The 144,179-nt window shown below is 43.2% G+C and overlaps 2 protein-coding genes across 6 annotated transcripts; one reads left to right on the plus strand and one right to left on the minus strand.

Annotated features, from left to right (window-relative positions):
* The first annotated feature begins 1,001 nt into the window (after window positions 1–1,001).
* On the plus strand, window positions 1,002–10,872 carry Sod1 (superoxide dismutase 1). Its single transcript, XM_045150629.1, has 5 exons — window positions 1,002–1,169; window positions 6,752–6,845; window positions 8,419–8,488; window positions 9,413–9,530; window positions 10,438–10,872. Exons 1-5 carry the CDS (start codon window positions 1,098–1,100, stop codon window positions 10,543–10,545), a joined length of 462 nt encoding a protein of 153 aa, XP_045006564.1. The 5' UTR covers window positions 1,002–1,097; the 3' UTR covers window positions 10,546–10,872.
* Window positions 10,873–12,757: 1,885 nt separating this feature from the next.
* Window positions 12,758–84,483, minus strand: Scaf4 (SR-related CTD associated factor 4). Of its 5 annotated transcripts, none has more exons than XM_045149723.1 (20): window positions 84,300–84,483; window positions 58,083–58,166; window positions 57,077–57,121; window positions 53,514–53,675; window positions 49,103–49,238; window positions 48,156–48,295; window positions 47,290–47,466; window positions 42,731–42,960; window positions 42,306–42,411; window positions 39,444–39,584; window positions 38,792–38,877; window positions 37,552–37,742; window positions 36,225–36,325; window positions 35,694–35,807; window positions 34,642–34,798; window positions 32,030–32,187; window positions 28,595–28,760; window positions 28,422–28,508; window positions 28,083–28,274; window positions 12,758–14,073 (listed from the first exon to the last, which is right to left on the minus strand). In XM_045149723.1, the coding sequence occupies exons 1-20, from the start codon at window positions 84,327–84,329 to the stop codon at window positions 13,115–13,117; spliced, it is 3,462 nt and encodes a 1,153-aa protein (XP_045005658.1). In that variant the 5' UTR covers window positions 84,330–84,483; the 3' UTR covers window positions 12,758–13,114. The 5 variants fall into 5 exon arrangements, with proteins under 5 accessions (XP_045005658.1, XP_045005660.1, XP_045005657.1 ...); XM_045149725.1 differs by having other exon boundaries at window positions 28,083–28,208; window positions 38,804–38,877; window positions 39,444–39,608; window positions 84,300–84,475; XM_045149722.1 differs by having other exon boundaries at window positions 38,804–38,877; window positions 39,444–39,608; window positions 84,300–84,475.
* Between the last annotated feature and the right edge of the window lie 59,696 nt (window positions 84,484–144,179).

A 144,179-nucleotide genomic window follows, 5' to 3' on the forward strand; every position in this document is an offset into this window, starting at 1 on the left:
GAGCCAAACAAACCACATGACGTGGCCTGGGAGCCAATCAGTTGCCATTTTGGTGTTTTCATCCTTGTGACCTGCCAAACATGCTAGAGCATACAGAATCTACCACTAACCACACAACATGGCGAAGCAGACCTGCCATCTGTTACTTGGGAGGCTGAAGCAGGAGGATTCCCACATAGGGTGTATGTCAGCGGGGGAGTGCTTGCGCAATCCCCAGCGCTGGCAAACACACACATACATATATACGTATGTACTTACATGCTAACGTGCCTCGGGCCAAGGACTAAGAAAACTGCAGAAAAGTTTTGTTCCAAGATTGGTATGCATGGACCTTATACGTTTCGTAAATCAGAAATCTGAAAAGTAGGACGCTGGAGAGAAGGCTCAGTGGTTAAGGCGCTTGCCTGCAAAAGCCCAACAACCTGGGTTCGATTCCCCAGAACCCACGTAAGCCGCATGCACAAAGTGGCTTCTGGAGTTCCTTTGCAGCGGCTGGAGGCCCTTGGCGCGCCCATAAGCTCTGTGCATCTCTCTCCTTGCAAATAAATAAATAAAATATTTTTAAAAAAATCCGGAAACCCTTGATACCACAGGGACACCAAGGAGCACCCATGAATTTCCTGAATAGCACACGCGGCGCTCTGGACAACATCCGTTCTAAGGACCGGCATTTAATTCCACAGACTGACTTCAGACTTTTAAGACGTACCATGGGCTTCGTGGTCTCCATTTCCGCCGTGCTGCAACAGAAAAGCTGCTTTTCACCCCCGGGCTTCGCCTTTCCCGACCTTCCTCCGTCGCGGGGCGCAGAGAGAGAAAAAAAGAGACAGCCGTCTCAGACCACGTCCCCACGCGACCCTCGACCCCGCCCCCTGCGCTGCCCGCCGGCCCCCCGAAGCCGCCGTAGGAGGTGGGCGGAGCGCGAGCGCGCTGATTGGTTCCGGGCCACAGTGGGCGGGGCGTGGAGGCGCGGCCTATAAAGCATCCGTGGCGCGGCGGCCTCGGCTTCGCTCGGGCGTGCGGTGCGCTGTGCGGGGTGGCCTCTCTCGGTCCTCAGAGCCCGGCCGACGTGCGTTCCCCGCCCTCCCCGGAGAATCATGACAACCAAGGCTGTGTGCGTGCTGAAGGGCGACGGTCCGGTCCAGGGCACCATCCACTTCGAGCAAAAGGCAAGGCCCGGGGCGCAGGCCCGCGGCGAAGGCCTCTGCGGCCGCCCATCCGCCCGCCCGCCCGCCCGCGCGCCCCCGCGTGCGCAGCGCACCGAGAGCGGGAGCGGCTCCCCGGGGCCTCGGGCTGCCCTCGGCACGCCCCCCGCCGCGCGGCCGCGGGTCCTCGGAGCCCGGCGTGCGCCCGCCGACTGCTGAGTCACCGGGCGGGGCGGGGTGGGGCGGGCCGGGGCCGGTAGGAACGGCCCCGCGAGCTGCGGACCCAAAGGAGGGAAGGGGGCACGCGGGCCGCCCGGGGGCTTTGGCCCCGCCGCGAGGTCTGCAGGCCTGGGTGGGGGTGGCGGGGGCTCCTTGCGGCGCTGTGTTCGGGATTCCCGCGGACGCCGAGTGGCGCAGTCCGGTTTCCGAGGGCGGCGAGGCGGCAGGGCCCGTTATCCCTCTGGGGCTGCTTTCGCGACCTTTGTGCCCATGTCGCAGGTCTGCAAGCGGCGTGGCCCGTAGTCGTTTTAGCGCAGCCCTTGAGCTAAGTCTGTTTCTATGTGCACGGACATACATATGCCTGCGTGCTGGTTGTGATCAACCAACTCGGTAGAGACCTCGTGTGGCGCTGTGCAGGAAGGTTCTAGGTCCCCCTATTCTAGGTCAGGGTCGGTCGGGAGGAGATGGCTTTGGATAATGATCCTTTCGTTTTCTTATTTCAAGACTTCACTAGTCGGAGATGACACTGTGGGGATTTTAAGGAGTCTCAAGGAAGACCAATTGCTGAACAGATTTTGTAAAGCATACAGAAATATTTTCTGAAATACTCATTAGTAACTGCAAAATATATGTGTCTCAAGGAAGCTGTGCTGAGACTTAAGGGAGGTTACCATGTGGAGGAAGATTTTGTTATACTTGGCTTACGCAGAATATTTAACAGGATGATGGGATTTCGTCTTCAGCGTTCTATTCAGATATGAAGAGACAGCAACTGTAGTGTGTATCTGTCTCCTTGTGCAAGGGAAAACTGATACAAGAATTTAGCTTTTTTTAAAAAATATTTTTATTATATATTTGCAAGCAGAGAGAGAATGAATGTGGGCGCACGAGGGCCTTCAGCTTCAGCAAACTCCACATGCATGTGCCACTTTATGCATATGGCTTTATTTGGGTACCGGGGAATTGAACCCCAGTCGTCAGGTTTTGCAGGCAAGTGTCTTTACTGGTAAGCCATCTCTCCAGCCTTGAGTTTAGGTTTGTTGTTTTTTTTCTCTTTAACTGATCTCTGTATTTTCAGAAGTTTCTTTGGCATTTGATTGCATTTGCTGTTTCATGTGACAGGATTTGTCTTGTTCTTTTTCTTCCTCCCACATAATTCACCACCTCTACAAGATCTTGGGAAACTCTGAAGGATGTCCTCCCTCAACTGTGGAAAACTGTGAACACCAGTTACCTAAGGGTTCCTCCCAAAACCCAGGTTCCTGTCAGTTTTCCACTTGTCCTGAGCAGTTTGCAGACTTTAAAAAAAATTATTTATTCACTTGCAAGGAGAGAGAGAGCAACAGACCGGGTGCTGTGCACCAGGGACTCTAGCTGCTGCAGATAAACTAAGGATGCATGCCTCACTTTGTTCATCTGGCTTTATGTGGGTACTAGGGAATGGAACCTGGGTCCTTGGGCTTCTCCGGCAACTATTGAGCTGTCTCTCCAGCCCTTTAATTTTTTTTTAATTTTTATTTTATTTACTGGGGCTGGAGAGATGATGTCTCAGTAGTTCAGATGCTTGCCAGCAAAGCAAAAGGACCCAGGTTCAATTCCCAAGTACCAACATAAAGCCAGATGCACAAGGTGGCGCGTGCATCTGGAGTTCGTTTGCAGTGACTAGTGGCCCTGACGTGCTCATTCTTTCTCTCTTTATCTGCTTCTCTCTCTCCTCTCAAATAAATAAAATATTTAAAAAATTACTTATTTGCAGTTTGCAAACTTACTGATGGTTTCATGGTGCCCTTTGCACCTGATGAACAACACCAATGGCAGTAATGAATTGGCTGTCAACTTTGGTTTAGCTTAGTCAGTGTTTACAGTTTGGGTCAGTTGCTAATACTTCATTCACAGTCAGAATTTTCTCCTCTCCCATAAGTCCAGATTCCCACTTTTCTTGAAAAATTGGAGATGTACTCCAAGGTCTGAGCCTCAGGCCACGCTTGGCTGGGGCATGCACACTCCACTTTGCTTTGTAGGCCTGTTCTACTCTCTTAAGATGAGCGTGCTTCCTGCATGGCTGCTCCCTAGCAGCTTTTTTTTTTTTTTTTTTTAAGATTTTATTTTATTTTATTACAGACACAGAGAGAGTGAGAGAATGGGCATGTCAGGGCCTCTAGTCATTGCAAACAAACTCCACACACATGCTCCACCATCTGCAATCTGGCTTACATGGGATCTGGAGAATCGAACTGGGGTCCTTAGGGTTTGCAGGCATGTGCCTTAACTGCTAAGCCATCTTTCCAATCCCCCAACAGCTTTTTATTTTTATTTTTGGTTTTTCAAGGTAGGGTCTTGCTCTAGTTCATGCTGTCCTGGAACTCACTATGGAGTCTCAGGGTGGCCTTGAACTCATGGTGATCCTCCTACCTCTGCCTCCCAAGTGCTGGGATTAAAGGCGTGTGCCACCATGCCCGGCTCCCAACAGCTTTTTAAAGAACTACTTACATGTGTTGTGCACATCACCCATACAGTAGAGATTTGAGAGAATCTGCCCTTAAAAAAACATAAAAGCTAAAATTTTAAAAGAATTTTGAGAACTCTATTTATATGAACATAATGCAAATTGGTCACATTTCCATTGGGTTTTACTTTTATATTTCCTCTCCCCTCCTCCCATTCCCTTGAGTGCCATCCTCAGTGAGGGACCGGAGTGGGGGGGGGGGTGAGCAGGTATCAATAATCACTGTGGGCTCATGAATCTGCCAGTCTCTCTTGGGTGGAGGGCAGACAATGCTTCAGAGTAAGTTGTACCCTCTGGCCCTTAATGTTCTTCCCACCCCCTCTTCTGCAGTGTTCCTTGAGCCTGGAGGGTGTGCTAAAGTCTCTGTTAGAGTTGAGCTCTCAGTAGTCTTCTGATTTTCTGCTCTGATTAGTTTTGAGTCTCCTTAGTGTCCACTGCCATCTCTGGACGAGACTCTCAGGCTGGCAGAGTAGTAGCCCTTGCATTTAATCCATTTCTGGGCCTTGATGGATGTGATAGAGATGACTTGTGTCTCATGCTAGGTAGTCACCTTTCTTTTCTTGTCATTCTGGTGTGCTCCATCTGTGAAAAGCAGATTTTCTAGCCAAGAGTGAGAACAGCATGGACCAAAGGTGATAAGCATAGACATTTAGAAGACGTTTTGATGGACATTTTCTCTCCTTTTAGCCAAATAACAGTGCAAGTCTCCCATAGGGCTAATGACCTTCCAAGCCACACGCTTCTGACTTGATTTTCAATACCAGATATGAATTTCCTCCCACTGAGCAGGCTCAAAAGATTGGTTGATTACCCCCGTAGCCTGTGTGCCACTGTTACACTAGTGTGTCCATTTTACCTGGCTGGTTGATTTTGTAGCTTGCAGTATTCACTGCTTGTTCATGCTGTTGGTGACCTTTCTTCACCCAGCAACTCAGAGCCCTTTCCAGCACTATGAATGCTATCCTGATCTGAGCTGGCTTCCGTCTTAGTTCCAACATAATCTGTGATTGTCCTGCGATCGCAGTCTGTGCTATCTTCAGCAATAAGGTCTTAGCGTTAGTTCTCAGAACCTGCCCTTTTCTCTCTCTCTGTTCTCCTAATAACAAAGTTGGGGGATGGTCAGTGTTTACATTTCATTGTTTTCAAATTTAAAGGTTGTACTTAGAAGAATTATTCTCAAAAGAGGGAGAAAGGCCACTAGCTGCCAGGACACTTCCTCTGAGCAGTGGCATCTTCCTGTGAAAGGTCAGATCTTGAGTTTACCTTCTGACGGAAACTTTTACTAGATTAGCCTTAACAGTAGTAATGAGACTATTTAATATATGAGTGTAATTTGCTTATTAAAGCATTTATTGAGATATAAGAAGACACATACAGTAGTGTATGCAGGAGTCTGAAGTTGATGGGAGAAAAGAGGACAGACTCGGGCATATTTTAGACTTCTTGTCCCTGGCTATTTCAGATAGAACTGGGCTGGAGAGAGGGCTCAGGGATTAAGGCATTTGCTTGCAAAGCCTTGACACTCTGGGTTTGAGTCCCCAGTACATACATAAAAGCAGATACACATGGGATCACATGCATCTGGAATTGTTTGCAGTGGCAGAAGACCCTGGCATGCCCATTCGTGTTCTCCTCCCTCCCCCCCATCAAATGAATAAAAATATTTATAAAAAGGTAAAATGCTGGGCATGGTGACACACATCTTTAATCCCAGCACTTGGGAAGTAAAGGTAGGAGGATCGTGGCTGTCAGTTCTAGGACAGCCTAGAGCAAGACCCTACCTTGGGGAGGGGAGGGAAGGAGGTAAAACATGTAAAAACGAAACAGAACCATTTAACTAGAAGATACCAGTGTGTAGATTGCTGTGGGTTCTGGCTCCGGAGTTAAAGTAATTGGAATTTGGTGTGTAGTCTTGCAACACCTTTACTCGACGCTGTTGTGCCTGGCGGTGGATGACGCTGCTTTGGTTTTTCATCTCATGGAGTGTGGTTATTCTTTTTGTGAAGTGGAAGGTTGTCTAGCTTGAAGATGCTTGAAAGAGTAACTGGTTCGACTCCATCCCCTGGGGGGTGGTGAGGTAGATAAGTTATTTGCTGACCATTAAGTGAAAGGAACGATGGGAGCAGACTGCAGAGTAAGGGAAGCCAGGGGTACTCCTCAGGCTGCTCTTTATTGTGGAAAAGTGTCTGCATGAAGGAAGAGCAAAAGGCTGCAGAATGTATAACTTTTTAGGCTAAGTTAGGGGGTGTAGCTTGGTGGTAGGACACTTAATAGAGAAACTGGAAGGCCCTGGCTTTGGTCACCAGCACCACCCACTACAAAGAAAAAGTTTGGTGTGTACACATTGTCACAGTGTACAAATACAGCCTATTTAGAAATATTTATGCAGTAACCACATTCTTACATTACATACTCATTTAAGAGTCAAGCCCTACAAAGTGCAGTGTATGTTTGTCCATCCGTCAGTTCCTGACACCTGGGTTTAGAAGAGGACCACCACCATCTCGATGAGACATAGGCCTATTGTCTAGAGTAAGGCAGCTTGCTTGGAGGGTCACTGGTTTGAAAGTGGCATACCTGGGATACAGACACTGAGTCTTCCGGCCCTCAAGTCTATGTTTTTTTTTGTTGTTGTTGTTGTTATGGGGGGGGTGGGGGTTGAGGTAGGATCTCAATCTAGCCCAGGTTGAACTGGAATTTTTATGTAGTCTCAGGTTGGCCTCCAACCTCTACTTTTACCTCCCAAGTGCTGGGATTAAAGGCATGAGCCACCTCACCCCGCCCCTCAAGTCTTTTACTGTGAATGATAAAGGTAAGTCAACTATTTTTGTTCAGGAGTATTTGGGCTCAAACTTAATGTCTTTATTTATTTTCTATAAAGGCAAATGGTCCAGTTGTACTATCGGGACGCATTACAGGATTGACTGAAGGCCAGCATGGGTTCCACGTGCACCAGTTTGGAGATAATACACAAGGTGGGTCTTGGGCTGGCTGGGCGCCGTTACACCGGCTCAGATAGACAGGGTGGAGTCTAGTAGTGTCACACCACTAGGAAGCCTCAGCGTGCCGGGCGGGTACACACATCTTTAGTCCCAGCACTTAGGAGGGTCGCCGAGAGTTCAAGGCCACCCTGAGACTACATAGTGAGTTCCAGGTCAGCCTGAGCTAGAGTGAAACCCTACCTTGAAAAATAAAAAAAAAGAAAAAAGGAAAGAAAACTATAGTTTTTTCAGTGGTCAAGTTAAATGACCATTAAGGTCAACCTTTAGAAAACTAGCCACAGAAGTGGTCTTTGACTCCTTAAGTTGGGAAGATGCCCTGAGCATTTTAGAAAACAATAGAAAAATTGAAACAAAAAGTGAAGCTTCTTGCTTATCTTGGTTACTGGGAGCTGGAACTGAGGTCGGGGCTTCAGCGCAGGCTCTGGTTGGTGCTGAGCGCCACGCCCCACGTGAGATCCGTAGCGGGACGCGAGTGTGATTCGGTCTGAAGACCGCGTGAAGACTTGATACTTTGGAACAAGTTCTGTTTTCTGTTGAGAGTTAGAAGCAAGTTAGCAAAAAATTCTGGGGGGAAATTGACTTTAGTTATATTTGAGTAAAAACCTGCACTTGGTGATAGCAAACTTCTTATGACAACGTACTTATTTTTTATTTGCTACACGGTTCCAGAGGGTGGAGTCCATCGTGGTGGGAGGGCGTTTGACTAGCACTTGTGTCCTGCTCCTACTGGCCGGAAACTTGCTATCCTCCGTTCTTTTCTCCCAAGTGCTTGAATTACAGGCAGGTACAATTTGCAGTTGTGTGTAATATGCCATAATTTGGAGCCAAGTTGTAATATGTCCAGGTTTGGTCTATTTCACTAGTTGTTAAAACTCCCAGGTTGCTCTGCTTCTGTTTAAGAGGTGATTGCTGTGGTAACTGGGTCCTGCTAAACTGCTTCCAGCCTCCTGCCCCACTGGGAACTTTCTCTTGGTTGCCAAGTGGAGAGAGGCCTGCATGTGCAACGATTTCTATGTTGTGTTCCTCATGGATGGCACCCCTGAGCCTCAGGAGCACCGTTAGTACTGGTTGCTTTGGAATCGTACTCCCCAAGTTGTGCAAGGTGATGGTGTATCTTCTACTTGCACCAAGACAAGGCCAGAGACAGAGAGCTGCTTGGCATAATGCGGTCCGGTAGTGAAGGTATGCTACCTTCTTAAAAGCCAGGGCCATAAGTTTTTGAAGATCAAATCTGGCCACTTTTTAGGAAGAAGCCAGAGCCAAGTGTGGTACTGCATTCTGGTAATCCAAATAGTTGGGAGGCTGAAGGAGGATCACAACTTGAAGGCCCAGCCTGATCTGCCTACTAATACTTTTTCAAAAAAGGAGTCAAAGCCCAGAGAGCAATGGGAACTTGATCCATTAGGAAGTTGCCTCCCGCTGTACCTCACCCACTGTTTATACCAAGGCGTCCCTTCCTGCTTGTGTTACAGGCCAGTATTTTCTGCATTAGAGAATTTAGGCAATGAATGATACATAATGTTCTTGTTTTTGTTTTTGTATATAGGCTGTACGAGTGCAGGTCCTCATTTTAACCCTCAATCCAAAAAACATGGTGGGCCAAAGGATCAAGAGAGGTGAGCCACAAGATGCTTAACCCTCCCAGTCATGGGGAAGGCTTTGCAGGGTTGCTGGGCTCTGCGTGTCCCCAGGTCTGAGTGCTGGGAACAGGAGCTGACAAACTGGGACACTTAACAGTGATTTCGTTTTTAACATTTATTGAATATGGAACTAATACAAGTGCCAACAGGACTAACACGAGAAATGTCATGAATAACAGTACTGTCAGTCTCTAGCCGAATAAGCCATGGAGAAACAGACACTTCTGTAGATAAAAAATGATAATGAAAACTATTTTGAGACTCTATTAATATGTGAAAACTTTTTAGGAAAACACTAAATTTTAAAATGACAAGAGTTGGCTTGTTTTCATAATGCTAATAGTTATCAGGCCTAACTCAGTAGTCTATCCTTTGGTATAATACCTCTGAAATTAGAGATGTGCCTCATACAATAACTTCTCAGAGCATCACTTTGAATGCTTGATTGAAGAGCTGTCCTAGCTGCTTGTACAATGACTTGTTTTTTGGTATGTGTGTGCACAGGCGGGCACCTACTCCTTGTGCACACATGCGGAGCCAGAGTAGAGTGCCACGAGTTCTATTGCTCTTCTGCTTTGTTTCCTTGACCCGGACCCTCTGAACCTGGAGGGCGTAGGCCTGTGGGGCGTTGTCTGGTGCTCATGCGGGCGCTGGAGCGGGAACTCAGACCCTCCTGCTCGTTGAAGCAGGCACTTTTACCGGCACAGCCATCTCCCCAGCCCCACCACTTGTGTCCAGACCTGTGTCTAGAAAACAGGTCTTGGTGGATAAGTGCTGTGGACTTCCTTCTCTACACTCACGCATTTGACCGGGTCGGTCCGATTCTACTGTAAGTCACACACACTCCTGATGTGAAGCCTGAACTCAGTGCTGATCCAGCTGGTACATTGTCTGTGTTAGGCATGTTGGAGACCTGGGCAATGTGACTGCTGGCAAGGATGGGGTGGCCAATGTGTCCATTGAAGATGCCCTCATCTCACTCTCGGGAGAGAATTCCATTATTGGCCGTACAATGGTGGTAAGTTCTCATATGAAACATACATGAGAGTTCTGACATAAGGTAATGAGAATGAGTCTTTTCATGACATTAGTCCTAGCTTCTAAAGAGTGACATAAATTGTGTGGTGAGTTCAGAATAGAATGGGAGGCTACTTTATTGGATAGAATAGTGAAGAATTTATCTAGGTCAGTTAGGAACATTGTTTGCTAAACTGCAATAAAAAGCAGGTTACGTTTGGTTATACTGAACCTGATTTGGGGAAACAGTAGTCTTTAGTTTTAAAACAGCCAAATGTTCTCGCTGTGTTCACTCCTTTATTGTTGATTCTACAATCTGCAATGGATTTCAGTGTTTCTCATCAGGTCTGTAGGTTATCATCAGCTGGTTGCCATGGAGCTCTTTTCCTAAGTTACCCTTGGTTCATGAAGAACACCAAGTAGTAAGGCTCTTGCCCACCTCAGCAGTTCCCTTTCAGTAGACACTTCTTTTTAGGTGACCCTTTATCCTCAGCATTTTCTTCAGCCCTATTGGTGAAGCAGAACAGTCATTTGTAAATGTTCCAAATAGTTATGTTTTTAGGAATGCCTTACTTATAAGCCTACATACAATTCATTGAACCTAAGAGTTTGTTCATTTTCACTCTCATTTTTTTTCAAAGAAATCTACACAAGAATGACTACAGTAAGATTAATAATTTTTCCAAGGGAATTACTAGCATTTGGGCTACATACAGTTGCTTGGGTTCTTAGTAGAGCTAACAATAATTAACTAGTGTTTAAGGGTAGTGTGTGCCACCAGCAAGAAAAAACCCTTGAGTAGCAGTCAGCACCATTATAGCTTATTGACTGTCCTAACAAATTTCATCTTTGCCATATTGCTGGGAAGATGATGGCCCCAAGGTAATTTTTTCTTTTTCTTTTTCAAGGTCCATGAGAAGGCAGATGACTTGGGCAAAGGTGGAAATGAAGAAAGTACAAAGACAGGAAATGCTGGAAGTCGTTTGGCCTGTGGTGTGATTGGGATCGCCCAGTAAACATTCCCTGCCATGTGGTCTGAGTCTCAGTAGCTCATGTGTAAACCTGCTAGCTTTAGAAATTGAACTTCATGAACATTAAACTGTAATCATTAAACGTAATTGTGTGACTTTTCTTTAACTACTTTAAATACTTGTAATTAAAAATGATTATGATCACTTGGAAGATATGTATAGTTTTATAATTCATTGAATTAAAGTGTTTCAATGTATTTCTGTATTCTGCCAGAGTTAATCACATACAGGTATTTTACTTTCTCATTCAAGCTTGTCAGTAAACACCATGTATGACACGATTTTGAGCCTATTAAAGTATCCAAGTGACAATTCTGAGTTAGCTTTGATATTCATTTCATACATTGATCTTAAATATATCATTTTAGGCAAGGCCATGAAAATGTACAGATATTGCACAGCTTGTCTTTGGGCTTATGCAGATGGGCTGTACCTTGTCAGCTTTAGGAAACTTGAGAAGTTTCCCTCATCAGCATCACCTTTTGATTCACATAGTGCTGAATGTTAAGATTTAGGTGCTGTGATTAAATAAAGAGCTCTGTTAGCCAAGAGCCACGTATCTATCTGTAGGTGTCAGAGTCTGTGTTCAGATGGATCCTCTACAGATACTGTGGCAGTAATGGAAGAAGCCAAGGGACTGTCTACACTGGGTTCCAGTTATAAGACTTCACAACCCCAGTTAGTGAAATCATGTCTCTTTCTCAGTATAGATACGTACCCATAAGAGAATGTTACAGTCAAATTCAAGTTTGTGACTGCCTAAAGTATAGTCAACTTAAAACCTGAAAAAATAATTGTAGTAAGCTCAAGTCCTGTTCATTCAAAAATGTATACTTGAGGTAGGGAGATGGTGGGTTAGATGCCCCAGTACCCACATAAAGCCAGATACACAAAGTGGCGTGTGTGTCTGAAGTTTGTAGGGCAAATACTTATCAAATATAAACCATTTTGGGAATAGATTGGAGAAAGGCATTATAGTGTTCTGTTCTGAATTATGCTAAACAAGGAATATGCTCATAGTTACTGTTTGGGTAAAGAAGAATGTCACAGATCTCCTGAATGCAGTTTGTTGCCAGTGTAGGGTGAGTCAAATATAGAGACAAATTTGGAAAGTCTTTTGTTAATACCATTTGGTGCCTTTTGGTTTTTTTGGGCTCAATATAGTTGGAAATACAAGCTATGAGTCTGCCCTTGCAATCTTGATGGATAATCAGATGTATGTATTTCCACAATATTTTTGGTTAACACAAATTAGGCAAGAATAGTTTTCTAAAAATTTTAAGTCCACAGAAATGAAACTGGGTCTGGCTGGAATCAGGCACATTGCTCTACATTTATCCTCATAACAGACCTTGCCCTTAAAACCCACAGCAGTAAGTTTCACTGGGGGTGAGGTGAGGGCAGAGAAAAAGCTGACAGCCCTGTCCTCAAAACCGGGGCAGCTTAAGCATGTAGTTTAAGGCAAAGATCTGCAGGCTGTAATACTTGGGTTGTACGACATGACATCTTGGCACTGGGAAAGCACTTCTATGTCCATGCTCTTCAGTACTGTCAGATACAGACTTGGTTCAGCTTCAAGCAGTACTTCCACATTTTACATCCTAACCCAGTAATTTTAAGCAAAAGAGATAAAAGTAATTTGTGGCAAAGTTATTGTACCTCTACCTAGCAGTAGAGTTAAAATAGGTGGTAAAGGGAGTAGGAAAGGCTTATAGGAATTGCTAAATTGTACTTAAGGCCAAAAGACTTTAGATTGCAAGTGTTAACCTTAATTTCATTTCACTGTTTAAGAAACTTATGGGGTGATTATATCAAATTTTCTAAGTAAGTAATGCCCAGCCATCAGACGACTTATAGTACAATGTATAATGTTGGGAGTCCCAACTCTTCCCACAGCAGAATTTCTTCACAAGTTAATTGGGGCAACATTACCACAAAGCCAATGGAGAAAAGAAAACCTTGATTGAACTGCAAACACTAATCTTTCTAATTAACATTTAAGGTTACTAGCCTTTATGATCAAAATGCTAAAAATCAAAAGTATTACAAATGAATGTTTGCAAGTAACTCCATAGTGTCTTATTTCCATCAAACACATCTACAAAGACTAATTAATTAATACATTACAGCTCAAGCTGCCAGTTACACGATCCTCTTCCACCTCAGTGCAGTGCAGGAAGAACAGCACACATTGAAGTTTGTTACGAAAATAGAGTTTATTAAAAACATCCCTATTGTTTTGAGGAGCTTTCACCGTTACCTTGTCTTAAATTAAAAAAAAAATAGAGAGCACTTCTAATTACGATTTGTAAACTTTTTAAAGTCAAAACTTTTAAAAAGTTACAGCAAAAAGGGTAATATTCATATTTTCAGTATTTTTTTTTTTGTTATTTTGTGGCTATTTTTAAATAGAAGGGAAGCAATCAAATTGCTTACAATTCCCCACTAACTACTGTGGGGCTGCGATTAGCAGGAGCAAATATAATACAGCTTTTGTACACCTCAAGCTCTACACACCACAAGTGTCACCGTCACATTTGTCAAGTTCTAGTCTCTAGCGAGGAGCCTCTGCTGCTGAGCCAGAATCCTTGTCGGGTTCAACGGATGAGGTAGCCTCAGCAGGCGACTCTTCGGAAGGCTTTACCGCTGGGGCCGGGGCCGGGGCCTCCCCTTTATCAAGTTCTGAAACAGTGTCTACATTCCCCACTTTGCCAGGGGGAGGTTCAATGGCTTTGTTACCTCCTGCCCTGTCTGTCACTTCAGGCTTTTCCTTTCCTCGGGTTTCTTCCTTCTCTCTACGAGACTCTCTATCTCTAGAGTCCCTATCCCTGTCTCTGTCCCTGTCTCGATGCCCACTAGAGCGTCTGTTTCTATCTTCCAAGTCTCTGTGCCTGTCCCGGTCAGGACTCCTCCTTCCCCACTCTCTCCTTTCACGACTACTATTCTCTCTGTCGTCATTACGGCTCCCATACCGTTCCCGGTCATTTTCCACCCTATTTCCAAAAGATCTTCTGCCAAACCTTTCTTGGTCTCTACCTGAATTGAACTGCTGCCTGCTATCATTTCTAAACTGCTGCTGCTGCTGCTGAGCTGCCGCCGGCGGCTGTGATGGGGGCGGCTGCTGTGGCTGTGGTGGAGGCGGCTGCTGCTGCTGCGGCTGCTGCTGCTGTGGTTGCTGCTGCCTTCCGTCTCTGTCTTCAGGTCCGCCTGGGCCTGGCCCTGGGCCCCCAAGCCCTGGCATTCCACCAGGCCTGACAAAGGGGCCATGAGGTGGAAAGGGCCCTTTCATTCCATGAGGTGGAGGCATTGCAAAGCCCCCTGGTCCTGGCGGAGGACCTCTGTGCATCATGTGTGGTGGCATGGGGCGGGGTGGCATCATAGGGAACCGCTGCAGATGAGGTGGAGGCATTCCAGGGGGGCGCTGGAGTGGAATCATGCCAGGTCGGGCACCAAGAAGGCCAGTAGATGGTGCCTGCAGCCCAATTACAGGACCGGGTGCAACTCCTTGAGTGCCTAAAAAGTAACAAGAAATCAAAATGTAAATACTACAGAAGATGCAATTCTAGTTCCAGCTGTCTCCTATGCAGGTACAACACAAAATTCTATCCAGAATCAGTTTCACGATCTCAAACTGCAGGAGGGAGTAGAGCAAAGGAAAGCAGTCACAGAGATTCAACCATTAAGGACACAATACAGGGAGAGGCCAGCAGCAATAAAGAGCTGGAAAAAGAAATTAAAATACACTACACTTTGAAGAACAGCTCTGAGAAGTTATCCTACCACTCCAAATACCTAAGCAGTATGCCAAGTCCTAATGAAAGAACTGTCATTGTTGCCAACTAGAACAGACAAATGAAGCATATGTCAGCAAATTCTGTAATCTGATTCTGTTAACTTACTACTGCAACTGAAAGGCCAATGACCTAGAACACAGGTTTCATGCTATTTTGTCCAGTTAAAGGGCTCCATGTACTTATTCCAATATGCACCACTTAAATACTAATGTTGACAACATAAAGATCCACATGAAAGTGTAAAGTTGGAGCTGGAGAGATGGCTTAACATTTAAGGCATTTGCCTGCAAAGCCAAAAGACCTAGGTTCGATTCCCCAAGACCCACATAAGCCAGATGCACAAGATGGTGTATGCGTCTGGAGTTCATTTGCAGGAGGCCCTGGCATGCCTATTCTCTCTATTTCTCTCAAATAAACAAATGAAAATAAAGGTGTGTACCACACCCAGCTAGCTTTAAAAAAGTGTAAAGTTTGTGTATACTTTTTCAAAGCACAGCACAGTGTAATCTGCTAGGTGACGACTGCTGAGTAACGTGGGATGTTCACTATTCACTCTCCTAAAGGAGATAAGAACGATGCAGCTAATGCTGTTCAAAGTAACCATGACTCACTGCTGTTTCCTGTTTATAGGAGTCCGCTCTGTCAAGTGTGAGAGAGACTCATGGAAATTCAACAACCCCTCATTTATCCTAACAGGAAAAAAAGGAGGGAGGGTGCGTTTTGGATCTTCCTTCCAAAGCAGATATTCTTCAAATATAAGTATCATAAAGCACAGTAAGCAGAAGTTACTATGATAAAGGAAAAGACATCTGAACTCAGGTATTTTGTCCCATTTGATCTAAATGTCCATTTTGAAATTTAGGATACTGAGGCATGTCCCAGATGCGTGTTTCTCTTCAGGAGCTTAGAAGAATTTCAAGTGAATACAAAGCTGTGAGTCTTCACGTTGACAGACTGGCACATAGACATTTTCAAAACTTCAAAAATCTGACAAATATTGGCTCACGTGTTATGATTAGCAAAAACTCTCATAACTAGTACTGTTTATATACTGAACGTATAAATGTGCAGGACGTCAGTTTGCTATGGTGGGGGGTGGGGTAGAAGGAAGTTGATTCAGGTTCTAACCTCACCACATCATGTTAGAGGAAAAAGCTGAAATCATTACTGAAGTATTGTATCATTTTTTTTTTTTTTCCAAGGTAGCATCTCATTCTGGTCCAGGCTGACCTGGAATTCACTATGTAGTCTCAGGGTGGTCTCGAACTCTCAGCAATCCCCCTACCTCTGCCTCCCAAGTGCTAGGATTAATGGCTTGTGCCACCACACCTGGCTGGGTCATATTTCTATTAGTGTCACACAAATATTTTTGTTTCCAATGTTACGCTGGCCATAATCTGTAGCCTGATCAAAGCTTTCTGCAGCTCATCTAAGTTACCCATTACTACCAGGAGCCTTTTCCATTATCATTGGTCAAGACGTGGTTTCCTTAATCACCAATCCTGACTGTGGCTGGAGGATGCAAGACCACCCATACTTTATAGAGCTAAAAGAGGAAATGAATCTTAATTAAACAGAAACCTCAGTTCTTAAAACCACATATGATCTTCAGGAAATCCATTCAAGAGTCTGTACAAACCTGGCGTGGTGGCACACGCCTTTCATCCCAGCATTCAGAAGGCAGAAGTAGGAGGATCACTGAGAGTTCGAGGCCACCCTGAGAATACAGAGTGAATTCCAGGTCAGCCTGGGCTAGAGTGAGACCCTACCTCAAAAAAACCAAAGTCTATAGAGATCAAGAGAGTCTCACTTTAGCCCAAGCTGACCTAGAACAGTTCAGGCAGGCCTCGAACTGATGATTTAATACACCTCTGCCTCCTAGGTGCAGGGACTAAAGGCTTGCACCACCATGCCCAGCATTTTTTCCCCCTTAATTTATTTGACAGAGAAAGGGGTGGGGGGAGAAAGAGAGAGAATGGGCATGCCAGGGCCTCCAGCCACTATAAAAACTCCTTGGCTAACGTGGGTCCTAGGGAATCGAATCTGGTCCTTTGGCTTTGCAGGCAAACGCCTTAACTGCTAAGCCACCCCTCCAGCCCCAGTTTTTAAATAAAGAAAAAAAGATCTGTTTAATACGTTTCATACCTGTGTGTGTTTTTGGTTTGCTTAAAATATTGTACACCCAGTGGCTGGAGACAGCTCAGCAGTTAAAGGTACTTGCTTGCCTGGGTTTGGTTCCCCAGTACACATGTAAAGCCAGAGGTACAGTGGCACATGCTTGTGGCACTGGCAGGCCCATTCTCACTCTGTCTGCCTCTTTCTCTCTCACAGATTAATAACTAAAAATTTAACAGAGCTGGGTGTGGTGGCACATGCCTTTACTCCCAGCACTTGGTAGGCAGAGGTAGGAGAATCGCTGTGAGTTTGAGGGCACCCTGAAACTATGAATTTCAGGTCAGCCTGAGCTAGAGTGAGACCCAATCTCGAAAAAGTAAAAACAAGACAAAACAACAACAAAAACCTTAACAAAGCCGGGTGTGGTGGTGCACGCCTTTAATCCCAGCACTCCGGAGGCAGAGGTAGAAGGATCGCCATTGAGTTTGAGGCCACTCTGAGACTCCATACTGAATATCCCAGGTCAGCCTGGGCTAGAGTGAGACTCTACCTTGAAAAACCAAAAACCCAAACCCAAACAGACAAAACAAAAAACATGGGGCTGGAGGGATGGCTTAGCGGTTAAGCATTTGCCTGTGAAGCCTAAAGACTCCAGTTCAAGGCTCGATTTCCCAGGACCCACGCCCATTCTCTCTATCTGCCTCTTTCTCTGTTGTTCTCAAATAAATAAACAACAACAAAAATAAATAAATAAAAATAAAAACTTAACAGGGTGGCAGAAGCCCTTGGTAGGTATGCAGGTAAACTTGAACTTTTATTAGGAAATCTTTATGCTGGCATTATGTACATACCAGTAAAACTATCATGTTTCTAGGCTAAAAGAACACATCAAGTAATAATTCATGTTGCCTGGAAACAACCTATGTAGTATCAATGAAATATTTTCTATTTAGAAACTTAAAAATTAATTCATACACCCAACACCCGAATCTTACACATTAACTCATTTAACAATCTAGGAAATATAAAAGATTCTTTCTTTCCAAAGTGGCAAAATGTAGTAGATGAAAATTTCAGTGGCTGTAGATGGCTAAGGTGGAACTGGAAAAGATGGTGTACCCGAGTGTGAGTCCCCAGCACAGGCCTGGGTTGGGTCTGAGGAAGGAGAGAGTACACAAGGCTTTATGAGAAACGAAGGACATGTTAGTGGTCAAAGGAGCAGCGTTTGAAAAGACTTAGGAAGGTGACACCCTAAGGTGCATTCTCCGGAGAACTGACTAGTATGAGGGTCACAGGCTGACCAGGTAGGTCAGATTTTACATGTGCCACGAGAAGAAAACTGGACAGCACCTAAGTGATGGAGGAAGCAGGAATCTGGGCAGAGGCAAAAGGACGGCCTTCTTTTGTCTGTTCTGGGAAATTGTGTACAGAAAAGTAAGGAAGGTTAGGTAGGACACTGATCAGTTGGCTCATAACTCCCAATACTCTCAAAGTACGGACAAAAGACTGAAGACAGAAGCCAGCCCTGGGAGCCAGTGGGCAGGACTGATATTTTGGTATTAAGAGATTTCTTTGAAAGAACTGTGGATCTTTCACGAATAAGAACAGAGAAAGGAACAATTTCAGGAGACAACTAACTACCCACGGTAACAGAGGACCTTGTACTACTTTGATGGGCACGTGTTTAAGTGGCAGCTCATGCACGTATACAGAGCTCAGCAGAGTAGTGTTGACATTGTCCAAAGGGAGAATTGGGAAAACACTGTATCAAACGTACTTTTAGAAATATTTACTAAAATCCAAGTCTCAGGGCAGGTCAAAAATGCTCCCAAATATTTGCATTCAATTCTGACAAAACACTGGAAGGTGCATGCTTATGTTAGTGCTTAGAAGACAGGAACGCTGTGGTCTTCAAGCTAGCTAGGGGCACAGAGCAAAGACACTCAGAAAGCAAAATTAAAATACCCCAACAAAACCAAATACACGGAGTGTAAATCAAGCTGGGTACTTCTTGTGATACTCAAATGGTTGCTGTAATGCAGAGGAGAGGTGGATGGCTACCATGGGAATAGATAAGTGAAAGGGCTACAAGGAGCAGCGAGTGATGACGACCTCATGGTTGGGGACCAATGCACATTTTGAAATCTCAGATTCATGGAAAAAGGCACACATGAGCTAGGCATGGTGGTGCACGATGCCATTAATCCCAGCACTCGGCAGGTGGGTTGCCGTGAGTTTGAGAACAGCCTGAAACTACATAGTGAATTCCAGGTCAGCCTGGGCTAGAGCAATACCCTATTTCAAAAAAAAAAAAGAAAAGAAAAAATATGCATACATTACACACACCCCTAAACCTCCCCCCTGCCCCCACAAAAAAGTGCACAGGTGGTTTTGTGCTAAGGATCGCTGAGTGCATGCAGTGAGGGAAGAGGTCAGGCAGTGAAACATAAAAGGTCTGATTTAAATACTGGAAGAGGAACCAATTGCAGTAATTGGCCAATTTCACAGAAGATACAAAATTTAAATGGGATCTTAAGCATGGATGCCCTATGTGAAAAGGGAAGGCAGGCCAGAAGGGAAGAGCGAGCTAGGCAAGCTTATTCCTCTCCCTCATGGCCACGCACCTCGTCTTCCACTCTACCACAGCCACTGGACCCTGGGTCTTACCGCAGTTAACTTCATTACTTCGGAATCCAAAGTACCCCAAATTTCTGACTCTCTTTCCATGTCAGAAATCACTTCCCCAGACTTCTTTGCCACCAGGCTCCCCCTCTTACCCAGAAAAACATAATGCTGTTTTTTTTTTTTTTTTTTTTTGTGATGCTGGAAATGGAACACAGGGCCTCACAAGCAGCTAGGCTAGTGCTTCCTCTACCTTTGAGCTATACCTCCACTTCCAATACTGATTTTTTACATGCAATTTTTTCCCATCTGCACCTACTCTTGGCTGCTGGTCACCGGAAGTACCACTATACTAACTACATGAACGCATGTGCTCTTCTCTAACCAGTAACCATGTATTTCCTAGTTAGTTCAACTCCCACCCTAGATGGCTACTTCACACGTTTGCTTCTCATGGCTGAGGAGATGGCTCAGTGGCTGAAGGTGCTTGCTTACAAAGGCTGCTGGCCTGGGTTTGGTTCCCACTCCCACATAAAGCTGAGTGCACAAAATGGCACGTATGTCTGAAATGGCAAGAGACCCTTGCGTGCCAATACAAATAAAATATTCTGCTTGCACCTTCATGTTTCTCCTTAATCTCCCATTACTCTTGGCTGGTTTTGTGACATTAGTAATAAGATCCTCACAGCCTAAAATTTGCCCACATAAAGCATTTTTTTTTGTATATTCACGTAACGAGGGAAGTATCAGTGTCAATTTTAGAACACTTCCATCATCCTCACCCCAGTTCTTTTCTATTGACTTGCCTGTTGTTAAGTCGTAGTCCTTTATGAAGAAAGGCTTCTTCCACTCGGCATTTCCCCAAGGCTCACCGTGTCATGCAGCATGTGTCAGCACTTCCTTTCTTTTTATCAGCCAATATTCTACCATGTAATTTTCCCACATTCTTTTATTTGTGGCCTAAAAAGTCCTTTAGCAACTTTCCGACCACCCACCATCAAACCTGTCAACGCGCATCCGTGCCTGCGCTTCTCCCGCGAGCACACCTCCAATGGTCAGCCCTGTCCCTGCCCTGCAGCTAGCCACCCACCTAGGCACCAAGCTACTCCGAGACCCCTGCTTCCACCCGAGCTCCACCTTCTGCTAGCTTTCCCCATTTTCTCCACTCTTATGAGTGAAAGGTGAAGTAACCCTCTTGCTCTGCATATTCTTTCAGCATTTACTTTGTGTCCTCACAGAGGAAACCTCCCCAGGATGTTCCCATTCTCTTCTGACCCAGTGGTTAGGATTTTGAACCTGTCATTTTAATTAAACTACTTCTCTCAAGTCACCAGATGACTTCATTTTGTGAAGTCCTGTTGGGCACTTTTTGAGACAGGGTCTTTGTGTAGCTCAGGGTGGCCCTGAACCTTCAAATCCTCCTGCCTCCACATCCCTAGTGCCAGGTGCATGCACCCCAAGCCAAGACTCGGCAGTGTGATGACCCGTTAGTAACCCCTGGTAGGACAGCTCTCCTTCCTAGACACTATCCTTATTCTCACATGACCTCCAGAATGCCCCTCTACTTCCGCACCCTAGCCCACTGGCTATACCTTCTGCCCTGTGCTGCACAGTTCAAAAATTGAAAACAAGCCACACTCTCAATGGAGTAATGCTACGGTGGACTTTAGCCCCACCAACTGCACCTTTATCTTGATATGCTTGCTTCCCCAAACATAAAACAAGGCTCCTGCCACCATGTGTACTTAGCTCAAATTTGAAATATCTCAGGATTCTTAGGTTGTGCCCACTTATCAATTCTCTATTTTACTTATCTTACTACTAGCAAATATCCTTATGCAGTGACAGAGTTTACATCTCAAGATTTCAACCAGTTGTGACATCCAGCATTCAAGTGGGTCAAGGCCATGCCCACAAATTTGTGCATCTTTAGAAGTAATGAGGCATTTTTGAAGGTACTATCTTCAAAATACATTCCAACTTCACATACTTGTCACCTTACTGTACCAGGCCAAGGAGCCATGAGCTGGCATCTCGTCCGCGACAACATCCAGGCAGGGCTCCTCTTGCCAGCTGTATCTGTTCTCTACCACACTCCTTACCACTCCCACTCACTTCCCTTGAGGCTCACTGCTCCAGCTGACCAGTTCCCCCAAACACATCATGTTCTTTCTTAATCTAGGTTCTTTCTGCTGATCTTCCGATAAAGTTCCTTTCCTTGGTACTCTTGTGGCTGACTACTCTCTCGTCAGGTTTCTCCCAATGTCTTACTTCAAGATGTCCACTCTGGCCATCCACTGATAAAGGCCTATCTCTTGTGAAAGCTTCCATGTGACATTATTGGATTACTTATAACCCAAGGAATATAAACTGCAGAAGACAGGTCTCATTTTGTCCATTCTATTCTCTTTAGGATCTGGAAAGATACTTGGCACACAGTAGGTTCCAAAAAAAGCTTTGAGGAATGAACAAAACTGATGCACGAGTGCATGGCAGCTGCGGACATGATGACCAAGCAGATGCCTCCTGGAATAAGAGCAGAGACTACGGGTACCAAGGTGGTGAGCGTCTTTATGGCATAAACCTTGAAGGTCCTGAATTGAGGTGTGTATGTGTGTGTGGGGGGAACCTCTGCATGTTAATTTACCTTCTTTGCTCCTAATTTCTACCTAGGGCACATATGGTGGGCAAGTGCACTAAACCACACCAAGGCTGCTATGAACCATCTCAACTCTTCAACCAACGACTATAGATCTGTAGGCAAATATATGAATGTGTACTGAATCAACAAAGGACATCTTCCTCTGTGACCTCATACTTTCAGAAAATGTCATAATAGCACAATCAAGACATGTACTTGTTTTGTCTAGATTCACTAATATTTCTATATATATATTTTGAAACTTTTCCATGTAATTATTATAGTAGGCATTGTGTTTTAAGAGCTAGTGAGAATGGAAGGTTGTCAGTTTTTAATAATGAAAGAATATCTCATACAATTAAAAAAATCCTTAAATGCTAACAAGATATGTTTAAAAGAAACTAAGACCTTTAATAATGCTTAAGGCAGGACTAGAGATATGGATCAGGCATTTGCTTGCAAAGCTTGCCTATCCAGGTTCGATTCCCCAATACCCACATAGCCAGATATACATGGCACATTGATCTGGAGTTTGTGCACAGTGGCAAGGGGTCCACTCGTCTTTTGATGATAAAATTTAAAATATATGTACAATGTTTGGAGCATATGTACTTCTGGCCTAAAGGTACACTGTACTGATAGAATCTAAGATATTAAAACACTCAGGAGGCAGAAGTCTGCACAGGGTGCACAAGTAGGAGGATCACCGAGAGCTCAAGGCCACCCTGAGACTACAGAGTGAATTCCAGGTCAGCCTGGGCTAGCGTGAGACCCTACCTCAAAAAAGCAAAAACAAAAACAAAACAAAAAATAAAACCAAACAAAATTCAAAAAAGATCTTCACTATTAGCCAGGTAAATTGAAATGCACTTAATCCATTACTAAATGTGATTATCTATGGCAATTTATTCACAATGTTAGCCCAAAATCTTACCTGAAATTCTCCACAGCAATATCTGTGTCTATCGAAATCAATCTAGAGCCCCAAGTTTCTGCCCTCCCTCCCTCTTCATGATGTTCCCCAGAGGTGTTCAAATTTAAAGGCGCTCTTCAGGCTCATGTGCAGCAGCATAGGAGTTGACAGCCCAGGAAGACAGAGAGTGTGATAAACACTTTGCATTCTTTTATACAAGGTTTCATTTATAGAGCTTTGTCTTCTGTGATACCGTACTGCATTCATGCATCAATTCATATCCCAGGTAGTATCTGGCAGGTTACCCATTATGGGGTATAGGTCAGTGGTAGAGCATTTAACTGCAGATTACTCACGATCCACTCCAACCATTAACAATGTTGTACATGCTAAATTGAAGGCACTGCAGTATGTATTCAGAGCCATCTCTATTATGTGACACTAGCAGAAGAGCATGGTATAACAGCTGAAAAACTGATTCAAACATCTGTAATAGGTTCAACGAACACTTCCAGGATGAGCTCAAGAGGCTTTCTGGTACATTCACTAGCTCATCATTTACCATAGACATACTGAAGTTCAATAAAAACTATGAAAACGAAAGCATCTTAGTACTCTTAATTTTTCTAGAATTTCCCCATTTTTCTTTCAATATTTATAGCTAGTTAGCACTTAACTAAATTACTGCACCAGTGTTATCATTGAAATGCTGTTAAAAATTACTAGTTATGCTGGGAATGGTAGCACATGCCTTTAATCCCAGTACTTGTGAGGCAGAGGTAGGAGGATCACTGTGAGTTCGAGGACAGCCTAAGACTACATAGTTAATTCCAGGTGAGCCTAGGCGAGACTGAGATCCTACCTGGAAAAATAAAAAAATTACTAGCTACCAAAAAAATTTAAGAAAAATCTAGGAGAGACCAGGTAGTGAAATTCAAAGCTAAGAGAAATCACCATAAATCAAATACCTATCTTAAAGTAATTACTAAAATTGGTGGTAAAATTATTTACCTTCTAGTTAAGTTTTAGGCATCTTAACTAGTTAAAGAGTGACATTTTGTTTGCATATAATTCACAAACCAATTCTGTCCCTTAAAATTTCTTGAAGTACCCTAGTGTCAGAGTTCAACTCATATGTCTACTCACAGCTAGGAAGGGACAGAAATGTACCAACCCAGTGTCCAGTAACTCAGCCTGCTAGGCCATCAATGTGTGTGAAAAGCAACCTTACATTTTAATACTATTCTTGTTCTTACACATTTTTATTAATAACCTTCACCATCATCTACAGGAGGGTGACAAAACAGGGAGGTGGTAATATTTTTATATTAATAATTAACAAGTAAATATCCTTTTTAAAAGACTTTCATTTCCACAAAAGGAATGAATCCAACCTAGAAGCGTTTGCATTTGAAAACATCTGGATATTCTATTAACACAACGGAGATAGGTAACACAAACAAACATTTGTTTTTGTGTACTTTTTTATTGTTTGGAACACCAAAGTAACCCAAACTGTACATTTACAATTAACTTTTTAATAAAAAAGTATGGTGTACATGAGATACATAATATACAAAAGGTTTAAAAAGTAAACATGTTTATACAATCAAAGAATGAACTGAATTGCTGCCATGTCTGATGGGATCCCTTCTCTTCTAGATGCCCAACTACTACAGAATGTCAACTTCAGCTTTTATGAAACCACTACTATTCTAGCTACTTTGGCCCACAAATTCAGTACCAGTACAGTTTTCTTTAATAATTACTATAGTGTGCCTAGGCAAACTTATACTTTCAGATCAGATGGTCAGTATTACTGAAAGAATCAAAACTTTAAAAAAAAAAAAAGATGGCTTAGTTCTCTCCAAATTCAGTAGTAGGGCCAACCTCAGCCCACCTCCAGAAAACAGGCAAGTTATCTCCAAACTAATCCCCAAACATGTGTGAAAAGACAAAGTTCTTTATGCCAAGCCACCCCAAATGCCTGTTCCCAAAATAATCAGGTCTCAATACGATTTTTCACCTGTTTTAACATTTGGCTAGCAGTTAAAAATACTAGTAATTTTAGAAATTGTAACCAGGAACTCAAGTCTTAGTGATACATGTACCTTCTATGACAATACAACTATTGGGTATCACTAATGGAATGAATGGGTTTAGATACTGAGCTGTGCTATTTAAGAATACCACCATGATTTAATATGTATATTTTTTCTGTAAGTCAAATGGTGGAACTTTTAAAACCTGTGTACCTTAAAAAGTACATAAGGCAACTATATCAAGACACATTTCTTTCTTAAAGAGCTTGCTTCCTGAGAAAAATATGGGAGTTTAAAATGAACCAGCTAAAGTATTATCAGTTTAGAATTCCCAGTATAAAGATTGTTCCCTCGTTGCCCTAAGTATAATCTACATTTCTTACCTGCAAAAGTACCACTGCTCACTAAGTGCCCACCCCATGCAGACCCTTGTCATGTCCTTCATGTCTGTTAGCCACAACCATCACCATCATCTTTATTACCTTTTCTGATAAGAAAATAGGAGTTCCTTATCAGCCTCTAGGCCTGATGTATTCTGGTCAACAAAACCTTTCCTTTTACTAAGGTAAAACATTAGAGCACCAAGAGGAAATGGGCATATCCTGGTCCCAGTACTCCCACATGTGGAAATGCCAGCAATACCTTGACCAATTCCTGATACTTTAGTATGGTGGCACCATAATGGGATTAATGCATTCTTTAATCATTGATGGAACTACGGTTCTTTTGAATGACTCCGCCTTTATTTGCACACAGATCAAGACAATAAAAAGCTACTCAAGAGCCCACAGATTAGATATCATGAGCAAATGTCACCCTCAAAGTAGGAAAATTTAATACCATCAGACATGTCCCAGATATAGTGGAGGTACCTGACCCCTTTGCAATCTTGTGACAGGTGAGCGTGGTGAGGTGGCAGCTAATGAGCAAGAGCACAGTGCTGGATGGTGGGGCAGGAGGAAATACTATTACCAAGCCAGAAACCTTGGAGTGAGTATAATGGCCACTCAGCTGAGAAATCCATGTTACCTCGGCAAAGGAGCTGTGTTACTATGAAGTGAAAGTCAGGGAAAGTGTATCTTCATGTTAACCTTTGCAATGAATCTTTGTAATAGTAAACAAAATGAAACCTTCATTCTCATTTTTCTCTCTCACTGAAGGTGCATGTCATATAATATTTTTTTCAGTCTTTCTTTTTGTGACAAGGGTTTGCTATGTAGTCCAGGCTGGCATCCACTGCAAGGATACTGGGCCTTAGCCTCTCAAGTGTTGGCAGTACAAAAATGTGACATGGCACCCTACTCTTTCAAGATTTGAAAGCACAGATTATTTTCCTTTTGTTAAGTGGAATTAGTGTATTCCATGTTAATTAAAAATACTTATTTTAATAAAATATGGTTTTAATTTTTATATCAAATTTTAAGTCTTCATTTCAAAAATTTGTTTTAAAAGTTTATAAAAAATGAAGTATCAAGAGACTTGTATTGAAAACCATTCATGTATCTATCCCCTCACACATGGAGCAATGACCCTCTCCAACGGACCTTCCAGCCTGGGGGAGGAGATAATACCCAGCAAGGTGTGTAAGGTAACGAGAAAGGCAGAGAAAGTGTTCAGTTTATTCTTCTCGCAGTGTTGAGCTTACCAAGTTAATTTTTCAAGCTTACCAACTTTTAATCAGTTTTACTTTGCTTCACGTGTTAGATGCAAAAGTTAAATTGTTCAACAGTGGAAAGAAATAAGGGGCAGTCTTTGGGACCTGATGTTACATCAGAGGCAGGTACTTACTCGAAACAGGGTTGTTTGAAAGCAGTGGCTATCAAACACTTGGAGATCATAAATCTTTCCATTCAATGAATTTACTAAGCCCAGAGAAAAGTACAAGTGCATACAATTTGTTAAGTTTCAGGTGACCCATCGTCCATGGACTCTACAAGGCGATTCCAATTTAAAAGGAATTCATAATTGGGGATGTATATGGAGAGGGTGTGGAGCAAAGGGAATGATTAGAAAATTATATCAGATTCAAGTTCTAAGAGTATGGTACAACCATCTTAGAAATATGTTTAAAAATTTCTAACAAAGTGAGACCCAAAAACTGTTCATGTTCCTTGGTTCCACGTTGCTTCTCCTCTGCCATTTATATAATAATGTGTATCTCCTTAAGCAACTTTCTCATTCAAAGCATCATTTTCCACCATTACAGCTACTGCTAAATTACTTGTGATAAGCCCCCAATCTGCCTTTACCATCCCCAATCTATACACTAGGGGAAATAAAAATAAGGTTATTGCATGTACAAGTTCAGTATTGGAAAGGGTTCAGCAATCACTTAAAAAAAGCAAAATGGGAGACGGGCGTGGTGGTGCACACCTTTAATCCCAGCACTCGGGAGGCAGAGGTAGGAAGATTGCCGTGAGTTCGAGGCCACCCTGAGACTACATAGTGAATTCCAGGTCAGCATGGGCCAGACTGAGGCCCTACATTGAGCCCCTCCCCCACAAAAGCAAACTGGTTTGTTTACTATAAATGTGGTACACATAATGAAAAGTAAAAATCCTCTACCCCAAACCAGTCCCAGAACCCTACACCGTCAGATGTCACAATGGCTTCTTTCCTAAAACATTCAAAGATTATGAAAGCAAACGAACAAATACAAATGCCTCTGAAAAACAGAATGGACTCATACTCAAGAATTATTCACTCCCCATTAAGCAAATCAAATAATTACTCTTAGTGATAGCAATTACTAACTTAAAAAAGATGGTCTACTATAAAAACTATGTGATACGTTTATCTATAATTTTAACCACGGTAAAGAAAACCCTCAAAGCCACAAAGTGTCTTAAGTTGCACACCCTTTAACAGTAGTGAGGCTGTAGGAAGAACCTGCCTAACTCCTGAGCAGACCACGAGGGAGCTAGTGGGAAAGTGGTTCCTCGGGCATACAACTATCACTCAGAAAACAAAGCTTTTTTTATTGCAATGTATCAAAGACAATGTATTTCTAGCATTTTTTACTATAAAAAAATGCTTTCGAAGTCCAGGAGTATCTTACAGATACAAATGTTTTATATGGATACAAATCCATCAACATTGAGGAAGAAAAAAAAATCCTAAGGTAGGAGCCTACAGAGTTATGTTAAACATTAAACCTTGTACTAATTCCTTTTGATAGCAATTTACTACTGGATTAAGATGTGCAGATCCAAAACTTAAGACAAACAGGACTAACTTCACTCTGAAGTTTTCTGTTGGTAAAGACCAACTGAACAAATATATGATTTTTCTCAAAAAAAAAAAAAGAAAGTCTGGAGATCATTTTACTAAAATTCACGTATTTTTTAAAAATCCAAACTTGAGGGGAGGAAAAAAAAATAAGAAAATAAACTCACCAAGAAGTGGAACAGGCTGAGTTACAGGAGGGGTGGGCAGATTCGTGGGTGCAGCAGGTGGCACAGCAGAGCCATACGTTTTCGCACTCTCACCAGACTCGGCGTTTCCTCTAGCCCCAGACACCACTGTTGGAATGGGATTTCCAATAGATAAGTCTTTTGTAGTGTCTTCATTTATACCAGCGATAGTGGCTAAGGAATATAATTATACCAACACGTGAAGCTGAGTGATTAGTTATCTTTCCGGTCAACACTCTTTTACCATACTACAGACCCTATAACTGGTTTTACTTTCCCTCCTACCCCCAGCTCCAAGAGGTCTAGGAAAGACATGCTTACAGTTTGGGATGCTTATTGGTGGAGTGTGAGGAGGAGGAATGGATACTGGTGGAGTTATAGGAGGTGGGGGTCCAGGAGGAAGAAAACCTAGAATACAGAAAAATCTAAGTCAACCTGTGCTTTACAGCTCATTTCAGGTTCTGAAAGAGTAATTCTGAAACAAGTTACTCTACCCGGTGGCAAATGCATTGGATTGAATCCTGGGCGTAAAAATGGTGGAGGTGGAGGAGGAGGAGGAACACCAGGACCAAAGCCTGGAGGAGGAATTCCCAAAGGAGGTGTGAAAGCGGGTGGCTGGAGAGCACCGACCACAGGAGGGCCTGGCTGGTGTGGGGGGACCTAGAAAAAAAATAGTTATTATGTTCACGTTTACTAGTACACCAATGAACTCTGCAGATAAAAAGTGGTAGGTAACTTGTAAACACCCAACAATATCAATCTAAGTTCTGCTTTCTCTTTAGGACAGCAAGTCATAGTATTTCATCAGCACCCATTAATTCTTTTCTGTATTTTATTTAATCCTTGGCTTAAAAAATTTTTTTATTTATTTGACAGACAAAGGGGGGGGTGGAGATAGAGAGAATGGGCATGCCAGGGCCTCCAGCCACTGCAGACAAATTCCACCTTGTGCACCTGGCTACTGTGAGTCCTGGACAATCAAGCCTGGGTCCCTTTGGCTTTGCAGGCAAACGCCTTAACCACTAAGCTATCTCTCCAGTCCTTTCCTTGGTTTTCCAGGTAGGGTCTCACTCTAGCCCAGGCTGACCTGGAATTCACTATGTAGTCTCAGGGTGGCCTCAAACTCACAGTGATTTTCCTACCTCTATCTCCCTAGTGCTGGGATCATGTCTGGCTTGTTATTTATTTTTTTTTAAGAATCCATTAATTCTGATAGCATATGTTTAAAAATAATCCAAGGTTGATCTTTAAGAAAGAAAATCTGAGAAATACAGGTTTAAGAAATTGTACTTGACAATTTACACAAAGCAAACCACCTGCATGGCCTTCTTATCGGGAAGTGTGAGTGGAGCAGGTTATTTATTTAAACTCTCTCAAGTCCAAGCTTGAACCCTTAGGCAGTATGGGATTAAATGAATAGATTCATATGAAATGTCCCATCAGAAGCTACATCCAACAAATATTACTGTTTAAAATCATCAATACTGACTTGGTGACTCATGTCTTTTTGTAATCCTATTTCCTGAGAGGTGGAGGCAGGAAGATCAGGGGTTTAAGGCCAACCCTGGTTCCATGAAACACTGTTTCAAAAAACCCTCAAAGGCCGGGCGTGGTGGCGCACGCCTTTAATCCCAGCACTCAGGAGGCAGAGGTAGGAGGATTGCCATGAGTTCAAGGCCACCCTGACATGACAGAATTAATTCCAGGTCAGCCTGGACCAGAGTGAGGCCCTACCTTGAAAACCAAAAAAAAAAAAAAAAAACAAACCCCCAAAATATGCTGGAGAGATGGCTCAATAGTTAAGGCACTTGCCTGCAAAGCCTAAGGACATGAGTTTGATTACCCAAGTAAAGTAAGATACACAAAGTGGTGCATGTGTCTGGAGTTCATTTGCAGTGGTTAGAGGTTTCTCTCCTTGATTTCAGAAAATAAATATAAAAAACAAACTAAGAGCAAAATTATTATTAAGAAAGTGTTAATTCCTGTTCTATTATCTGCTTATATTGAGTCCTATAAAACAGTTGAAATAAAAAAAAAAGTGCCGGGCGTGGTGGCACATGCCTCTAATCCCAGCAGTTGGGAGGCGGAGGTAGGATGATCACTGTAAGTTCAAGACCACTCTGAGACTACATAGGTCATTCTGAGCTAAAAAAAGGTCCTACCTTGAAAAACCAACCTCTACTTCCAAATAAGGGAGATGGCTCAGGGACAAAGTGCTTGGTGTTTAAGCAAGAGGGCCTGAGTTTGGACACATGTAGAGTGTACCCTACAATCCCAACACTGGGAAGGCAGATACAGGAATATTATCCCTAGGGCTTGCTGGCTAGCTAGTCTGGACATATCAGTGAGCTCTGGGATCAGTGAAAGACCCTATTTCAAATAGTAAGGTGGAAGCTGGGCGTAGTTATGCATGCCTTTAATCCCAGCACTTGGGAGGCAGAGATAGGGGGATCGCCATGAGTTCAAGGCCACTCTGAGACTACATAGGGAATTCCAAGTCAGCTTGGGCCAGAGTGAGACCCTACCTCAAAAAACAAAACAAAACAAAAAAATTACAAATATGATCAATGCATGTATAATTTTCACCTTATGTTGAGAAAACAATTGACTATACAAGCCATTTTGTGACATCTCAGATTTATCTGATTCAGATTAAATATGAAATAAGTACTATAGGATAAAAAAACTGAATTAATCACTTACAAATTTCACCAAAGTTTGCCCTCCCACCCTAATCATCCAGCTGTTCTGAGTCAGGAACTATGGTGAGTAGTTAGTATACATTTTCTTTCATCTCCACTTAATCGGCTAAGATGACTACTTCACTTAAACATGGGAGAACACCACAGGCCAAGTCTAGGAAAGGAAATCTGCCCACTTATGGATCAGAAACTGAAGGTTAGTGGTTAATGCTGATACAACAAAAATCTGGGAATCAAACTCTAAATGTAGTGGTACCTAGGTTTTTGTGTGTGTGTGTGTGTGTGAATAGGATGGATAAACAATGAGTATTTAAAAATATATCTTCAAGATAAGTTATGTTCAATTTGTTAAATAGCTTGCAATCATCCATTTTGAAAGAAGTCACTGCCTGGTATGACAGTCCATACCCATTATCTCGGTACATGAGGAGTTGAGGCAAAAGAGCACAAGTTAGGAGGGCACCCTAGGCTACATGGCAAGATCGTGACTTAAAAACAGAAAGGTGGCTGGAGAGATGGCTTAGCAGTTAAGGCGTCTGCCTGCAAAGCGAAAAGATCCAGGTTCGATTCCCCAGGACCCACGTAAGCCAGATGCAGAAGGGGCACATGTGCCTGGAGTTTGTTAACAGTGGCTTGAGGCCCTGACATGCCTATTCTCTCTCTCTCTCCTCTCTGTGCTTACAAATAAATGAATAAAATTTAAAAAACAAAACAAAACCCAGACACACACAAAAAAACTGTAGATTAAGAAACTCCCTGCCAGGGCATGGTGGTGCACACCTTTAATCCCAGCACTCAGGAGGCAGAGATGGCCATTCAAGGCCACCCTGAACTAGAGTAAGACCCTGACTCGAACAACCCAAAAAACTCCCTTTCCCTCAAGGCAGCTAGGGGTCTGGTACATAGGTAAATTGCTTTAGAACATTAAATTCCTGACAAGTAAAGGTCTACTAAGAAAGAGGAAAAAGCATATAAATTCCTAACAGGTTCAAACTTCATCTTTACAACATTATAAGGGAAGACACTAAATAATCTACACAGATATAAAGAAATGCAAAATTTATTCTGGCTTTACAACATTTATGAAAAGAATACTATGAAATTTTAAGTGAGACATACCAAAAATGAAAAACTACTATGTACATTAACATACATTTTGCTATGAACCTAGACACAGTGCAATAGTAGAATTGTAAAAGGATCTTTCACAGACCCAGGCACTCTTACCTGTGGAGGTGGCACTGTTATAGGTGCGGGAACAGGAATAGGAGGAACTGGCACAGGTAAAGGGTTAGGTACTGGGGATATTGGTTCTGTGTGCGAGCTTTCTGCACCTCCATTTTGAGCAACTTCATTTTCAGGCTTCTTGGGGATTCCTTTCCAATCTACGAGTCATAGAAATGTAACAACTCAAGTTTACCATTTTTAGTATAACTAAATCACAAAAATTAAAATGGTTGATTATAAATGCTTGTGCTAATTTTGTAGAAAACATGTAAAAATGGTTGCCATGGGCCATCTCCTGTCCCATTCCCCTTATGTATATAACCATTTCCAAGTAGACTATTGTTAGCAAAGATAACAGGCTCGCAGTCTCCAAGAATGGACTGAACCCACATATCTAGTTTTTCCCTCTACTTCCCTTCATCTTCTAGTTAAGTAAAAAATGAAGATAAGCCAGGTGTGGTGGCGCACGCCTTTAATCCCAGCACTTGGGAGGCAGAGGCAGGAGAATCATTGTGAGTTTGAGGACACTCTGAGACTACATAGTTAATTCCAGGTCAGCCTGAACCAGAGTAAGACCCCACCTTGAAAAACCAAAAAGTAAATAAATAAATAATGTTTTCATTATGTATTAAATTCTATATTCTCTATATGTTCTCAGCTTCATCAGTAAATTCTCCACAGCACCATGGCCTCCAGAATTCCACTGCCATGTCCTTTCTGACCTGGCCATGAACTTTGCAGATGCCTGGTTCTTGGCAAGCTCCTCTGTTTGACAAGAAACACAGCCTTCTCCCTTAAACAATGGTGCACTACTAAAGGGGGTGGGATGGCTAACAACATCTGTCATTTTTCCTCAAATCATCATGCTTGCTTCAAAATTCCTTCAAATGTTGACCCTAGTTTTGCCATATACAATCACCTATGCTCCTCCTTGGTCTTGTTCAAAGTTCATCTCAGATCTATGTCCACTCGTTCTGTGACTCACTCATTACTCCAACTCTAACCCTGCCACCAACCCATCATTCAAAATATTCCTGCCTACAAAAAAAATGAGCCTTTTGGTTTCACACATTTACTTTGCTTCTCTGGGTGTTTAATTTTCCAGAGAACTTATTTTTTAAACATTTTATTTTTATTTATTTATTTTTATTTGACAGAGAAAAAGGGAGAGAGAGATAATGAGCACGCCAGGGCCTCCACTCATTACAAACGAACTCCAGACATGTGCTCCCACTTGTGCATCTGGCCAACGTGGGTCCTGGGGACTAGAACCTGGGTCCTTTGGCTTTGTAGGCAAATGCTTTAACTGCCAAGCCATCCCTCCAGCCCCAGACAAATTATTATTGAAGCACTAGATTAAAATATAATATAGGCTGGGCGTGGTGGCACACACCTATAATAACAACACTTGGGAGGCTGAGGGAGGAGGATTGCCATGAGTTTGAGGCCCCCCTGGGACTACAGAGTGAATTCCAGGTCAGCCAGATTAAAACATTACCTTGAAAATCCAAAAACAGAAAAAAAAAAAAAAATCAAACATAATATAGAATTAAGTGTCACTAGCCAGGTATGGTGGTACATGCCTTTAATCCCAGCACTTGGAAGAGAGCGTTCAAGGGAACTGTGAGTTTGAGGCCAGCTTGAGACTACAGAGTTCTAGGTCAGCCTGGGCTAGAATGAAACCCTACTTCAAAAAATCAGAAAGAACTGTCACTTATGCTGGGCATGGTGGCACACGCCTCTAATCCCCAGCACTTGGGATGCAGAGGTAGGAGGATCACCATGAGAGTGAGGCCATCCTGAGGCTACATAGTGAATTCCAGGTCAGCTTGGGCAAGAGTGAGACCCTCCTTTGAAAACCTAAAAGAATTGTCACTTATTCAAACATTCAGACTGGAAGTGTTTCAGACTTCACGTTTTAAGTATTTTATTCATTTGTTTGTTTGTTGGGGGAGGGGAGAATGGGTGCGCCAGGGCCTCCAGATGCATGCGTCCCCCTTGTGCATCTGGCTAACCTGAGTCCTTTGGCGTTGTAGCCAAATGCTTTAACCGCTACGCCATCCCTCCAGCCCCAGATTTCACATTTGAGAATACTCATAGATTCTGAAATGCTCCCAAGTGTAAAACCTTTTTGACATCAAGATGTAGCATTTTGAATTTGAGCATGAGGGTCACTCAATCTGCACCACTCACACTAAGCTAAAGCCCTAGTTAGGGGCTGGGATTGTTCACTGGTTAGCCATATGCACAAAGTGGCACTTGTATCTCAAGTTTTGTCTGCAGCGGGCAAAGGCTCTGAAACACCTACTCTCCATCCTCCTACCTTCTCTGCTTGCCAAAAAAAATGTGAAGAAATTTTTTTTTTTAAGTACCTACTTGATCTATTAGGTTTACACAAAAAAATCCTACCCAACAGTTATATAATTTGATTAACAATGAACTCTAAAACAGTATTATATATTACATATCTGTTCTTATAGCCTCTGTTTATAGTGAAGGGAATGACTTACAACCGGTACTTTAAAAAAATGCCCCAAAAGATCTTCCTAATATGAATAATAAGCCGAAATTTGATTTGTCATGTGTGCCATGAAGCAATCAACATGCTTTACCTGGGTTAAGTGTGTCGCTGTCCAACATTCCTCCTTCACAAAAACTCTCCAGTTCCTCAGGCTTGACTTTGTCCCATGGAATGTAAGTAACACCAAGTTCTACATCCCAATACTGTTTATAATCTGCTTTGATTCCTTTGTTTAAGGCCCAGGCAATCTATTTCACAATTATTAGAAACATAAGAAAGAAGGGAGGAAAACGTTTTAAAGGATAATTTCATCAGAGAGAAGCTGAGTTCCCTATGTAGCCCAACATGTGGAAACCACTTCTGAAAGTCTACAGACACCTGGGATAAATATTTCAACATTATGAAAACATATTTTTGCAGTGTGAACAAGGGAGAAATAAGCTACCAAGAATAAGGAAACAAAGAGCGCGGTGGGAGCTGAGGTGAGGGATCATCTTGAGTTCAAGGATGGGGAGGGGGACTCTATACAGCTCCCTGGCCTAGGCTAGAGTGAGACCTTGCCTTAACCACCACCACACCTAAAGGAAGTAGAGAAACAAGGACTTTGGTTTTCCTAAGAGGATGAATGCTCATGTACTTACTTTTTTCTATACTTCTGTTGAGTATTTTTATAGCTAAGTGTAAGATAAGATAGTAAACCTTGTCTATGACCTTATCATCCAGAACACACCCAATCTTGTCTGATCTGACTGATCTGATCTCAGAAGCTAAGCAGGGTTGGGCCTGGTTAGTACTTGGAAGGAAGATAGCAAACCTTAGAATATGTAATGCCTACATTATTCAGTAAGGAGAAATATACTAAGAGATATGGTGTCAAAAACCTGTAATTCCAGCTCTTGGTAAGTAGATCAAGAAGTTCAAGGCCAGCCTGTGCTACATGAGATCCTGTGATGGGAAGGAAATAGTTAACCTTGATGAAGCCCTCTATGTTCAAAAAAAGGATTTGGGGTAGCTGGAAGTGTAGCTCGGGAGAGAGTATTTACCTAACCTACATTAAGGCCTGGGTTAAAAAAATCCTAGTATTTAAAATTTTACGTTGACTAATAGTATAGATATTTTTGAAGAACAATGATAACAATGTACCTTTATGGACTTCTGGTTTACTTTGTAGTTTCCTCGGCTCAGTTTCTGCAGGGCACGATAGGCATCTTGCCTATGAACCATAACGATATAGGCACAACCCCTGGGGGGAATCATCTGCTCCAAAACATTCCAGTATTACAAAAGATGATGATGCAATCAAAGAATACACAGTACTACGTAACCAGCCCTAAAAGCTCTATTCCCCACCCCTCCATCATACATATGTTTGTACATATACAGATAATATAAGGTGTAATTAATTCTTCTAAGTTAACAATTCAAGTTTGGTTTCAATTATGTTATATGATAAACGGGTGAAGACTTTTCTAGAAAACTTTTAAACGTGGCTAACATGGCTATCCAAGAAAATCCTGAAAGCAGAGAATGGTAACAGGCTCAAAATACCTAACCTAGCCAAGTCACAATATCTATAAACCTAAGCAAATGTTAACTCAAATCTCAAGCCTTTAATTTCATAAAATGACATTAATCACATATGACCACTGACAATAAACTGAATTAATGACTCACATTAATTGATTCAATTGGACCAAACTCTTCCAAAAGACTGGCAACATCTTGTTGAGTAGTTCTTTTGTCCAGCTGTCCCACCCAGAGTGTAGTGCTACAAACTTAAAATAAAATTATAATCATAAAAATATCCACATTCTAACAATGAACTGTTCTTTACATAAAAAGAAACTAAGTTACATTATGTCAGCAGTTTGAATGGCAAATCCTATATACATTTTAGAAATCTGTGTTAGTCCTTCAGAAATCTAACAAAGATAAATCATACTTTAAGAGCTAGGAATAAAACAAACAAACAAACAAAAAACAACCTCATCTTTCTGTGGTTAAACATATAGATAACACCCATAAAAATTTAGCCCAAACTGGGTATGGTGGTGCACACCTTTAATCCCAGCATTTGGGAAGCAGAGGCAGGAGGACATAGTGAATTCCAGGTCAGCCTGGGCTAGAAAACAAAACAAAACAACAACAACAAAAATAGCCCAGAGAAGCAGTAACTTGTCCATAGCCACTTTATCATTGAACAAAGAATGAGGCCTTGAACCTTGAACCCAAGGTTCTAAATTATTAACAATTTAGTGTTTCACTATATTATAGCCATTCTTCCTCTCTCACTGTCTTCTCTCTCTCTCTTTTGAGGTAGTGTCTCATTTTTGTCCAAGCTGACCTATAACTCACTCTGCAGCCTACGATGGCCTTCAACTCATGAGTTATCTTACCTTAGCCTCCCAAGTGCTGGGATTATAGGTGTGAGCCACGAAATCTGGTCTACTTTTGTTTTTTATTTTTGGCTTCTGGAGTTAGGGTTTCTAGTCCAGGCTGACCTGGAACTCAGGGTGATCCTCCTACCTCTGCCTCCTGAGGGATAGGATTAAAGGCTTGTGCCACCAGGACCAGCTCTATTCTATCTCTTGAATGTTTCCTTTTTCTTTTATGCAGTGTCTTTGGTAAATGAGCTTTATGCAGCTAGAAATTTACATATTCACTAGTCATTATAATGAACTAAAATCTAACAGTTACTGATTTACACCAAAAATGCCTCTTATGCACATGTGAAAAACGCTAACCACACTCTATAAATGGCCAAATCTTTAGAGAAGAGGAAAGCAGAAATTCTGGACACATTTCCATTGTATACAGAAGCACTAGAAGGACATTACAGTACATAAAACAAGACATGATAAAAGCAAGCACTCTTTAGAATAAAAGGCAGACATAGCAATAACAATTGCACTTACAGTTTTGCTAGTAGTCATAATGTATCTTAAACATATGACATGAAATGAATAATTTAAGGAGTCTGAACAAAAGGTTTGTTATTTACCACTTGCAGTTTCTGATTTGATTGGAGGAAGGCCTTTTTGCCGACGTTCTCTCTCTTTTTCTCGATCTCGTCTTTCCTGTGACCGAGATCGAGGAGAATGTCTACGTCTATCCCTGGACCGGGAACGAGAACGTCGGTGGCGAGACCTTCGAGATCTAGAACCAGATCTAGATCGTCTCCTTTTTGGTGACCTAATATTTTTATTAGGAAGAATGGATAAGCACATAGAGGAGAAAAAATAGAAGACATATACATATTAAATGAAAAACACTAAGTTGGGATTTAAGAATTCAAATAGTAGGGAACTCAATTTTAACATTTTCAATAATCCTAAAATTAGAAAGTATACATTTTCTTTAAATAAAATGAGCCAGAGTCTATTGCTTGTAATAGGACTCTCACTTTCAGCACATCTGGCACACTACAAAATTACCCACTGTAGTGTAGGAAGCTAACTTTATTGGTGAAGAATCACCGGTACTTTACTTTTTGATCTTCCGAGACACTCTTCTGCTGCCATTAATGTAATTCTATACTGGTATTGCTATAGTCTTTTTCCTTTTAATTTTATTTGTGTGTGTGTGTCTGGAGGTCACAGGGCAACCTTGGAGTGTCTGTGTTCTACCTTTATTGAGACAGGGTCTCTTGTTGCAAACTGTCAGAAGAGCTGGCCTGTGAACTATAGATTCTCCTGACTCCACCTCCCACTCATGTGGAGGTACACTGGGATCATTAATACACGTTCTACTTTACATCTGGCTTTATATTGGTGGTATGGAACTGAGCCCTGACCAGCAGGCTTTGCACACAAAATGCTTTTTTGTTTGTTTTTTTGAGGTAGGGTGTCACTCTAGCCCAGCTTGACCTGGAATTCACTATATAGTCTCAGGATGGCCTTGAATTCAAAGTGACCACCTACTGCCTCCCAGGCTGGGGCCACCACACCAGCTAGGCAAGCGTTTTACCACTAAGCCATTTCCCCAATCCAGGTTGCTATGATCTCTCCAGTTCTGCTTGTCAATCCTTCAATACCACACACACAATAAATCAACTCAAAGAAAGCAAGTGTGGGTAAGATGACCCTAGGTATTTGTTAAATCCCTACTTCTCTTACTTCCCTTTCTCCTATCTTAGCAAGTGTTGTTTTAACCATGTAAATGTCTGAAGACAATCTAATTTGATCTTCGTCTCTAGGCCTTGTAAAATACACAGGGCTAGAGAAACATTTACTACAAATTACCTGGATGCTGACCTAGATCTTGACTTTCTGTTGTCCGCCATGTGCCGCTTAACCTCTGGAATACAAGGCGGTTCTACTTCCATTTCCTGTTAAAAACCATAAAATAAGAAGCGTGAAAATTACAAAGACCAGAGGCCAAATTCTATTACATACAAAATTAATAGTTTGTTTACTTGTGACCATATAATGACTGGTGATCACCAAATAAAAATGTTTGTGGTTTACAAAGGAAAAACTACTTCAACAATTACTTTGCATAAGCTATATATAATTTTGTTTTGATTTTCAAGGTAGGGTCTCACTCTAGTCCAGGCTTGCCTGAATTCTCAGGGTGGCCTTGAACTCATCGTGATCTTCCTACCTCTGCCACCTGAGTGCTGGAAATAAAGGCATGCCCCACCACACCTGGCAAGTTACATATCATTTTAACAAGCCCACATTAAACTAAGCATTGGCTAAGCTTTCTAGACTCTCAATCATCACAGAACTTTCCAAGTTGGCAATATTATGTGTATACTTTCTATTGAAAAACATGGAACACAGAGAACATGCCCCATGGTTTCTACTGTACTGAAAAATGAAGACAGCAAGTAGAAAAGGAATCTATACATAAATCAAGACAACTCAAAAGATAATCCAAGAAAAATTGTACCTGCTGATGTGGCTTCTGTGCAAGTGGTTCATTTTGTGCCTGAAAAGAAGGTTGGAAAGTCTGCTGCACGGGAGGGGTTGGAGGAATCACAGGTGGAGCCATGGGAGGAAATGAAGGAGGAAGAAGTCCAAATCCTGGCATCTGTCCATTAGGAGGAAGTGGAACCTTACATTTTAAAAGCAAGTATATAAACTTCATCAATAAGTCATCAAAATCATGCTATCAATTAAATATTGCCAAACTTCAAGACCGGATTATAAGCAATAGAGGTAAGTAAAATGAGGAAGCCTTTTTAAACATGCTATGAAGCAACTGGTGGTAAAACGGTCATCAGAAATTTGAAAACACTCTACAGACTTTCTAGAATGATTAGAGCACTGACGGAAGAAAGAGAGAAAATATGAATGGGCATGCCAGGGCCTTAAGGAACTGCAAACAAACTACAGATGAATGTGCCACTTCATGCATTTGGCTTTACCTGGGCACTGGGGAAGTGAACCTGTCTTTAAAAAACTCTGGTCTCGGGCTGGAGAGATGGCTTAGCGGTTGAGCACTTGCCTGTGAAGCCTAAGGACCCTGGTTCAAGATTTGATTCCCCAGGACCCACGTTAGCCAGATGCACAAGGGGGCGCATGCTTCTGGAGTTTGTTTGCAGTGGCTGGAGGCCCTGGCGTGCCCATTCTCTATCTCCCTGTTCTCTGTTTGTTGCTCTCAAATAAATAATTAAAAAAAAAAAAAAAAAAAAAAAAGCCGGGCGTGGTGGCGCACGCCTTTAATCCCAGCACTTGGGAGGCAGAGGTAGGAGGATTGCCGTGAGTTCGAGCCTACCCTGAGACTCCATAGTGTATTCCAGGTAAGCCTGGGCTAGAGTGAGACCCTACCTCGTAAAACAAAACAAAACAAAACAAAACAAAACAAAACAAACTTAAAAAAAAAAAATTCTGGTCTTGACCCTGTAATTTAAGTAATAGTCCCATTTAAGAAACTTAGGGGCTGTAGAGAGAGCTCAGTGGATAAGTCTTAGAAATTGAGGCACTTGAATTTTTAAAAAGACAACTTAAAAAAATGCAGAGGGCTGGAGAAATGGCTTACTGGTCAGTCCAGTTGCTTGCAAAGCCAAAGGACGCAGATTTGATTCCTCAGTACCTATACATAAAGCCAGATGCACAAGGTGGCACATGCATCTGGAGTTTGTAGTGGTTAGAGGCCCTGGCATGCTCACTTATTCTGTTTCTCCCTCATAAAGTATTAATTTTTTGTTTTATTTTTATTTATTTATTTGAGAGTGACAGAGGCTGAGAGAAAGAGAGAGAGAGAGAATGGGCGTGTCAGGGCTTCCAGCCACTGCAAATAAACTTCAGATGCATGCATCTCCTTATGCATCTGGCTAACATGGGTCCTGGGGAATCAAGCCTCAAACAGGGATCCTTAAGCTTCACAGGCAAGTGCCTAACTGCTAACCAATCTCTCCAGTCCAAATAAATAATTTTTTAAAGCTAGATGCACATGTATCTGGGTGTATGTATCTGGAGTTTGTTTGCAGTGTGTAGAATCCGTGGTGTACCATATCATTATCATTCTCTCTCTCTCCCTTTCCTTGCAAATAAATAAATTTAAAACTGAGTTACTGAAATACAATGAACAAATCTGTAATCCACTGCAACTGTTCAGAGTGCCATGCACACATGCTCCTTTTGTTGTCTCCTTCAAACTATGTAATCCTAAAACAGAGAAATGACCATCTCACTATGCAGCTCAAAATGAATGAATGAATGAATGAATGGGTTCCTGGCAAGGGAAAGAGATGTGTAAATAAATGAGATTTTTAAAATAGAACTGTATTTTTCCTAAGCTATTTTAACTAACATACCTATCATTATTGGAAGAGCATGTTATGTTACAACCTTGTTAGAAAAAAAAAAAAAAAAACAACTCCACTTTTGAATGCTGGATTGGTAAAGATTATGGAGACTTTCTAGGCTGGACTGAATGCACTGTATCACTGCATCAGGGGATGGTCCATGGGTCTACGGAGGCTGGGGACAGAATGTGCAGGTTTGAATGTAAAGTATCCTATAACCCCATGTGTGTGTGATTAAATCACACATTCAATTCCCAGGTGGCAGAGCCTTAAGGTGGTGAAGCCTTGTTTCAGGAGGTGTCAGTGGGAGTGGGCCTTGAGGTTAATGAATTCAGCTTCACTGGGTGTTCAGAGATCATTCTTGCTGATTCCTCCTGGCTGATGTGAATCCCAGATGTCTGCTCTTGCCATAATTCTCCCAGAGTGATGAAACTTCTCAAAACTGTAAACTGGAAATAAATCTTTTCCTTTTTTTTTTTTAAACTGCAACTCTAAATAAGTAACATAAATAGAGAGCAACTCAAGTCATGAGTGGTGGCTCAAGTAAGGTATATAATCCCAGCATTAGGAAGAGACAGAGGTAGGAGTGTCACCATGAGTTCAAAGCCCAAACAGACTAAAGAGTGAGTTTCAGGTCAACCTGGGCTAGAAAGAGACTCTGCCTCAAAAGTACCAAAAGCAACTCAAAACAGTTTTATATTCAACTTATTGGAATTGCAGTTCTACTTAGCAAATAACACTGTTAAATGGTAGTGGTCTGAGTCCGTGTAGAACAGATGTAGAGTTATTAAAACTTAGTTGCAGCCGGGAATGGTGGTGCACACCTTTGATCCCAGCACTTGGCAGGCAGAGGTAGGAGGATCATTGTGTGTTCAAGGCCACCCTGAAACTACATAGTTAGTTCCAGGTCAGCCTGAGCTAGAATAATGAGACCCTACTTCAGAAAATTTAAAAAAAAAAGCAAAACACCAAAGACTCAGTTGCAAGAAAATTGCTTGTACCTGATGGTGCATTGGATCTTGTAATCCCATCATTCGGGGTTGAAACTGATCCATATTTTGATGTTGTGCATATGCTGGTTGCTGCATGCCATCTCCAGGAAATCCACTAAAAAGAAGAGTTTTCTTTGTTGTTCAGAAGCACTTAAGATTTTCAGCCACATATTACAGGATGATGCTCAGTAATCATTAGTGATCAACATTTTAGAGAACCATTTATTAGTCTAAACACTAAATATCCTCTTCAGCGTAAAAGACACATTGTTCTAACTGTAGTAAGATACCCTCTCTATTAAGGAGAAACCCCATAATACAATTTGAAATCAATGCGTATACTAAACAATGTTTTTATTCCTAAGGCTTGCTTGGATTGTGTTTATAACTTATTACCAACTATGTATTTGTCAAGGATTTAAAAAGAGACTCACAACGGTGCCTGTGGAGGAGGAGGAGAGCTGGCAGCAGGCACAGGCACAGGCACAGCAGGAACAGCAACTGGGGCGGCCATGGTGGGTGCGGGAGGCGCCGCTGTGGCCACAGCAGCAGTAGCGGCGGCTGCAGCAGCAGGGGCTACAGTGGCAATGCCGGCAGCCTCCTCTTTCTTTGATTCTTCCACAGCTTCTGGCTCATCGTCATAATCAAATCTATCAAGCAGCTTCTGTAATATGGATGCAAATGATCCATTTTCACAGCAATTACAGATGATTGCTATCAGCTATAACCCCACCATCTTTTGTTTCATTTTCCCCCATGTTTGGAAGATCTTGGTTCAATTTTTACACAAATACAACTCTGGAGTGTTTTGAGATGAAGCAAACTTGTATTTATTTGATTTGAAGCCAGGTAATTATACAAGCTATGAAGAAGCTGAAATGAAATATTTGCAATAGCAATTAGATTGAATAGATATTTCTAGACAAATGAAAAAAAAGCACAGAATTCTTCTTTGTGACCCTGGTGCAACAAATACTATTTCTTTTTCAGGTTACCTTCTTCAGGTAAATAACAAAACACAAGAAATTACAAATCAAAATAGTAACAAAGATAATCACTGTCTTGGATTAAGAAGAATTTTTTTTATTATTTATTTGAGAGTGCAGATAGAGAGAATGGGCACACAAGGGCCTCCAGCCACTGCAAATGAACTCCTGATACATGCACCCCTTTGTTCATTTGGCTTTTGTGGGACCTGGGAAGTCAAACCTTGGACCTTAGGCTTCACAGGCAAGTGCCTTAACCACTAAGCCATCTTTCCAGCCTCTCTTTCTCTCTCTCTTAGAGAAGAATCTACAAGAGATTTCTGACCTGCTTACTTTAGCAGTTCAAACCTGATACAACTGTGCTGGAGAATATAGCTCAGTGGTAGAATGCTTGTTTAGCATGCATAAAAACCCTAGCACAAGATGTATGCTACTTCAGCTGCTTTAGGATGATGAAATTACAGGTCTTAGTAGGACAAAAACAGACATGGAAAGTGAAGATGAACTGGCTACTTTCAGAAATACAAAGATTTAACTATCTCAAAATTATGTCAAATAGACTCCAGAAATTCTAAAGAAACAAAATATAAGATACAAAAATATAGAACTACTAAAAAGACTACAAATGCAACTGAAAGGAAGGGGAAAAGGGTAGGAAGAGCGAGAAGGGACGAGTAAGGGAATAAATAGAAAAACCTAGGGCCTCTTGCCACTTCAAATGATCTCCAGATGCATGTGCCACTATGTGCATGTGGCTCTTTGTAGGTGGTGGGGGCTCAGACCTAGGTCAACCCAGGCTGACAGACTTCGCAAGCAAGTGCCTTCAATCTTTGAACCAGCTCCCATACGATTTATTTTATTTTATTTATTATTTTTAAAAAATTTTTTATTTATTTATTTGAGAGCGACAGACACAGATAGAAACACAGATAGAGAGAGAGAATGGGCGCGCCAGGGCTTCCAGCCACTGCAAACAAACTCCAGACGCGTGCGCCCCTTGTGCATCTGGCTAACATGGGACCTGGGGAACCGAGCCTCGAACCGGGGTCCTTAGGCTTCACAGGCAAGCGCTTAACCACTAAGCCATCTCTCCAGCCCTATTTACTGTTTTTTGAGGTGTGGCCTTGCTGTAGTCCAGGCTAACCCTGAACTCATAGTAATTTCTACCTCTGCATCCCAGTGCTGGGACCATCACACCCAGCTAAGTATTCTTTTTAATACAGGTATGGAAAGATTTCTAAACCAAAACACAGTAGACTGATACACAAAACATGCAAGAATTTATGTTCAATTATGCATGTTAACAGGTGTGTACGCAAACATATATTTTCAAAGCAGTGAGGAGCTGCTTCTTTCTGCTTTACCGTTCTCTGTGTTAGGAACCCTCACAAGAAAGTATTTATTCTTTTTTCACTCCAAAATATATCCAACCTCCTTTTCATCAGTTATTAATAAATCATGAAAACAGAGTAGTGGAAATTGCCGTTTACCTACCACATGGACTATTAATTTGAATTACTGTCAATAAAGTTCCATTACCTTACTAAGAATCAGAAATTTTAGGGATTATGAAACCAAATATGATTTTCACACTTTTGTACTATAAAACTGAAAAAAAAAAAAACATTTTCATATAATCATAACGCTAATAAGAAAAATGAACAGAGACCAAAGTAGAGATGCCTGGGTTAAAGTCTGAGCAGTGTATGCATGGCAAATCTGTATCCTCACCCTATCCTGAAGTGTGGTAGTTTTATTTTTATTTAAAAAATTTTTTCTGATTATTTTATTTATTTGAGAGTGACAGAGAGAAAGTGGCGGGGGGGGGGGGTTGGGAGAGAATGGGTGTACCAGGGCCACCAGCCCCTGCAAATGAACTCCAGACACGCGCGACCCCTTGTGCATCTGGCTAACGTGGGTCTTGGGGAATCAAGCCCCGAACCGGGGTTGTTAGGCTTCACAGACAAGCGCTTAACTGCTAAGCCATCTCTCCAGCTCAGTGTGGTAGTTTTTTAAGACATGCCCCCAATAGATTCCATTTATTCAGTGGATTTATAGTTTATTCAGCTGGCTGGAGAAAGTGTCAGTGGGCGGATTCCAGCCCTAAGGTGTGCTGGTGGATTTGCAATTCCAGTCTAAAGATAAACAAAGTGTTTGGAGTTCCTGAAGTACGCTTATTCGTGGGGTGGCTTTTGGGATTTGGCTTGTGGTCTCTCTCTCTCTCTCTGCTTGGGTCTGTTAAAGCAGGTCAGCATCTGCCATTATGGAACTTCAACTGCATCTGTAAGGCTCAATAAATATTCCTTCCTCCATAACTGTGCCTGGTCTCGAAGTTCATCTCAGAGCCCTGATGCTGTCCGCTATGGGAAAAGACTTTTCGATTGACCTGTCTTCAGGTTGTGCAGTGTGCTAGAGAGATGCAGCTTCCCTGAGTCTTCACCTATGCTTGGATACGCTTTCTGGTGTTGAAGCTGCCTTTGAGTCATCCACTGCTCTTATAAGCAACCCCTCACCCTGCTCTGCAAGTAATCCCAATAAACTCCTTGGTTCACCAGAAACAAAAAACCTCTATATCCTCAATAACAAGTTCTTAAACGTGGTTGTTATGGTTCAAATAACAATACTTGGGAGGCAGAGGCAAGAGGATTGCCGTGAGCTCGAGACCAGCCTGAAATTACATAGTGAAATACAGGTCAGCCTGGGCTAGAGTGAGACAGACCCTAACTGGAAAAAAACGAACAAAAAGGGAAGTACCAGCTGGGCATGGTGGCGCAAGCCTTTAATCAGGATGCAGAGGTAGGAGGACTGCTGAAAGTTCAAGACCAGACTGAGACTACATAGAGAATGCCAGGTCAGCCTGGGCTAGAGTGAAGCACTATGTCTTTAAAAAAAGAAGAAAAAAAAAAAAAAAGACACATGGGAAATACCTTGTCCAGGTCTCATTTACATGCTGCTTTATTTTTCTGCCTAAGCAACTATGGACCAAGTCCTGAAACCATGACCCCAAGTAAATCTTTCCTTTAAGTTGTTCTGTCAGGTGTGTCATCACAGCTAGACCAAAAGATAGTACCTAACGAACAAATCATAAGGTCCACTGAATAGCTGAAAGACACTTGAACCAAGGGGTCTCACATTAAAAATCTAAGGGATGGAGAGATGGTTCAATGGCTAAAGGCACATGCAAAGCCTGATGGCCTGGGTACAATTCACCAGTACCACATAAAGCCAGATAAAGAAACTGGCCCATGTGTCTGGAGTTCATTTGCAACAGTAGGAGGCCCTGGTGAGTGCCCATTTTCATATATTCTGTCTCTCAAGTAAGTAAATATATATATATATATATTTAAATATGGTAACTAGTCTAGTGTGGTAGCACACACCTTTAATCCCAGCATTTGGGAGGCAGAGGTAGGAGAATAGCCATGAGTTCAAGGCCACCCTGAGATGACATAGTGAATTCCTGGTCAATCTAGGCTACATTGAGACACTACCTCGAAAAACCAAAATAAATAAATGAATAACTAAATAAACAAACAAAAAATATGGAAACTAAAGTTTATAGATCAATGTCTACCAGTACGGGACCGGCTAAATTCTAATGTGCCCATGTAATGGACTACTATTAAACTTTTGTAGAGAATGTAGTTTTAACGACGTTTGTTAACGGTACAATGGAGAGACAGTGTTTTGTGACCAATTAAAGAAAAGCATATATAATAATATATTAATTGTAAAAAATCCTAACAATGCTACAGTGGCACTTTCCAAGTACTGGGGGAAGGGAGAAGAGACAAGGAAGAATTTCCTTCTATTCACTTGTCTTTATTCCACAGAAATTTTTGTAGTGAGCATGTGTTCTCGATTACATCTGCAACTAGGAAAAACCACCCACACTTTGATGCTGAGGAAGGAAAGCAGTGAAACCACAAGCAGTGCCCAGAGGAGGTAATGCCCACAACCCAGGGCGAGTAGCGAGGACTGGAGTGGGTGATGTGAGAGAAGCATACCTTGTCAAATGCAGTTTTTTGCTCAGGTGGGGGGAAAGCAGGTTTTTGCTCAGGTGGCTGTGTAGGAGCTGTCTTTAACTGAGCCGTGATAGCCTGAACCTGAGCCATCACAGCATTGTCAAGGGCGGGAGACTGTGGTTTTGGAGGCTGCTGAAAAGTCTGAAGGATCTGCTGAAGCTTAAAGAATGGGAAAACTGATAAACCACTCAACAACATAGTATCATTAAATGTTATTTTACAAAAGAAATTAAAAAAAAACTTCAAAGTAACTGAAAATAGGACAGGCACTAAGTAACCTGTGGGGGGAAAATCCACCTTTTAAATAACTAATGATTAAGTTGTGAGTGAATATTAAGACAGCGTGCACTACTCAAGGTGAAAAATACATGCCAACAACTCCAAACACAGAAAACAAGGGTCAGAGAAGAGAAAGTACATGAATTAAAATACAGGAAAAAAAAATGAATTTTTCTTTTTTTTTTTCTTTCGTCTTTGTTTTTCGAGGTAGGGTTTCACTCCACCCCGGGTAGCCTGGAATTCACTGTGTAGTCTTATGGTGGCCTCAAACTCACAGGATCCACCTCCCAAGTACTGGGATTAAAGGTGTGTGCCACTACACCAGGCTTCACTCTGTAATATGAAATGCACCACCACCTGTTGTTAAAGTACTTTAAATTTCTCTTTCAAAGAGTTATTACTATTTCCTTACATTTCACATACTTTCCTTACCCTTGGTTAAGTCATTACCTTCCTAGTGAGAGCTATTCTAGTCAAAAAGCAGACTTTTTTTTTTTTCTTTAAGTTCTTACAGATCAGGAAGGGGAAACACAAGTACCAAGAGTACCAAACCCATGTAAGTGGCTTACCTGTTGGCCTTGAGTTGTCTGAAACAGCTGAGCCACAGCAGCAAAAGCATCAGAGCTAGGTAACTGTGGCACAGTAGGTATTGAGTTTGGAGTGGCCTGAGGAGGTTCAGAAGAAACTTTCACTGGAGGTGGAGGTGAGCCTGAAACAGCAAAAGGCATTAAAGGCTTAAAAAACCATTAATGTTTCCTTTTTTAAACTCCTTTGCTTATACAAAGTTCAGTCCAGTTTAATGTGAGGTTACATCAAACAAGTATATTTTTATTCATTCACTGAGTTTTGCTTGCGTTTGCGTGGTGTAGGGACCTCTATGTGCCTATGGGGCCCCTCATGTGCTTGCCTTTGCTACTGGAGTAAAGAGGAATGTTGAATATTGAGCTCCATTGCTCTTCTGACCCTGCTGGAGTCTCTTACTGATCATTTAGCTTGTGATTTTTGTTGCTACCCACCTTTGTTACCTCCTAATTCTCAGGTCTCTACTCCCCATGAGACTGGGATAACAGATGTGCATGGCCACACCCAGACACTTATGTGGGTCCAACTCCAGTGGTCTCTCAGGCCATGCTTGCACAAGAAGTGTTCTTACATGCTGAGCCATCTCTCTATTAGAAATAAGAATTATAGGGCTGGATAGATGGCTCAGTAGTTAAAGATGCTTGCTTGCAAAGCATACTGGTACAGGTTTGATTCCCTCCTACCCACGTAAAGCCGATGCACAAGGTGGTGCATGTGTCTGGAGTTTGTATGTAGGAACAAGAGTCTCTAGAGTGCCTATTCTCTCTGACCCCACTGACTCTCTCTCAAATAAATAAATAAATATTTTTTTAAGGATTGTAAGAAAAACTGTACCTAGGATATGACTCAAGTCTTCTTCCTCTAGGAAGCCAATACAGACATGAAACTGAACAAATCTATGCCATTACCTAAGCTCATACACACTTAACTGTACCTTCATTATTGGTTACATTTTCTGCCACTGGAGCAGCATTACTGGTTCCGGCTGCCATATCCAAAAGTGGTTGAATAATTTCAATTTTGAACACTCCATTTTTTTGCCAAAGATTCAGCACACGGACTATTTTACTCTGTTATATGTAAGAAAACATGAACATACCAATAAATATTTACAAAATAATTATATCTTTGATTTTCATTTTGTTTTGTTTTTTAAGATAGGGTCTCCCTCTAGCCCAGGTTGACTTGGAATTTAGTATGTGGTCTTACAGTAGCCTTGAACTCACAGCGATTCTCCTACCTCTGTATCCTGAGTGCTGGAATTAAAGGCATGTACCACTATGACCAGCTATATCTCTGATTTTAAAAAAGAGGGGCTGGAAAGAGAGGTTAGCAGTTAAAGCACTTGCCTATGAAGTCTAAGGACCCCAGTTCTAGGCTCCATTCCCCGGGACCCACATTAGCCACATGCACAAGGGGGTGCACGCATCTGCAGTTCATTTGCAGTGGCTGGAGGCCCTGGTGCACCCATATTCTCTCTCTCTCTGTCACTCACAAACAAATAAATAAAAAAGAAGCCAGGCGTGGTAGTGCACGCCTTTAATCCCAGTACTCAGGAGGCACAGGTAGGAGGATCACCATGAGTTCGAGGACACCTTGAGGATACATAGTGAATTCCAGGTCAGCCTGAGTTAAGAGAATGAGACCATACCTTGGGAAGAAAAAAAAAAAAAAAAGGAGGCTGGATAGATGGCTTAGCAGTTAAGGCTAAGGACCCAGATTTGATTTACAAGTACCCACGTAAGCCATATGCATGAGGTGGCATGGCACATGTGTCTGGAGTTCGTTTGCAGTGGCTAGAAGCACTAGCGTACCTATTCTATTCCCTCTCCCCGCCTCTTTCTCCATCCCTCTCTAAATCAATAAATTATATAAATAAAAACATTAAAATATTAAAAAAGAAAGAGCTAGAGAGATGGCTTAGCGATTAAAGTACTTGCCTGTGAAGCCTAAGGACCCAAGTTCAATTCCCCAAAACCCACATAAGCCAGATGTACAAGGTGGCACATGCATCTAGAGTACCTAGAGGCCCTGACACACCCATTCTCTATCTGTGTGCATCTCTCTTAAATAAATAAATGAATTTAAAAAGAAAGAAAACCTTCCTAGGTTAATGTTTTCTGTACTGTTTCATAAACAATAAAATTCATCAGAATTATTACCCAGCTAAATGACTCCACTTAGCTTTTCTTCAATGGGTAAAATATAAACAAAGGAACATAAACAGAATATACAAATAACAAATAATAAATGTATTAGTGGGAAACTAGAGGGACAGTTCAGTGGTTAAAAGTACATGCTTGAAAGGTCTGATGGCCTAGGGTTCAATTCCCCGGGTCCCATATACAGCCAGATGCACAAAGTGGCATAAAGCATCCCGAGTTTGCTTGCAAAAGGTGCTGGATTGTCCATACACTCTCTCAAACAAATGCATTTAAAAAAAATCAAGCCGGGCATGGTGGCGCACGCCTTTAATCCCAGCACTTGGGAGGCAGAGGTAGGAGGATCTCTGTGAGTTCAAGGCCACCCTGAGACTCCATAGTGAATTCCAGGTCAGCCTGGGCTAGAGTGAGACCCTACCTCGAAAAACCAAAAAAAAAAAAATAAATAAATAAAATCAATAGCTTGATTTTTTTTTTTTACTAGTTTTTACTGATAATTACAAAGAAATCCATCCACAAAAACCAATATTCATTTATTTGCAAGGAAAGAGAGAGAGAGAGAGAGAGAGCGAGAGAGCGAGAGAGAGAGAGCGAGAGAGCGAGAGAGAGAGAGAGAGAGAAAGGAGAGAAAGACAGAATGGGCACGCTAGGGCCTCTAGCCACTGCAAATAAACTCTAGAAGCATGTGCCACTTCGTGCATCTGGCTTACATGGGTACTGGGGAATCGAACCTGGGTTCTTGGGCTTCACAGGCAAGTACTTTAACCTAAGCCACCTCTCCAGGCAGACACCCCCCCCAAAAAACAATATTTTTAAAGAATTTTTTCCACAATGATTAGTACAGTTAAAATGCTGAAGAAACTGCTGAATGTGGTTGCACCTGCATGAAATCCCAGCACTCAGGAGAGATGATTCGAATCTCAAGGCTGCTCTGGGCAATATAGTAAAACCCCATCTCAAAAAAACAAAACAACAAACAAAAACAAATAACAGCAAAAAAAAAACCCCAAAACAAAACAAAACCCCAGTATTTTAAGAAATTGGCCTACAACTAAATGGTAACATGTTTTGTAGCCAAATAAATATGAAGGAGATTCAGACAAAATGTTATTCATCGCTATAGCTTTATAGCTTTAAAAAATATATTTCTCCATCCCCCACAAAAGTACTAAGAATATAAACAGAATTTATTATAACATCCCAAATTATATGTTCCTGTTGTGTCTGTATCCCCATTCTTCATTATTGTGATACTGTATCTATGACCTCATGCTGACAAGAGCAGGTGGGAGTCTGGTAGAGCAGAAGAGATACTCTAAATTCTAAAGTATGCTTCCTCGCTGAGAATGGAGGCCATCTGAGGCCCAACAGGCTTACCCAGGAAAGGGCTGGTTAAATTGTCTCCCAGTAAAACTATGCAGCTTCTGGCTTCTGTCTTACTCATTTTCTATAAAGTTTACAACTGCCACAGGGATCATAGAAATGTTTTCCCTCCTTGATTTGGCTAAACTGTAAATAAAATCCACTTTCTACCCAGCACTTGGGAGGCAGAGGTAGGAGGATCACCATGAGTTTGAGGCCACCCCGAGACTATATAGTGAATTCCAGGTCAGCCTGGGCCAGAGTGAGACCCTACCTTGAAAAACAAAAAAACAAAATCCACTTTCTACATCAACCTCTGTTTCCTAATTTCTTTTGGTACAAGGAAACTAAAGTAGAAGGTCACGGATCTGAGTGCCTTTTGACGATAAGCTTACCTGTGTAATTCCCACACCTATTTAGAGCCCCGTCAGGTTGTATCTGTAATGTTTTCCTACCTCTCTACACTACACATTGTAAAATCTCATATATGTTGAATACCACTTATGCTCTAGTGTGTGTGCATGTGGGTGCTTGTGTTGGGAAATATAATTACTGGCCAGTCTGGAATAAATCACAAATGAACAATTTCTTCTTACTAAAGAATTTCATCATCATTCAACCATACAAGCACATCTTTGTAGTCCAGGCTGGCGTGGAATTATCCTCATACAGCCATTTTCCAAGTGCTGGAATTATAGATGTGCACACACATGTAAGCTTGCAGTGGCTTATTTATTTTTAATGCACTATGATACTTTTAAAATGTACCCTTTTAAGTTTGCTGGGGTGAGAACATTCAACATGAACTCTATCCTAACACATAACTGCTAATTATAAATACCATGTTATTGTGTGGATCTCCAGAACTTACTTATCTTGACTCAGTTAAACTTTACACGTATTGATCAACAACTTATTTCCCCTTCCTCTTTCCAACTACAACACCACTCTTTGATTCTGTAAGTTTAGTTTCCTTATGTATTTTAATAGTACAAAATTCCTTGCACAGAGAGCATGCTAATCTACCATTCCAAAAAACAAAATGAGGGGCTGGGATACAGCTCAACAGTTAAAGGTGCTTATTTGCAAAGCCTGCTGCTGGCCTAATAAAAGCCAGATGCACAAACTGATGCATACATGTCTCTCTCCCCTTCCAAATAAATTTGTGGGTTTTTTAAAAATTTTTTAAAATTTTTATTTATTTGAGACAGGGAGAAAGTGCATGCTAGAGCCTCCAGCCACTGCAAACAAACTGCAGACAAATGCGCCAACATGTGCATCTGGCTTATGTGGGACCTGGAGAATCAAATCTGTATCCTTAGGCTTCTCAGGCAAGCGACTTAACTGCTAAACCATCTCTCCAGCCCTTGTCACATTTTTTTTTTGAGGTAGGGTCTCGGGCTGGGCTTAAACTCAGGTGATCCTCCTACTTCTGCCTCCCAAGTGCTGGGATTAAAGAGGTACACCAACATACCTGGCTAAAATGTTTTTTTGTTTGTTTTAATTTTTTAAAATGCAAGCGTATATATAGGTTGGGTGTGTGGCGCATGCCTTTAAACCCAGCACTCGGAAGGCAGAAGTAGGAGGATCACATGAGTTTGTGGCCACCCTGAGACTACAACTACATAGTGAATTCCAGGTCGGCCTGGACTAGGGTGAAACCTATCTTGAAAAATAAAACATAAAAAGCAAGCATATGGACATTTTTTTTAAATTCAAAACTTCACTATCTGAAGGTCTTTAATGTACTTTACTTCACATAACTTGAAGTTAAATATATAAAAATAAAAACAAGCACAAAATTCTGATTATTAACTATACCTTATCTTCAGATGGACAAAGATATAAATACTGGAATGTAGCAGTTATGTTTTTAGAGAATCTTGGCCCAAAAACATCTTTATCAGTTCCAAACTGATGACGAGACTGTCTCACAATTGAGTCAATTACATACAATCCAGGAACTTTGTATTCTGGTTTACACTGCAAGTATAAAGATTAAAGTTAGTACAAGAAAATAAAGTCACAATTTGGCAACCATTAATCTCAAGCTATGTAACCTTATGTATCTACCCACTGACTATTTTACAAAGTGTTCAAATGTCTCAATTACTTGGTTAAGCTACCCAATTTGTTGCATGTCTATAGAATTACTATTCTTTGACACTGTAGAGGATCCCCCCACCCCCGAAGACTTTACTTTTCTCAGATCTATCTATTTCCTCCTCTCTAGAACTTTCCAAAAGGCTTATCAATTTGCTTTTATTTATTTTGTTTTCTCAAGATAGTCTCACTTTAGCCCAGGCTGACCTGGAATTCACTATGTAGTCTCAGGGTGGCCTTGAACTCACAGTGATCCGCCTACCTCTACCTCTGAAGTGCTGAGATTATAGGCATGAGCCACCACACTGGGCTTCAATCTCCTTTTATACAAATTCATTTACTATGGTATTCTCTACTTCAATAATTTTCAACCTTTAAATTATTAAAAAATCTTTACCAGTATGTCAATTTTATTTATTTATTTTTTTTGGTTTTTTCAAGGTAGGGTCTCACTCTAGCCCAGGCTCACCTGGAATTCACTATGTAGTCTCAGGGTGGCCTTGAACTCATGGTGATCCTCCTACCTCTGCCTCCCAAGTGCTGGGATTAAAGGCGTGCGCCACCACGCCCGGCTTCAATTTTATTTTTGTTAAAATACAGTATCACCACCCCATCATACCTCAAAAGGGCCCCGCCTGAAACTAAGAACTGGCCAAACAAGCAAGGGTGCTGTTTTCCTGATGAACCAGATACCAGCACAAGGGGGAAGGAGACCAACACAGAGAAAAATCAATGCCTACCAAATCAGAGAGCCAGAGCCCCAGAGGCCCCCAATACCTCATCACTGAAGCAGACCAAAAATGAACCCCACATGGCTCAGGGAAATTTTGCGGAAGAGGGGGAGGAAAGAATGTCAGAGCCACATGTTGGGTCATGATATGCAGAGACATTTATTGTACCACTAACTGTGGGCTTACTATACAAATGCACGACCCATATACCTCAACAAGAAGGGGCCAATGGGGAAGAGGTAGGTCATAGATGAGCCTAATAATGGTACCAAACTGACTGTATATGCTGAATACAAAACTAATAAAAACAAAAAAGAAAAGAGAAAATATAATACAGTATCAGACAAAAACCAAAAGGTGAGGAGGTCATTTTAGGGACATCAAATTGACAAAAATAATAAACTACTAATGAAACATTTCTGACAGTAGTATGGAAGACAAATTAGCTACAAAAGCAAAACCTTGTTTGATCTAAACCATTCTTTGCCCCAGAATTCATGTTAAGAACAAGATGCAACTTTTTTTTCTATGAAGCTTTGCTACTGAAAAAGAAAAATGTTAGCAATACTTATGTACACAGAGATTGGCTGGGTAAACCATGGTAGCATCTCACAAAAAATTTGTAGAGACGTTTAATAATTCAGTAGAAAAAACAGGTTAACAGCCAGTACTGTCTTCATTATCCTCTTATAATGTATGGGTACATAAACATTGACAGACTCAATGTAAATACTATAGAAATTTGGAGGCAGCAGCATGGACATAATTTAAACTTCTTCCAATTTAATTTATTTTTTTTAAAAAATAGTTATTTATTGGAGAGAGGGAGGGAGGGAGAGAATAGGCACTCCAAGGCCTCCTGCATCTACAAATGAACTCTAGACCCATGTGCCACTTGGTGCATCTGGCTTTACTGGGGTACTGAGGAATTAAACCTAGGCCATCAGGCTTTGCAAGCAAGTGCCTTTAACCAAGCTGAGCCACCTTTCCAGGCCCGATTTAATTCTTTGTGCTTTGATATATTATTGTAAGAAGCTTCTACTGACATAAACACCTGGTATGTGCTGCTTTGGCAGAGCTCCAGATCAGTAGAGTAAGAAAAAGACGTGTAGCCCAGTACAGAGGATCTTCCTGTCTCTAATCCCAGTACTTGGGAGCCTGAGGCAAGAGAATGACCAGCCTTGGGTACCCAGCAAATCAAGGCCAGAATGAGCCACGAGACCTTGGTTCAAAAGGACAAATTTAAAGTGAAATAAAACAAACAAAACCAGTCTCGGTTCTCTATTAAGAAGTAGGCCAATTACACAAGTGAAGACAACACACTAACTGCAGAACTAAGAGTTTCATTCTTGAGGCTAAGAAGACTCGGAACATAAAGGCACTTGTTTGCCCAGCCTGCTAAGCCCAGGTTCAATTCCTTGGCATCTATGTAAGCCAGACACAAAAATGTGGCACAAGCATCTGGCATTTCTTTGCAGTAGCAAGAGGTCATGGTGTACCCATACCCCCTACCCCAGGCATGGGAATATATAAAAACATGAAAAAAATTCAGTTTCATTCTGATGGCAACAAGGGAAAGTTGGGAAAGCTTTACAAAGTAACCTCACTGGAAATGCTCGAAGGGGGACTTAAATGTCAACATAGTAGATGGGGCAAAGGACAAAGGCTCAGGCGGGTCCTGCCCAAAGACTACAAACCATTGTCAAGTGTGACACACATGCTCTTACAAATAAATTAATGGCAGTGTTAAGGGGGGAAATTATTTTAAAACTTCTAAAAAGCTGAGCATGGTGGCTCATGTCTTTAATCCCAGCACTTGGGAGGCAAAGGTAGGAGGATCGCCACAAGTTCAAGGCCACCCTGAGACTACATAGTGAGTTCCAGGTCAGCCTGGGCTAGGGTGAGACCCTACCTCAAAAAGACACAAAAAAATAGGGCTTGAGAGATGGCTTAGTGGTTAAGGTGTTTGCCTGCAAAGCCAAAGGACCTTGGTTTGATTCCCCAGGACCAACATAAGCCACATGCACAACATGGTGCATGTATATGGAGTTCATTTGCAGTGGCTAAAGGCCCTGGTGCACCCATTCTCATTCATTCTCTCTCTCTCCTTGTGTGTCTCTCCCAAATAAATAAACAAAAAAAATATTTTTAAAGAAAATAATAAATAAATAAACTTCTAAAGCTGGGGACTGCAGACATGGCTTGGTGGTCAAAGCACTTGTTTACAAAACCTAATGACCTGAGTTTGAATCCCTAGTACCCATATAAAGCCAGATGTACAAAGTGGCAAATGCATCTGGAATTTGTTGGCAGCAACTGGAGGTCCTGGTGCTCCCATTCTCTTTGTCGAAGCAAAGGCCGAGGCAGAGGATCACATTGAGTTAAAGGCCAGCCTGGACTAGAGTGAAAGCCTACTTTGAAAACAGCCAAACTTCTAGGGACTGAAAACAATCTTCAGTAACTACTTGTTTGTAAAGTGACTTTAGAAATGAAAATCTAAATTATAATTTACAAGTAAATGAAGAAATATACATAATAAGTTTAAATTACCTTTTTGATGAATTTTTCTACTATTTGAACTACATGCTTATAAAGCTGAAAAGAAAAGGAAATTGTGGTCATTTATTGATTTCTACATTGTCTTTAAAGAAAGTATTTAAAACCTTGAAATTTGCAATTTAAAAATTAGTAAGGCAGTACCAATGAATAACCCATTAGAAGCAACCCAATATCAACAAATGGAAAAAAAAAAAACCTAAATAACTTGACAGAATGGAAATAGCCCAAACAAAAATTACAAAGTTTTCCTCCGAACAGAAGATATTAGATATTATGAAAGAACAATGGAATGAGACCAAGGGAAAAAGCAAAACTTACATAATATTAAAGTGTGGGCTTGGTTAAAACATTTAATTTCAGGGGTGGAGGGATGGCTTAGCAGTTAAGGCACTTTCCTGTGAAGCCTAAGAACCCAGGTTTGAGTCCCCAGTACCCACATAATGCACAAGGTGGTATGTGCATCTGGAGTTCACTTGCAGTGGCTAAGGGCCCTAGTGTGTCCATTCTCTCCTCTCTCAAAAATAAAAATAAAGGGCTGGAGAGATGGCTTAGCGGTTAAGTGCTTGCCTGTGAAGCCTAAGGACCCCGGTTCGAGGCTCGGTTCCCCAGGTCCCACGTTAGCCAGATGCACAAGGGGGCGCACGCGTCTGGAGTTCGTTTGCAGTGGCTGGAAGCCCTGGTGCGCCCATTCTCCCTCTCCCCCTCTACCTGTCTTTCTCTGTGTCTGTCTCTCTCAAATAAATTAAAAAAATAAAATAAAATAGATTAATAGTTGTCAGCTAGTAATAGCAACTCATATGAACAAAATAAAGACAAAATGCTTTGAAGAAATATGCTACAATGCAAATGTACAGTATTACCATGAACCTTCAGCAACAGTTTATTACTGCCCTTTGATTCAAGTCTAAACTAATCCACAAAATAAATTTTCATGCTTTACAACTGTTTAAAAAATTGAACAGCTTTTTAAAAGTAAGCATTTTTATCATATTCTTACCTTAATAGCCTTAATAGCAGCTTTAGTGATGAGAATCATCTTGGCTCTAGAGATGGGAGGTTTCATATCCATAAGTGAAAAGAGCTTTAAAAACAAGAAAAAAAAAAGGTTAAAAAACAAGGTCAATTCTCTTGTTCAATAAGATTTTTCATTCTAACAGCTAAGAAACAAACCTCTGGAACAGAAATTAAACTGACAAGTAAGTAAAAATTATGAATTTTCCTACATATCCTTATCATCACTTAGGAGACAACAGGAAAACGGCGTATTAGGTATGGTGGTGCACGCCTTTAATCCCAGCACTTGGGAAGCAGAGGTAGGAGGATTGCTGTCAGTTCGAGGCCACCCTGAGACTACATAGTGAATTCCAGGTCAGTCTGAGCTAGAGTGAGACCTTACCTCAAAACCCACGCCCCCAAAACCAGCTAGGTGTGGTGGCGCAAACCTTTAATCCCAGCACTCAGGAGGAAGAGGTAAGAGGATCAATTTGAGTTCGAGGCCACCCTAAGACTATCATGAATCCCAGGTCAGCCGAGCTAGACAGTAAGAACCTAGCTCAAAAAAACAAAACAAGACAAATCCAAAGAAAAAAATTTTTTTTAGCTTCTAACATAACACATCTTTATCAAAGGACTCAAAAATTATGTTCCTGGGCTGAATGTAGCAACAGTAAGAATGTCAATATGTAATGTCATTTCCATCTAAATCTTAATCCAGTATTTTGGAGAACTTTCAATAATTTATAAAATCAAGGAATAAATTTAAAATGCTATCATAAAGTTCCAAGCGTCGATGATGCTGGTGTAGGAATTCCAATTTTCAATTTTCTTTATTTAGATACAAATAAAACCAGCCCATTATTAAAAGACAATACCAAAAAAGTATCAAATTTACTGAATCTTAACAGTAATCAGGCAACCTAAGTCTACAACACACATTAATATTCTTTTTTCCACAAAGGTTTAAACCCCACCAAGGTATTAACAATGAGCTATAGAGATTATAAATAACTGATGTGTATAATGGTGTATACCTTTAGTTCCAAAACTGGGGAGACTGAGTCAAGAGGATCCTGAGTTTGAGGCCAGCTTGCAGCTAACAGAGTGAATTCCAGTTCAGCCTAGAGTATAGCGAGAACCTACTTCGATAAAAACCCAAAAAGATAAAAATACTGCTATTAAGAAGCTTTTATTGGGGCTCAGGAGGTGGCTCAGTGGTTCAAGGCTCTTTGCAAACTTGTCAACCCAGGTTCAGTCCCCTAATATCCACATAAAGCCATATACAAAGTGGTATATGTGTCTGAAGTTCATTTGCAGAGGCATGTGGCCTTGGGACACAAATTCTCTTCCTCTGTTTTCCTTCTTCTCTTCCATAAATAAATAGCCCTACCTGCCAGCATAGCACAGGAATTTACAACTTCGAAGCTTCTGAAAACTATGGCTATAAAGGGTCTACAGATCCAGTGACAGCTACTTTAGAAAACAGACAGAATGGCAGATGTAATCCGCATAAAGACTGGAGACACTAGAGAGGAAAAGGTAGAATTTTTCTGTAATAATTAATTTTATAAACTAGTGTAGATTCTGCCATATAGCAGTATAGCCAATAATCAAATAAAAGACTAAGTAGAGAACCCTAACAAAGAAATTAGGGGCCGGTGTGGAGGCACATGCCTTTAATCCCAGCACTTGGGAGGCTGAGGCAGGATCATTGCTGAGTTCAAGGCCACCCAGATCAGTCTGAGCTAGAGTAAGACCCTACCTCAAAAATAAATAAATAAAAAAGAAATGAGGGGACCAATATCTGCATACCTTTTGCAAGCATCAGAAAGGCACGGTGCATTCTTGCTTTCTTTAATCACATTGAGAATGTGTTTACAGATGACACTCAAAAAGAAAAAAAGGAACACCTTTAATCCCAGTGCTTGGGAAACAGAGGTAAGAGATCACTGTGAGTTTGAGGCCAGCCTCAACTACAGAGTGCCAGATCAGCTTAGGCCAGAGTAAGATCCTATCTCAAAAACAAACAGGTTTTTGATGCCGGCCAAGTAAAACTGTCAGTTCTGAAGTTGACACTTTTTTTTTTTAAAGAAAGAGAAACACATCTAACTTTTTTTTTTAAATTTTTTATTTATTTATTTTGAAAGTGACAGACACAGAGAGAAAGACAGATAGAGGGAGAGAGAGAGAATGGGCGCGCCAGGGCTTCCAGCCTCTGCAAACAAACTCCAGACGCGTGCGCCCCCTTGTGCATCTGGCTAACGTGGGACCTGGGGAAGCGAGCCTCGAACTGGGGTCCTTAGGCTTCACAGGCAAGCGCTTAACCGCTAAGCCACCTCTCCAGCCCAGAAGTTGACACTTTTTGATAGTGGATTTATACTCTTAGACAATGCTACATACTGGCTAATTTATTCAAGACCATTGACCAAAGAATTGTAGCTGAATTATTATTGAACTGATTCAGTGATGACAAAAACATACTGACTATAGTTCAAACTGAATATCCAAGTAGTCACAAATACAGATCTTCAAAATATAAAACAAGTCCATGCTAGAAACACATGCATCTTTAGTGAAGAAAGTACAGCAGAAGCTAGGAAAACAAAGGGGGAAAAAAAATCCATGGTGTCAGAGCAGGGAACACCAGAAGAAAGTGGAAGCCTAGAAATCAGAAAACATTCGGTACCTGATAATTAAGTGCCTACAACACACAGAAGCTTTTGAAAGTGCAATATTGCAATACAATACTTAATGTTAACTTTTGGTGCATAAATGGTCCTTCATTATGGCAATGACTATGATACCTTCGTGGGGGAATAGAGATGATATTATGGTTTGGATTTGAAATGATCCCCTCTTTCCCTAACAACTCAGTTTTGAATATTTCTCAGCTGGCAGAGCTTTATTGGGAGGCCTTGGAGCCTTTGCAATGTGGGTACTGGCTGGTGGTTGGACCGCCGAGTAAGCAGGATGAGCCTTTGAAGGTTCTCCTCATTTTGCTTCCCAGTCTGCTGTGATGTGAACAGGCTCCCTACATGTTCCCACTGCCATGAAGTGGGCTGCTACATCAGGCCTTCAGTGTTACAGAGAAACCCTCTGAAATCTTAGCCAAAAATAGTTTTCCTTCCTGAAAGTGTCAGATATTTTGTCATAATGACCAGAAAAGTAATATGGGGTCTAGGAATATATGCAAGACCCTATTTTGATTCCAGCACTACAAAAACAAACAAACAAACAAAAAAACACCTATCAACGAAGTTTAAATGATCAAACACTGATTGGACTATTCAAAAGCAATTAAGCTTCAATTTCATAAGACTCATTAACAAACACAATATTTTTAGATCTCTATTATCTCAGGACATGAGGGAGAGCTTTAAATAGCCAGTATTCTGTATAATGAAAAAACCAGTAGATGACAAGTTCAAGGCTAACCTTGCCTCAAAATATAAGTTTAAAAATGAAAAAATATTTTTAAATACATATACTGTTCAGTTGTATTCTATTTATGTACAGATTGTTTTTCTTATTCTAAAGTACCAGGAAATCATTCTAAAGCCAATTACTTTAAATTAACTGATGTAAATGATTTATTATTAGTTTGTCTTTTTCTTGCCTCATGGATAGCAAAACTGCAATTTAATAACCTTAAACAAAATAGCTAACTATAAAGGTTACTGATAATGGCTCAATAATCAGAAGAGTAAGAATTAGTTTTGTGACAGTCTTAAGATTTTGATTATAGATTTCATAATATATTAGTCATGGTCAGAACACAGGCCCAGGACATCCTGGCTCAGCTGCTGGTCAAGTCTAAGCATGTTTCTTCATCTGTACAATGTAATTAACAGCTCACACGTATTTAAGGAAGATTAATAATGAAACCCACACAATACAAATAAAATAGTGCAGCACCCAGCACAAGACAAATGCCAAGAATTGTTAGCTATTAATTATTACCACCACATAGTTATGCTGAAATAAAAAATCAGGGGATAATAGAGAATATTGCTGTTTCAAACTAGAGGCTAAAAATTGTGAAAATAATTTAAGTACTGGTAATTCTCTTTCTTTCTTTCTTTCTTTCTTTCTTTCTTTCTTTCTTTCTTTCTTTCTTTCTTTCTCTTTCTTCTTTACCAGAATAAGGTACAAAATAATATAGCATAGCACTTACAGGCAAATGCACTTGCTTTTATGTAACAGTTTCCAAGACACCCTCTCATACTCAGGTCTTTTACATGAATGGTGTAGAATTTGCATATTACCTCTGAATATCCTCTCATATACTTTTTAGTTATATCTAGACAACTTGTAATACCTAATAAATGTAAATGCTAGGTAAATAGATGCTATACTATATTGGTAAGGGAAGGCAAGAGAAAGGAAGACTGTACAGTGTTCAGACACAATCATTGAAGGCACAAAGGACACCATGCACAAGGCAAACAATTTCCAAACCAGGAGAGCTGGCAGGAAAATGAGACCCTGAAATGAGGGATGCTTCCACAGGGTATGCATAACACTTTACAGCTAATTTAAGTCCTGCTCTTCGAACTTGTATCTGAGTCTGAAATTAAGACATTCTTACCGTGCCTCCCAAGTGCTGGGATTAAAGACATACACTACCACACCTGGCTCAAAATTCTATTATTTTAGACTGAAGAAAATAAGGCCCCAAACTGACTACTGGTTGGATCACCTGTCAATAATATAAATCCCTATACCCCATTAATAACATTCTTATGCACAAACTTTAGAGGGGGGGTATAAAAGCATTATTTCTACCAAAAAAAAAAAAAAAACTAGCTTAGAGCAAACATAACAGCATATACCAAGTAGATAAGCTATGAAAAATTGTTGGAAATTGGTCCCACATGCCTGTAATGAGGTAATAGGGAGAAGATCAAAACTGAAGATCATCCTTGGCTATATAGGGAGTAAGAGGCCACATGCGACTCTCTCAACAAGATTAATTCATACTGGTTATTTTTGATCAACATCCAATCTCAGTCAACAAACCTCAAGGAGTGGGGGGACTATCAGCTTTAAACATGAAGCCTATAAACTATAAGATAGTACAATTCCACCAAAATCTAATCTAGAAGAACACCAGACATTGTGATGAATCAGTAAGACCTGGTTTTAAATCTGGGCCAGCCATAGAGGACTCTGGGCAAACTCACTAGCCTTTCTAAACCATAGTAACACCCTTATTCATCCATTCTAGGTTCTATTCCCAGGACCCACATTAGCTAGCTGCACAAGGGGGCACATGTGTCTGGAGTTTGTTTGCAGGGGTTGGAGGCCCTGATGGACCCACACATTCTCTCTCTCTCTCACTCCCTCTTTCTCTGTCAAATAAATAAAATAAAAATAAAATATTTTTAAAAATAGCTGGCCTCTAATCCCAGCACTTGGAAGGCACCATGAGTTCAAAGCCACCCTGAGATTACATAGTAAATTCCAGGTCAGCCTGAGCTAGAGTTAGACCCTACCTCGAAAAATAATAATAATAAACAAATAAAAGTGTACCCACAGGGCTGGAGAGATGGCTTAGTGGTTAAGGCTCTTGCCTGTGAAGCCTAAGGACTCAGGTTTGGTTCTTCAGGACCAACGTAAGACAGATGTACAAGGTGGTACATACATCTAGAGTTCATTTTCAGTAGCCGGAGGCCATTGTGAGCCTATTTTTCTTCCTCTCTCTTTCATATAAATAAATTAAAGTATTTTTGGCCAGGCGTGGTGGTGTTTGCCTTTAATCCCAGCACTCAGAAGGCAGAGGTAGGAGGATCGCTGAGAGTTTGAGGACACCCTGAGACTACATAGTAAATTCCAGGTCAGCCTGGGCTAGAGAGACACCCTACCTCAAAAAAACAAAAAGAATAATTGGGGGGGAGGGAGAGACAGCTCAGCAATTAAGGCATCTTGCCTGCAAAGCCTAAGGACCCAAGTTTGATTCCGCAGCACCCATATAGTCAGATGCACAAAGCGGCATGTACATCTGGAGTTTGTAGTGGCTAGAGAGGCCCTGGAATGCCCAATGTCTGCCTCTTTCTCTTTCTCTGAAATAAATATTTATATATATAAAAAATACTCTAACGATAAACCAGAGAGTTACAGAGATAATCAGGGAGGATATTTGCATCATAACCTTTTGTAGAAGTTATTGTTCAGGGATTCATCAAAACATGGTACTCTATTTACTAACAGCATAAACTTTGACAAATGTCTTAGTTGTTCCATGTGACTACACAGAAGGAATATCAGACTAGGAAATTTTTTTAAGATTTTTTTTTTTTTTGACTGTACTCTCAGTAGCCCCATGAAATTTAAATGATTATCACCACCACCATCATTTTGAAGATGAGGTCTCTTTCTCCCTCAAGTCTCATACCCGAGCCTTCTGAGTGATGGATGGTATTGTTAAATTTGTGCCACTATGTTCTACAAGGAAATTTATTCCTTAAAGTTCTAGAGACTGAAAGCAAGAAGGGGCCAAATGTTTTAACAATAGCCTGTTTCCATAATAATGGAATTAATCCACATGGCAGTTTGAATGTGAAATGTCCCCCAGAGCCTCATATGCTGTGGCTAACCTAACTGGCATAATCCCCAGCAGGTGGCAATTTGGGGGGTGGAGCCTTGCTGGAGGTGTGTCACTGAGGGTGGACCTTGAGGTTTATTAGCTCAGCTCCAAGCCCAGTCTTTAGACTTTTATACAGATGTGAGCAAGATCCTGTTGTTGCCATGCTTTCCCAATCATGATGATACTTACCCTCAGGACTGTAAGTTTAACCTTTCCTCCCATCAGCTGCTCCTGGTTTAGTGTTTTGATCCAGCTATGAGAAGGTAACTACAACAGTCCCCTGGTGACCCTCTCGTTAGGCCACAGTTGCATGAAAAACATGAACACAGCTCCACACATAAACTTAAAACATGTAAGCCATACCAGTAAGTTAACTGTTTGAAACTTCAAGAAGTTTTTAAATTAAAATCAACAACAACAACAAAAACCCACAGGGCTGGAGAGATGGCTTATTGTTAAAGAACTTGCCTGCGAAGCCTGAGGACCCATGTTTGATTCTCCAGGTCCCATGGAAGCCATCTGCACAAGGTGATACATACATCTGGAATGCTAGAGGCCCTAGCGCATCAATTCTTTCCCCTGCCCTTGTTCTCTGGCATTAAAAAAAAAAAAAGTCACAGACATCTATGACCTCACAGTGTCTGACAATGCCTATACAAGACCATCATAATAGGAGGGAAAAGGTCATGACATCAAAATAAAAGAGAGACTGATTGAGAGGGAGAGGGGATATGATGGAGAGTGCAGTTTAAAAGGGGAAAGTGGGGGAGGGAGGGCATTACCATGGGATATTGTTTACAATCATGGAAGCTAATAAAAAAAAGAAAGAAAAAGGCTGGTTGCATTTGCCTTAAAAAATAAGGTTAATAGTTTTATTAGTTATGGCAATCCTATGCACTGAGTGTCTTCATACACTCAGCACAGTATAACTTCTATTATGTCTCACCAATCTTTTTTGTTGTTTTCTACAATTCAAATACTGCATTTAGAGAACTCTCAGGTGAAAATACTCTAGCATCAAGACTTTAGTGAATCCTACTTGATTTACTCGAACAGTTACAGCAGTTTTCTTTGTAGTATCTTCCCAATCCTTTTCCATTTCTGCCCTGTGGCATGACTATAAATATCTGCAGATTATCTTTTTTTCTTCTCTTTCCTCTTCCTGGTGTGTACATGTAGTATGTGCTGTGTGCATGGTGTCCAGGGGATGGAGTGGAGTCTTCTCTTCTACTGCTCTTCTGTCTTATTTCCCTGAGACAGAGTCTCTCATTGAACCTGGAGCTTGTTAGCCTTCTGTTCAACAGGCTGACCTTAAACAAGCCTGTGAGTGATCCTCCTATCTCTGTCCCCCTCAGTGCTGGTGCCAAAGGAACCAGTCATGCTTGGCTTCTTACATGGGTACAAGCACTCTTATCCACACTGAGACACCTCCCACTCCCTTCTTTACTACTATGCTAAATGGTACAATTTCCAGATGTAACTACACCAATTCCTTGAAAATGTAATATCCTAAAATTATGGAGTTCAAATATATCAATATTGTAAAAAATTACCAGTCTTAGGAGGCTTAAAACAAGACACATTATCTTACACTTTGGAGGTCAACAGGGCTATATTCCTGGACGCTCTAGGGAAGAATCCATTTCTTGCCTTTCCAGGGTCTATAAGGTGCCTACATTGCTTTGGCTCATGGCTTCTTCCTCTATGTTCATAACTAGGAGCTTAACATCTTTCTCTGACTCTTTTGAAGAAGGCCATCTCAGAGAATCTAGGAAAATCAACCCCTACAAAAATCCTTAATTTAATCACATCCCAAGCTTCTTTTGTTGTATTAGGTAACATATTCATAGATTATAGGAACCACATCATGGATATTTGAGGGAGAGGAGTCCACTACTTTTTTTTAAATTTTTTGTTCATTTTTATTTATTTATTTGAGAGTGACAGAAAGAGAAAGAGGCTGATAGAGAGAGAATGGGTGCGCCGGGGCTTCTAGCCACTGCAAATGAACTCCAGACACGTGCGCCCCCTTGTGCATCTGGCTAACGTGGGTCCTGGGGAGTTGAGCCTCGAACCGGGGTCCTTAGGCTTCACAGGCAAGGGCTTAACCGCTAAACCATCTCTCCAGCCTGTACTTCTTGCATTGAATAAATAGTGCTCATTCACAGCTGTAATCAACTGAAACCCTCAGGCTATTTTTGGCCACTGTTGCTGGTTCTTGTTAAAACCATGTTGGCTTTAAAAAATGTTTATTTATTTGTAAGCAGTGAGAGAGAGAGATTGAGAGAGGGGAGAGACAGAGAGAATGGGTACACCAGGGCCCCTAGCCACTGCAAATGAACTCCAGACGCATGCAACCCCTTGTGCATCTAGCTTACATGGGTACTGGAGAATGGGACCTGGGTTCTTTGGCTTCACAGGCAAGTGCCTTAATCACTAAGCCATCTCTCCAGGCCCCATGTTGGCTTTGATAGTCATTTTCAACTATGGGGTACTTTGGAAATTCTTTTTTATTTGAACCAGCTTTTTTGTCATTAGCTCACTTTGTATGCTCTACTCTAAAAGTCAGTAGTAACGAAAGGGAAGAAGGGGAGATAAGGGGGAAGCAGGATGAGCTTACCTGTAGGGCGACTTTGATAAGACCCAAAATTACTTACAGCTAAAGTCCATGTTAATACTCTCATCCTGCCTCTACTTTTCTATTTATTTACAATGCAGTATGGTCTAAACTTTTCTTTCTCAAAGATATGATGTGTATTCTTCACTAGACATAATACACTTGGTATAAGATTGAATTGTATAAATTGTTAGTATGTTCTGGCTATTAGTAACTAACAAATACTAGAAATTCACAAAATAAGGAATAGAATTGGCACATAAATGTAAACTAGCATAGGGTTTATCTACACCTGCTATAACATGCCTTCTTTCACAAGTCTGTTTTGAAATTAAGCACTCAAGGAAATGAAAAGAATTAGAACATTACATTTTAAGTGTTTTTTAACCTTAAAATTCCTCCAGTAAACCAGGCGTAGTGGCGCACGCCTTTAATCCTAGCACTTGGGAGGCAGAGGTAGGATCACTGTGAGTTCAAGGCCACTCTGAGACTACATAGTAAATTTTAGGTCAGCCTGGACTAGAGAGAGAGAGAGCAAAAAAATCTTCAAGTACTATTTCCCTTCTGAGTTTCTCTCCAAGAATTTCATCCTTTGTTTTCCTTAAACCTTAAAAGAATGTGTTGTTTTTTTTTTCCTTTTTCCCTGCTGGGCTTAGTGGCTCTCCCCTTTAATCCCAGCACTTGGAAGGCAGAGATAGGAGGATCACTGCGAGTTCGAGGCCAGTCTGGGACTATAGAATGAGTTCCAGGTCTGACTAGGCTAAAGTAAGACTTTACCTTGAAAACAAACAAAAAGAACCAAAAACACTTTTTCTTAATTTACTTAAAATGGATTATGATTACATCTAGCACGCTTTTTTTGTCATTATGACTTATGAAATGATAAAGCAAATTTTTGTTAAGTCCTGTTATTATTATTTAATTGTACAATTTAAATAAAACAGGAATAGTTCCAAAAATTAATCTATGTATTTATTATGGAAATGTATTCTACAGTAATCCTGGGACAATGACTTAATCCAAATCAAGAGTTAGAACCAGGCAGGCATGGTGGCACATGCCTTTAATCCTAGCACTTAGGAGACAGAGGTAGGAGAGACTACATAGTGAATTCCAGGTCAGCCTGGGTTAGAGTGAGACGCTATCTCGAACAAAAATAAATAAATAAGAAGAAATCAAACAAGCCAATCAAAAAAAAAAAAAAAAACCCTGGGCTATGAAACTACATAGAGTTCTCAAGAGAAAAAATACAGATGGCATATAAACATCTTAAAAAATGTTCTACATCCCTAGTCATGAGGGACATGCAGATTATAACTATGTTGAGATTCCATCTCACTCCTGTCAGATTGGCCACCATCATGAAAACCAATGACCATAAATGTTGGTGGGAATGTAATCTGGTCCAGCCATTGTGGAACTCAGAGTGGAGGTTCCTAAGACATCTAAAACAGATCTACCACATGACCCAGCTACAGCACTCCTAGGCATATATCCTAAGGAACTGTCTCACTACCTTAGATACTTGATCCACCATGTTTACTGCCACTCTATTCACAACAGCTGGGAAATGGAACCAGCCTAGATGTCCCTCAAATGATGAGTGGGTAAAGATATGGCACATTTACACAATGGAGTTCAACTCAGCAGTAAAGAAAAATAAAGTTATGGAATTTGCAGGAAAATGGATGGATTTGGAAAGGATTATACTAAGTAAAGTAATCCAATCCCAGGAAGACAAGCGTCACATATTCTCTCTCACATGTGGATCCTAGCTACCAATGATTGAACTGTGTGAGGAGGAAGAAAACTCAGCAGCAGAAGCCAATAAGCTAGAAAGGAGATATAAAGGGACTAGAAAGGAAAGGAGGGGGCTACTTAATAGGATGATGTTGTATATATGTAAGTAGAAGAACAGATTAATGAAAGTGAAAAGGCCTAAGTGAGGTCAAGGAAAGAGATTGAATACAGGAAAGGTGAGCCAGGCGTGGTGGCGCACACCTTTAATCCCAGCACTCGGGAGGCAGAGGTAGGCAGATTGCAGTGAGTTCGAGGCCACCCTGAGACTCCATAGTGAATTCCAGGTCAGCCTGGGTTAGAGTGAGACCCTACCTCGAAAAACAAAAAACAAAACAAAAAAAACAAAAAAAAAAAGAAAGAAAAAGGAAAGGTGGAGGGACAGGTAATCAAAATCTAAAAGGACATAAATAAATCATTTGGAAACCTACTTTTTTAGACAATGGAACACTCAGGACCCATAGATTACTACTAGAAAATTTTAAGTGCCAAGGATGGGATACCTTCCAGTGAGCTGTTGGCCAGGGATGTCCCTGATGCCCCCAAAACATTTCAGGCCATTGCTGTGGTCCTTGGTTTCCCACCAGGAATAGATGGTAAGACCCTATTGCTGAAGACGCCCCATACTTGGGCTGCAAGGTCACTGAGAAATCCTGCTGGAACTGAGCTGATAACCTCCTCCATGTTGACCAACTGACAGAAAGCTGGGAAAAGCCACACTGCATGCAGTTCAATGGGAGAGAGAAATCACCAGTGAAGATACTTAACAGTGGACACTGCAAACCTTTTATTTTGCCAGCCAGGCCAAATGAGCCAACGGGTGAAATAGTGGCACATCTGTCATGGTGGAAACCAACTGCTCTCTATTTGGACTAGAGGCCTGCTCCTTGGGAAGGAATACATCCGTGACACTGTAAACCTAAAACAGAAGTAGTCATGAACCCTAGGGGGTATAACATCTGCTGCTGTCTGGCAAAATGTATATACTATGCTCATCAAACTGCCCAGTAAGCACTTCTCTTAATGTTCATACCCATATATTAATGCTACTCTCTCACTTTTGGTAGAGAATCTTCTCTTTTCAGATGGCAGTGACCTTGGGATGACTCAGAAGGCATCATGGTGCTGGGAATATGTTACAGAGGAGTGCTCAGCACTGAAAAATCTCTATCACCCCTTCCAAGGCTCAGGGTCCATTGGGGAAGAGGTGGCAGAAAGAATGTAAGAGCCGAAGGAAGGGTAGGACTCCTTACAATGTGCTCCTCCAGACACCAAATGGTGTGGATATCCATAATCTCAAGCATCCATGATCTCACAATGCTTGATAGAACTACACAACACCATCATAATAGGAGGAAAAAGGTCATGAAATCAAAATATGAGACTGATTGAGACAGGGAGGGGATATGATGGAGAGGAGAGTTTAAAAGGGGCAACTGGCCAGGCGTGGTGGTACACTCCTTTAATTCCAGCACTTGGGGGGGGGGGGAGGGAGGTGTAGGAGTATTGCTGTGAGTTCAAGGCCACCCTGAGACTGCATAGTTAATTCCAGGTCAGCCTGGGCCTGAGTGAGAACCTACCTCAAAAAACCAAATATAAATTAATTAAATAAAATAAAAGGGGAAAGTGGGGGGAGAGAGGGGGGCATTAACCAGGGATATTGTTACAATCATGGAAGTTGTTAATAAAATAGTAAATTAGGAACCAGGCGTGGTGGCACACACCTTTAATCGCAGCACTCGGGAGGCAGAGGTAGGAGAATCGCCAAGAGTTCAAGGATACCCTGAGACTACATAGTGAATTCCAGGTCAGCCTGATGAAGAGTGAGAGCCTACTTCGAAAAACAAAACAAAAAAATAAATAAAAATAAAAAAGTAAATTAGGGCTGGAAATGGCTTAGCAATTAAGGCATTTGCCTGCAAATCCAAGGGACCCAGGTTCAATTCCCCAGGACTCATGTAAGCCAGATGCACAAAGGAGCGCATGTTTGCAGTGGCTAGAAGCCCTGGCACATCCATTCTCACTCACTCACTATCTCTAATAAGTAAAATAAATAAATAAATAAGTATGTATGTATGTATGTAAGTATACTTGCAAGAAGAGGGAAATAGAGAAAAGACAGACAGAGAGAATAGGCATGCCAGAACCTCTAACTAAGGCAAACTCCAGATGCATGCACCACATTCTGCATATGGCTTTATGTGGGTACTGGGGTCTCAAACACAGGTCGTCAGGCTTTGCAGGCAAGCACCGTCACCACTGAACAATCTCTCCAGCCCCCAGCAACTGCAAATGAACTCCAGACACATGTGTACCCTTGTGCATCTGGCTAACATGGGTCCTGGAGAATCGAGCCTTGAACCAGGGTCCTTAGGCTTCACAGGAAAGCGCTTAACTGCTAAGCCATCTCTCCAGCCCTTGTCTGCAAATTTTAAGGACCCAGGTTCAATTCCCCAGTACCCATGTAAAGCCAAATGCACAAAATGGCACAGGCATCTGGAGTCCATTTGCAGCAGGTAGAGGCCCTAGCGCACACTTTGTCTTGCTCCTTGCAAATATAATATTTTATATATACATACATACATACATACATACATACATACATACATTTATTTATTTATTTATTTATTTTTTTTTTTGAGATAGGGTTTCAGTCTAGCTCAGGCTGACCTAGAATTCTCTATGTAGTCTCAGGGTGGCCTTGAACTCATGGCGATCCTCCTACCCACTGCCTCCCAAGTGGTGGGATTAAAGGTGTGCGCCACAATGCCCAGCCATAAACATGTTTTTTAAAATGATAAAATATGGCTTGACTTTATCGAGGTATGACTTATCCATGGAATAAGCCCTATTTAAGCCAGGTGTGGTGGTGCATGCCTTGAATCCCTGCACTGGAGAGAGTGGTAGGAGGATTGTTGTGAGTTCAAGGTCAGCCTCGAACTACAGAAGGAGTTCCAGATCAGCCTGGGCTAAAGTGAGACCCTATCTCAAGAACAAACAAACAAACACTAAAATCATATTTAAATTTAACCGTTACTAGGTTACTTGCAAATTAATAAAACTTTTGCTGTTTGTTTTTCAAGGTAGGGTCTCACTCTAGCCCAGGTTGACCTGGAATTCATATGTGGTCTCAGGGTGGCCTTGAACTCATAGTGATCCTCCTACCTCTGCCTACTGAGTGCTGGGATTCAAGGCGTGAACCACCACACCTGGCTAAAACTTTCTTACATTACCACAAATTGGGGCTGGAGAGATGGTTCAGTGGTTAAAAGAGCTTGCTTGCAAAGCCTGACAGCCTAGGTTCAACTCCTCAGTACCCACACAGCTGTATGTACCGAGTGAAGCAGATGCCTGGAAATTCATTTGTTGCAGCAGCAGGCCCTGGTGCAGCCACGTCAATAATCAAAAATTCTCCATTTAAAATGTTTTAATAACCAGAGTCTTTGAATGTATAAAATTCTAAATCTGGGGGACTGGAGGGATGGCTTAGCAGTTAAGGTGTTGCCTGCAAAGCCAAAGGATCCTGGTTCGATTCCCCAGGACCCACATTAGCCAACTACACAAGGAGGTGCACGTATCAGGAGTTCATCTGCAGTGGCTGGAGGCCCTGGTGTGCCCACTCTCTCTCTCTCCCCTCCTTTCTCTGTCAAATAAATAAATAAATAATGAATTTTTTAAAAAAATCTAAATCTGGGGCTGGAAAGATGGTTCAGCAGTTAAAGGTGCTAAGCTCGTCAGCAAAGCTTGACAACCCAGTATCCACATAAAGCCAGATAGATGTACAAAGTGGTGAATACACGTGGAGGTTGTTTACAGTGGCAAGAGGTTCTGGCACGCCCATTTATTCTCATTCTTTTTCTCATTCATTCGTTTCTTCATTCTCTCTGCACATCAGTTTTCAAAAAATCTAAATCTTGAAAATCACAGTTTTAAATATATTCCTAGAGAAAATACACAAATTTTCTGAAATAAGCCAGGAGAAAACATTTACTGCATTGTTTCATTTGGGGCGCAGGGATATACTGGGGATCAACCCCAGTACACATGGTACACAGTACTCTTCCACTGAGCTACACCCAAACCCAAGGTCTTTATCTTGGTTAAGTGCTATAAAATTGTTTCAACTACTCCTTCATAAAAATCTACTCTTAAAAAAAAAAAAATCTACTCTTCATATGTCTAAAAATTCCAAACCAAGTACCTTTGTAAGAAACAAAGTTGCACCATATTATTCTTAAATCCAATGGTCAAAGAAATCTTTTTTCCTTTCTAAATCTTACATTTTCCCATAAACACATAAACCTTTTCTAGTTCTAAAATTTAAGAGAACCACTTTTACAAAATAAACATGTAAGTGCAAAATTAGTTTTTTTAATTAAACATGAGTAGCAATATTCATTTTGCATTATTTTTACTTTTTTTTTTTTGCCAAGTCCAAAGTCTGTTACTATTTCTGCTGGTAGAAATAATTTTCTAAGTTGTTAATTATTGACTGTTTTCCCTATAAAGTATGCCCCAGTTTAATTTCATTTAAGACAACCTCTTGCCAGGTGTGGTGGCACAACCCTCTAATCCTAGCATTCAGGAGGCAGAGGTAGGCCACCCTGAGATTATATATTCCAGGTTAGCCTGGGCTAGAGCAAGACCCTACCTGGAAACCCTTCCCCAAATCCTAACAACCTCTCCCACAATTTACAATTCTCCACCTGTATCCAAACTTCTTACACAGGGAACTACAAAGCTCATCTTTCATTAAAGCTTTTTTATCAGCTCAAATTTATCACAGTAGACATTTCCAATTTCTTAGTTCTGGTTTTGCTTCACTATAAACTACAATCTAAAACTCCTTCCTTTTCAAGTGCTCAAGAAATATCAGTGTTTAACCCATCCCATTACACTTCAACACAAGAGCCAGATATCAAAATCAAACTTGTTTAAATTGTTTGAGTGAGAGAATTTGAATTGGAATTGGTGTGCTAGGACTTCTGCCACTGTAAACAAACTCCAGGCACATGTGCCATTTTGTGCATCTGCTTTACTGAGTACTGTGGAATCAAACCCATGCCGTTAGGCTTTGCAAACAAGCTCCTTCAACTACTGAGCCATCTCTTTAGCCCAAGTTCAGTTTCTTTTTAGGGTGGGAGGTGGGGGTGTTGGTTTTTTGAGGTAGGGTCTCACTCTGGCTCAGGCTGACCTGGAATTCACTATGTAGTCTCAGGGTGGCCTTGAACTCACGGTGATCCTCCTACCTCTGCCTCCCAAGTGATGGGATTAAAGGCATGCACCACCATGCCCAGCTTGCCCAAGATCAGTTTTATTATGCTTGATGAACTTCAAGTCCCCTCAAAATTAACTAAGAGTAGTCTTGTGAAATAAATATTCCCCCCCAGGCTTCAACAGGAGGGGGAAAATAAACTTGGTTCCAGGATACGAAAGACAAATTGATTGGAAGAAGAATATATATATATTTTTTAATATTTTTTGTTTTTTTATTATTTATTTGAGAGCGACAGACACAGAGAGAAAGACAGATAGAGGGAGAGAGAGAGAATGGGCACGCCAGGGCTTCCAGCCACTGCAAAGGAACTCCAGACGTGTGCGCCCCCTTGTGCATCTGGCTAACGTGGGACCTGGGGAACCGAGCCTCAAACCAGGGTCCTTAGGCTTCAAAGGCAAGCGCTTAACCGCTAAGCCATCTCTCCAGCCCCCTAATCAATTTTTTAAAAAGCTTTGTAGGCATAAATCAACAAATATAGAAATCCTTATTTTGGGAGGTTTTAGAATTTTTTATTTTTATTTATTTATTTTTGGTTTCAGCTCAGGCTGACCTGGAACTCACAGTGATCCTATCTCTGCCTCCTGACTGGGATTTTCTATTGTTTTGAAGGAGGGTCTCACTCTAGCCCAGGCTGTCCATAAACTCTGAGATCCTCCTACCTTAGCCTCCAGAATAATGGGATTAAAGGCATGTGCCACAGTGCCAGGCCAAATCCTAAATTTGAAATAATAACTATATCTAGTATATTATTGTGGATAACTTACCAAATTTAAATTTTCACAAAACCTTTGGAAGTATACATTATTTTGTACTATCACATGCTACCATTTTTCAAGAGTACAAATGTATTCACTGAGGCATATATATAGCTGAACAAAGTAGAAACCTTACGATTAAAATACATAAAAGATATACTGGGACTGGAGAGATTGCTTAGTGGTTAAGGTGCTCTCCTGTGGTTCCTAAGGACCCACGTTCAATTCCACAGTACCCATGTAAAGACAGATGCATAAGGTGGTGCCTGAGTCTGGAGTTCTTTGCAGTGGCTGGAGGCCCTGGTGTGCCTACTCTATTGGCCTCTCCCTCTTTCAAAAAGAAAAATAAAAAAGATATGCTGGAGTTTATAGGCTACAAAGATGATTAGCTACTAATGTATCACAATAGCTTAGTTTACAAGTGGGAATGGCACTCAGAAGGGGATGAACGGCTCAAATGTCTAAATACAATATACTTTCTGTTCTTCACAAACATTCCCCTTCCTTTCCTGGCTGGTCAGCTCCAGCACAGGTAGACTCACACATCTTCACATCATAAGTACAGTGCAGCTTTGGATGGATGAGGTTCCCTTGTGTATGGTACCTGTGTACCATGCTTGAGCTGTGTATTTAAAATATGTCAGCCATCTGCATTTTTCTTTCCTACGGTATTTTTTTCTGTCATACAATATTTACAAAGATCCAGAATTAGCCTTGCACAAATATACAACTTTAAAAAAAAAAAACTTTATTTATTTTAGAGAAAGAGAATGGGCACTTCAGGGCCTCTTGCCTCTGAACCAACTCCAGACATGCATCACTTTGTGCTTTATGCTTTATGTGGGTAGTGGGAAATAAAATCTGGGCCAACCCAGGCTGACAAGACTTTGTCAAGCATCTTTGCTTTTTATTTTTTTTGGGGGGGGGGGTTTCCAAGACAGGGTCTCAATTTAGCCCAGGCTGACCTGAAATTCACTATGCAGTCTCATGCTGGCTTTGAATTCAGTGATTCTTCTACCTCTGCCTCCCAAATGCTGGGATTAAAAGACATGCAACACTATACCACCACACCAGGCAAGCATCGGACTACTGAGCCATCTCCCCAGTCCAGAATAAACAACTGCAAAACTAAAGGACTCAGGATAAAAATCTATGCAGAATGCCATTACTGAATAACAAAGAGTAATTAAGTGGAAATTTACACAGAAGTTTGAAAGTGGTTACCCTACATAGAAACATAACTGATCTTATGAGTGAAAATCATAGTGAAAAAAATTTTTTTTATCAACATGAGTGATATCCACAGATAGTACAGAATTTCTTGTGAAGTAGGGTCTTTACAAATTCCTGGCAAACAACTTTTAAGATTTCCTATTTGCACACCTGCTGCCTCATGTACAACTCAGTAACTAAAAGAAGCAAAATGGGGCTGGAGAAATAACTTAGTGGTCGATTAAGGTGCTTGCCTGCAAAGTCAAAGGACCCAGTTTCAATTCCTTAGGATCCACATAAGCCAGATGCACAATGTGGTGCATGCATCTGGAGATCACTTGCCATGACTGGAGGTCCTGGTACGCCTATTCTGTATTTGCCCCTCTCTCAAAACAATAAAATAAAGTCTATCTACTGAAAACTATGTAATGATCAAGTTTAATAATCATTGACAAATCAAGCATTAAGTCTTGAAAAGAAGCTAGATGTTATTCAGTATAGTAATAAAAAAATATGCAGTTTTTCGACTTTTTAAAATGTTTTGTCAGTCCAACTTAAAAGCACTAAACTGGGTTGGAGAGATGTCTTAGCAGTTAAGGCACTTTCTTAGGAAGCCTGAGAACTCATTTGATTCTCCAGGTCCCACATAAGCCAAATGTACATGACGGTGTATGTGCCTGAAGTTCATTTGCAGTGGCTAGACACCCTGGTACAGGAAATGTCTCCCTGATTGTCTCTAATAATAAGTAAAAAAGAAAACTGAAAGCACTAAACTGTTTTTTAAAAAATATTTTATGTATTTATTTGAGAAAGAAGCAGATAGAAAGAATGGGGCACACTAAGGCCTCCAACCACTGCAAACAAACTCCACATACATGTGCTACCTTGCATATCTAGCTTACATGGGTACTAGGGAACCAAAGCTCAGTCCTTAGGCTTCATAGGCAAGCACCTTGACCGCTAAGCCATCTCTCTAGCCCCTAAGCTACTTTTTTCTACTATAGTATTTATTTGTAATTTGGTATGAGTATATGTATGTCTATTCTTTTCTGATCAATTTCATCCAATTAATGATTGTTTTCAAAATAATTTTGAGCCAGGTGTGGTGGTGCATGCCTTTAATCCCAGCACTTGGGAGGCAGAGGTAGGAGGATGGCCATGATTTCGAGGTTACCCTGAGACTACATAGTGAATTCCAGGTTGGCCAGGAATAGAGCGAGACCCTCTCTCGAAAAGAAAATAATAGTAATAATTTTGTAGAAAGGGGTGTGTAGAGGGGGAAAAGTCTGCACTGGGTGTCAAATACACTAGTTTGCTATTCCACTGCACCATGCTGTTTCAATGAGATTCCTGATGCACATGGATTCATACCAAGATTCACCCATCACCCAGATGTAAACTAGATCTTTCAAGAGGCATTTGGATGCCTGTAGTTTTTTATAGCATCCTGCTATCCACTCACATTACCAGTAAAAACCCTGAGTTCTAATTCCCAATAGCAACTCTTACATTGCTTTTCTTGCTAAATTTACTACTGATATGATATATAATGCATACTAGATTATCAAGGTATATCTATATTGTTCTGTATCTCTTTATCCACACCAATAAACAGCTTTGACTATAAAGAAATACAGTAAGCTGGGTGTGGTGGCGCATGCCTTTAATCCCAGCACTTGGGAGGCAGAGGTAGGAGGATCGCTGTGAGTTCGAGGCCACCCTGAGACTCCAGAGTAAATTCCAGGTCAGCATGGGCTAGAGTGAGACCCTACCTTGAAAAACAAAAAAACAAACAAACAAAAAAAGAAATACACTGAATCAATCCATGTCCATACTGAACAGAAGGGCTGGAAGATGGCCCCGCTGGTTAAAGGTATCTGCTTGCAAAGCCTGCCAGCCCTGGCTCAACTCCCAAGGCACCCAAGTAAACCAAACACAAAAAAAGTGGCCAACTGTCTGGTGTTTGCAGCAAGAAATCCTAGCGCCTGTGTGCACAAATACACAATCAAATAAATTTAAACTTAAAGTTTAACTACTGAATAGGCCGGGTGTACTGGCGTACACCTTTAATCCCAGACTTGGGAGGCAGAGGTAGGAGGATCACCATGAGTTCAAGGCCACCCTGAGACTACATAGTGAATTCCAGGTCAGCCTGGGCTAGAGACCTTACCTTGAAAACCCAAAAAACACTACTGAATAAGCCAGGCACATGCCCATAATCTCAGCAATCGGGAGGCAGAGGTAAGAGGATTGCTGTGAGTTCAAGACCACCTTGAAACTACAGTGAAAGAAAAAATACAGAACAGAATAAGGCTGACCAGGGTATAATAACTTTATGAAATCTCTTATGATTCTCTCTCATCTGCAGTTCACCTGTAGTGGCTAGAGGCCCTAATGTGCCAATTCTTTCTTGCTCTCTTACTTAAACAAAAAAAAAAAAAACAAACTGTCAAATTAATATACTAAACTCCTTGCCTTTCATTCATTTTCTCACAAACACACAACATTCCGGATCGCAATTTTTTTTTTTTTTTTTTTTTTTTTGGTTTTTCGAGGTAGGGTCTCACTCTGGCCCAGGCTGATCTCCCTTGTGCTGGGATTAAAAGTGTGTGCTACCACGCCCAGCGCAATTTTAGCTTTTAATCAATCTTCCCTAAAGACAAAAGAATATACCTTGCTCCTCCTTCATTATCTACAGTTTTCTTTTTTAAATATTTTTTTTACAAGCAAAGAGAATGGGTGCACTAGGGCCACCAGCACTGCAAACAAACTCCATCCATATGCAAGCACCACTTTGTGCATCTGGCTTTATGTGGTTACTGGCGAATTAAACCCAGGTCACCCAGGTTGTTAGCTCTGCAGGCAAGTACCTTAACAACTAAGCAATCTCTTCAGCCCTTTCTTTTGGGACAAAATATAAAAATAGTGCAGAAAAAAATTTTAAGTGGATTGTGAACTCTTTCATCCCCACTGCCAACTGCTCCCAGCAGAGGCAGTCAAATATTGACCTCTGAGATCTCTCAACAGAACTCAAAAGAACAAAAAAAAAAGGGGGGGGGCTGGAGAGATCGCTTAGCGGTAAGTGCTCCCCTGTGAAGCCTAAGGACCCGGGTTTAAGGCTCAATTCCCCAGGACCCACGTTAGCCAGATGCACAAGGGGGCGAACCTGGAGTTCCTGGAGTTCGTTTGCAGTGGCTGGAGGCCCTGGCACGCCCATTCTCTCTCTCTCTCTCTCTGCCTCTTTCTCTGTCTGTTACTCTCAAATAAATAAATAAAAATAACAAATAAAAAAGCTAAAAATATAATCAAACTTATTCATCCATAAACTAAATTTTTCACATTAGTATATTTCTAAACAACATAACAGAACACAAGTACTGGCCATTACTGATCTGATTCATTTTTACTAATCCTTTTCATGACTTAATACTGTCCTTTTATGCTTCCAAATACTGTGTTAAATGACTGTCTTTAATAACTTCACTTTTCATACCTTCTTTTCTTTCTGTATCTGAAATAGACATCTTTATATTCCAATCTGCCCCTTTCCTTTTCTCCTCAATTTTGCTCTAAGTTAACCATGCCTCTTGCTGCTTTATGCTCTGCTTTTCTGTACTGAAGCATCCATCCACCTAATGGAGAAAGGAACTGACACCACTTCCTATCTTACATTCTGGAGAGGTGTGAGCTGCCTAGCACCACACTAGGACACGACAAACTGCTCTTCATCTTTCAACTTTTCCCTGTAGGCCACAGAAACCAAATCTCCATCCCCTATCACTACCCAAGCCTAACTTTCTAATCTCTTACCCTTAAAGGTGTCAGTGACCTTTTAAAAAAGAAATTACTGACTTCTAGGCAGAAACAGGAGACAGAGAGAATGGGCACACCAAGGCATCCAGCCACTACCAATGTACTCCAGACTCATGTGCCACTGTGCATCCAGTCATATGTGGGTAGTGGGGAATAGAACTCCGGTCACTAGGATTTGCAGGCAGGCACCTTAACTGCTGAGCCATCTCTACAGACCTCAGTGACATCTTTTTTAAAAGTCTTTAACTTATGACCATAATTTGAAGACCTGCATTCAAAACGAGCTCTAACATTAGTTAGCAATGTCCCCTTGGGTGACTAACTCTTGAAATCAGTCTCTTAGCAGAGTGTGGTGGTGCCCACCTGTATTCCCAGGACTCAAGATATAGAGGTAGGAGGTAAGACTGGGTTGTTGTCAGTTCAAGGCCAGCCTGAGCTACTGTGATACTAAATTACATATGTGCTTGACATGACATCAAGGAAAAAAAAAATGTGTGTGTATGTGTATTTCTCTCCCCCTGACTTTTCCGGAGGACTCACCAGAGGGTGACTCTTGGACATCTTTATGTGTCTTGGTTGCTTCCAAGTTTGAATACATGCCCAATGGCTTGCCAAAAATATCCACACAACTACCATATATAACTTGAACTCAAACTGCTCAAAAAAATCAAACACATTTTCCTCTCCACTAATTATACTTTTGATGGTCTCATTGCTATCTCAGCAGTTAGATGAGGAGATGAAAGGTACTTATAAGCCCCTGTCAGACACAAGGCCCACATCCTTCCATCTCTCTCCTGAATTAACACTCCCCAGGTTCGGGATTTACTTACCTCTTCTACTTCAGTGTCCAACCTGTCAACCTTCGCCACACCCTTAGAAATCAAGTAGTCATTATTATGGCATCCTATTTAAACTTCTCAATGTGGTCAGCCTGGGGTAGAACCCTACCTCAAAACAACAACAAAAAATCTTCAATGTTTACTCACGGTCTAAAAATGCTTATCAAGTATATTAGAGACACAAAACTTGTCAGGCTATAAACTATAATTCTTATTACTTTCTAATAGCTCCAGTTACTACTCACTTCTCAGCCATGATGGGCTCCCCCCTTTTTGGTTTTTCAAGGTAGGGTGTCACTCTAGCTCAGGCTGACGTGGAATTCACTATGTAGTCTCAGGGTAGCCTTCAACTCAAGGTGATCCTCCTACCTCTCTGCCTCCCAAGTGGGCTCAAAGGCGTAAGCCATCATGCCTCACTCATGGTGCCCCCTTTACAGTTTCTTGTATCTTCTGAAACCGTAAAATTGCCATCTTATCTTCCCAAGTTTTCACCAATCTCCCATGGCCACCCCACAGTACACAAGAGCGCAAAGGAAACTTGTTACAGACTCAAGTTTTATGTCTTCTACTTGATTAGATCCTAGGTGACAGAGGCACCTTTCACAATATTCAGGACACAGCTGTACAACTGAACAGGCAGTTTGTTATGTGAAGCCCAGACTCAGAAGATTTAAGGTTACAAGGACCCAATCAGTATCATCCAGAAATGGGAGAAACAATTTTGAGTAGACCCACTACAAAAGCCAAGCAGGGGCTAGAGATTGCTTACTGGTTGGGGGACTTGCCTGCAAAGCCAATGAAGGACCCATGTAAACCAGATACACAGGGTGGCACATGCATCTGGAGTTCATCAGCAGTGGCTGGAGGCCCTGGCAAACCCATTTTCTCTATCTTCCTTTCTCTCTCTCAAATAAAAATGGAAAAAAAAGCAGGCATAAGAATATGGATTTTAACAGTCAGATTAACTTCACAAGCAAATTGAAATTTAGCAGGAAAGAGCTGGCACTGCAACAAATGTCTAGCAAACACAACTTACAGTTCAGAAAGAATAGGAATAGGGCTAGGTGTGGCTGCGCACGCCTTTCATCTCAACACTCTGGAGGCAGAAGTTGGAGGATTGCGGTGTGTTCTGGGCCAAATTAGAGCTACAGTTCAGTTCCAGGTCAGCCTGGGCTACAGTGGGACCCTACTTAGAAAAAAATAAAGAAAAATAGGAGTAGGAGTGGGTATTTTAAAAGATGAATAAGAAACACATGGTTTATATTTTAAAGTCAAAATACCAGTTCCCTTCACCAAGGAGTCAAAATCATTCCTAATCTTGGCATTTGAAAATAAAAACTACTGACTGCAGTTTCAGGATTACACTTAATAATTTGTTTAATGTACTTTGATGTCAACTTCACTAATACCTAAAATCAGAATTAACACTTCTGTTCTAAAAATACACTAATCACCTCCTTGTTCATTAGAAATGTTCAAGTTAGTTTCACTTGGAAGAAAATGGATTTGAACCCATTTAACAACTGTGCCAACTGTCCAAGTTCCCATCCATTCGGAAGTGTTTGACAGGCGCCTGCTATGATGAAGAGGCTAAGGAAAAGAAATGAAATTCCCTACCTTCATAGAACCAAGACCATAGTGAACTCTACAAAGTTAAATTCACCTTAACATATTTGGAGCATTATCACAAATTTTCTGGCAACCAAACGGGGAAGTACTGTTATTTAAAAAATGAAGAGCCAGACGTGGTGGCCCATGTCTTTAATCCCAGGACTGGGAAGGGAGAATCACCAGGAGTTCGAGGCCACCCTGAGACTACATAGTGAGTTTCAGGTCAGCCTGGGCTACAGCGAGACCCTACCATGGAGGGAACACTATTCAGCTTTTTCAATTCAATGTCCAATGCCAGTTGCAACTTCTGTAGTCAGTTGAAAAACAATTTTTTTGGTAATTTGTACGGCAATAGTCTCAAGTGCAGGGCTACATGGAGGGTGCCCTACTATGGAAAATCGAAACGGTCTTAGCGCCCAGTTCTATTTCAGGTGGAGCTTCAAAATCTAATGGTGAGATGCAGTAAGCTTTGCCACCACATCCCCACACCTCACACTCCAACATCTGATTTCAAAGTTGGTTTATGTGTGGCATTTGACATGACAAAATAATTCAACTCAATTCACAATAGTTCCCAGTGGGTAACTGCGTAAAGCACTCGTGGTCGCCGCCTCCGCCCACATCGATTCTGCTAAATAGGATGGGATGGACTTCATGCTCCAAAACACCTGGAGTGATCAGAGGATACAACCAGGGAGTTTAAGGCTGCAGGCAGTTTTGTTTCGGGTTTGGGAAGGTTTTCACATGTAAACATCCCAGAGCCAGGGAGCTGAAGATTTAAGTACCCGGGCAGGGGATGCGAGCGAGGGTGGGGAACTGGAAGCCAATGCCGTCTTTCCCGCGGACTTGAGGCGGAGCAAACACTCATTCAACTTTTCAGGTGTCACGCTGCGGCCCTGGAGCGAGGAAGGGGGGTTCCGTTCCCCACTAGAAATGATAAGGAACTACGCTACGGCCCTGTCCGCTTATTCAAACTCGGGCCCCTTTCGCAAGAGTGTGAATCGGGGCGGGGGGTGGAGGTGGGAAGAGGATGCACACCCCTTCTCCAACTCCTCCCCACCGGGGATCAGAGTCCAGCGGCCCGAGCAACAGGAGCGAGCCCGGGCCGCTGTCCGCCAAGCCCCGCGACCTGCACCCGCTTCCCCGCCCCCAGCCCCGGCCGGGGGCCGCCCGCGCTCCTCCTCTTCGGCCCCCCGCGGAGGAGGCAGGGCCGGGGGTGGGGGCGGGGAAGGTGGTGGTGGGGGGAAGAGTGCTTCCATTCCACGCCCCGCGACGCCCACAGAACCGGGCTGCAGAAACCCGAAGGCGAACGCACCGGTGGAGACGGCACGGCACGGCACGGCGGGGATGAAGTTAGAAGAAAACCCGGCGACCTCGGCCGGAAGGGGCTTCGCCCCAGGTCTCCCTCCGGGTGGGCGGTGGGGGAAGGGAGCGGGGTCAGTTCCCCGGGGGTGGCCTCGACCTCTTCCTCCCCACCGCCAGATCGTAAGGCCCGGTCCGCGCAGGCCCCGCCGTTCCCTCCACCTCCCCCGCCCTCGCCCTCCGCGCGCACACACACACTCACTCACACACACACACACACACACACCCCGGAACCCGGACAGGAAGCGTCCCCGCTCTCACTGCCCCCCGGCACACACACACACCACAGAAGCTTTGAACCCTCCGGCGGCGGGAGCAGCGGCCCGGCCCAGTGCACCGCCTCACCTCCTGGTTGAAGGCGTTGACGGCGTCCATGTTCGCGCGGCGGCGGCTGCGGCTGCGGGCCCGCCGGTCACATAGACCTCACGCCGCGGCCGAGTGGAGCAAGGCCGGGGAGTCTCGGGGAAGGGTGGCGGGGAAGGGAGGGAGGGAAGCCAAGAGCGGTGGAACCCCCCCCCCTCAAAGCCGGGACGCTGGGAGGGGAGAGGAAAAAAAGAAAAAAAAACCACGGGAGGGTGGGTAGGTGGGCTGGAGGAACCGAGCCGAGTAGGCTCAACAAGAGGCGGAGGGCTCGGCCGGGCACTTCTCAGTCCCGTTCGCCCGAGCAGGAGGAGGCGGCGGCGGCGGCGGCGGCGGCGGCAGCAACGCTGGGCTCCAACATGTCCGTTTGGCGGTGGCGGCTGCGCTGTGCGTCGCGCTGACACGGTCCCCCCCGCGCCCTCGCGTACTGGCCCACACTGGCCCGGCCGGCAAGCGAGCGAGCGAGCCTCTCTCTCCTCTCGCTCTCTCTCTCTCTCTCTCTCCCTCCCCACTCGCTTTCGCCAGCGGGATGGCGGCAGCAACCCGAGTCCACGCCGCGCGGAGCACCCTGGGACGGCTCGGGCCTCCGAGCGCTTCCTGCCCCGCCCCTCTCGCGCTTGGCCCCGCCCACCGCGCCCAGGCCCCGCCCACGCCGCGCGCTCCGCTCCGCTCCGCCTGGCGCGTGATGAGCGGACGCCGCGCGCTTTCCCGCCGCTCGCTGCCCGGGGCCGGGCCCTTGTGGCCGGCGCCCGCCCGGCGCTGCCTCCCCGCTCCCCGCGTTTGCCTGTCTGGCGTGCCATTGTACCCGCTCTCCCGCGCGGCTGCCTGGAACAAAGGGCGCGGGCGTTTTAACCTCCACCGCGGCTCCGCGAGCTTCTTCGCATCTCTCTCTCTCTCTCCCTCCCAGCGGAGCTAGCTGCTGGCGAGAGGGAAGGGACGGGACAGCCTGATCCCGCGCTGACCGGTGCCTGTCCGGGACTGCGAGGGTTAATTCCGTGCGACCCGGAACACCCACGCGAGGCCTAAAGCAGCCTTGGGCCGCGGGAGGAGGAGTGCATTCCCGAGAGCTTGACGTTGATTTCCCCAAAACCCAGGCGTTTCCTTTTCGGCGGAAACACTTCCCCGATGCGCTTTTCCCCTGAGTTAGCCCGCAGCGGAGACGGTGGCTGGGTGTGTGCAGAAGTTTCCCTGCCTGTAGTACACTCCTCGGTTTAGTACGTAGGACGGGCAAAGAAAGGAGCAGGTAATTATAAAAAGCACGCGTTAAGGGCCGCCCTGGGGAACAAAGGTCCTCGTCCTTCCCGAGACCGGGAAGACTTTTGTGGAGGAAGTGGCATCGGCGCTGAGGGGTGAGGATCCAGTGGGAGGCCGAGAGGTAGCCCGATGAACGCTAAACCATCACCGCTGGATCTTGGAGACCCGAGCCTTTGCCCTGGGACTAGTAGCTTGGAATTGTCTTCGAGGCTCTGGGGAGAGAGGCTTTTGTTATGCAACTGACTCTCAAAATAGTGCAGAGTGGGGTCCATGGCTCCAGGCCCTGGGGCTGATGAGACTGAAAGGGATGGCAGTGGAGGAGAGACTGGGAAGTGGGGCAGAAAAGGAGGCTTGGAATGACAGGTTCCAAGATGCCCAAGTCCCTGGCTTGTTGAACGACATGGGTTGTGGATTTATGAGTCAACCAGGGGGGTTTCTGGAAAGAAATGAGTTTGAGGGAGAATACTTTTAGATCACTTTACATGTGCTGGTGTCTCCAGAATGTGCAGTCGTGTGTGATTTTTATAGTTGAGGGAGTGAAGCCTATTTCAATAACTAACATGCCTGAGGTCACACAGTTTGGGGCCTGTGGCTTTCAAACTGCCCCAGGATAATAAATGAAGGTGTTCAGGCCATAGTCGATTAACTCCTGTGGAGTCAGGAGAGATGGCTGAGAGGAGATAAGAGATCTGGGAGTCACCAGCGCACAGCTAATGAGGGACCTGATATAGGGAAGGACACTGGCATTTAAGAACAAGAACTTTTGAGTAAGAAGCCGAAGAGCTCCGCAGAGTGACCAGCTCTGTCCAGTGCTGAAGGTATAAGTCCAGCAAGGTAAGAATTGGAAAGTGCCACAGTAGATAACTGCGGTTGACCAGTTAGCTGCACATTCCAAAGTGGTCATACAGAGGATGCTGAATATATTTTCCCCACGCAAAGAAATGATAAATGTCTGCTTTGATGTGTATCTCACTTATCCTGTTGTCATCACTATATACATGGACTATACTTGTTGCAGTCAGGCTCACATTGCTGATAGACAATACCCAACCAAGAGCAGCTTGTGGAGGGGAAAGGTTTATTTTGGCTTAGAAACTCAAGGGGAAGCTCCATGATGGAAGGGAAAATAATAGCATGAGCAAAGGGTGGACATCACCTCCTGGCCAACATCAGATGGACAACAGCAACAGGGGAGTGTGGCAAGCACTGGCAAGAAGCTGGCTATAACACCCATAAGCCCTTGCAGCAATACACTGCCTCCAGGAGGCCTTAATTTCAAATTGCCATTCAGGACACAAGTTTATGGGGGCACACCTGAATTAAACCACCACATTCCACTCCTGGTCCCCATAAAGTGATAACCATACCTGATATATAATGCAATGCGTTCGTCAACTTTAAAAACCCCATAGTACATCTGGTCGTGGTGGCACATGCCTTTAATCCCAGCACTTGGGAGGCAGAGGTGGGTGGATCACTGTGAATTTGAGGCCACCCTGAGTGAATTCCAGGTCAACCTGGGCTACAGCAAGACCCTACCTTGAAAAATAACAACAAAAAAAAGCCAGGCATGATGACACACGCCTTTAATCCCAGCACTCAGGAGGCAGAGGTAGTATTGCCATGAGTTCAAGGCCACCCTGAGACTACAGCCTGAGCTAGAGTGAGACTCTACCTCAAAAAAGTGTGTGTGTGTGGGGGGGGTCTGGGGAAATGGCTTAGCCATTAAGGTATCTACTGCAAAGCCTAAGGACCCTGGTTTGATTCCCCAGGACCTACGTAAGTCAGATGCACAAGGTAGCGCATGCGTCTGCACTTTGCAGTGGCTGGAGGCCTGTAGCTCTAAGTCTGTCAACTCTAAATCAGTGACAAGTCTCCACATCTGATAATTCTAACCAGTGACAAGTCTCCAGAGTTCCAATTTGCCACTTCAGCTAGGCTACTCAAAGTGCTGGAAAACTTCATCTTCATCTGGGGCCGGCAGCTATCCTTGGCAGCCATCCCATAGTCTTGGCATCTCCACTGGGTCTCTGTTGCAAACCACAGTTCATCCTCATGGTTCCATAGGGTCTCCACACAGGTAATCCAACAAGCTTGCTTCACAGTGCCCATGGCCTTTTCCAAAATTCAAAACTGTGTTGCAAATTCAATGACCCACTTTCCTTCATTTGTAATACTCCATAATACCAGATGGGCTGCCAACTTGTTAGTACAGGAGGGAGCAAAGCAGACTTTGAAGAACATTCAGCATTCAGGCCCCTTCAAAAGAGTCTGCATTCTTCCTGTTGTCTCAATGCAGGAAAGCTGGCCCAATCTTAATGGTTGTAATCTCAATTGCAGCTGAACCAACAGCAGTTTCTGCCCAAAGATTTCATTTTTTCTGATCCAAATCCCTCTGCTCACACCAGTCCATTTCTACACAATGCAACCCTGCATAAGTTCTTAGGACACGGGCATAACAGCAAGCCTGTCACACAAACTGCTTGTAGCTAGTTGCAGGCAAAGCTCTTTCTCACCCTCACAAGCCAGACCTCACAGTCCATAGTTCTTACTGCCTTCAGGTCTTTCAACTCTGACCAGAATGGTCCAGCAAGCTGTACTTACAGCACTGCAAGGCGTCTCTTAGGTCAAGATTTCATCCTTCTACTTTCCTCTTGAAAATCAGCTCCAAAAGGCCAAAAGCCATGCAGTCAGGTTTCTAGCAGACATGATCTCACTGGGTACCAACTTTACTATTATAGTCAGGTTAGCATTACTGGCAGGAAACACCCAACCAAGAGCAGCTTTTAGGGATAAAACGGGTTTATTTTGGCTTACAGACTCAAGGGGAAACTCCATATGACAGGGGAAAATGATGGCATGAGCAGAGGGTGGACATCACCTCCTGGCCAACATCGGGTAGACAACAGCAACAGGAGAGTGTGCAAAACACTGGCAAGAGGAAGCTGGCGATAACACCCATAAGCCTACCCCCAACAACATACTGCCTCCAGGAGGGTTTAATTCTTAAATTGCCATCAGCTGGGGACCTAACATTCAGAACACATGTTTATGGGGGGGGGGGAACACGTGAATCAAATCACTACAATACTGTTAATCCTATTCCCTGTAAATACATCAAATTATTATATAGCAATTAAAACTTATGATGGGACTGGAGAGATAGTTTAGCAATTAACGTGCTTGCCTGTAAAGCCTAAGGAACTAGCTTCGATTCCCCAGGACCCACGTAAGCTAGATGCACAAAGTGGTACATACATCTGGAGATTGTTTGCAGTGGCTGGAAGCCCTGGCGTGCCCATTCTCTCTCTCCCTCTCTCTCTCTCTAATTAATAAATATTTAAAAAACAAACAAACTGTGAACCAGGCATGTTGGTACACACCTTTAATCCTAGCACTTGGGAGGCAGAGGTAGGATTGCTGTGACTTCAAGGCCACCCTGAGACTACATAGTGAATTCTTGGTCAGCCTGGTCTAAAGTGAGACTCTGCCTCAATAAGCCCCCCCCCAAAAAAAATTGGGGGGCTGGGGAGATGGCTCAGCAGGTAAAGACACTTGTTTGTAAAGCATGACAACCAGGGTGTGATCCCCCAGTACCCATGTAAAGCTATATGCACAAAGTGGTGCATGGGTCTGGAGTTCATTAGTAGCAGAAGGAAGCCCTCGAGTGCCCATACATACATGTATACATACATTCTCTCTATATGTGTGTGTGTGTGTGTGTGTGAAATAAGTATTAAAATATTAAATTTAAAAAAATAATTGTTAGAGCTGAAGATGTAGCTTAATGGTAGAGTAATTTTGGTACACACAAGGCCCTGAGGTCAATTCTCAGCACCAAAAACACTTAAATCAATTATAAAGTTCTGGATGGGGCTGGAGAGATGGTTTAGCAGTTTAGGCGCTTGCCTGGAAAGCCAAAGGACCCAGGTTCAATACTCCGGGTCCATGTACGCCAGACACACATGGTGGCACGTGTCTGGAGTTTGTTTGCACTGGCTGGAGGCCGCGGTCTGCTCGCTGTCGCTCTCTCTCTCTTTCTCTCTCTGTCTTAAATAAATAAATTAATTAAATATTTTCCTAAAAAGAAAGTTTTGGATGGCTTTAGCATACAGAATTCACTATGTAGTCTCAGGGTGGCCTTGAAGTCACAGCAATCCTACCTCTGCCTCCCAAGTGCTAGGATTAAAGGTGTGTACCACCATGCCCGGCTCACAGTTTGTTTTTTTTAAATATTTATTAATTAGAGAGAGAGAGGGAGAGAGAGAATCTCATAGTAAGGCTTGGCTGGAGTGGTGAGGGCAAAAGCTTAAATAATATGTATTTCAGAGGTGGGGAAGACAAGCAAGAAGAAATTGTAAGGATACCAGGAAAAAACCTGCAGGATAAAGGGAATGTTTGCTTGTTTCTTTTAAGATGAGAGAATTGTACTCACTTGTTTGTTAAAGGCAAAACAAAATAGGGTGTCAGTGATGTTCACGGGTCACTTCCTTAATCATGCATCAAAATATACTTCCTTTGTGCCTGGCACAGTGCAGAAAAGCTTCTTTTCCCTCCTCTTAGACGGTCTCGAAATCTCCATTCATATGTTTCCATGACTCCACTGTAGTCCTTATCACCTTGCAATACTGTTGTCTGAGATTCTGCAGGAACCTAACTGCATCCCTGCCCTGCCTCCACCTCTGGATTAGTTCTCTCTCTCTCTCCCTCTCTCCCTCCCCCCCTCTCTCGTGGGGGTGAGGGGGGGAGGAGAGTATACATGTGTATGTACCCCACGTGCTTGCCAGCCGCAGGCCGTGTTTCCCTGTGGTGGCTGGAGCAGAAAGTCCAGTGTTCAGCTCCATCTCTCTTCTGCAGTAGCTCGCTTTTTTTTTTTTCTTTTTCAAGCTCAAGCATTTCCAGAGTCTACTCCCTGCTCCCCTGAGGGACGGGTTACAGCAACTTGAGTAGCTGCTCTTTAATGTGGGTGCTGATGATTGGGATGCAGGCAGTCTCGGAGCATCCTCTGGCCCATGCACTTGCACAGAAAGTGCGCTATCCCGGAGACATCTCTCCAGCCCGCTCTTCTCCTTTGACAGTATACCTGACGGAAACAGCTTCAGGGAGGACAGGTCTACTTTTGTTCACCGTTTAGAAGACATGGTCCAACAGGGTGGCCGCAGGGGCTTAGGCCATGGCACAGGGAGCTTGCGGCAGCTACTCGCTAGATGGTAGTGCTGACTGCGAAGCAGGGAGCGGGCCCGTCTGTAATCCTCAGGGCACTGGGTCCTTCCAGAAGCCCACTGCCTCCTGCTAGGTCCTACCTCCTACAGGTTCCACAGACTCCCAAAACGCCACCAGCAGCTGGGAATCAAGGGTTCATACATGAGCCTCTAGGGAACTTTACATTCAAATCCTAACAGTGTCTCTCTCTGAATGATGGGAGACCTTCAAAGGTGGGCTTGCAGAACAAAATGAGTCTTTTTCAGTTCACACCAACAATCTTCTTTGATCATATGCATCAGGGAATGGATTTGGCTCAGGAAGCTGGAAATCTTCAGCTAGAGTCAGAAAGGGCCTGGGGGAAGGCGACAAGTTCAGCCATGGACTGGGGTGTTTGGGTTTCAGTGCATTTACAGTTGCTGAGCTGGAGAGTGGTTACTGAGTGAGGGACTGGACGGTCCACAGGGGACTATTTTCTCTGTTCCATCCTATTGAGATTTGAATGCATAAGGAAGAAGACCTGGCTTCAACGATTCATGTGCGCAAGGTAGATCACTTAGAAAAAACTATTTACTGAGAAGAGCTGTTGGGGGAATTTATCTTAACAGGATTTGAACAAATTCTTTGAAATGTGTGTTATCAGCTAGGCTTTAGGTGCCATGAAAACGAGTTCTAGCATTTTCCCACTCAAAAAGAAAGCAGCACCTCTATGTACTTAGGAGCATTGGGCATCATTTGCACAGCTGCAACTAGAACTCCATCTGTCTGTCTGTCCAGGCAAACAAGGTCAATTTTCCATTAGGGAACTTTGGGAAGATGACGTTTTCATAAGGATCTGATATTCTTTTGCCCAAGTTAAAAGTATTAAAATCAAGTCTCAACTGAATTGAAATGTGCCTTCCAGAACTGGGCCACCCCCAATCTCACATCTTCCCCTTTCTTGTCACAAAATAAATATGACTGTTTACTGTAGACAGGCCCCTGTGATGGATGTTTAGGATTACATGGTAAGCAAAACCAGGAAAGCTCCTCATACAATTAACCCCTCCAAAGAAAGTCTGATGCCTCTTCGTAATATTACATTATTTGTCATTATATTGAACCATAGGGATTCTTTGTTTGTTTTTTCAAGATAGGGTCTTACTCTAGCCCAAGCTGACCTGTAATTCACTATGTAATCTCAGGGTGGTCTTGAACTCATGGCGATCCTCCCACCTCGCCTCCTGAGTGCTGGGATTAAAGGCATGTGCCACCACCATGCCTGGCTAAATCATATGGATTCTTTATCTTTATGAAGTCTACTTACAGGACCCTTGTCACTAATGTGTGTCATGTTTTTTCCCAGTCTGTGGCTTGCCCTTCATTTTCTTTTGAGTAGTAGAATATTTTTAATTGTTTTTAAATATTTTAAATTTACTTATTTGAGAGAACAAGCATGCCAGGGCCTCCAGCACTGCAAACAAACTTCAGATACATGTGCCACTTTGTTCATCTGGCTTACATGGGTCCTAAGGAATAAAACCTGGGGTCCTTTGGTCTTGCAGGCAAGTGCCTTAACAGCTAAGCCATCTCTCTAGCCCAGTACTTTTAATTAATTAATTTATTTGAGAGTGACAGACAGAGAGAGAGGGAGAGAGAGGGGGAGCACGCCAAGGCTTCCAGCCACTGTAAACAAACTCCAGATGCATTCGCCCCCTTTTGCATCTGGCTAACGTGGGTCCTGGGGAATCGAACTTTGAACCAGGGTCCTTAGGCTTCACAGGCAAGCACTTAATTGCTAAGCCATCTCTCCAGCCAAGTGTTTTTTAATTTTAATGGTGTAACGTCTTGTTGGAGGTGGGGTCTCACTTTAGCCCAGGTTGACCTAGAACAGAGTGTAGCCCAGACTGGCCTTGAACTCATGGTGATCTTTCTACCTCAGCATCCTCAACCAACTGGTGTATCACTCTTTTAAAAAAAAAAAAGGGGGGGGGGAACTGGAGAGATAGCAGTTAAAGTTCATGCCTGTGAAGCCTAAGGGTCCTGGTTCACGTAAGCCAGGTGCACATGGTAGTGCATGCATCTGGAGTTTGTTTGCAGTGGCTAGAGGCCCTGGTGTGCCTGTTCTCTCCTCTCTCTCTCTCTCTCTCTGTGTGAAATAAGTAAAATATTTTTAAAACATTTTATTGACAGCTTCTATAAGTATAGACAATAAACCCTGATAATTCCTACCCCCACCCTCCTGTATCACTTTTTTTTTTTTTTCTTTTTCAAGGTAGGGTCTCACTGTAGCTCAGGCGGATCTGGAATTCACTATGTAGTCTTACGGTGAACTCAAACTCAAGGAGATCCTCCTATACTCCCGAGTGCTGGGATTAAAGGCATATGTCACCACGCCCAGCCAATGTATCACTTTGGAATGGTTTGTACTTTTCTATGGATCAAACATAGTCTGCTTATCCCTGGGGTTCTCCTGTTTGCTTGTTTGGTTTAGTTTGTTTGTTTTTTCTTCTTGAATCACAGTGATTCAGTCTTTCTGCTTAGGACTGTGATACAGATTGAGTTACCTTATGTGGATGGTGTGAGATAGTTGTCAAACTGCATTTTTTTTTTTTTCTGTAGAATGTTTAGTGTTCCAGCACTGTTTACTGGAAACATGGTTGCTTCCCCCACTGAACTACTTTGACCCCTTTGATGAAAATCAGTTAGCTGTATGAGTGGATTTATCTACGCACTTCCTTCCGTGCACGCACACATTTGTCTTACATGTAATGAGTAAGTCAGTATAGCTGCCTAACTTCTTTTTAAAAAATGTTCTTGGGCACACTCTCCTGTTGCTGTTGTCTATCTGATATTGCCCAGGGGGTGATGCCCACCCTCTGCTCGTGCCATCATTTTCCCCTGCCATCATGGAGATTCCCCTCAAGTTGGTAAGCCAAATAAACCTTATTTTCCCCCCACAAAAATCAAAAATAAATAAATGTTCTTATTCTTCTACTATCTTTTCATTTCTATAAAAATCTTAGAGCTGGCCATGGTGGTGCATGCCTTTAATGCCAGCACTCGGGAGGCAGAGGTAGGAGGATTGCTGTGAGTTCAAGGCCACCCTGAGAATACATAGAGAATTCCAGGTCAGCCTGGACCAGAGTGAGATCCTACCTCAAAAAACCAAATATATATATATATATATATATATATATATATATATATATATATATATATACACACACACACACACACACACATACATACATACATACATACACATACATACACACACACACATAAATATATACATTAATATAAATAAATATTTAAAAATAAAATTAGGCCAGGTGTAATGGCACATACCTTTCATCCCAGTACTTGGGAGGCAGAGGTGAAGGGATCACCATGAATTCGAAGCCAGCTTGGGACTACAAAGTGAATTCCAGGTCAGCCTGGGCCAGAGTGAGACCCTACCTCTTAAAAAAAGCAACAATCAATTAAATTAAACCTATAGTTCAATTTGGGGGATATTTACTCCAAATCTATGTTGGGACTTTTGATGCATAAATACAAGACATCCTTCCATTGAGTTAGGTCTAGAATTTCCCTTAGAAGGGCTTGCTGAGCCCTCACCACGTCAAACATACTATTTTTGTTTTTGACCTTTTTTTTAAAAAAATATTTTTTATTCATTTTTATTTACTTATTTGAGAGTGACAGAGAGAGAAAGAGGCAGGGAGAGAGAGAGAGAGAATGGGCACACCAGGGCCTCCAGCCACTACAAACGAACTCCAGACGCGAGCACCCCCTTGTGCATCTGGCTAACGTGGGTCCTGGGGAACTGAGCCTCGAACCGGAGTCCTTAGGCTTCACAGGCAAGCGCTTAACCACTAAGCCATCTCTCCAGCCCTGTTTTTGACCTTTTTTAATTATTTTTTTTCCATTTGTGACATTTTCATACATACATATAGTGCATTTGAACATAGTTTGTTTAATTTATTCTGAGGTAATTCCATGCTTTGGGGTGCTCTAGGGTTCCAAGGTTTATGTCTAGCATAGAGAAATGATTCTGTATGTCCTTTGTATTTGGCAGTCTTATGAATGTACATCCATAACCTGTAGCTTTTTGGTAAAATTTTGGTAAAATCTCTTAAGACTTTCTGCGTATATGATAATGTCTTCTAAAGATAAAGGTCGTTTTTTTTTTTTTTTTCCCTGGGGGGTGGTGTAGGGAGTTACCATGGTTTATTGTCTATAGTTATGAAAGTTGTCAATAAATATTTTTCTCATTTACACAAACTAGCCCTCTACTGCTGTGTTGAATAAAAGCAGTGAGGCTGGATATCCTTATTTTGTGTCTGTCCTAAGAGGCAAAATGATGCTTTCCCAGACTTCACAGACACCCTATGAGAAAGTTCCTTTGTATTTGTTTCCTAGGAGTGAATCATGAATGGGCACTGAACTTTTTCAAATGCTGTTGCTGTGTCTGCTGAGATGAACTTAGGGCTTTCTGATTTTAGTCTGTAATACAGTGACATACAGAGATGGCTTGTTGAATGTCAAACCAAGCTGTCATTCATGGAATAAATCCCAGTGGTCATGGGATATGTTACTACTTTCTCATACATTGTTGCCTTTGATTTGAAAGATCCTACAAAGAATATTTACTCCATAACCAGGGCTGGAGAGATCGATTAGCAGTTAAGGTGTTTGTCTACAAAGCCAAAGGATCCTGGTTCGATTCTCCAGGACCCACATAAGCCAGATGCACAAGGGGGCGCACATGTCTGGAGTTTGTTTGCAGTGGCTGGAGGCCCTGGCATGCCCATTCTCTCTCTCTATCTGCCTCTTTCTCTGTCTGTCACTCTCAAATAAATAAATGAAAATAAACCAAAAAAATAATAAAAAGATATTTCCTCCATAACCAACCGCTCTCTGTACTTGAGACCACGACACAGGAGGGAACTCATGCTTTATACTAAAAACTTAGTCAAAAGCCTATGCTGGGCCGGGCATGGTGACACATGCCTTTAATCCCAGGACTCGGGAGGCAGAGGTAGGAGGATCGCCGTGAGTTCGAGGCCACCCTGAGACTCCATAGTGAATTCCAGGTCAGCCTGGGCTAGAGTGAGACCCTACCTCGAAAAACCAAAAAACAAAAAACAAAAAAGCCTATGCTGGGAGATCCTAGGCCCTAGAGGAGAAGGGGAAGGTATTGCTGTTCTTTCACTAAGTAGGTATGTTGTACCCATCCAGCTGCCCTCTAAATACTCTAAATACTTAAGTTTATGTTCGCAGACTAGTGCTGCGTCTCACTTTTGGTCAGAAGATTCTTTCTGCAGGTTGCTGTGACAACTCAAAACTCATCAGAGTGCTGAGAAGTAAGAGTTGAGTGCACATCACCCCGTGAGACATCTCTATCACATCTTCCAAGGCTTAGGAACAGTGCAGAAGATGGTAAAAAGAGTGTAAAAGCCCATGGATGGGGAAGGATGCTTTGAAATGTTGTGTTCTGGACATTCCTAACCTCACAGAGGCTGTTATCTGCACAATATTGGGCCCATCACCGTGCCATCCATCATGGAAGATGGAGGAAAAATGAAATGATTGAAATAGAAGAGGAAAAGAAGGAGGAGTTCAGTGGAAGGGAAAGGAAAGGGTAATAATGAGAGGGGATAATGATCACAGTACAGTATGTACATGCATGAAAACGCAATAAAAAAAGTTTTAAAAGGAGGCTGGAGATATGGCTTAGTTGAGATGTTTGCCTGCAAAGTCAAAGGATCCTGGTTTGACTCTCCAGGACCTATGTAAGCCAGGTGCACAAGGGGCCACAAGCATCTGCAGTTCCTTTGCAATGGAGTGCCCATTCTCTCTCTCTCTCTCTCTCAAATAAATAAATAGCCAGGTGTGGTGGTGCACGCCTTTAATTGCCTTTAATTCCAGCACTCAGGAGGCAGAGGTAGGAGGATTGCCATGAGTTTGAAGCCACCCTGAGACTAGTGAATTCCAGGTCAGCCTGAACTAGAGTGAGACCTAACCTCGAAAACCCAAAAATATATAAAGAAATAAAATATATTTAGAATTTCTTTTAATTTTCTTTAAATTTTATTTATTTGCAAGAGAGACAGACAGAGAGAATGGGCACGCCAGGTCCTCCAGCCATTGCAAACGAACTCCATATGCATGTGCCCCCTTGTGCATCTGGCTTACATGGGTCCTAGGGAGTTGAACTTGGGTCCTTTGGCTTTGCAGGCAAATGCTTTAACTGCCAATCCATCTCTCCAGCCCTAGAATTTCTTTTTAAAAAAAGTTTATAAAAGGGCTGGAGAGATGGCTTAGCGGTTAAGCACTTGCCTGTGAAGCCTAAGGACTCTGGTTCGAGGCTCGGTTCCCCAGGTCCCACGTTAGCCAGATGCACAATGGGGCGCACGCGTCTGGAGTTCGTTTGCAGAGGCTGGAAGCCCTGGCGCGCCCATTCTCTCTCTCCCCCTCTATCTGTCTTTCTCTCTGTGTCTGTCGCTCTCAAATAAATAAATAAAAAATTAAAAAAAAAAGTTTATAAAGAAAATAGAAAAAGAACTTTTCCTCCAGGTGTCCTTTATGAATACTTTTTTGTATGGTTTTTTGTTTGTTTGTTTGTTTTGAGGTAGGATCTCACTTTAGCCCAGGCTAACCTGAAATTCACTCTGTAGTCTCAGGGTGCCCTCAAACTCATGGTTATCCTCCTACTTCTGCCTCCCGAGTGCTATGGTTGAAGGTGTGCTCCACCACACCTAGCTCAATTCTGTTTTTAAACTCGATACAGGCTCTTCTATGGTTTGGATAAATGCCCCCAAAGGCCCATGTTTTGAACACTTGGTGTCCAGCTTTTGAGACTGTTGGGAGGTAGAGGGACCTTTAAGAAGCAGCATCTAGTAGGATGAAGTTCAGGCCGGGCGTCATGGCACACGCCTTTTATCTCAGCACTCAGGAGGCAGAGGTAGATGAGCCATCATGAGTTCGAGGTCACCCTGAGACTGCAGAGTGTATTTCAGGTCAGCCTGAGCTCGAGAGCGAGATCCTACCTTGAGAAACAAAACAAAACAGAACAAACAGACCAAGAAAAAAAAAAAAAGATGAAGTTTAATCATTGGGGAAATGCACTTGAAAACCCTCTTCCTCCTCTCTCTCTCTTCCCAGCTGCCATAAAGTACCAGCTCATTCTCCCATGGGCTCCTGTCCTGGTGTACGGCCTCACACACAAAAGGCCAAAGTGATCAATGACTAAAAGCCTTAGGCATGTGAGTCAGAGTAAACCATTCCCCTTTTTAAGTTGCTTTATCCCAGATATGATGACTTCTGTCTCCCATAGGGCTGCATGCAGTGCAGCTTTTCCCAGCTTTCTGGCAGCTGGTCTACAGGGAGGAGGTTTCCTGCTCAGCTCCAGCTTGATTTCTCAGTGACTTTGTAGCCCAAGTATGTGGGATCTTCAGCCATAGGGTCATACCGTGTATTTCTGGTGGGAAACCAAGAGCCTCGCCAATGGCCTATAATGTTTTGTTGTCTTTCACTCTTTTAGTCTTTATCTGTATTGTTATATCTAAAGTGGATTTTGTGTATGTATCATGTTAGTGGGTGCTGCAGGCAGGTCCGCACTGCTGGTAAAAATCAACCAACCAAGAGCAGCTTGTGGGGAAAAAAGAGGTTTATTTTGGCTTACAGGCTCGAGGGGGAAGCTCCAGGATGGCAGGGAAAACGACATGAGCAGAGGGTGGACATTACCCCCTGGCCAACATAAGATGGACCAGAGCAACAGGAGAGTGTGCCAAACACTGGCAGCGAAAAGCTGGCTATTATATACCCACAAGCCTGCCCCCAACAATACTGCTTCCAGGAGGCGTTAGTTCCCAATTGTCATCAGCTAGGGAGACTAGCATTCAGAATGCCTAAAGTTTATGGGGGACACTTGAATCAAACCACCACAGTGGTACTTACATTTTATTCCAATATGATAATTATTACTTTTTAAAATATTTCCAGGCATGGTGGCATACACCTTTAATCCCAGCACCCGGGAGACAGAGGTAGCTGGAGCGCCGTGAGTTCAAGGCCTCCCTGAGACTATCTAGTGAATTCCAGGTCAGCTTGGGCTACAGAAAGATCCTAACTTGAAAGTAAATAAATAAATAAAAATTAAAAAAAATTTTGAGGCAAGTCCAACAGATTCACCGTTTTTAAAAAATCATTTTTATTTTTATTTTTGTTTATTTATTTGAGAGTGACAGACACACAGAGAGTGCACTAGGGCCTCTAGCCACTGCAAAGGAACTCCAGACACATGCGCCCCCTTGTGCATCTGGCTCACGTGGGTTCTGGGGAGTTGAACTTGGGCCCTTTGGCTTTGCAGCCAAACTCCTTAGTGGCTAAGCCATCTCTCCAACCCTTATTTTTCTTCTTGTTTGACATTTGTGGGAGACACAGTTGAATATGTTTAATATTTTATTTGAACCCTATAATTAACATACACGTGTATGCCTCTTTCTTAGTTGTTGATCTATGGTTTATAGTATGTATTTTGGCTTATCACAGTCCACTTTCAAAAGCAAGTGCCTCTAACCATTGGGCAAACATCCCAGCCCCTAACTGTGCACTTTCCACTGAATGTACGCTACTTCCCATCCAACACACAGTCCTGACAATATGCCTGTTTTCTTCATGTTCTTCTATATGTGTTTTATGTTTTTGCCTTTCATAGTCACTTTTCTTTCAAAGGCTTTTTAGAAATAAGACAGTGAGGCTGAAGAGATGGCTTAGCAGTTAAGATGCTTGCCTGCAAAGCCTAAGGACCCAGGTTCAATTCTCCAGATCCCACATAAGCCAGATGCACATGATGGCACATGCATCTGGAGTTCAGTTGCAGTGGCTAGAGGCCGTGTTGTGCCCATTCAGTCTCTCCCTCCCCCCTACCTCTGTCTCAAATAAATAAATTAATTAAGATTTTTTAAATTAAAAAATCAAGACAGCTGGGAGTCATGGTGCATGCCTTTAATTCCAGCACCTGGAAGGCAGAGGTAGTAGGATTGCTGTGAGCCCGAGGCCACCCTGAGACTACAAAATGAATTCCAGGTCAGCCTGAGCTAGAATGAGATCCTACCTTGAAAAACCAAAACAAACAAACAAACAAACAAAAAGACAATGATTTATATATGTTGTCACATATTTAATATTTCTGGTAATCTTCATTCCACCAGTTTCCAATTTTCTTCTCCTAAAATAAATTCCTTGAGCTGGGTGGGCATGGTGATGCACACCTTTAATCCCAGCACTCGGGAGGCAGAGGAAGGAGGATCACCATGAGTTTGAGGTCACCCTGAGACTATATAGTGAATTCTAGGTCAGCCTGGACTAGAGTGAAACTCTACCTCGAAAAGCCAGAAAAAAAAAAAAAGACAAGTTGCTTTAATATTACTTTTAGTGTATATCTGCTGCCAGTAAAATCTCTTTCTCTTGTTTACCTGAAAAAAATGTATGTATTTTCACTTTTGGTCAGCCCTGTGGCTGGGCACGAATCTACAAGGAAAAATGAATAATTACATAATACGTAGTCTAAGTCTGAAGGCAGTCACGTTTAAGCAAATGGACAAATACAGCCTCTCAGTTTCTGCAGGGCATTGATTACAGAATTCTTCCAAAGATACCAAAACCTGAGATTACTTCAGACCCTTGGCACAGTACTTACCCAATATTATGTTAACACTATGAAAATCGTTGTTATAGGGCTGGAGGGATGGCTTAATGGGTAAGGCACTTACCTGCAAAGTCCAAGGACTCATGTTCAACTCTGCAGGTCCCACATAAGCCAGATGCACAGTGATAGTGATGCAAGTGTGCACGATCACACATGTGCACAAGGGAGCACACTTGTCTGGAGTTCAATTACAGCGGCTGGAAGCCCTGACAGGCCAACTCATTCCCTCTCTCCTCTCTCTCTCTCTCTCTCTCTCTCTCTTTTTTGGGGGAGGGTGATGTAGGGTTTCACTCTAGCTCAGGCTGACCTGGAATTCACTATGTAGTCTCAGGGTGGCCTCAAACTCATAGTAACCCTCCTACCTCTGCCTCCCGAGTGCTGGGATTAAAGGTGTGCGCCACCACGCCCGGCTCATTCTTTTTTTTTTTTTTTTTTGTCTGTCTTTCAAACTCTTGCATTAAAAAAAGGCAGTCTGTTGGGCTTGCCTTAAAAAAAAAAAAAAAAAGAAAGAAAAGAAAATAGTTGTTTTACTGCATTGCTTTGGGAATAATAACAAGAAAAAAATGCCTGTCCGTGTTCAGTACATATGTACTTTTGTAAACATTTCTGAGCTGTGGTTGCTTGACCCTTAGGATTTGGAGGCTGGTTATAAACAGAAACGATTCTTCTGAGCAGCCAAAATGAGAGCTCCATTGTCCTCACATGAAAATCAGACATGCCACCCACTGGAGAGCCCTTGGCACTTTCTCCTAGTGTAATTAATTATCTGACAACTCTAATACTTGAAACTTTATCATCTTTAAATCCAAGCACATTACAAGTAGCAAAACAATGGAGAAGGCCACTAGAGATGAGCGAACTGATAGCGCATGGAGGTGGTGCTGACAGGTTCACATGAGCGTGGAGACAAAAAAAAAATCTATGGAAGCCGACACGAGAGCTCACCAAGGCAGAGCTGTCAGCACCATTCAGCTGAAAAACACTCATCCCGGCCTCCTCCCCACGCCTGGCAGCCACGTTACTTCAAGCCACAGCAAAGCGGTTAAAATGTCAGGCCCCAGTGAAGCCACGTGAGTGTATGTGCCATGTTCTTTGTTTAAGAAAGCAGGCTAGCCAAGCATGGCACCACACGCTTTTAACCCAAGCACTTGGGAGGCAGAGGTAGGAGGATCACTGTGAGTTTGAGGCCACCCTGAGACAACACCACATCAGCCAGGGTTAGAATAAGACCCTACTTCAAAAACCAAGAAAGAAAAAGAAAACGGGCTAGGGCCAAAGGTGGTGTCTGCCTATAACGCCAGCACTCTGGAGGCTGGGCCAGGAGCATGGCTATGAGGTAGAGGCCAGCTTGGGCTACACAGTATGCAAATCAGCCTGCAACACATGGCAAAACCCTGTCTCAAAAAAGAGGGGAGTAGAAAGATGGCTCAGCTGGTAAGCCACTTGCCTGTGAAGCCTAAGGACCCACATTCAACTCCCCAGTACCCACGTAAAGCCAGATGCCCAAGGTGGCACATATGCCTGGAGTTCATTTGCAGTGGTTGAAGGCCCTGGTGTGTCCATTCTCTCTCTCTTTCTCTTTGTCAAATAAATAAATAAATAAATAAATAGGGCTGGAGAGATGGCTTAGTGGTTAAGGCATTTGCCTGCAAAGCCTAAGGACCCACATTCTACTCTCCAGGTTCCATATAAGCCAGACGCACAAGATGACATCAGTGTGCAAAGTTGCACATGCTACAAGGTGGCACGCGTGTCTGGATTTCAATTACAGTGGCTGGAGGCCCTGGCACTTCTATCTCTCTTCCTCCCCTTCTCTCTCTGGCATTAAAAAAAAGAAAGAAAGAAAGAAAAAAAAGCCAGGTGTGGTGGTGCATCCCAGCACTCGGGAGGCAGACATAGGAGGATTGCCATGAGTTTGAGGTCACCTTGAGGAGACTACATAGTGAATTCCAGGTCAGCCTGGCTAGAATGAGACCCTACCTTGAAAAAACAATAACAACAACAACAAAAAGGCCAGTCTCTTGGGCTTGCCTCAAAACAAAATAGATAATATTTAAATAGTATTTTTTGAAAAGAAAAAATACATGGGGCCGGCTGGGTGCCCGAGTGGGTAGGGCACTTGCTGCAAGCGTGAGGGCCTGGGTTGGGGTCACAGAACCCATGAAAGATACCAGGTGTCATGGAACTTGCAATCCCAGTGCTGGGGAGGCACAGCCAGAATCTGTGGGGGCTCGCTGGCTAGCTACTCTAGCTGGGTGAGTTCTAGGTTCAACAGGAGACCCTCTCTCAAACAGTGTTGTGGAGAGTGACTGAAGGAGACACAGGAGTTTAGCATCTGGCCCTCCAGATGCTCATGTCCACATACACTACCTTCCAAACTCTCATACACATATGAGCAGGCATACAAACACACACACACACACACACACACACACACACACACACAGAGAGAGAGAGAGAGAAACCCAAACAAACCAAGCAGAGCAGTTCATGACAGAATGAAGGACAATGTCTATGACATCTGGAGAAAGGGACTATGCCCAATTCATGCATGAGACTTAAAGGCAAAGCTTTCCATTCTTTATGGGACACTCCTCTGCTTTTTAAAAAGTTATTATTAATTTGAGAGAGGCATACATATAGAAATAGGCAGGTAGAGAGAGAGAGGGAGCGGGCGTGCCAGGGCCTCCAGCCACTGCAAACAAACTCCAGATGTGTGTGCCCCCTTGTGCATCTGGCTAACGTGGGACCTGGGGAGTCGAACCTCGGTCCTTTGGCTTTTCAGGCAAACACCTTAACCGCTAAGCCATCTCTTCAGCAAGCCCCCACCCCCGCCGCTGCTCTTTTAAACATGATCGACTTTTGATTGAAGATGCCCATATGGCAGTGGCTGCAAAGGTGATGCAAGACAAATGCACGCATGAAGATTTGCAAGAGAGTATCTGAGAAGGTTTCACTTCGAGAGCACAGAGACCATCGTATGTAAGGAGATGGGTAATGAGAGTCATTTGGAAAAAGTGGTCACTTATCTTGGGCTCCCAGCCCTCTGTTATTGGGGAGTGGGGTGGGGGTTGCTATGCTTTGGATATGATGTGCCCCCAGGGGCTCATGGGTAGAAGGTTGGTTGTTGTAGTTAACATCTTGTTGACATCAACACCCAACCAAAAAGCAGCTTTGGGAAGCAAAGGGTTGAATTTAGCCTTACAGGTTCCAGGGGGAGTTTGCCACAGCAGAGGAAGCTGGCTCACTTCATCACACATACATCCACAGCAGAGAGACAGCAGCCCACCCCAGCTGACTCTGAACACGCAGGGCTGGACTCCACCCCAAAATATGCCCTGATGAAACACTTCTAGCAGGAAATGCTCTGCTAGATGGGGATTAAGCCAGAAACGCACCCACAGACACCTAAGCTATGGGGTCGTGGCATTCAAACCACTGCATTGGTGGTGCTACTGGGGGCGGGGTTTGGGAGGCAGAGCCTCACTGGAGGAAGGCGGTCACGAGGGCGTGTCCTTGTAGGCTGTATCTTGCACTAGTTGCTTCCTGTCTCCCTCTGCTTCCTGGCCTGCACCGAGGGAGCAGCTCCGCTCCAGTACACACTTTCTATAATAATTTGCCTCGCCGTATGCCCACAGTGATGCGACCAAACATTAAAATCTGTGAAGCCAAAGACAATCTTTCCTCTCTTTAACTTGGTTCTGTCAGGTATCTGGCACAGTGATGAAAAAATGTGGAGGGTGCAGATTCTAATCCAAGGGTTGGTTAAGTTTTGCCCAAATTTGATCACAGCCTGTTTCTATAAATACGCTTTACTAGGACACAGCGACACTAATACATTTACATCTTGTTTACGGCTGCTTTTAAGCTACAGTGGCAGAGTTGGATTGGGACAAGCACTCAGAGCCCACGATGCCTGAACTCCCACCTGGCTCTTCAGGAAAGTTTGCTAACACCTGTTCTGACTCATGTCAGTTCTAACATTGCTGGGATGAACTTTCAACCAGATGCAGTTTATGGGAGGAAGGCATTCGTTTCAAGCTTATAGATCCAGGGGACGTTTCATTAATGACTGACTCCCTTTCACAGATCCAAGCAGAAAGAAACCACCAAAAAGCTAGAAAACACCAAAAAGCAGCAACAGGAACCCTGTGAGGTCTCACACAGCTCTGTGTACCTTTGGGCTGGAATCAGATCCACCCCCAGACACATCACTGGGCTGGACCCCAGGTGACACCTTCTCCAGTCAGGCAACTAGAGACCCAAGTTACAAGCTTTACTTAAACACTTGAAGGCTGGGGAGATGGCTTAGTGGTTAAGGCACTTGCCTGCAAAGCCAAAGGACTCAGGTTCAATTCCCCAGTCACAAGGTGGTTGCATGCATCTGGAGTTCATTTGCAGCAGCTAGAGGCTTTCGTGTTCTCATTCTCTCTCTCTCTCTCAAATCAATTTTTTTAAAGTTGTTTTTTTTTTTTTTTAAGTCCAAGTGAAAAGCCCGGCATGATGGCGCATGCCTTTAGCCCCAGCACTCTGGAAGCAGAGGTAGGAGAATTGCTGTGAGTTCTAATACCGAGTGAGTTCTAGGTCAGCCTGGGCTAGAGTGAGACCATACCTCAGGGAAAAAAAAAAAAAAAGTCTGTGTCTATGGGGGACATACATTCACATCAAGCTACCTAAACATGCATCCCCTGTAGGTGGGACAGATACATTGGTAGCTAAAGAGGAAGCCACGAGTTACCAAAGCCAGGTGAGGAGAGAAAGCATCCTTGGAAGGGATCTTGGTCACTACTCTGCTCCTAATATGCTGGCCTTAAGGAAAGTAAAGACCCAAGGTGTCAACATTGTTGGCTTTGGCAGAAGAACCAATACTGGGATGCTGGGATGCAGGTTCGAGGCTCGATTCCCCAGGACCCACGTTAGCCAGATGCACAAGGGGGTCCATGTGTCTGGAGTTCCTTTGCAGTGGCTGGAAGCCCTGGTGTGCCCATTCTCTCTCTTGCTCTCTGCCTCTTTCTCTCTCTCTCTCTCTCACTCTCTGTTGCTCTCAAATAAATAAAAAAAATAAACAAACAAAAGAGAGAGAGAGACAGGACCATGACACTCTTCTTTCCCTGTGGGCTCCCAGCCAAATGCAGGGGAGAGGAAAATATTTACCACTGTGAAGTTTGGTGCCCTCACACCCTAACGACTAAATTGAAATTGTTTGTGATTTGATGTGAGTCATTTCTTATCCAGGGATGAGGAGAAAAGCTCTGGGATGTGCTGGGGCTTCATCCAGGCTCATGAGAGGGTTATGTCCACTGAAGAGAACTTAAAGGATGAAGAAAAACAGAATGAAGCTGGGCAGATGACTTAGATAGAGGTTGACGTGCTTTCCTGTGACGCCTAAGGACCCAGGTTCGATTCCCCAGCACCCACATGAGCCAGATGCACATGGTAGAGCGTGTGTCTGGGGTTCGTTTGCAGTGGCTAGAGTCCCTGGAACACCTGTTCTTTCCCTCTTATAAATAAAATATTTGAAGAAACAGAAAAAAGTTTTCCTTGGTGATCTGATTCATGCTTGACATACCAGGCCCATAACTAATATTTATTAGACACTTACCTGGGCCAGACACCGTGCCAAGCACCTTTCATGAAATAGCATGTGAAACCCCCCAACAAGCTTTTAACTACTAAGTTGCTTTTTCCAGAATGAAAACTGAGGTGAAACTGACCAGTGGTACGAGCTCTGCATCCACTAAAATTCCTAGGTTCTCAAGTCTCTTATATTTGCATATAACCTATGTATATCCTCTCATATACTTTTAGATATATATTTTTTAATTTAATTTATTTATATATTTGAGAGAGAGGAGGAGGAGAGAGAAAGAAGCAGATAGAGGATGGGCACACCAGAGCCTCTGGCCACTGCAAACAAACTCCAGATGCATGTGCCCCTTGTGCATCTGGCTTATGTAGGTCCTGGGGAGTTTAACCTGGGTCCTTGACTTTGCAGGCAAATGCCTTAATGGTTAAGCCATTTATCCAGCCCTAAAAATATATATATATATATATTTAAATTTATTTATTTATTTGAGAGAGAGAAAGAGAATGAATGGGTGTGCCAGGGCCTCCAGTTGCTGCACATGAACTCCAGACACTTGCGCCACCTTGTGCATCTGGCTTCTATGGATCCTGGGGAATTGAACCTGGGTTCTTTGACTTTGCAGGCAAGCATCTTGACTGCAAAACCATCTCTCCAGCCCCTTCTCACACACTCATAAACAACTTGTACAATGAATGTAAGTTACAGTGTCAGTTCCATGTAAAGAGTTGTCACATTGCATTGTTTGGGGAAGGACAAGTGAGAAATAAAAGCCTGCACAAACTGAGTACAGATGCAATCTTTTAAAAATGCTTCCGGCCTGCCATAGGCTGACTCTGTGACTGCAGAGCATGCAGGTACAAAGGGCCCATGCTGGAATATTGCCCCCTGGCACAGCGACCCATGAGCCTCTTCTCTACAGGCCGGATGCCTGCAGAGAGCTCATGACTTCCCCCAGAGCCATGGCATTGTTTCCTTTGGTTTTCCTATCAGTGCTTGCCACGGCTTCCTCATCACATCCTGGCTTGGTGAGAGAGAGAAAGAGAGAGAGAGAAAGAAAGAGAGGCGCTTCAAGCATCACTGGGTCACAAGTGGTCAGGGGCAGAGTTACCTGCCCTCAAGCCTGAGCCAGCTCTCGACCTTCCTGTCCTCCAAGCTTAGGGCTAGCGAATCACCCCTTGAGTCAGACAGCACACCCAAATGCATCCCACATGTCTAACGTCTGATAGGACCCACACCTGTTACACCTGATTCCTCGGGGTAGAGCCTTCCATAGCAGAGCAACTTGTTCTGCATTTTGGAGAGAGTGTCTGACACGCCACACAAATCACTGCACACCTTCTCACACCTCTGCCCCCAAATGTGTGAGATACATCTTCAGCTTTTGGGTGTGAATCGTTTCACCCTGGGTGTGTGCCGCTTCGGGGCCTTGGAGTCTGCCGGCTGGGTGACCTATGAGACCATCCAGATTTCCACAGATGAAACTATAGCACAGCACCAGGGAGGTAACAGAAGACTGAGGTAAGGAAAAGACGACCAACTAAAACGGATAGACACGGGCTGGAGGGATGGCTTAGCACTTAAGGCGTTTGCCTGCGAAGCCTAAGGACCCAGGTTTGATTCCCCAGGATTCACGTTAGCCAGATGCACAAGGAGGCGCACACATCTGGAGTTTGTTTGCAGTGGATGGAGGCCCTGTTGTGCCCATTCTCTCTCCCACTTTCTCAGTCAAATAAAAATAAAAAAAATACTAAAACGGACAGACATGTAAGCAAACACTTCCGGCATTGTTTGCATGTTGGGACAGACAAAATAAACCTTGGCAATCTGTGGATAAGTCCCAGGTGTGTGCAGAGGGTGGAGCCCTGTGTATTCATCCTTGCCATGTGAGCTACCGAGAACATGTGGAACTTATTGCATGGATAATGCAGTGTTATGCCTCAAGACTCATTTTATTTTATTTTATTTATTTAAAAAATTTTTTTAATTTTTTTTTATTATTTATTTATTTATTAGAGAGTGACAGACACAGAGAGAAAGACAGATAGAGGGAGAGAGAGAGAATGGGGGCGCCAGGGCTTCCAGCCTCTGCAAATGAACTCCAGACGCATGAGCCCCCTTGTGCATCTGGCTAACGTGGGACCTGGGGAACCGAGCCTCGAACCGGGGTCCTTAGGCTTCACAGGCAAGCGCTTAACCGCTAAGCCATCTCTCCAGCTCCCTGATTTTATTTTTTTAAATGTTATTTCTTTATTTGCAAGGGGGTGAGAGAAAGAGAATGGGCACACCAGGGCTTCTAGCCACTGCAAACAAACTCCAGATGCATGTGCCACTTAGTGCATCTGGCTTTATGTGGGTACTGGGGAATCGAACCCAGGTTGTTAGGCTTTGCAGGCAAGCACCTTAACCTTTTAGCTATCTCTCCTGCCTCACATTCGATTTTATTCTGCCCCTGTTACTTTTCTTGTGGTGGTGACAAATACCTGGCAAAAGCAATTTAAGGAAGGAAGGGTTTATTTCAGCTTACAGTTCCAGGGACCAGAGCTTATTATGGCCTGGCAGACATGGTGGAAGGAGCATGAATGAATGATGGCAGGAGCATGAATGAATGATGGCAGGAGCATGAATGAATGATGGCAGGAGCATGATGCATCTGGTTACACTGCATCCCAGTGAGGTAGAGGAAAAGAAATGCATGTTGGTGTTTAACTAGCTTTCTCCTGTGTTTTTTTTTTTTTTTTGATTTTAATGTTAATTTTTTGTTTTTTCAAGGTATGGTCTCACTCTAGCCCAGGCTGACTTGGAATTAGTCTCAGCGTATCTTCGAACTCATGGCGATTCTCCTACCTTTACTTCCTAAGTGCGAGGATTAAAGGTGTGCACCACCACGCCTGTTTTCTTTCTCCTTTTTTTAAAATTTTATTTTAATTTACTTGACAGAGAAAGAGGGAGAGAGTGAGCGAGAGAGAATGAATGGGTGCTCCAGGGCCTCCAGCCACTGCAAACTAACTCCAGACATGTGTGCCCCCTTGGGCATCTGCCTAACGTGGGTCCTGGGGAATAGAACCTAGGTCCCTTGGCTTTGCAGGCAGATGCCTTAACCGCTAAGCCATCCCTCCAGGCCTCTTTCTCCTTTTTTTTTTTAAAATTTTTATTAACATTTTCCATGATTATAGAAAAAATCCCATGGTAATTCCCCCCCCCCCCACTTTCCCCTTTGAAATTCCATTCTCCATCATATTACCTCCCCATCTCAATCATTGTACTTATATATATACAATATCAACCTATTAAGTACCCTCCTCCCTTCCTTTCTTTTCCCTTTATATCTCCTTTTTAACTTACTGGCCTCTGCTACTAAGTATTTTCCTTCTCACGCAGAAGCCCAATCATCTGTAGCTAGGACTCTTTCTCCTTTTTGATGCTGTCTAGGACACAGGCTCATGGAATGGCATTACCCACATTGAGGGTGGATCTTCCCACTTCAATTAGCCTAACTTAGAACATCCCTTAGAGACATGCCCAGGAATTTGCTTCCCTGGTAATTCTAAACCTGTCAAATTGGGAATTGAGTTTAGCCCTCACAGACCCAGACTAGAGAATGTGGCAGCATCCAACCCAGCTAGCAGATCTGTTATCTCAGAAACTCTCCTGGAGATGGGGCATCATTTGTGAGGTGCCATTCCCAGTGTGAAGAGCTTGTTGAGTTCACACTTGAGAGATTGCCCGTATTCTCCATGGAGTCCAGAGCAGTGTCAGGGCTGCCATCTGTCCTGTGGAACTCTTAGAGGCCCGAGGGATGAACATAGATTTGGAACTCTTTAAACCCAGAAAAGGTATGCCTTTTAATCCCGGTGGTTGGGAGGCGGAGGTAGGAGGATCACTATGAATTCAAGGGCAGCCTGAGACTACAGAGTGAATTCCAGGTCAGGTTAGCCTAGAGCAAGACCCTACCTCAAACAGAAAAAAGATCCTATTGGAGAGATCATATGCTTTGGTTTCAGGACACTGGGAAATGGGGATGGAACTGAGCTGGAAGCCTCCACTCTCCTGTATAGCTGTCAGAGTGCTGCTTTAAAGTGCTATGCAGGCTGTGCTGCTGGGCATAAAAGTCAACAATAATCATAACCAGGGCCGGAGAGATGGCTTAGCAGTTAAGGCATATGCCTGTGAGCCATAAGGACCCAGGCTCAATTCTCCAAGTCCCACGTAAGCCAGATGCACATGGTGGCACATGCATCTGGAGTTCGTTTGCAGTGGCTAGAGGCCCTGGTGTGCCCATTCTCTCTCTCCCTCTCTCTCTCCCTCCCTTTGTCTCTAATAAATAAATAGATTAAAATAAAATCTTTTAAAAATAATCATAACCAGCAGTGGACTATGTAAGCTATACAACTGGCCAGCCAGACAAATGTGCCCACCCATGCAATAATGCAATTTTTTTTTGGAGGGGGAGGGTAGTCACCTGTTCTCTCTAACTGAATTTGAGGCCACTTCATGGGAGGGAATTCAAGCCTGGTACTGAAAACATAGTCAAAAGTTTATGGTAAAGCATGGTGGCAAGCCTATCACCTTCTTTTGTAAATACAGGGTTTTTAAAATATTTTATTTTTATTTATTTATTTTAAATTATTTTTATTTATTTGAAAGTGACAGAGAGATAAAGAGGCAGATAGAGACAGAGAGATTGGGTGCGCCAGGGCCTCCAGCCACTGCAAATGAACTCCAGATGCGTGCACCCCCTTGTGCATCTGGCTAATGTGGGTCCTGGGGGATTGAACCTGGGTCCTTTGGCTTTGCAGGCAAATGGCCTTAACCACTAGGCAATCCCTCCAGCCTGTGAGTAAAGTTTTAGTGGAACACAGCTTCTTCCCTCACTTACTTATGTCCCAATGGCTGAGCTGTAGTCATAAGAGACAACATATGGCTTGTAAGGCATAAAATGTTTATTATACAGTCTTTTCAACAAATAGAACTTGGTTTAAGATAAATTTTTAGCTAAATGTTTTTTAGAATTTTCTAAAACCTCTTGGAGTTTTGAAGTTCTCAACAGAAAGGAAAATACAGTCTGTAAATTTAAACAAGGCAATTTTTCCCCTATCTCATTACTACAGGTAACAACAGACAAACATAACTTATTCCTACAGAATTGCTAACCCAGTTTAACCATATCACAGATGGTTATTATTGTTAATTGGTTACATAAACTGCAAATTGTTATTGGCAAACTCACACCTACCAAAAAGTTATGGATCTATGTCTTTTGTATTTGGGAGGCTCATTTCCGTCCTTTAACATTGCTTAGGATCAGACACTCTCCCTCAATATCAAAGGAGTGACTCATCTTCCTCTGGGACCAGATCAAAGCCAACACCGGACTTCAGCCTTGTTCTGGGAGCCACCTCTGGCTCACAGAAATTTCCTGGAAAGCAGTTACCAAGTTTGACCTTGGGTTCTACCAGACAGCTTTGCACACCACCTCTTTTTTTTTTTAATTTGTTTTTCGAGGTAGGGTCTCACTCTAGCCCAGGCTGACCTGGAATTCACTATGTAGTCTCAGGGTGGCCTTGAACTCATGGCAATACCCCTCCCTACCTCTGCCTCCCAAGTGCTGGGATTAAAGGCGTGTGCCACCACGCCCAGCTGCACACCACCTCTTAATCTTGGCTATTTGTCTTAATCTGTGCTTGTAAAGAATTCTAGGATGGGGGCTGAAGAGATGGATTAGTGGTTAAGGCTCTTGTATGTGAAGTCTAAGGACCCAGATTTGATTCCCCAACACCCATGTAAGCCAGATAACCATGGTGGTGTGTGTGTCTGGAGCTTGCAGTGCCTAGAGGCTCTGGTGCATCCATTCTCTCTCCATCTTTCCCTTTCTTTCTCAAATATAAATAAATAAATAAACTATAAATTTGGGTTGGAGAGATGACTTAGCCATTAAGCTGCTTACCTTCAAAGCTAAGGACCCAGGTTAGACTCCCCAGAACCCAAGTAAGCTAGATGTACAAGGTGACTCATGCACACAAGCTGGAGTAAGAGTCTGGAATTCAATTGCAGTGGCTAGAGGTCCTGGTACACTAATTCTCTCTCTCTGTCTCTCATAAAAACCAACATGATGGTTTATTGTCTATAATTATGGAATTTGTCAATAATAAAAGTAAGTAAATAAAAAACCCTCAAAAACAACAATAGCAACAACAAATAAGTCTGGCATTGTGGCATGTATTGCCATGAGTTTGAGGCCACCTTAAGACTACATAGTGAATTCCAGGTCACCCTGGACTAGAATGAGATCCTACCTTGAAAAACCAAAAACAAAATAAAAAAGAATTTTTTTTTTTTTTTTTTTGTTTTTGTTTTTCGAGTTAGGGTCTCACTCTGGCTCAGGCTGACCTGGAATTCACTATGTAGTCTCAGGGTGGCCTCGAACTCTCGGCGATCCTCCTACCTCTGCCTCCCGAGTGCTGGGATTAAAGGCGTGCGCCACCACGCCCGGCTAAAAAAGAATTCTTGAAGAGGGCTGGAGAGATGGCTTAGCGGTTAAGTGCTTGCCTGTGAAGCCTAAGGACCCCGGTTCGAGGCTCGGTTCCCCAGGTCCCACGTTAGCCAGATGCACAAGGGGGCGCACGCATCTGGAGTTCGTTTGCAGAGGCTGGAAGCCCTGGCGCGCCCATTCTCTCTCTCTCCCTCTATCTGTCTTTTTCTCTGTGTCTGTCGCTTTCAAATAAATAAATAAATAAATAAATAAATAAATAAAAGAATTCTTGAAGAATCAGGTGGATCAGCTCAAACCTATGGTTTCTCCTCTGGGAACATAGTGCAGGGTGCATGACAGAGCCTGGTGCATAAACAGAACCAGTTCAGATGCCTTGCGTGTGGCTGTGTCATTGGATGGCCAACGTTTTGCTGCTCATTTATGTGTTAGGGTGATCTATCAGACAGTGGCTGCCCCTCTCATCTCCCAGCTTCCTGCAGTGCATTGTTTTCCCCAGGGCCCATGTGCAGACAGATCGTTTTAGGCAATTTGTCTTTAAAGCTACTTGAAATGATCCTAGGATCCTCCTATAATTCTGGCCATTCTAAGAATTGGTCTTCCCTGGACATAACACTTATCATGTTATAATGCAATATGACATTATGCTCATAAACCCATAATGTCTGTGCTACTATTTGGATTGACAGATTTTGTTCTTATTCCCTGTGACACTTTCATTGGCTTCAGTTGCAAAGTGACACTTATGCCATCCAAGCCTGGGGAAGCTTTCATACCTGATATTTCCTTTATGTTTTTTTTTATTAGAATCATTCAGAGCTGCTCCTCTCTGCCCCAAGGATAAGTTTAAAGGGTTTTCTTTAAAAATCTATGGCTTGGTGGTGCATGCCTTTAATCCCAGCACCCAGAGGCAGGAGGATTGCAGAGAGTTTGAGGCCACCCTGAGCCTATATAGCAAGTTCCAGGTCAGCCTGGACTAGTGCGAGACCCTAGCTCAAACCCCCGTCCCCCCCCCCAAAAAAAAAACTATGGCTCGGAATATTTTTTCTCTAGTAGTTGCTTGATTAAAGAGATACTTGATTAAAGAGATATTACCAGGGCTGGAGAGATGGCTTAGTGGTTAACCGCTTGCCTGTGATGCCTAAGGACCCTGGTTCGAGGCTTGATTCCCCAGGACCCACGTTAGCTAGTTGCACAAGGGGTGCATGCCTCTGGAGTTTGTTGGCTGTGGCTGGATGCCCTGGTGCACCCATTCTCTCTCTATCTGTCTCTTTCTTTCTCTGTCTATAATAAAAATAAACAAACAATAAAAAAAGATACTACCAGCTGGGTGTGGTGGCGCATGCCTTTAATCCCAGCAATTGGGAGGCAGAGGTAGGAGGATCACCATGAGTTCGAGGCCACCCTGGACACTACATTGTGAATTCCAGGTCAGCCTGGACTAGAGAGAAACCTTACTTTGAAAAACAAAGAAAAAAAAAGAGAAAGAAAGAGAATCCCAGCACTATGGAGGCCAAGGTCGGAGGAGCATTGTGAGTTCAAGGCTAGCCTAAGACTATATAATGGATTCTAGGTCAGTCGTCTGCCTGCAAAGCCAAAGGACCCAGGTTCGATTCCCCAGGACCTATGTTAGCCAGATGCACAAGGGAGCGCACAAGTCTGGAGTTCATTTGCAGTGGGTGGAAGCCCTGGAGTGCCCATTCTCTCTCTCTCCCTCTTTTTCTGTCAAATAAGTAAATAAAAAATAAAGTAAAATTAAAAACAAAATGAAAAATAACTATGTGTGAAGTGCTAAGGGACCTTCTGTTGTGGTGACAGTCCCATCAGGGAAGAGGTGATGAGCAACGTTTTAAAGAGGCGTGAGATGTGGCTGGTTGGGAAAGGCTTGCAGGAGGCAGGATCAGGTTGTTCTAAGCGAGAGGGTCTGCTGGAGCAGTCTCACGTGGATCAGTCAGTGTAGAGTGCAGATTGTCGTGCTGATCGAGCACTTACAGGGAGAAGCTCAGCTCAACCAGTGCTAAGTGGTTTTCTCTGAGTAATAGTAAGGGCCAGAAGTAGGTTCAGGGAACAGGAAGGAACCATAGACCTCTGAAATAAGAAACTGAACACAGGGCTGGAGAGATAGCTTAGTGGTTAAGGCGCTTGCCAGTAAAGCCAAAAGGACCCAGCTTTGATTCCCCAGCATCCATGTAAAGCCAGATGCACAAGGTGGCGCATGCATCTGGAGTTTGTTTGCAGTGGCTAGATGCCCTCGTGCACCTACTCTCTCTCTCACCCCTCCCCCTGCCTCTCTCTCAAATAAATAAAATATTGATTTTTTTTTGAAAAGTCACAGCTCAGGGAATTGCGAAGGGGCGGAAAGATTGTAAGAGCCACTGGTTGGGATGTCATGCCCAGAGGCATTGCCTCCCCCCAATAACTGACTGCAGGTGTCAGGACACATAACCCACAACCCTATGGGGAATACCAGCAACCCCTCTGAGGAGGGCCCCCTGCGGAATGGGGGCAGGGAGGAGGGGGAAGATGGTACCAACACATATGTATCCATACAAAGTATGTTCTTAATAAAAAAAAAAAAGATTATTTAAAAAAAATTTAAAAACAAAAAGTTTAACACTAGAAATGAATGTAGCTGTAGATAAAAGCAGTTTGGGCCGATGACTTGTAATTATAGAGGTAACCTCAAAATAATCCTTCTGCATGGCCCATACCTTGGTTGGCACTTGTTTTTTTTTTTTTTTTTTGAGGTAGGGTCTCACTCTGACTCAGGCTGACCTGGATTTCACTATGTAGTCTCAAGGTGGCCTTGAACTCAAGGCGATTCTCCTACCTCTGCCTCCCGAGTGCTGGATTAAAGGCGTGCGCCACCTCGCCTGCCTTGGTTGGCACTTGTAATCAGACCTTTCTCTGACTTTTTTTTTTTTTTTGGTAGGATAGGGTTTTGCTCTATCTCAGGCTGACCTGGAACGCTCTATGTACTCTCAGGGTGGCCTTGAACTCATGGTGCTCCTCCTACCTCTGCCTCCTGAGTGCTGGGATTAAGGACATGCGCCACCATGCATGGCTTTTCTGATTTACAGAGGAGGTCCTTGCTCAGTGCAGGGTTCACAGAATGGAGGGACAGTGCTTCCTTTATTTCTATGGGTTAGGTCTAATTTTAGGAAGCACAAAACATAGTAAAAACAGTATTTCTGAACAGATTGTGGGTGTGTGCATGTGTGTTGAAGCCTTTCCCCTTCAGGCAAAGTTAAAAAAAAATGAGTTAATTGCTGTTACTTCTGCTTTTTTTTTTTTTAAAATACAACAGGCACAAAAGGCAGATTGGTCTTCCCCTTTCCCCTCAGAACCATAGTGTTAGCTAAGAAACACTCAACCATGGGATGGCTCTGAGCAAAGATTCTGGAGCCAGGTGCCTGAGCTGGGACCCTGCCACTCACTACCTGGACACTAGCTGTGCGTCAGCTATCTCATCTGTAGATGGTGCCGCCTTGTAAGTAGGTGACATGTGTAGGTGCTATTACAATGGTGGCCTTATCTACCACCCAGGAGCTGGGGATGGATGCTTAAAGCACAGAGAACATTCATTTTCAGTTTTCTCTCCCCAGCTTTTTTTTCTTAATTTGAGAGAGAGAGAGAGAGAGAGAGAGAGAGAGAGAGAGGGAGGGAGAGAGGGAGAGAGAGGGAGAATTGGCGCTGTAGGGCCTCAGCCACTGCAACAGAACTCCAGATGTTTGCGCCACCTAGTGGGCATGTGCGACCTTGCGCTTGCCTCACCTTTGTGCGTCTGGCTTACGTGGGATCTGGAGAGTCAAACATGGGTCCTTAGTCTTCACAAGCAAGCGCCTTAACCGCTAAGCCGTCTCTCTCCCTTTTCTCCACTCTCATGTTTATTATTCAGTGCTTCCCTGCACCCTCACCCCAGTTGGCTCCCGGGTCTTGGACTCCCCCTGTTCAGAGGGAAAATGGTGCATGCTGCACAGCCTCTGGGAAGCAAGGTAGAGTTCCTTTTAGGTGAGAACACTTGGCGTTAAGGAAAGGTGAGCAAGAAAGTCTGGGCCCATTCCTCTGTCACTGCTTAACTGGTATATGTCTTTGGAGACATTTGGAAGCTCTGTGGTCCTCAGGTTTCTCATCCTTTTTTGTTTGTTTGTTTATTTTTATTTTTATTTATTTGTTATAGACAGAAAAAGGGAGAGAAAGAGACAGAGAATGGGCACACTAGGGCCTCTAGCCACTGCAACCAAACTCCAGACACGTGCAGCACCTTGTGCATCTGGCTTATGTGGGACCTGAAGAATCGAACCTGGGTCCTTGGGCTTCCAAGGTCAGCACCTTAACTGCTGAGCCATCTCTCCAGCGCAGGTTTCCCATTCTTAAAGTGAAGATGATCAGGCTGGAGAGATGGCTCAGTGGTTAAGGCACTTGCCTGCAAAACCTAACAACCTGAGGTCAATTCCTCAGTATCCATGTAGGGCCAGATGCACAAGATGGCACATCTGGAGTTCAGCTGTGGTGGCGAGAGGCTCCAGTGCACCTATTCTCTTTCTCTCTGCGTTTATCTCTCTCTGCTTGCAAATAAATAAATAAAATATATTTAAATTTGTTTTATTGACAACTTCTATACTTACAGAAAATAAACCATGATATTTCCCTCTCCTCCCACTTTCCCCTTCACAACTCCACTCTCCATCAGATCCCCTCCCTCTTTCTGTCAGCCTCTCTTTTATTTTATTTATTTATTTTTTTGGTTTTTCAAGGTAGGGTCTCACTCTAGCCCTGACTGACCTGGAATTCACTCTGTTTTTTCAGGGTGGCTTTGAACTCATGGTGTTCCTACTACCTTTGCCTCCCGAGTGCTGGGATCAACCCTACCTCTCTTTCATTTTGATGTCATCATCTTTTTCTCCTATTACGAAGGTCTTGGGAAGGTATTGCTAGGCAATGTGAGGTCATGGTTATTGAGGCCAATTTCTGTCTGGACAGTTGCATTGAAAGAAGTGGTACCCTTTCTTTGGCTCTTACATTCTTTCCACCACTTCTTCCGCAATGGACCCTGAGCCTTGGGGGTGAGATAGAAATGTTTCAGTGCTGATCACTCCTCTGTCACTTCTTCTCAGCACTGTGTTGCCTTTTGGATAATCCCAGTTGTCACCACCATCTGAAAAGGGAAGCTTCTCTAACCAAAAGTGAGAGTAGCATTAATATATAAATATGATCATTAAGTGTAGTGCTTTCAGGGAAGTTTGCTGAGAAGAATATATGCATTTAGTTAGACAAGAGCAGGCTTTATACCCCTAAGGCACATGACCTCCCCTGTCATAGGCTTTTGATTAGGTTTTCAGTACCAGGCATGTATTCCCTCCCACAGAGCAGGCCTCCAGTCCAATTAGAGAGTGGTTGGTTTCCCCCAGAGCAGACATGCCACTATTGTACCCGTTCAGTCATTTGGCCTGTCTGGCTGAACTTGAGGCTTTCAGTGTCCACAGTTTTCACCACTGATGACTTCTGTCTCCCATAGGGCTGCATGGAGGGCAGCTTTTTTTTAACCTTTCAGTAGGCTGGTCTACAGGAAGAGATTTTCAGCTTGGTACCAGCTTGATTTTTAGTGATCTTGCTGCCCATGCATGTGAAGTCTTCAGCAATAGGGTCTTACCATCTGTTACTCGTGGGAAACCAAGGGCCTTGGCAATAGCCTGTAATGTTTTGGAGGCAGCAGGGACCTCTCTGGCCAACAACTCACTGGTAGGTATCCCATCCCTGGCATTGAAAATTTTGTAGTGGCAATCTATGGCTTCTGGATGTGCCATTATCCATAGAAGTAGGCTTTCATATGTCTTATTCAGGATATCTTGAATTTTGATTGACCCTACCCCTACCCTTCTCTTACTCAATCTCTTCCCCTGGCCTCACATAGGCCATCCCACTCCCTGTAATCTGTTCTTCTACTTAAATATATATAATACTTTCTCCTAAAGTCCTTCCTTTTCCTCCCTCCCTTATAGCCTTTTTCCAGTTTACTGTTCCAGCTCACACACAAGTCTAAACATTTGTAGCTAGGATCCACATATGAGAGAGAACATGTGACATTTGGATTTCTGGGCCTGGGTTACTTCACTTAGTATAATCCTTTTCAGATCCATCCATTTCCCAGAAGATTTCATAATTGTATTTTTCTTTACTGCTAAATAGAACTCCATTGTGTAAATGTACCACATCTTTATTCTTCATTCATCTGTGGAGGGACATCTAGGCGGGTTCCATTTCCTAGCTATTGTGAATAGAGCAGCAATAAACATGGTTGTGAAAGTATCTCTAAGGTAGTGAGAAGAGTCATTGGGATATATGCATCCTGGAGTGCTATAGCTGGATCACATGGCAAATCTATTTTTAGCTGTCTCAAGAATTTCCACACTGATTTCCACAATAGCTGTACCAGATTACATTCCCTCTTTTTCCGCATCCTCACCAACATTAATTTTTTTTTTTCTCACCAACATTTATTGTCATTTGTTTTCTTGATGGTAGCCATTCTTACAGGACTGAGATGGAATCTCAAAGTAGTTTTAATTTGCATTTCCCTGATGGCTAATGATATACAACACTTTTTTAGATGTTTATATGCCATCTGTATTTTTTTTCCATTGAGAACTCTCTATTTAGTTCCATAGCCCATTTTTAATTGTTTTTTTTTTGATTTCTTATTGTTTTCTTTTTTTAATGTATTTTATTTTTATTTATTTATTTGACAGAGAGAAAGAGGGAGAGAGAGAGAATGAGCATGCCAGGACTCCAGCCACTGCAAACGAACTCTAGACATGTGTGTCCCCTTGTGCATCTGGCTTATGTGGATCCTGGGGAATTGAACCTGGGTCCTTTGGCTTTTCAGGCAAACACCTTAACCACTAAGCCATCTCTCCAGCCCTATTGTTTTCTGAGTTCTCTGTATATTCTGGATATTAATCCTCTGTCAGATGTATAGCCGGCAAAGACTTTCTCCCATTCTGTAGATTGTCTCTTTGCTCTATTCACAGTGTCCTTTGCTGTTCAAAAGCTTTGTAATTTCATGAGATCCCAGTGGTTGATTAGTGGTTTTATTTCCTTAGCAATTAGGGTTATATTCAGAAAGTCATTGCCTATTCCAATATGTTGAAGGGTTTCCCCTACCTTTTCCTCTGGTAATTTCAGAGTTTCAGGTCTGATATTAAGGTCCCTGATCCATTTGGAGTTCATTCTTGTGCATGGAGAAAGACAAAGATCTATTTTCATCTTTCTACATATAGATATCCAGTTTTGCCAGCACCACTGGTTGAAGAAGCTGTCTTCTCTCCAATGAATATTTCTGGTATTTTGTCAAAAACCAGATGGCTGTTGCTACCTGGATTAACATCTAGGTCCTATATTCTGTTCCATTGATATATGGGTCTGTCTTTGTGCCAGTACCATGCTGTTTTTGTTACTATGGCTTTGTAATGTAACTTAAAATCGGGTGTGGTGATACCACCAGCCTTATTTTTAAATTTTTTTTGTTATTTTAATTTATTTATTTGAGAGCAACAGAGAGAGAGAGAATAGGTGTGCCAGGGCCTCCAGCCACTGCATACAAACTCCAGATGCATGTGCCACTTTGTGAATCTGGCTTATGTGCGTCCTGGGGAATCGAGCCTCGAACAGAGGGCCTTAGGCTTTACAGGCAAGCGCTTAACCACTAAGCCATCTCTCCAGCCCTAACAGCCTTAGTTTTGTTGCTCAAAATTATTTTGGATATTCGAGATTTTTTTGTGATTCCAAATTAATTTTAGTATTGTTTTTCCTATTTCCGTAAAGAATGCCATTGGAATTTTGATGGGGATTGCATTAAACGTGTTGATTTCTTTTGGTAAGAATGACATTTTCACAAAGTTGATTCCTCCAATCCAGAAACATAGATGTCTTTCCGTTTCCTAGTGTCTTTTGCAATTTCTCGCTTGAGTGTTTTCATTGTTGAGATTCTTCACTTCCTTGGTTAGGTTTATTCCAAGGTATTTTATTTGTTTTTTTTTTTTTTTCATTTTTATTTATTTATTTTAGAGTGACAGAGAGAAAGAGGCAGATAAAGAGAGAGAGAGAGAATGGGCACGCCAGAGTCTCCAGCCACTGCAAATAAACTCCAGGTGCATGCACCCCCTTGTGCATCTGGCTAACATGGGTCCTGGGGAATCGAGCCTTGAATGGGGGTCTTTAGGCTTCATGGGCAAGTGCTTAACCACTAAGCAATCTCTCCAGCCCCTATTTGTTTATTTTTTTAAGTGGAGATATAATAGCCTGATCCTAACTGATCTCTGGTGGATCCCAGGAGACAGTGCTCTGGACATTTTTTTTCAAGGTACACCCCCTCTGAAACTCACAGCAACCCTCTTACCTCTGCCTCCCAAATGCTGGGATTAAAAGTGTGTGCCACCACACCCGGCTTATTTTTTTTTAACTTTTTTATTGATAGCTTCCATAATTATAGAAAATCAACCATGATTCCCTCCCCACCCCAACTTTCTCCCCTCATGAATCCACCCTCCATCATATCCCCTCCCCCTCTCAAGCAGTCTCTCTTTTATTTTGATGTCATCATCTTTCCTCCCATTATGATGGTCTTGTGTAGGTAGTGCCAGGTACTGTGAGGTCATGGATATCCAGGCCGTTTTGTGTCTGGAAGATTGCATTGTAAGCAGTCCTACCCCTTCTTTGGCTCTTATATTTTTTCCACCACTTCTGCAATGGACCCTGAGCCTTGGAAAGTATGATAGAGATGTTTCAGTGCTGAGCACTCCTCCGTCACTTCTTCTCAGCACTATGGTGCCTTTTTTTTTTTTTAAATTTATTTATTTGAGAGCGACAGACACAGAGAGAAAGACAGATGGAGAGAGAGAGAGAGAGAATGGGCGCGCCAGGGCTTCCAGCCTCTGCAAACGAACTCCAGACGTGTGCGCCCCCTTCTGCATCTGGCTAACGTGGGACCTGGGGAGCTGGGGAACCGAGCCTCGAACCGGGGTCCTTAGGCTTCACAGGCAAGCGCTTAACTGCTAAGCCATCTCTCCAGCCCTATGGTGCCTTTTGAATCGTCCCAGTGGTCACTGCCATCTGTAAAGAGAAGCTTCTCTAACCAAAAGTGAGAGTATCATTGATATATGGGTATGAACATTAAGAAAAGTGCTTACGCCGGGCATGGTGGCACACACCTTTAATCCTAGCACTCTGGAGGCAGGGGTAGGAGGATCACCATGAGTTCGAGGCCACCCTGAGACTACATAGTGAATTTCAGGTCAGCCTGGGCTAGAGTGAGACTGTAACTTGAAGAACAAAACAAAGCAAAAAATAAATAAATAAATAAAAGTGCTTACAGCCAGTCTGATGAGGATAATATATATACATTTAGCCAGACACCAGGAGGCCTTACCCCCCCTAGGGCTCATGGCCTTCCCCATCATAGGATTTTGATTAGGTTTTCAGCACCAGGCACATATTCCCTCCATGGAGTGGGCCTTCAGTTCAGTTTGAGAGCAGTTAGTTGGTTCTCCCCAGAACAGGGAGACCTTTTGTAAACTGTAGAAGGCAAGTGGATACTCAGAATTGTTTACATTAGCCCAAGACACGTCAGTCTTTAGCGTCTCTTGGTCTTTGTGTGGTTGATAGTAGTTGTAGCACTTGACATGACTGTACACGTTTTCATGCAATGCAGGATGGTATCTAGTATGTGCATTTGATTCAGGAATAGTCACCATATCTAGCATTTATCATTTCTCTGTGTTAGGAACGTTGAAACATTTTCTATTAGTATTTTTTATAGTTTATATTTTATTTATTTATTTGAAAGAGGGAGGCAGACTTATACAGACAGAGAATGGGAACACCAGGGCCTCTAGCCCCTGCACACGGCCAGACGTATATGCCATCTTGTGCATCTGGCTTTATGTGGGTCCTGGGGAATCGAACTGGGGTCCTTTGGCTTTGTAGGCAAACACCTTAATCACAAAGCCATCTCTCCAGCCTATTAGCAATTTTGAAACATGCAATTAATAAAAGTCAATCATATTTACTTCCAGGCTATCGAGCTTTAGATGCAGTTCCTCCAATCTAATGGCACTTGGGAACCCATTAAGCAACTTGTCTTCATTCCTTCCTTCCTTGATTCCTGACTTTCATGAGAGGAAGTTGTATTATCTGACCCATCAAATAATGCTTGCTTAGATTACTAACGTGCTTTATAACATTTCTTTTCCTGGTTTTCTATTATAAATGGACCTCGCATTCTAGCAAGTGCTTCTAAAACATGGCTGTGGTGGTTTGACTCAGGTGTTCCCCATAAACTTATGTGTTCTGAATGCTAGGTTCCCAGCTGATGGAGATTTGGGAATTAAAGCCTCCTAGAGGCAGTGTATTGTTGGGGGAGGGTTTATGGTGTTACAGCCAGTTTCCCCATGCCAGTGTTTGGCACACCCTCCTGTTCCTATTGTCTACCTTATGTGGGGCCAGGGGTTGATGTCCACTCTTTGCTCATGCCGTTGTTTTCCCTGCCATCATGGAGCTTCCCCTCGAGCCTATAAGCCAAAATAAAAGCTGCTCTTGGTTGGGTGATGTCTACCAGCAACGCGAACCTGACTACAACAATGGCCAAGAGAATCACATGTTCTTGTGCTGTGACTTGTATAGTAGATTCTTAACATTGAAACATACTTATATTCCTGTAATAAACTGTTGGACATGAAGTTCTGCATCTCTGTACATGTGACATATAGATATAACATATATTTGTGTGTGTGGTCAATAGATATAATTAGGTATCCACTATTTGTGTTGGTTCTGTAATATGAGAAAATGCGCTAGGCATATTTCACATACCTTCCTAGGCTCTGAGATTTTTTTTTTTTTTTTTTTTTTTGGTTTTTCAAGGTAGGGTCTCACTCTAGTTCAGGCTGATCTGGAATTCACTATGTAGTCTCAGGGTGGCCTCGAACTCATGGTGATCCTCCTACCTCTGCCTCCCGAGTGCTGGGGTTAAAAGCGTGTACACCTGGCTCTGAGACAATTGATGTAGACTTCTTTTTTTAAATTTTTCTCAATTTTTATTAATATTTTCCATGATTATAAAAAATAACCCATGGTAATACCCTCCCTCCCCCCTCTTTCCCCATTGAAATTCCATTCTCTATCATATCCCCTCCCCATCTCAATCAGTCTCTCTTTTATTTTGATGTCATGGTCTTTTTCTCCTCTTATGATGGTCTTGTGTAGGTAGTGTCAGGCACTGTGAGGTCATGGATATCCAGGCCATTTTATGTCTGGAGGGAGCACGTTGTAAGGAGTCCTACCCCTCCTTTGGCTCTTACATTCTTTCCGCCACCTCTTCCACATTAGACCCTGAGCCTTGGAAGTTGTGATCAAGATGTTACTCAGTACTCCAGTCACTTTTTTTCAGCACTATGATACCTTCTGAGTCATCCCAAGGTCACTGCCATCTGAAAAGAGAAGATTCTCTACCCAAAGTGAGAGTAGCATTAATATAAGGGTATGAATATTAAGAGAAGTGCTTATTGGGCAGTTTGATAAGCATAGTATATACATTTATCCAGACATCAGCAGATGTTATACTTCTGGGGCTCATGATTACCCCTGTCTTAAATTTTCAGTATCTGGGATGTATTCCCTCCCAATGAGCAGGCCTCCAGTCCAATTGGAGGGCAGCTGGTTTCCACCATGATAGACGTGCCACTAATTGCACCAATTGGCTCATTTGGCCTGGCTGGCAAATTATAGGGCACTGGAGGTATCTCTTTCTCCCATTGAACTGCATGTAGAATGGCTTCTTCCAGCTTTCTGTCAGCAGGTCTACATGGAGGAGGTTATCAGCTCAGTTCCAGCAGGATTTCTCAGTGGCCTTGCAGCCCAAGTATGTGAAGTCTTCAGCAATAGGGTCTTACCATCTATTCCTGGTGGGAAACCAAGGGCCTTGGTTACAAAGGGGCTAGGAGGATGGCTCATCAGTTATAGGTACTTGCTTGAAAAATACTTGTCATAAAAGTTTTAATACAGTTATATATATATTCAAAGTAGGGTCTCACTCTAGCCCAGGCTGACCTGAATTCACTATGTAGTCTCAAGGTGACCTTGAACTTACAGTGATCCACCTATCTCTGCCTCCCAAGTGCTGGAATTAAAGGTGTGCACCACCACGCCTGGGTTAAGTTATATATAATTTACTTTGAAAATATAACTTGCCATGTGATTCACTAATTAGAATCTCCAGGACCCACGTTAGCCAGATGCGCAAGGGGGTGCATGCGTCTGGAGTTTGTTTACAGTGGCTGGAGGCCCTGGCATGCCCATTCTCTCTCTCTCTCTCTTCCTCTTTCTCTGTCAAATAATTAAATAAAAATAAAATAATTAGAGTTTTAATTTATTAGTCTTTTGCTTCCTGACAGTTGTGCCAGAGGCTTACCTTTCCATTGTTTCTTTCCAAGAACCAGTTTAGTCCCTCCATTTCTCTTTTTGGTTCTACTTTTGTTAATAAGAGCATTATCGTAAAAAAAATACTCTATTTATTTATTTGCAAAGACACACAGAGAGAGACAGAGACGGGGGGCCAGGGAGAGAGGAGAGAATGGGTATGCCAGGGCCTCCAGCCACTAAAAATGCACTCCAATTACATGTACCACTTTGTGCACCTGGCTTAACATGGGCACTGGGGAATTGAACCCCAGTCTTTAAGCTTTGCAGGCCAACAGCTTAACCACTGAGCAATCTCTCCAGCCCCAAGTGTATCACCTTTCATCCTTCCTTCCTTCAACTGTCTTCAGACTTATCTTGGCTCCACCTCAAGCTTCTTGAATGTAAAGCTTGATTGCTTCATTTATTTCCAGCCTTTCTGATTTTTGCTATATGTGTGTACTGTTAAATATTGCCCCCCCGAAAAAAAATATTGCCCCCTGAACTCTTCCTTTGTATAGCCCAGGAGTTTTAATGGATGGGTACTGCTCTGATGGTGGCTCAGTTCTAAGAAGCTTATAATTTGTTTTTATTTCCTTTCAAACCAAGATTTATGTATTAGAATGTTCAAAAACATCCAAAGGGCTAGGTTTGTATGGGCTTTCTTTTATGATTTTTCTATTTTTTTTTAAATTTTTTTTTTTATTTATTCATTTGAGAGTGACAGGCACAGAGAGAAAGACAGATAGAGGGGAAGAGAGTGAATGGGCGCGCCAGGGCTTCCAGCCTCTGCAAACGAACTCCAGACGCGTGCGCCCCCTTGTGCATCTGGCTAACGTGGGACCTGGGGAACCGAGCCTCGAACCGGGGTCCTTAGGCTTCACAGGCAAGCACTTAACCGCTAAGCCATCTCTCCAGCCCATGATTTTTCTATTTTTATAGTGCATAATTGTGTACTGTTGGAGTTTTACTTTTGGGGATTTGCTGTGATTTTCTTCATGGCTTAATATATTTCGAGAATGTTCCATGGAGTTTGGAAAAAATATGCAATTTGCAATGGGTAAAAACTCACTTCTCTCCGTATATCTGTTACATTATAAATGTTAAATTTACTAGTTAGGACTTCTCAAACTTTATTTTTTTCTTCAAACTTTATTCATGTTTTTAACATTTTTTTAAATTATTTATTTATTTATTTGAGAGCAACAGACACAGAGAGAAAGACAGATAGAGGGAGAGAGAGAATGGGCGCGCCAGGGCTTCCAGCCTCTGCAAACGAACTCCAGACGCGTGTGCCCCCTTGTGCATCTGGCTAACGTGGGACCTGGGGAACCGAGCCTCGAACCGGGGTCCTTAGGCTTCACAGGCAAGCGCTTAACCGCTAAGCCATCTCTCCAGCCCTTAAAAATATTTTTTGTTTTTGTTTTTTTGAGGTAGGGTCTCACTCTGGCCCAGGCTGACCTGGAATTGACTATGTAGTCTCAGGGTGGCCTTGAACTCATGGTGATCCTCCTACCTCTGCTTCCCGACTGCTGGGGTTAAAGGCATGTGCCACCATGCCTGGCTTAAAAATATTTTATTTACTTACTTCCAAGGAAAGAGGGAGAGAAAGAATGGGCATGCCAGGGCTTCTGTCTGCTGTACACATATGCATGTACACTCACGCACATTTTTTTTTTTTTTTTGAGACATGGTCTCTCACTGGCCTGGAGCTTATCAAATAGGCTACACCAGTTGGCCAGTGGTCCCAGGGATCCACCTGTCTCTACTTCCCCAAGTGCTTGGATTATACTCTCTGAGTTTTTAATTTTAATTTGGGTTCTGAGGATCAAACTCTGGTCCTCGTTACTGACTAAGCTATATCCCAAACCCTTCAACAGATTTCTTTCTTTAAAAAAAATTTAAATAATTTTTTAAAATTTTATTTATTTATTTGCAAGGAGAGAGAGACAGAATGGATGCACCAGGGCCTACAGTTATGGCAAACAAACTCCAGATGCATGTGCCACCCAGTACATCTGGCTTTACATGGGTACTGGGGAATCGAACCCTGGGTTGTCAGGCTTTGAAGGCAAGTTCTTTAACCCCTGAACCATCTCTCCAGCCTCTCAGATTTCTTTTCTTTCTTTCTTTCGTTCTTTTGTTCTTTCTTTCTTTCTTTCTTTCTTTCTTTCTTTCTTCCTGTTCTTTCTTTCTTTTTTTTTTTTTTTTTTGAAGCAGGGTTTTCTAGTCCTGGCTGACCTGGAATTCACCATGTAGTTTCAGGATGTTCTTGAACTCGTGGCAATCCTCCTACCTCCACCTCCTGAGTGCGGTGACATAGGTGTGCGCCACCACACTCAACTTCCTCAGCCTTTTAAAGTTCTGTCTTCTGCAATGAAGTTTTAGGAAATGTGTGAAATGAGAATGTAAAGAGGCCATGTCTGTGAGTGACGTCAATGAGCACTTTATCTGAATGCCACTTTGTGCACTTTTCATACTTTCTCTTCTCAATGAATCCTCACGACACTGCCATGTACTTAAAAAATTTTTTTTTATTGACAACTTCCATAATTATAGATAATAAACCCTGGTAATTTCCTCCCCCCTCACTTTCCCCTTTGCAACTCCACTCAGATTTGACTATTAAGAGTAGAGACCTTGGGCTTGAGAGATGGTCTAGTGGTTTAAGGCACTTAGCTGCAAAGCCTAAGGACCCAGGTTCAACTCCCTAGTACCCACATAAGCCAGATGCACAAGGTGGAGTTCATTTGCAATGGCTAGAGGCCCTGGCATGCTCATCAATCTTTCTCTATCTACGTCTTTCTCTCTCAAATAAATAAATAAAATTTTTTTAAAAGAGGCCTTGAAAAAAGTGGCTTAAATAAGACCAAAATTTATTTTTGAGTATATGCAGCTGTCATGTATTTTTATTTGTTAATGTATTGGAGAGGCAGAGACAAAGAGGCTGATAGTTAGATGATAGAGAGGGAGAAAGAGAGAGTGAGAGACAGAGAAAGAGAAAATGGGAGCACCAGGGCCTCCAACCACTACAAATGAACTCCAGTCTCATGTGTCACCTTGTGCATCTGTACATTAGGAGGGTACTGGGGAATCAAACCTGGGTCCTTAGGCTTTGCAGGTGCACACCTTAACCACTAAGCCATCTCTCCAGCTCTGCCATGTTTTTTTTTTTTTTTTCAAGGTAGGGTCGTACTCCAGCCCAGGCTGACCTGGAATTCACTATGGAGTCTCAGGGTGGCCTTGAATTTGGCAATCCTCCTACCTCTGCCCCCCGAGTGCTGGGATTAAAGGGGTGCGCCACCACACCCAGCCCATGTTTTTGTTTTTGTTTTTGTTGTTTTGAGGTAGGGTCTCACTCTAGCCCAGGCTGACCTGGAATTCACTATGGAGTCTCAGGGTGGCCTCGAACTCACAGCGATCCTCTCCTACCTCTGCCTCCCAAATGCTGGGATTAAAGGCGTGTGCCACCACGCCTGGCTTCATGTATTTTTTTATTCTTCTAGTTTTATAGATGAGTCAATTGAGGCTGTGCAGTAAATAAGCTTCCCAATAACAGCATGAGAAAGTGGCAAAGTCAGGCTCGGGGAGATGGCTCCAGCTGCTAGAGGTGCTTGCTGGCAAAGCCTGCTGGCCCTGGCTCTATTCCCAAAGCTGTTCATATAAGCCAGATGGAAAAAGTGCTATGAGTACCTGGCATTCTGTCACAATGCTAAGAGGCTCTAATGTGACCCTACACATGAATAAAAATAAATAAATAAAATAAATAATAAAATGGCAAAGTCAGAATTCCTATTTGTGTCACCCTCCCCTCAGCTTCAGTTTACTTCTACTACATCTTATCACAGGCACTCCAGGGCTGGAGAGACGGCTTAGTGGTTAAGGTGCTTGCCTGTGAAGCCCAAGGACCCAGGTTCAACTCCCCAGAACTCATGTAAGCCAGATGCGCATGGTGATGCACACGTCTTGAGTTCGTTTGCAGTGGCTGGAGGCCCTGGTGCACCCATTCTCTCTCCCTCTCAATAAATAAGTAAAAATAAGCCGGGTGTGGTGGCGCACGCCTTTAATCCCAGCACTCGGGAGGCACAGGTAGGAGGATCGCCATGAGTTCGAGGCCACCCTGAGACTACATAGTGAATTCCAGGTTAGCCTCAGCTAGAGTGAGACCCTACCTTGAAAAACCAAACAATAAAAATAAATGACTAAATAAGTAAGTAAGTAAAAATAAAGTAAAAAATTTAATATAAGCATATAAGCACTCAGCAACTTGAGGTTCAAGCTCACATACATGATTTAGAAAGTCCTCTATTTTTTTCCCAGCCCTGGGCTCCTTGTGTGGCTGGGGGTAAGGATGAGACTGATTCTCAAAGGACTTTTATGCAAAAGCACATGAGAGGATGATGAAGAATAAGGTTTTAATCTGCAATTTTCAGCTAATTTATGGCACGTGCTGGAGATGCATACATTAGACTTTAAAACTGATGTTTGAGAAAACCTTTTTTTTTTTTGAAGTAGGGTCTCACTCTAGCCCAGGCTGACTTGGAATTCACTATGGAGTCTCAGGCTGGCCTGGAACTCACTACCTCAGCCTCCCAAGTGCTGGGATTAAAGGCGTGTGCTGCCACGCCTGGCAAGGAGACGACTTTGGACAGACAACCTCTGGAGTTTTCAGGGTAGAGGGGATGCTCTTCCTCACACATGAGATCTTTTAGTGTTTCACCTGTTTCAAATGTTTAATTTTCTCCTTGCTGTTTCTTGCGGGGTAAAGTGGGCCAATTTTAACGACGTTTCTGTTCCTGAAATCATTTCTTAATTTGCATCAGGTGGAAGTGTTGCATAAACTTTATTATTATGCAGCTTTAAAATTTTTTTTTCATACTTTTATTTATTTGAGAGCGACAGACAGAGAGAGAGAGGGAGAGAGAATGGGCACGCCAAGGCCTTCAGCCACTGCAAACGAACTCCAGATGCGTGCGCCCCCTTGTGCATCTGGCTAATGTGGGTCCTGGGGAATAGAGCCTCTAACCGGGGTCCTTCGGCTTCACAGGCAAGTGATTAACCGCTAAGCCCTCTCTCCAGCCTTATTATGCAGCTTTTTAAAATGTCTTTATTTACTGTGGGGTTGTTGAATGAAAGAACCTTTCATTGGTTGTCAGGAGCCCCAAGATGGATGCCTAGCTTGGCACTTGGCAGCCACGGGGCTTTGGGTGAGATAGCACTTTCCTTCTTCACATTCCTGCAGAGCAGTGATTTTTTTCTTAAGTTACTCCCATTGCTATAGAACTTTAAAATGACTGCAAAGGGCTGCAGGTGTAGCTCAACATGTGAGAGACTCCAGGTTAAGACCATGCAACACACACACACACACAGTGCAATGTACAAGCAAAATTGAACACCTACTATAAACATCTACAGCTCAGTGATGTAGCCTACAGTGAAATCTATATTTAGTTGTGTGTGGAAAAATTTACCTTCTCTTTTTGTTTTTGTATTAAAAAGGGGGATTTATTGGATTAGCTTATGGCAGTCCACCTATAGCAGTCTACAGGCCTGAGAATCAAAGCAGCTGCTCAGTCCACATGGCTGGAGGCCTCAGCAGTCCCCATTTTGCACTGAAGGCCTGAAGTCTTCCTTGAGAGCATCTGGTCTTCAGTCCGCAGTCTTCAGTCCATGCTGGTCTTTAGTCCATGCTGGGAGGCAGCACGCAGCACTGGCAGCGAGGTGGGAGGAAGGAATCTTTTCTCCCAGAGCTTCCTTACATAAAGCCCTCCTCCAAGAGGGCTGACCACTCTGGGTGAAGGGCTGACTCTGGAGGAAGGACTTCCTCTTCAGTTAATCCTTCCTGGAAATAACCTTAGAGACCCAACCAAAAGGAATGTCCGTGGCTTCCTAATCTGATCAAACTGACAACAGAACTTAACCATGACAAGTCCACCCTTGTCAACTTGACACCAAACCATATCTCCTTACATCCTATTTAATTTCCTAATGAAGATAATAACAAGGTCATAATTCCACCTAACACAATTAAACTATCCCACATACAAATCAAAATGCACAATATTCCCCCCCAACACAAGGCAAGCTCCCTCGGGGAATGATTAGTCTCTAATATCTAATAAGGTAAATATAAAGTCAACAACTGTTGACTAGTGATATAATCTCATCAATATGAATTATATTAATAGCTAAATATAGGAAAAAACAGAAACATCTTAATATTGACATACATATGTACAAACACTCTTAACAAGGTAGGACTCAGGCAATTACAGTCCTCATTTTTGTAACTGGTCACATGGCCTTAGCTGGTGTATGTAATTATCTTCTTCTACTACCCGTTCTGTATTTCCTCTGCCTTTAGCAAGTATCTTAGTGGGTCCCAGTTCTTCACCTGAAGAGGTGACCCATACCTTTATTCCTAAAGGACCTGGGCCATTTATCACGTTGCCTTGATTGGGTAGTGGTAGTTGTCCATTGACTTTGACAACAGGGCATGGTAACACCAAGAGACGCCCTAAAGGATCTCCTGTACTCCAGACATACACTGCCTCACCTCCATTGTGAGGAAACAGTCTGGTTTCCCCCTGGTAGACTGGATCAATCACTCCTGCTACCGCTATAACTTCCTTCTTAGCCTGTTGACTGAAGGGCATCAGATGGAGCCCAAAGTGGCCAGGGGGAAGTCTTAGTTTCCAGTTCAATGGAATATTCTTTGTGCCTCCTGGCAAAAGCACTCCCTCCTCTGGAACCAAGACCTCTAAGGCCAGCACAGCATAAGACTGTGGAAACAGGAAGCAAAATTTTGGCTAATGGGTCACTTGGGGTGATGGTAAGCAGTACCATTCCCAGTTCTACCCTTTGATTCCTGGACCCGTGAATCCGGGCTATAGGAGAAACAGTACCGTATATAGGACGCTGATTCAGAGCATATACAGCCTGCTGGAGGACACTCCCCCAGCCCTCCAAGCTATTGCCACCTAGTTGGCGCTGTAGCTGTTTATTTAAAAGGCCATTTCACCCTTCTATCAAGCCAGCTGCTTCAGGGTGGTGGGACACATGGTTAAGACCAGTGGATTCCGTGATCATGAGCCCACTGCCGCATTTCCTTGGCGGTGAAGTGAGTTCCTTGGTCAGAAGCAATGCTGTGTGGAATGCCATGACGGTGGATAAGGCATTCTGTAAGCCCACGGATGGTAGTTTTGGCAGAAGCGCTACGTGCAGGAAAGGCAAATGCATACCCAGAATAAGTGTCTATTCCAGTAAGGACAAAACACTGCCCTTTCCATGACAGAAGAGGTCCAACATAGTCAACTTGCCACCAAATTGCTGGCTGGTCACCCTGAGGAATACCACCATATCAGGGGCTCAGAGTTGGCCTCTGCTGCTGGCAGCTTTGGCATTCAACAGTAGCTGTAGCCAGGTCAGCCTCAGTTAATGGAAGTGAACTCCAGGTCAGCCTGGGCTAGAGGGAGACCCTACCTCGAAAAACCAAAAAAAAAAAAAAAATTGTTTTGCTTGTGTGTATGTGTGCAGTGTGCGTGCTCACGGAGGTGCCCTTGCAGCACCCCATCTGCTTGCCTGCCTTGGGGTCGCCTACCTGCAGTGGAGCTCTGGTGTCCTCCTCCATCGCTCTTCGCCCGGTCTTGTCATGAGTCAGTCTCCTCTTACTGACTCCAGCCACCTCGGCCCCCACGCAGGGCCGGTTACAGCTGAGCTCCGCTGCTTTACAGGGGATCTGGAGACTCGAACTCAGTCTCAGGCCTTCCTGCTGGGGTAGGAAGCATACTTAACCACAGAGTCATTTCTTCAGCCCTTCAAATCTTTTTTAAGGGCTGGAGAGATGGCTTTGCGGTTAAGTGCTTGCCTGTGAAGCCTAAGGACCCCGGTTCGAGGTTTGATCCCCCAGGACCCACGTTTAGCCAGATGCACAAGGGGGTGCACGCATCTGGAGTTCGTTTGCAGTGGCTGGAGGCCCCGGCGTGTCCATTCTCTCTCTATATCTGCCTCTTTCTCTCTCTGTTGTTCTCAAATAAATAAAAATAAATAACGGAAATAATTTTTAAGCCAGGTGTGGTGGCTCATGCCTTTAATCCTGGCACTCTCAGGAGGCCATGGTAGGAGGATTGCTGTGAGTTCAAGGCCAGCCTAGGACTACAGAGTGAGTTCCAGGTCAGCTCTGGAGTAGAGTGAGACCCTTACCTTGAAAAATTAAACATTTTTTTTTTTTTTAAAGATCCTGGAATTGTTTTACCTTGGTTCAGGAAGGCTCCGTGCTTTAAGCTTTCCCAGGTCTCCTAACCCTTTTCCTTATACCCACAGGCCAGCAATTCTGATGTTCCTAGAGGTTCTTAGGAGGATCCTGCCTCAGGGAACAGAACTTGCTGTTCTCGCTGTCTGGAACATCTCCTGTCATTCAAACTTCTGCTGCCATGTCACCTTCTCAGAGTCATCTCTGAGCACCCAGCTAAGCCTGCCACACTTCAGCATTCTTTGTTCCCTTGTCCAAATTAATTTTTTTTTCTGCAGTGCTTCTGCCTCTTGACCTTCTATTATAATCGAGGCTGTTGAATGTCTATCTTTTCCACTAATATGTGAGCTCCTGAATGAGGGGCATTGCTCAGTTCCCTGTAGTGGTCTATGGGGGATGGACATGTTGGTAGCTTGAGGGAAGGGAGAGATGGAGGAACAGATCCAGAGCAGGTCTTTGTTCCTAAGGTTCTCTGGGTGTCATGGTCTTTGGCTCCTTGTTTGCTCACTTCTCAAAACTCTACTCCCTCTTCTGTTTCTTTTTTTTTTTTTTAAGGCTTTATTTTTATTTATTTATTTATTAAGAGACACAGAGAGAAAATGGGCATGCTAGGGCCTCTAGCTGCTGCAAGCAAACTCCAGAAGCATGCGCCACCGTTTACATCTGGCTTACGTGGGACCTGGAGAATCGAACCTGGGTCCTTAGGCTTTGCAGGCCTGCACCTTAACCATTAGGCAATCTCTCCAGCCCTCCTCTGTTTCTTATCCACAATCTCAGGATAGGATTTTGGTGTTGAAAGTGGAAAGAGTGGCACAGAGAAGGAAGAGGCTCTGCGCCCAAGGGTAGCATCTTCCTCAGCAGAGAAGATGCTATGTGGACTGGTGGTGCAGGATTTGGGGATTCAGGGAGGGCGCCTGTGGACCCTGACTTTTGGGACCTTATCCAATTTCAGTCAAGAAATGTAAAGATGGATTCCAAGAAGGGTAAATTATGAATTATGAGGTTTACTATAGGGGAATTAAGATCCAGGGAGGAGACTAGCTGCAAGACTCGAGCCAGAGGGGAATTCTCCTCTTTGCTCAGCTGGAAAGGGAGAGGGGGGACAGACTTTCCGTCAGAGAAATCTCTGCTGGTAAATGGGCTCTGGAGAAGGCGCATACACCCACCCGCACGAGGAACACAGCCTGAGAGCACAAAAGATCCCCATCACACAAAAGACCAAGAGAGGACTAAGAGATCGTTAGGGATTCTGACAGCAAAGAAAGATCATACACATAACAAAGTGAGAAAGCACCCCCAAAACAAGACACACATAGGAGGCAAGCAGGAAAATACCCAGACAGAAGGAAGGGAGAGAGAGACTTACTGGTGCTCACAGAAAACCACAGTAGAAAAGAGAAGTTACTTACACCTGGGGTTAGGCTCTTTTATACAGACTAGACATCCAATTAGGGTGAACCTTGTTATCAGACTCAGATGGGTAAGGAGAGACCTGATTGGGGTGTAGACTCAAGGGGCTGACTCAGGAGGGGCCAGCCATCCAGGTGTGCTCAGCTGAGGAGAACCAGGAAGTTCCTGGGGGAGTATTGCTTGCAGCCATCCTGGATAAGACTGGATCAGAAGCAGGTCCTAGTCCTGCCAAAGCAGGCAAGGTGACACCTCCTTGTTCTCTTTGGGCCCTTGTCCCTGTCTGACTTCCTATGAAAAGCTACCTTGGGCCTAGAGAGATGGCACGGTGGTTAAGGCACTTGCCTGCCAAGCCTAAGGACCCAGGTTTGATTCCCCAGTACCCACGTAAGCCAGATGCACAAGGTGGCCCATGCATCATTTGCAGTGGCAGTAGGCCATGGCACGCCCATTCTCTCTCTTTCTCCTTCTCTCTCATGAATAAATAAATAAATAAAATATTTAAAGAATTTTATTTTAAAAAGCTATCTTTTTTGCCGGGCGTGGTGACGCACACCTTTAATCCCAGCACTTGGGAGGCAGAGGTAGGAGGATCGCCGTGAGTTCGAGGCCACCCTGAGACTCCATAGCGAATTCCAGGTCAGCCTGAGCTAGAGTGACAGGCTACCTTGAAAAAACAAAAATAAAAGCTATCTCTTTTTCAAATAATTTTTAATTTCTTATTTATTTGCAAGCCAAGAGCAAGAGAGATAGAAAGGAGACAGACAGAGAGAGAACGGGCGAGCCGTGCCTGTAACCACTGCAAACAAACTCCAGACGCACGTGCCCCTTGTGCATCTGGCATAATTGAACCTGGGTCCTTTGGCTTTGCAGGCAAACGCCTTAACTGCTAAGCCATCTCTCCAGCCCTTAAAAAGCTATCTTGCTCTTGTTTCTCCTTCACTGGGGCTGCTTAAACTTTCCAAACCCATGGCTCCTTTTCACCTGAGGGGAATTTTTTTTTTTTGAAGTAGGGTCTCACTCTAGCCCAGGCTGACTTGGAATTCACTATGTAGACTCAGGGTAGCCTCGAACTCATGGTGACCCTCCTACCTCTGCCTCCCTAGTGCTGGGATTAAAGGTGTGCCCCACCACACCTGGCTTCACCTGAGAAATTAAGAGACCTCAGGTATATAAGCTAATAAATTAGATATACAAATTAAACATTTAATGATAATAAATCGTTAAAATAATTCTTTGGTATAAATTTAATTTTACCATTTATTAAGGATAAAAGAAAATTTGTGCACTAATAAGATGTATATGCTTATTTATTTCTGCATAAAGAATTGCTTCCTGGCTAAATATTTGATAGTGCAGGGTGTAGAACATTGTGAACATTTTTCATCTGGCAAGGCTCAGAACACTCCTTTTTAAAAAAAAATTTTAATTATCTGAGAGAAAAAGGAAGACAGAGAGAGAATGGGCATGCCAGGGCCTCTCACCACTGCAAATGAACTCCAGGTGCATGTGCCACCATGTGCATTTGGCTTACATGGCAACTGGGGAATCGAACCTGGGTCCTTAGGCCCTGTAGGCAAGTGCCTTTACAGCTAAGCCATCTCTCCAGCCCTAGAACACTTCTTTATATAAATATATACTACAAAGTAGCAGAAGTATGTTTAGGGCCATTTCAGAAATTGTTGAATATTCTTTCCTAATCTCAAACCAAAATTCACTGAAAAATTTAAGAAACGCTAGTCAACAACTCAAACAGAAACCTTTTCTTTTTTCAAGGTAGGATTTTACTCCAGCTCAGGCTGACCTGGAATTTACTCTGTGGTCCCAGGCTAGCCTTGAACTCTCACAGTGATTTTCCTACCTTTGCCCAACACAGGCAAAAACTTTTGTTTTTCTTTTTCTTTTTGGTTTTTCAAGGTAGGGTCTCACTCTGGCCTGGGCTGACCCGGAATTCACTATGTAGTCTCAGGGTGGCCTCGAACTCATGGCGATCCTCCTACCTCTGCTTCCGGAGTGCTGGGATTAAAGGCGTGTGCCACCACACCCTGCTCAAACAGAAACCTTTAATATCAAACATTCTAACATAATACAATTCAAAGTTGCACTAATTCATTCTTACATGCTGAGGAATACTGGTAGGAAAATATTAAAAGTCTATGTTTTCTGTAATTAAACCATCACCATTATGTTTTTAAAAATTTTTTTTGTTCATTTTTATTTATTTACTTGAGAGTGACAGAGAGAGAAAGAGGCAGATAGAGAGAGAGAGAGAGAGAGAGAGAGAGAGAGAGAGAGAGAGAATGGGTGCGCCAGGGCTTCCAGCCACTGCAAACGAACTCCAGACACGTGCGCCCCCTTGTGCATCTGGCTAACGTGGGTCCTGGGGAATCGAGCCTCAAACCGGGGTCCTTAGGCTTCACAGGCTAGCGCTTAACCGCTAAGCCATCTCTCCAGCTCACCGTATGTTTTTATAAGAGCAGAAAAACTCATGGCCAGCTGTGGTGGCACACGCCTTTAATCCCAGCACTTGGGAGGCTGAGGTAGGTGGATCACTGTGTGAGGCAGCTGGGGTTACATAGTAAGCTCCAAACCAGCCCAGGCTAGAGTGAGACCCTACCTTGAAAAAATAATTTAAAAAAAAAGAAAAAAAGAAAAGCAGAAAATTTTGTATGTATAGCAAAAACATGAATTCATAAAAACATACAGTAATTTCGAATCTGAACCAAGGTGCTTCAGGCATTATTTGGTGGTGTCACGTGGCGTGACACATGAGTGTTGAGAACCAAGGCTGCAGTGAACTTGCCTGACATAACCTGGCTGTCAGAAATGCCTTGAACTGACTTTTGGTGGCTGCGTGTTCAGAAACATTTTAGTGTCAATTTATTTTTTGGTGTCTGTATGCGTATGTGATGCGCATGCCTGCATATCTGCGTCTGGGCACACGTGTGTGAATGCTCATCTGCGAGACAGTTTAGGGGTGGCAGGGCCCCTCTGAAAGGAAAGGCGAGGAATGTCCCTGAGCCTGTAAGAGAGAAGCTAACTCTTCCTTATCCCCCGCCCCCCCCCCCCGCCGCCGCCCATGAGTCCTTGTAACCTTGTCTCTTTCTTAGAAGAGAAATTAAGAGACGAGATCACCCCCTTTCCTAGAAACCTGGCAGTGCCTTGACACCTGGAGTCAGGGCGCGACTAACCACTTAAAACCCCATCTAGTAAACTCCCATAAAAGGTCCCAATCTGGGGCAGATGGCTTAGTGGTTAAGGTGGTTGCCTACAAAGCCAAAGGACCCAGGTTCAATTCTGCAGGACCCACATAAGCCAGATGCACAAGGTGGCACATGTCTCTGGAGTGTTTTCAGTGGCTGGAGGCCCTTGGCACATCCATTCTCTCTCTGCCTCTCTCTCTCTCAAATAAATAATTTTATTTTAAGATCCCCATTTGGCTCTCTAGATGAGATTTCCCATTTCCTGCAATCCCTCTCTTGGGTAGGAGCTCTGCCTTCTCTTAAGATCTATAATAAAACCTTTCAAAACGTAACCCCCTGTGGCCTGTGAATTTTTTTCTTTTTTCCAAGGTGGAGTCTCACACTAGCTCACACTGACCTATAGTTCACTATGTAGTCTCAGGGTGGCCTCCAGTTCACAGCGATCATCCCACCTCAGCCTCAGTGCTGGGATTAAAGGCATGTACCTCCACGTCAAGCCTTTTTTCTGGGAGGTTGGAGGAGGGGGTCTGTGAATATTATTCATTGAAATTCCTAAGACAAGAACCTGGAGGCCACTGATTCATGGGCAGCTTTGTGTGACTGTGAATGTCTGGCCCTGAGTAATCTGAGTTACTGCCCAACCCAGAGCAGAGACAGGCTGTTTTGCTGTCAGAGACACCCAAGTCCCCGTATCATCTAGATGTGTACGTTTGGGGAGGCCAGAGGTTGACGTCAGAGTCGTTCTTCAGTCACTCTCCGCCTTGTTCTTTGAGACGGGATTTCCTGCTAAACCTAGAGCTCACCAAATTGGCGACACCAGCTTGCCTGTGAACGTTGGGATTGCCAGCCTCCACCTCCTCATGCTGGGATGACAGCAATATGTCAATCCTGACATTTACATGGGTTCTGGGGTTCCAAACTCAGGTCCTTGTATTTGAGTGGTGTGGTGGTTTGATTCAGGTGTCCCCCATAAACTTAGGTGTTCTGAATGTTGGGTTCCCAGCTGATGGAGATGTGGGAATTAACGCCTCCTGGAGGCGGTGTATCGTTGGGGATGGGTTTCTGGGTGTTACAGCCAGTGTCCCCTCGCCAGTGTTTGGCACACTCTGCTGTTTCTGTGGCCCACCTGATGTTGGCCAGGGGGTGATGTCCACCCCCTGCTCATGCCATCGTTTTGCCCTGCCATCATGGAATTTCCCCTTGAGTCTATAAGCCAAAATAAACCTTTATTTTTTTTTCCCCACAAGCTGCTCTTGGTCAGGTGATTTCTGCCAGCATGCAAACCTGACTACAATAAGTGGCAAGCATTTTACCCACTGAGCCAACTCCTCAGCTCAAGAAAAGTGAACCTTTAGGAGTCATTTTCAAAGCTCCAGCTGTCTCCTGCTATTCTGTGTCTGTGTCTTGGGTTCTTCTTGAATGCCCTGTGTTTTACATGTAGCCCTGGTGGGAAAGGGTTTCCAGTCTTACACTGTCAAATGATTTCCTTAATATGTTAAATATTTTTATTTATTTATTCAACAGACTGAAAGAGGAAGAAAGAGAGAGAGAGAGAACGGGCACGCCAATCACTGCAAACAAACTCGAGATGCATGCGCCACCTTGTGCATCTGGTTAGCGTGGGTCCTGGGGAAGCAAATCTTTGGCATTGTAGGCAAATGCCTTAACTGCTAAGCCATCCATCCAGCCTTTCCTTAATATATTAATCTTTTTTTTTTTTTTTTTTTTTTTTTGGTAGAGTCTCATTGTAGCCCAGGCTGACCTGGAATTCACTATGTAGCCTCAGGGTGGCCTCGAACTCATGGCGATCCTCCTACCTCTGCCTCCCAAATGCTGGGATTAAAGGCGTGCACCACCATGCCCGGTAATATATTAATCTTGATGTACGTTTTTCCGAGTCTCACCATTCTGTCACACAGTGACTGCTTCCAAATCCATCATTGGGGTACTGACATGAAGTTTAGGTTTAAATAGAGGCAAAAGGTATGCATAGCTAAGAAGTCCTATCAAAGTGTTCGTCCATCAATCCCTGACCCATCATTACCTTTGCTGCAGACTTCTTTGCAAGGTGGTCTGCGTGAAATCTCTTCCCCAGGAGATTTCCTCCACTGGCTGCCCAGCCTTTCCCTTCCCCCAGCAGGAGGCTCCTGGGGAAGTGCCTGGGGTCCATTGTCTCATAGCCAAAGGAAAGGGCACAGATGTCTCTTTTTAGAGTATATTTGTGAGAAAGAAGGGCACACTGAAAGAAATGCTGGCCTTCTCTTTTCTTGTCTTTCTCCTGTTTTGCCCTCAGAATGGATAATAACCAAAACATTTTTCTTTTGGTAGTTTTGAGTTTAATTAATTCATTGAGAAAGAGTTTTTCACTGTACCCCAGTGGGCTCTGTATTCACTGTGTGGCTTAGGCTAGCCTCAAACTTATGGCAATTGCTGCAGTCAGGTTCACATTGCTGGCAGAAATCACTTAACCAAGAGCAGCTTTTGGGGGAAAAAAAAAAAAAAAAGGATTTATTTTGGCTTACAGACTCGAGGGAAGCTCCATGATAGCAAGGAAAATGATGGCATGATGATGGTAGCTATCACCCCGCTGGCCAACATAAGGTGGGCAATAGCAACAAGAGAGTGTGTCAAATACTAGCAAGGGGACACTGGTTATAACTGTTATAACACCCATAAGCCCACCCCCAAAATACACTGCCTCCTGTAGGTGTTAATTCCCAAATCTCCATCAGCTGGAAACGTAGCATTCAGGACACCTAAGTTTATGGGGGACACCTGAATCAAACCATCACCACAATCTTCCTGCCTCAACATATACTAAGTGCTTGGATTATAAATATAAATCACCATATTGTAGAAGACTCAAGAGAAAGCTAGCTTCTTTTAGGCAGTTTCAGTTAGGGATAGAAGCCCAAAGGGAGAACCAGAAGGTGCCACCTCACATGCCAGTCAGCCTTGGCAGGAATGGAAATTGTGTCGGATTTATTCACAACAGCTGCAGTGCCCCCTGCTGCCCACAGCCTAACACAGTACCCAGGTGGGCTAGTCTTGGAGTCTGTCCTTAAAATCTACAAACCAAGGCTGGAGGGATGGCTTAGCAGTTAAGGCATTTACCTGGAAAGCCAAAGGACATAGGTTCGATTCCCCAGGACCCACATAAGCCAGATGCATAAGGTGGTGGCAAGTGTCTGGAGTTTGTTTACAATGGCTGAAGGCCCTGGTGAGCCCATTGTCTCTCTCATCTCTTTCTCTCACATGTATCCCTGTGACCACAGCAAGGAGACTCAGAGAGAGCAAAAAGAGCATGGATGAGCCTTTATAGTCGATTGAAAGTAGATTCTTACATAAGATTTATATATGTAAGGGGAAGACCTGATTGGTTTGTAGATTTTATTTTTAATTTTTTAAAATTATTTTTATTTATTTATTTGAGGGGGGTGCAAAGAGAGGGAGAGAGAGAATGGGTGTGCCAGGGCCTCTAGCCACTGCAAATGAACTCCAGGTATGTGCACCCCTTGGGCATCTAGCTAACATGTGTCCTGGGTCCTTTGGCTTTGCAGGCAAATGCCTCAACTGCTATGCCTTCCCTCCAGCCCTTTTTTTTTTTTTTTTTTGAGGTAGGGTCTCACTCTAGCTCAGGCTGACCTGGAATTCCCTATGTATTTTCAGGGTGACCTCGAACTCATGGTGATCCTCTTACCTCTGTCTCCCAAGTGCTGGGATTAAAGGCATGCATTACCATACTCAGCTCCTTTTTTGTTTTTTCGAGGTATGTTCTTGCTCTAGCCCAGGCTGACCTAGAATGCAGTAGGTATCTCAGTGTAATTGGGAAATTGGGGTTCTGGGGTGCTTCCTGGAACCCCAAGCCCTGAGTTCATGTATGCAAACTAACCAAAGAGTTGGCAATTTGAGATTCAAGAGAATGACTTTTAAAATACCACATTTATTCAGATTTTACAAAGGAGTGTGGAAAGGGGAAGGCTGGGAGGTAAGGGGAGATAAAGTGGGGAGAAGTACACCACGTGGAGCCCAAAAGCCCATGTGGGCCACGTGGAGCGCAGGAGTCCATGTGACCAGATGAGGATCTGGGGAAAAAGCGTGGAAAACAAAGAGAAAAGAAAGTTCAAGGAGCTCCTGCCATGTGGGGAGCTGGAGGGGATAAAGAACCCATGCGAAGAGTAAGGGCTGGGGGCCCTCCTGGCTGGGCCTGGGCCTGAGCCTGAGCCTGGGCTGAGCCAGCCCAGGCCCAGCGGAGGGAAAAACTCACCCATAGCTGGAAGTTCCCCAGTGATCAGAGAAAGCGAGAGAGAGCCCTCCTCTTGCAAAGGTAGGGTGGTGGGCTGTCTTTTGGTCCAGGTGAACCAGAGGGCCAGCTGGTTAGTTATGGCTAGAGGCTGTCTCAGGAAGAGATTAACTGTAGCACCAAGTTCTAGTGGCTCAACTTGACCAACCACAATGTTTAAATCCTATGAAAGACCTCCCTCCTAAAAGGTGTCTTGACTGTGGAAAAATAGTTCTATGGAGCTAGGCAAGAGAGAGATAAGAAGTCAGATGACCTGGATTTTTTTAAGCAAGTGCAAACTTTCCTGCCCCTTTTTACCTTCAGGGGTTCAGTCACCCTAACTCTACACCCCCCCCCCAATCAGGGTGGCCTTGAACTCATGATGATCAGTCCTTCTGTGTCTGCCTCCTGAGGGCTGGAAGTAAGGGTGTGCACCACCACGCCCAGCTCTGTGGAGGAGTCTTTCTCATCAGCGCATCACATTCGGCGTATGACTTCCTCTGGAGAGGCTCCTGGGCTTGGGGTAGGTGAACGTGGCCCCAGCACTTGCTGGTTCAGCTTTCCTAGTACGCATGGGTGAGGGGGCTGGGAGTGACTGTTTGTGCTCCTCTATGTAGGCTCACGTGCTGAGATCAAACCCCCAGCGTGACAGCAGTGAGGCCTTCCTGAGGTGATTAGGTCCTGAAAGTGGAGCTCTCATGAGAACTACTCATATTCTAATAAAAGGGGCCCCAGAGAGCTTTCTCCTTCTTCTTCTTATGGTCATGTCTACAACCTGGGGAAAAGGCTGTCGTCAGAACTCAAACATACTGGCGCCTTGATCTTGGATTTCCAGCCTCCTGAGCTGTGAGAAATAAGTTTCCGTTCTTTAAACCACCAAGTTGGGGCTGGGAAGATGGCTCAGTACTTAAAGGCTTCTTGCAAAGCCCACCAGCCCGGGTTAAATGCCTAAGCCACCCACGTAAGCCAGATGCAAAAAGTGGCACAAGCATCTGGTGTCTGCAGTGACAGGGCCCTGGTGCACACACACATAGACACACAGACAAATATATACATTTTTTTAAATTTTTTGTTCATTTTTATTTATTTATTTGAGAGTGACAGAGAGAAAGAGGCAGATAGGTAAAGAGAGAGACAGAGAGAGAGAATGGGTGCGCCAGGGCTTCCAGCCTCTGCAAACAAACTCCAGATGCGTGCGCCCCCTTGTGCATCTGGCTAACGTGGGTCCTGGAGAATTGAGCCTCAAACCGGGGTCCTTAGGCTTCACAGGCGAGCGCTTAAGCGCTAAGCCATCTCTCCAGCCCTACATTTTTTTTTTGATTATTTAAAAATTTTTTATTTATTTATTTGAGAGCGACAGACACAGAGAGAAAGACAGATAGAGGGAGAGAGAGAATGGGCGCGCCAGGGCTTCCAGCCTCTGCAAACGAACTCCAGATGCGTGTGCCCCCTTGTGCATCTGGCTAACGTGGGACCTGGGGAACCGAGCCTCGAACCGGAGTCCTTAGGCTTCACAGGCGAGCGCTTAACTGCTAAGCCATCTCTCCAGCCCCCCCCCCCTTTTTTTTTTTTTTTTGGTTTTCCGAGGTAGGGTCTCACTCTGGTCCAGGCTGACCTGGAATAAACTCTGTCATCTCAGGGTGGCCTTGAACTCACGGCAATCCTCCTACCTCTGCCTCCCGAGTGCTGGGATTAAAGGCGTGCGCCACCACGCCCAGCTTCCCATTTTTTTTTTTTTAAAGAAAGAAAATAACCAAGTCTAACTTGCCTTTAATCACAGCACTTGACAGGCTGAAGCAGGAAGCTCTTGTCATCAGTTCAAGGCCAGCTTTGGCTACAGAGTTGCAGGTCAGTCTGGGTTAGAGTGTGACCTGTGGTTTAACTTTGTTTATTTTTATTTATTTATTTGAGAGTGACAGACAGAGAGAGAAAGAGGCAGAGAGACAGAGAGAGAATGGGCACACCAGGGCCTCCAGCTACTGCAAATGAACTCCAGACGTGTGCACCCCTTTGTGCATGTGGCTAACATGGGTCCTGGGGAA

The sequence above is a fragment of the Jaculus jaculus genome, chromosome 5 (genome assembly GCF_020740685.1).
Source record: "Jaculus jaculus isolate mJacJac1 chromosome 5, mJacJac1.mat.Y.cur, whole genome shotgun sequence".
Lineage (NCBI taxonomy): Eukaryota > Metazoa > Chordata > Mammalia > Rodentia > Dipodidae > Jaculus > Jaculus jaculus.

Bases quoted from the DNA above. Each gene is read 5' to 3' on its own strand.
- Sod1 (XM_045150629.1), top strand. From the start codon at position 1,098: ATGACAACCAAGGCTGTGTGCGTGCTGAAGGGCGACGGTCCGGTCCAG. The intron at 1,170-6,751 runs GCAAGGCCCGGG...TTTTCTATAAAG, and splicing joins CCATCCACTTCGAGCAAAAG to GCAAATGGTCCAGTTGTACT. The intron at 6,846-8,418 runs GTGGGTCTTGGG...TTTTGTATATAG, and splicing joins GTTTGGAGATAATACACAAG to GCTGTACGAGTGCAGGTCCT.
- Scaf4 (XM_045149721.1), bottom strand. From the start codon at position 84,329: ATGGACGCCGTCAACGCCTTCAACCAGGAG. The intron at 42,961-47,289 runs GTATGCTTCTCT...TCCATATTACAG, and splicing joins AAAAAACTGCATTTGACAAG to AAGCTGCTTGATAGATTTGA. The intron at 32,188-34,641 runs GTAAAGCATGTT...TATGACTCGTAG, and splicing joins CAGCGACACACTTAACCCAG to ATTGGAAAGGAATCCCCAAG.